Source organism: Stegodyphus dumicola, chromosome 3 (genome assembly GCF_044657685.1).
Source record: "Stegodyphus dumicola isolate Sdum_Otavi_A_Nest chromosome 3, ASM4465768v1".
NCBI lineage: Eukaryota > Metazoa > Arthropoda > Arachnida > Araneae > Eresidae > Stegodyphus > Stegodyphus dumicola.
In genome coordinates, this window is record NC_140770.1 from 173,623,417 (window position 1) to 173,767,595 (window position 144,179).

Below are 144,179 nucleotides of genomic sequence, written 5' to 3' on the forward strand. Positions count from 1 at the left end.
GGTGGAAGACTATATGAGTCCAAAATCTGGCGTCAAAATTTCGTTCTAACTACCGTCGTTCTTCCACAATGCAAGGAACATACAAACAGATTCTTCATTGTTCAATAATAGAGATTAAGATAAAAAAAAAAGTTCTTTTTTCATCTAAAATATACTTTCCCTTACCCTTTACTATTTTCTCAAGAATTTGATGGGATTTTTTTCACCCCATCTCTCCTTTCTCACTTCCATTTAGCTTTGAAAAAATATTTGTCAAATCGAACTAGACTCTTCAAAATTTGCACTAAGAATAGAAAAAAGGTTGTAGAGACATTATGATCTTTTTGAAAGCAAGAGAAATTGAAAAATTAACGCCTTCGTCGGGAATCGAACCACGGACCTCTGGAATACCGGCCCAGCGTGCAGAAGCACTACACCACGAAGGCACGCTAGGAAGGCGGGAGAAATACCTTATATACTCCCCCTTTTAAAGGGCGACTGGGGTTTTAGGGGACCCAATCGTCAAATCTTGTGTGGGGGGAGAATCATCATCCATCACTTTTTAGTTCGGGCGCCATTGTAGAGACATTAGGCATTTTTTTTTTTTTTTTTGAAGCAGGTAAGATAATTGAAAAATTAGCAACGCCTTCGCCGGGAATCGAACCACTGACTTCTGGAATACCAACCCAGCGTGCAGAACCACTACACCACGAAGGCACGCTAGGAGGGCGGAAGAAATACCTTATAAGGTAAAATTACTATCTGCTTTTATGTCAAGTTGAACGTAGATAGTTTATCCCGGCTTTCTCCAACTTTTATTTATATTACAAAAAGCTTCATATTTTATCAGGTGACGCACTATTTCTTATACCGGCCTTCTCCAAGTTTTATTTATATTATAAAAAGCTTCATCTTCGCGTAGTAGTTCGATGATATACATGGAACAGAAGATTGGAAGAATGTACAGCTAACCGGAAAAGAGAAAAACTTTTGATGGCAAAAAGTGCACAAAATTTAAAGCGCCCGACGTAAAGTTTGGCGATCGTGGAAACAGTCGAGTTCGCGTGCAAAACATTATCCCGTGACGTAACTATCACAGCGCCAATAACCTTGCAGTAGCCTTTTGGGCTGGCCCGTTTTGCTTAACCGCGATTTTCCCCAACAGCCTCGGATGTCACTCGTGAACAGCGCTTGTCCTACTCTTCATCCGAGCGGTGTTTTTTTGCACTTCGGCAAAGCAACGCTGACTTAGCGAGTGGGTCCGACGATGGCTGCCCTAATGGCAAGGGAGAGATTATTTAAAATATTCGTATCGTTTTATGTCCTCCTGTGCCTCTCAATTAGATTTACAGCATCTAAAGATGAACGTAAGTTTCTTTTTTAAGTATTCATTTATTTTATGTTAGAAAGTTACTTTTCCACCCACACATTTAATTAAGTTGTAAATCTTTTTGAAATGTTTAAATGAATGTAAGTTTTTCGATGCAGTACGAATTCAAACACTTTGTATTTGGATGTATTTAATGTCTGAATTTACCCTCAAAACTTTTCTGATTATAAGTTTCTTCCTATCTATATTAGTGTTGATTGTTCGCAGTTCATAAACATCGCTCTTCGTAAAGCCATTTATTGGATTGACATGCTTTAATGTCTGTCTCTGTGAATTAATGAAAGGTTGAAATAATAAAAAATCTACTTTACTGTACATAAACTGTTGATGAAAAATATATCCATGTTTGTAATACTTTTGGCTTTCAGCCGGTTCTGTCAGTGTTTTAGTAAATTACTACTTTGATGTCTGCTATTGAAAATTGTGCTTTGTTTACAAAATTTTTAGTGTACTGTGTTCTTTTTTTAGCAAAACTTTTAGTTTTGACAGTTGCAACAGAAGAAACTGACGGTTTCAAGCGATTTTTAAGGTCTGCCAAAGTGTATGGAATAAACGTAGAAGTAAGTGTATTTTAATAGTAAACGTATCATGTCACCTGTCATTTATTTTTTAAAAAAATGTCTCTTCGTCACCAAATAGAATATCACATTTCATAATAGAATATTTTATATTTATATTATTTTTGTGTCTGAGTGTATATATATATAGTATAACATCAAACATTTTCATTAAAAAAAATTAAACCCTTCCGGTTTCGAATTTTAATAAGTTGCAGAATTATTTTTTTCGGCGGAAATCTTTTGGCTATTGCTTTTAGCACTGATTGAAAACCGTATTCACCATAACCATATACACGTCGACTTATTTTTACTTAAAAAAACATCCCAGAATTGCACAAAAACGGCATTGCGCACACTCTTGACTTTATCCATGTACACTGCTATTTTCTCATAAATTACAAAAATTTGCACGAAAATGCAGGAAAATTTTGTGAATCTCCACATGCTCTTTTTACAAAACTACGTATAACACGTAGGGTTACCGTAAGTAGGGTTCAACTTATTCAAATTCGAAACCGGAAGGGTTTAATTGCTATTTTATATTTTAAAACAAAATAATATAAAAAACTATTAAAAATTATCTGTAATTAATAAATGTACATTTTCTTTCTATTCATACTTTTTTACTCAAAGTTACAAATAGCGCCAATCTGGTTGCGATAATACGTAAGTGCCATACTTTCTGTTTGCAAGTATTCTGACACCGTATGCTCGATGAGGTGGAGCATTTTCATCCATTAGTAAAACCTCTAGGCCCAAGTATAACTTGGGATTCCAGTACCTCATCCATATATCTCAAAGCAGTTACAATACCTCCTTGAAGGATATATAGCTCGATGAGGTCATTTGTCATGATTCTTCCCCAAACCATTAAACCGCAGTTGCAGAAACCGGATATTTCACAGACAATGGAAGGCAGGCTGTGTATTCCTTCTTCTCTCCAGATCGAAATACGTCTAGAATAACTAATAATGTATCTCAGTAAACAATAAACTGCCAGTAAATAATCCACTGAACTTAGTCATTTTGGCTCCATTGAATTTGAAGACGACACCAGTTTAAATGGTCCCTTCTGGAAGCTGGAGTGGACAAAAACCATTGGATTTTTGCACAAAGTCCAACCTTGTTAAGCATTCATGCAGCAGAGGAATGGGGGTACAACTCTAATATACGCCCTAATTTCACCAAATGTGGCAATATGTGTTCTGCGCTGGTTTTTGGCACGATTGCGTGTTCCATGGCAACCCCAACCCTGTTGACGTTGAAAAACTTTCGCTGGAGCTTGTTGATTCGCCTCTGTGTCTGAGAAGATGGGAGGGAAAGATAAAATGGTAGTTGTTGAATTGAAGTTCGGCAAAAGGAAATATCATTGTGGCTATTCTGTTGAGGGGTAGTGGGTATTTGGAAGTGTGAAAAGAGGGTCTGGGAGATTATTTTTAATGGCAGTGCATGATAGAAGTAGGGATTTGTGATTTTATTTATTTGTGAACCATAGTATAAATTTTCTGGATAGTGTGTCTGGCTGTCATGTAAATACGATAGTGAAGACGTGACGGCATGTTAAAGGTGGTATGAAATTGATATTTCTGCTATTCGAAAACGCGTTAATTCATGGTAAGTGCATTTTATTTTATCCTTGTTCTTATTTTGTAGAATGTTATGTTCATTGGTTCTTTAGTATGAATTTCTGTCGTTATTGTTGTTTTTTAAATTGTTTGAAATTTATTTTAGCTTATTTTGTTGCTTAGTGTCTAGACAGTGCAATTCGTAGATGTTTTTCAAAGTTGAAATAGAACGCTGTGTACATGGTATTATTTGAAATTTATTGTTGTTATGTTATTTTATTAAAGCGAGGAGTGCGTAGATCGTAGATTCCTTCCTTGCCTAAATTGTGCAATTCGTAGATTTTTTTTAAAGTTTAAACAGGATGCTGTGTACATGGTCTTCTTTGAAATTTATTGTTGTTACGTTAATTTATTAAAGCGAGGTGTGCATAGTTTGTAGATTCGTTCATTGCCTATATGTGCCATTCGTAGATGTTTTTTTAAGTTAAAACATGTCGCTGTGTACATGGATTCTTGTCAAATATTTTTGGTGAGAAACTTTACGTTTTTGCTATCTAAATTTTTGGTTTTTGTTTTGGATTTTTAGCTAAATTGTGTGTTCAAAACGTAGTTTTTGCATGTGCGAAAACCGCATTTTTGGAGACATTTTAGGCTAAAAGTTCGAAATGTAAACAAAACATTTAGATAGTAATATGGCAGTGTGAAGTTTCTCACCAAATATATTTGGCGAGAAATTTGGCGTCTTGAGGGCGCATATCAGAGTAGTTCCGGAATGGCTAATATGAGTTCCTGTGGTAGCCTGAAAGTCTGAAACCAAATCTGTAGTAGTCATTTCGCAGTTTCTTCAAACCAACAGTGACAGAAAATGATCTTCTGATGCAGTTATGGCCCTTGATCAGGCTGTATGTGAACTGATCCAGTGCTTAAAGAAGCAGTTTTAAACTATTGATATGATACTTTGAGGTATATTTAAATCATGGGCGACCTCCATTTGTGTTTGACCTCTCTCGATTTTACAAAATATTGGCCACTTATGACCTTCACTCAAATGATGACTTATATCCATAACTGTTGATTACTGATCACTTTCAAAAATCATATTTACTTTAAACAAGACTAGAGGCTGGAATTGAAACATGGGTCAATTGCACAGTACATTGTCAATCATCAAATTTTCATATTTATAGCACTAACGTATATGAAGTTCAATTTTATGTTCAGTTGTATTTATTGAATATAAATAATTACAGCATTGGGCATTGGTTGCAACATTAACTTAATTTTTCTAATTATCCTTATCAGTGTATATACATACTCTTAATGAAAACATAAAAGCATTGGCAAGAAAACTTAGAATGCAAAGTATGTTCAAATCCTATCAGGATTAGAGTCAGATTTAGACTTTATAAGTCCCTAAACTATTTGAGATAAGTCTGTTATACTATGTTTTAATACTATATTTATACAATATTTTAATTTTGGGGGAAAGGTGGGGCCCTAAGCTATAGATCGCGTAGCTTATACGTAAATTCTGCACTGATCAGGATATTGATCTTAAACGCACAGCCCTAAATGCTTTGGATTATTTTACATTTGTTCTAAAGTTATCAAAAATTCTTCATAATCTTGGACTTAAATGCTATTGATCATGTATGGAGTGGTTGGAGAAAAGAATAATGAAACATATTTCTTTGGAAGTTTAAATGAAAGCCATACTTAAAAAGGAATGGAACATACTTATACAGAAAAATTAGTTGAATCTGTGCTGAAGTGAATCAAAAATGTAATTTTAGCCGAAGGCTATCCTTCAAAATATTGAATTTTAAGTTTTTTTATGTTTTTCTTAGTATAAACTGTTTTTTAAAATGTCCGAATTCATATGAAAGTTCATTTTTTAGAGCTTTCAAGTTTTTTTTTTTTTTTAAATGTTTTCAATAACTTTTCTCTAAGCAAGCAGGTTTTTTGAAAAGATGAGCATTAGTATGTGTGAAAGAAAAATACAGTCATTTTACTGTATTTAGTACTGATATTTTCAAATGAAATTGAAAAAGAATTATCTGTGAATTGAAGTGAATATCATTTACTGTGTTTACTCATGTAATAGTCGCACTTTTTTTGCCAGTTTTTCATTGTGAAAGGCTAGGTGCGACTATTATGCGGGAGAAATCTGCTACACCATATTGTACATTTTTGATTTTTTCCACTTCAAAATGAGTGTGCAACTATTGCACTAGTAAACACAGTATAAATGAATTGCCTTGTTCTGTATTTTAATCGGAAAATTAATTTTAAAACTGTTAAAGTGATGTTATAGCAGTATAATTGCATAAATTTTATAACGGATGGCGAAATTTGGAAATTGTATAGTGCTGGCTGCAGAAATCTTGTAGTTCAGGAAGAGGTGAAGTGGTGAGCCTTTTTAGCTATTAATTTTTAGTAATTAGCAATTTTAGTTTATGAATATGAAAAACTGCTTTTATTAATTTTTTTTATTAATTAACATTTTCTGTATTTGGTGTTGTTTAATTTATAAAACACATAAAAAATTTAAATCTAAGTAAATGTATACATGTATTTTTTGAGTTTTGGAAAAGAGGGGGTCAAGAATGATCCTAGATATGGTGAAAGGTGTGCATGGGGCAAAATAGGTTGAAAACAACTAGTATAGTAATTATGTGGATGTGAAATATTGTAATGTAAAAAGGTACATTTTGCTTTGCTGTAAGAAACAAATTTTACCATTAAATAATTATAAGAAATTATTCATAATTTTACTACTCTATTATTTAATGTTTAATTATAATTTGAATTGATGTATAAGTAGGCATCAGATTTGTTTTCAAGTAAGCTAATGTGATAAAACAGATGAATTAAATATAGGAATGTTCAAATGCATTTTCGTTATCAGTATAATTTTGTATAGGAATTGCAAGTGTGTCTTATTTTTAGCTTTTATGTATAGTTATTGTTAATAGTTATATATATTTATTGTTAATAGTTATGTATAGTTATAGTTATAATTAATTTTCTGCTGATATATGTGTAATGAAGAATATTGTTCTAAAATTGATTCCATTTTTATGGTAGATTATTTGAGTAAATTTAATTAATGTGTTGAATGTATAGGTATCTGAGTGTCCTAGATATTTATTTTTTGTAAAAATATGAATAGTTTTGATCAAATAAACCAAAAAATAGTCAACTACATTTTTATAATAATTTCACTTGAAACTGATTAATTTGTAAAGCAGAGGAGCTGTTTGAATTTATGAAATTACATATATCTGTTCCTTATTAAATGTTTTGATTCATGTCTCAAAATTTTAAAACTCAAGAGTTAGATAAATGAAATCATATATATTTCAAGCCATTAAATAATATGTAAAAATACACAATACCTTGCATTCATTTAAGTAAATGTACGTTATATTATGACATGAATATTCATATTAAAAATTTTGAGTATTCTAAATTTTAAATGATGTACGGTTTCTGTCAACAGGTTTTAGGGATGAATGAAGAATGGAAAGGAGGAGATGTTCGTTTATATTCAGGTGGTGGTCACAAAGTTAACTTTTTAAAGCAGGCCATGGAAAAGTATTATGAGCAGAAAGATCTTGTCGTAATGTTTGTTGACAGGTAAGTGATATCTTCTAGTCCTAAGATATGGATTATTATGAATTACCTTTAGCGGCTGGGATAACCAGTAATCGAACAGTAAAGTTGCAAAACACTGATAATCAGAACCGGATTTAGATTTGATGAGATGCTAAGCTATTTGAGATATGGGACTCTTTATGAGGGATATGTCTATTTTTTTTTTATATGGGATATGATACTATTTTTGGGGGTGGCTTTAAGTTATAGCTTGTGCAGTTCATACGTAAATCCGGCACTGTTAGTAATCCAACCTGAGTTTGAATCACGGTGAATGGGCGAGCTGCATGGGATTTTTTTGGTTTTTCCCATGTGTAATGTGGAGTTCAGTTTCCCTTAAAAAGTCTTCCATGAAGGCATCCCTTCCCTTAAGCAGATAGCCCTTTGCTTTTAACCAGTTAGCCAAACCTACTTTACCATTAACAGTTAGAATGAAAATAAAATATGCTTAAGATCAAGAATGGTAAAATGGCAACTTAGGGGCAATGTTTGGTCCATCAGTTTGTTTATAATAGCTTGAAAACTATTCTTAATTTATAATTGATTAATTAATAATTTATTTGATTAATGATTTTAATTTATCAAATTATTAATTTAATTAATTTTTGTAATTTATTTAATGATTTTAATCAATTTATTTAATCATTATTATTTATTTTAAATTTATTTGTTAGCATTAATTAATAATTCGATTAATTTTATTATTCAAATTGGAAAGATAGTAATTTTTTTTGTATGTGCTTGAACATTTTTAGAACATGCTTGCTACATTTGGTCAGACTTAAATTATCTTGAATTTAACACTGAGTTCCAAGAAAATATTATTAAAAAATATCTACGATTGCCTCTCTGATGATAGTTTGTGATTTTCATGCCCTCAGTTGCTTTTAATGGCAGTCATTGCTTTAGATTTTTAATACATTCTACATAGCTTTATCAGTCTTCTATGAATACAAAGCAAAATGTTTTAAGTTAATTTAATTTTACTTTCTTGTACAGTTCAGTGTGCATAATACGTATCTTTCCTGTTTCTGCAATAATTTATGTGTCAAAAAAGCAACTTTCCAGCAAACTTAAATAAAAGAATTTTAACCATGTGGAAGATATTTATACATGTTCATATTGCTCATTTTCGTAGGTGGCACTTTCTTACAAGCACTTTTTACATATCCTTTAGTTATTCAATCTTGATGAAATTATCCGTTCAAGGCTTAATAATATGAATGTAGTTATATTTTTTCATCTTAATAATTTATTGTAATTATTTTTCTAAGAATTTTTTAAATTTCAGTATATAGTACAAAGTCTGTAATCCGGACCTCCAAGCTGCAAACTTTATGCACATGCATATGCGTTTACACACGCGCATAATGCATTTACACATGCGCCTTTAATGTATAACGAACGGTATAAGCTTGGCTAAAATGCTAAAATTATCTAAGGCATTTCAGTTAATGTTGCAGATTGTGCTGTTCCTTAATCTTCTAATTGGATTCGGCTTATTATTTTTTGCAGACTGTTAGAACAATTTTATAAAAATTAAGCTTGAACTTTCGATTATGTCAAAAAGAGTTTCCAATTCTGGAGCTTTCCAATTCTGCATCTACAAAGCGAAACCATGTTTCAATGTCCATTAAACAAAAAGTGGATTTGCTGCAAGGATAAAGGCCTATCCATCTCAAAATTATGCGAGAAGTATGGCATTGGAAAGTTCACTATATATGACACAAGAAAAAGGAACTTTCTGAATTTTTTGTGGAAGCATCTTAAACAACTTACATTGAAAGAAATGTTTAATAAAGTAAACAAATAAATATTAAGCTTTTTTTTTTTTTTTTTTTTTTGTAAATTTTGATACCCTTTAGATCATAATTGTTCTTTATTTCATAAATTACGATTTCATATTTTTAATTGTATAATTTCTGCATGCCATTTTACCAGATTTAAATTGATGATCTATAATCGGGGAAAACCGCTAATCCGGAATCGCCAAAGTCCTGACGAGTCCGGATTAAGGACTGTATTATTGATGGAAATTGCTGTATCTGCACTGATGAAAAGTAAATTTCTCTCTGGTGTTAGTTAGACAAAAATTTTATTCAATCTTATTTGAAAGTAGATGTTTCGATGCTATATTCAATGACTTTTTAAGCCTTACCAGTGGCTGAGTGGTTAAAACACTAAATGCTGGTAGTTCAACCCAGGTGAATGGGCTGGCTGAATTGTCGATTTTCATGATTTTATCGTACATAACATGAATATGAGCTACTTTCTCTTAAAACATCCTTAATGAAGGCATTGTTTCTCATAGACAGGTAGCTCTTGTGTACTTTGCCATGCTCCTAACCTAATCAATGGTTATCAATTGAAAGAAAATAGATCTGTGGGGGTATTTGATATGATTTTGTAAACCCTTTTAAAAAAATCTTGAATAGTGCTCAGAAATGGAAATTGCCAAATTTATTTCAATAAAGTAAATGCATTATTTAATTTTGTATGTAACTAAAATTTGACAGTTGTAACTAATTTTATATGGAATGTAGAGTTGTGTAAAAATATAAAATATGTTGGATTCTATGATAAAAATTTACCTAATTCTCATAAATTTGAGATGAGAAATTTAAAATTCTTACTTAGCCTTTTCCGGCACGATCCCTTTTAAAGTCGGAGTTTTGATTTAAAAAAAAAAAAAAAGTATGCAGTCTAATTAGGCCTAGAGGAGTACACAAGTAAAATTTTGTGAAGATAGCAGTTATCTTTTAATTCTGTAGGTGTGCCCAAAGTGGCACACTGATTGAATAGAGCTCCGAAAAGAGTGCTGAAACGAGCATTGTTGTCAATGAACTGACCGATGAGATGCGGAGAAACAAGGAGATTGGAGATGCGGAGAAACAAGGAATACAGACTTTCAGTTGTCCTAGATTATTGGTGAGCCTGGTCTGGGCACATCTAGGGTTCGCCGTTTGGTTTTAGGCAAGATTTCAAGGTAAAAATTTAAAACTAATATAGATTAAGGAAATTAGCATACAGCCAAAAAAATAACATAGAAATTTATTTTCAAACAATTCCTTTTATACCCTAAAAAAAATCTGGAAGATTTCTTTGAAAAATAAGGGTCTTAAAAAACTAAACATGTCTAAAATATATGGACTGGTTTGTGTTGAGCTGCCATTTACTATAAATAAAGAAGGTTCAGAGTAACCTATAAATCCTATTTCATTCAATTTTTCTGTGCATACAAAAGGAAATTTTTAGGTGTGTCCAGGCCGGTCACACCGTGCCGCAAAGGTTTAAAGAAATCTATCTTGTTTGAACTGTTTAAGTATGTGTTAACTTGTTACATTTAAGTGAAAAATGAGTGATTTACAATTATGATATAATATGTTTAGTTTAATCATATACCATGTTTACTCACGAATAGTCACACTTTTTTGCCAATTTTTCATTGTGAAAGGTCTAAGTGCGACTAATATGTGGGGAAATCTGCTATTCAATATAGTGTACTCTAACGCTAAAACATTACTGGTATAGAAAATATATATTATAATAAAATTAGTAACTTACCAAATGTTTCTAGATTATGTGTTGCTTTTTAAATTGTCTTTTCATCAGTTTCACACAAAAAGAGGCATTTTTCTTTTTATGGTAATATTTTTATAACGATAAAATTCACAAATAATCTTTGTGAAAATTTTTACCAAAAACTTCTAATAACATAATATATAATTCATAATAAATCACTTTCACTGAAGGTATTAAGTGTCACTACTGCAATGTGAATTGGCGTCTGAAGAATCTTCGTCATTTCATTAAATGTCATCATCACTTCCAAAGCATTGGAGATACCGCGCATCCATAATTTTGTAATGCACAGACATAAGAAAGAATTTTCTATTCATTTTTATTTTTTTTTCTATCATTTTCTATCGTAAAAATTCCACGCTTCAAACCTGTGACTGCCTGCCTATTTGCACTTCTTTCTTATAGCGATTGTTTGGATTTTCACCAGTCCCTTAATTAATTTGTCACTTGCATTCCATTCTCTTTCAGCAGTTTGCTTTCCATTCTCTTCAGCACATTCAATAATCTTCAGTTTAAATCCCACTGTATAACTACTGTTCTTTTTTAACTTTCTCATATTCAAACAACAACAACAAAAAAAAAAAAAAAAAAAGAAAGAAAGAAAGAAAGAATAGACATCCAAAACACAGCACCATGAAATTCACCACAAAACAGAATATCAGCAAAGCTTCTTATTCTATAACTTTAGATATGTGCAGCCCAGTAAATTTAGAGATCATGCATATTTTCTTTAATGAAGAACAAGTGGAAAGCTTTAACATGAGGAGGAGGAGAATAAGAAATCCTGCTCCAGAAAAGCTCTCCATCCTCTTAGGGGAAGAAGGCAGTTCTTTATCTCGCTATGGAATGACCATTGAGAATGTCAATGGGAGTGACAGAACAGATGAATCCATAATGAGTTCTAGTTCTGGAAAGAGTAAAGCTGATAATTTTCTGTTTTCTAGATGAAGATCAAATATGCAATGCGAATTTATGTGAGGAAAATATTTTGATTGATTTTTTCTGCATCAAAATGTTAGTGTGACTATTACGCGAGTAAACACGGTATACTAAAACAATAATATTGCATGAAATAAATAAAATTTAAAGTCTCAGGATGGGTGCATCAGTTTTCATAACATTTAAAATTTCCTTCCTGTGGCATCTATTATAAAATTATACCCCGTCTGAATATTTACAAGGTCCACCAGTAGTAAGCAAGACTGGGAATACCAATAGCTTTTATTTTAGGCTTAATTCAGCAAACAGGCTGCTACCATTAGATTTTTAATTTCCTTCATGTTTAATGTGAATACCAGCCAGTCTCACACAAAGTTGAGAATTTATGTCTTTTATTTATAGTTTTTAAAATTATTCAATTTCAAATAAGTTAGACTGTTAGTTGATTTGATTTAAATTTGCTGTAATTATTTTAACTTTGTGTTAATGTCCTACATAAAAGATATCAGTTTGAACACTCTTCCCCCCCTTTTTTTCCGATTATATGAAGAGAATGATAATTCTACTAACTTGTTACTGATACTATAAATAAGGATAATTATTATCACACTAATATATAAACATTCTTTCATGGCCTGGCCTATTTTGTTCAAAATATTGTTAGGTAAATAAAGTTTATATGTCAGTACAATGCTTTAGAATATACATAGAGGGAATTCACTGAAAAAAATTAATGAAAATAATTTCCATTATTTTTTGTTCTTGAAATGACAAAAGCTCAACTAAAATTTAGAATGGTATTTCTTTTTAATGACATTTTAATAAGTGTATTATATTATTCCTGTTTTCATTCAGTTTTTATTTTCTTGTTGTGATGTTTATATATTAGTAAATTCCTGCATTTTTTATTTTATTTTTGTTGATGAATGAAGAATTTTTTATATTTCTGTTAAAGTAAGTTTATAAGTTAAACTTTTTTATGGGAAAGATATTAAATGGATTGCATTTGCTTAATAAAATCTAAATTTTGATGTGCTTTGGTTTTTGCAGCTATGATGTTATTTTTATGGCAAGTCCTGATGAAATCCTGAAAAGATTCCATAAGACTAAGGCTAAGGTTCTTTTCTCTGCTGAGGGTTTCTGCTGGCCTGATCCTACTCTAGCTGTAAGATTAAAAAATATATTACTTGATTGCAGTAGTTAAGTAATTTTATGACTGTATGAAATATAACGTTCCGGGCATTTAAAAAAGTTTTAAAATTAAATATTTTGCAACCGTGATCTCAAATTGGCGGCCCCGAAGCAGTTTTACGTAGCCCGCCAAGATATTTAGTTAGGAATTTGTTGCAAATTTGTTATGGTAGAAAGATCTCTATGTAAAAAGATTTCGACGTATTAATTCGTGACCTCAAATTGGTGGCCCCGGAAGCAATTTTACGTAGCCCGCCAAGATATTTAGTTAGTGATTTGTTGCAAATTTGTTATGGTAAAAAGATTTCAACATGTTAATTATTTAAGGTCCAAGGTTACATTATTTGTCATTGTCATTAAAAGCTAATGTGAATAACACATCAGTAAATCTGTAAATGGAACCAACTAATTTACAGTGTAACTAATATTCAGAGATCTTTAGATACAGATTTTATTAACTTATGTTTCTACTTGTCAAAATTAAATAAGTTACAAATTTTTTACACTAAGAATCGGAACACATTAGCATGCGAATAGCTTTTTTCACAATTTAAATTAATAAGTAAAAAAAAAAAAAGATTTACTGATAAAATATTTACAATTTGTGATAAAGATAATTTTTTTAGTAATTTTTCTCCGAGGCTACAAACTTTATCAGTCAAAATGCCAGCCAGTGCCAAACTGTGGAAAGAAATTTTTTAAAAAAGGCTTATAGTTATTTATATACAAACTTATGTGTTTTTATTTATGAATCAAAGAAAAAATTAATAAATAAGAGAAAGAGATTAGCGCATCTCGTTATTTTTCTGTGTAATTATTGACATATTTATTACAGTTTAAAATAATTAAAAAGTATAATTGGACAAAAATAAGTCAAATTTGTGAAAAAAATGTAAAAAAATATTTTTAATTGGCTGTATTAGCTGGTTTTCAGTTGGCTGTGTTAGCAGGACTCAGTTTTTGTAAATGTATGACTTATCATGCAACTTGAATCCAATTTTCAGTCAACAAGAGTGTTCTTTCTGATTGCTGGAAATTGTTAAGTTGCATCTTCTGTGTCAGAATCCGACATTTCTATGGTGTTCCCTGCAACATCACTATCTCCTTCCGATTCACTTGTAGAATCCCAACCGTAATCTTCATCATCTGTGCTGTCGTAATCAGAAGGATCACACTTTTCTAGTAATTCTAATATTTCAGCATCAGTCAATTTTTTATTTACTTTTTTTTGTATTGGACTGTGAAGGCCCTGCAATACTTGTACTGTTTGCCATTTTTAAAAATGGCCATAAAAACATTGAAACACAATATTTTAAAGCCACACACTTAAAATATAAAAATAATGCTTTACTAATATGTCTCAAAAACCTCTTTGTTCAACCTCCAAAGCCGCACTAAAAATAAAGCATATAACTTATCATATTCGATCGGTGTCCCACAGCGTCACCGACATACGATTTAGCTTCATGCTGACATGACAGCACATCAGTGGCAGCGAACATGTTAATAAATGACTTCATAAGGATAATGTAATTTATTTTAAAGGGAATTTGTTACAAAAGTAATCTAGAAGTTATTAAATAAAAAAATAAAACATTATATTTTAATGAGTTGAAAAAATTAGCAAAGTATTTAATACAAATGATAAGTACAATATTGCAGAGTGACCAAATCTCATATTTTTCATTATGGTAAACCTCCATATCACCAGTTTCAAATGTGGTTCTGAAAGAGTTGTTGATTTTAAAGTGTCAAAAATATAATACTATAAGAAAATTAATGGCGAATTGGGGAGAGGAACTTGTTATATTTTAGTGAAATGTAAATTGTTCAAACTCCATTTTTTCCTTGTGATTTTTCAGTGTAATTTTTTTAATGAATTTGTGCCTACCATATGTAAAGTTGCTAACACTTGTAGTTTCATGTGTGATTGAATCTCCATGAACAGGCTGGCTGCATCTTGGTTTTCATTGTTTTCCCTACGTGTAACATGGTTATGAGCCAGTTTCCCTTAGAAAAGTCCACAGAAGCATCTCTCTGCATAGGCAGACAGTCCTTAAGTTGCTTTGCCTTAATCAAATAATCTTAATTAATTTTTATTCCTTCTAGAACATTTTAATCTGTTACAGAGATTTATAGAGAATTTGCTTATATACTCATGTTGATATTTTGCTTGCTCATGTTGATTGATATAAAATTTTGAGAGGTAACAAAAATTGAACAAAATTAGCTGAAAAGTGTAACTTAATATTTAATTTCATTATTCTGGATTAAAATTTAATATGTATTGCATCAAATTCCTGTTATGATTAGTTTAGTAATTTGAATGATGCATTGAAAAATGAATAGAGAAAAATTATATTGGTATATCAATAAACATCACAAAAAATGTAAAATCATTTTCACTTCAGTATCAGTATGTAATCCTTGCATTGCTGCATAATACAAAGTCTTTTTGGTTTTTCATATTTCGGTCTTGGCAAGTTATGGTATTGCACTTGGCACAGAAAGTCATAAAATCACCTGATTTTTTTTTTTTTTTTTTTTTTTTTCTGTGCAAATTTTTAATTGTCTTTAGGGGCACAGATGGAACTTCAGTCATAAAAAACACAAAAGTACCATAGTGATAAAAGGGGAATATGGCAGCTATCAATACCAATTATTGTATATCAAATCTAAAGTTTCTGTAAGATAAATTCATTCTGTGACATCTATTGATATTGTGTAATATTTTTGCTTGTGAAAGTGGATGATCTCTGTGTATTTGAAACAGCCATTAAAAAAAAAAAAAAAAAAAAAACCTGGTCCGTAGAATTTTGTAAGAGACTGCTTATTTTATTTTTGCAAAAAAATTATTATCCCAGCAACCAGAAATCTGTCATGGCATTTAAATAGTACCAAAACCATCATTTACTTTGCAATCTTGGTGCCACATAAATTCACCTAAATTGAATCTAACTTGTATCATGTAGATCCATTTTTTAGTGCACCATTTTGTTTAATAGTGTTTCAATGTTTTGGGTTTGTGCACCAGTATTAGGAGCTCCAAAATTATATTGGAGATTATCTGTAAAACACTTAAACAACAATCAAAATTGCAATAACAACCTTGTATTTAGCGTACATATATACTCAATCGATTTCGGCTCTCAATCCGTACATACACTCAATCGATTTCGAGAGCAGCAAAGGAGTCTCAGAAACACCCTTTTGCTGATGCTTTATTTTTCTTCTTTTTTCCCTTTTCTAGTAATTCCGTTCTCCTGATGAGGAGGGACCTTTAGCTGCCCTCGAAATCGATTGTTTTAATATATGTACACTAAATACAAGGTTGTTATTGCAATTTTGATTGTCACATTGGCGTGTTTTTTTCTATTCTACTTAAACAGTAGTTCAATAGTTTTTAGGGCCTTCCAAAAATCCAAAGCAACTGTAGCATGAATAAAGCAGGTTGAATACTTCCATGATATAATAACTTACAGCCTTATTTACAAAATAATATAATTTCTTTATGACTGAAATTTGTTAACTAGGTATAAGGACTTAAATACTTCTTCGCAAAAAATAACTTGGCTTATCGAGGATCAGGTTACATAAAACAAACATGAGTGAAGATATTGATGCCATACTTAACCATTGCGGGCACTAAAATGAACTGTTTGGAAACAGCTTTTGTTTGTTGAAATGGTGAATGGCAATTGAAATGGTGAATGGCAATAATTGGACAAAAATAAGTCAACATAAAGTCATACATAAAGGCCATTTTGTACTGCAGTATTCACTTTATGCTAGAAAATATTATTTTATGTTAGTCTCATTTATCATGATTTAGATTTTATAAGCATGTAGAAAGAGTGAATTTCCTATTAAAATGCTGTGTCACTTTTTTTTTTTTTTTTTTTTTGCAGGATAGCTATCCAAAAGGTGAAAAAGGAAAAAGATTTTTAAATTCTGGAGGTAAGCTCTTTATTACAATTTTTTGTTGTTGTTTTGAGTTACCTTTTGTATCAACAGTGAAATTGATAAATGCATTTATATTCACATATGAAGCTCCATATTGTATAGCTATGAATTATAATTGATTTTGTACTTTTATCCTCTCTTTTTTAATTTGGAATCAAATTTAAAAACCTTTTCTCTCCCAAATGTTTTCATTAGAAGCTAAATATAATGATATAATTTTCTTCTTATATTTGGAAGGAAACCTTTTCACATTTCTCATGAATTATATAATTAGTAATATATGGTTGTTAGAAAGCTGAAATTGCAAGGCATTATATATTTCTAATAATTTTATTTTATAAACTTGATAATGTTTTACTCTGAACTTCTAAAAGTATTATTTAAAGATGATTTTACATACAGCCTTATCAGTGTCATAGATTTCATTTACAGAACTACAGGTTTAATCCGTACTACAATTTTTATAAGAGGCTATAAGTGTACTAATTTCTCTGCTTGCCAGAACATGATTACTGTCATCTTTAAATACTCACGTATGCATTCTAATTATTAATTTAAAACCAAATAAAATTAAATGTGATTTTTTATAAGAGGCCTGTTTGTTTTATGGAAAATGCATGCTTATTATGACTTAAATCATTTTTTCTCTTTTTAATAAGCATATTTTCTAAAATATTATGGGAAATATAAAAAAGAAAAAATACCCTACTTGCAATAAATATTTTTAGACCTAATTCATTATACAGTTTTGGATAACAATCCAGATCAATTCAGGATTTTTTATTTGCTAATTTTACTGCCAGTGTGGCCTGTTTGAAATATTTTTCACTCTTTTAAAAATCATTATGAAAATACTGTTTAGATGCATTTTACTTATGGGAAAGATAGTAATTGTATTTTTTATTTTATTTTTGCAGTATTAATTTGTGTGATGCCTTGATTTATGTTATAGAGCATGACGTTCAAATTTGCATTTAACATTTCTTTTCAATTAACATCATATTTTAATATAGTAAAGCATATAGAGTAATAATTCATTCTTAACTATGGTATTTTGTGCTTTCCTTTTTTTTCCTCCTTGTACCTCTACTTTGTGCTTTGTTTGGTGACTTGCAGGCTGTCCTGACTTCTCTTATACAGGTAAGGGTGAATTGTAGTATATTTTACCTCCTCTTCCTGCATGATTTTCCTTCAGCTATTCGTTTATTGTATTTGAACTTATCAGATAAGTTTATTAAGCAGATATCAGATAAGTTTATTAAGCTTCTAAAATGAATTTAAATCTGATAATCATGCATTTTCTGTAATTTAAGGAAATAAAATTTATTTTAGGGATGTAAGCACTAATGATCATATAGATTGAAATTTAATGAAGAGTTTAGGGATGTAAGCACTAATGATCATATAGATTGAAATTTAGTGAAGAGTGAAACTTTACTAAGATGACTGTCCATAGTTTTAAATGTTTTTTTTTTTTTTTTTTCTTTATGGAAGTGGTTGTCTTAGAGAATTTAAGGTACTTTTTGGTTATCAGATACCCACTGGTACATTGCCAGAAATACAGCTCATGACTTTTTTTCATATTTTGCATGCATTTGGCAACACTAGAAGCTGTTCTGGGTTCTTTCAGAAAGATGAGTTTTTATTTTTTATTAATGTTTTCTCTTTTTTGGAAATGGTGGTGGAAGTTGGGTGGGCAGCTTCTTTTCTATTTTTTTGTTTTAGCCCAAAAATGCTATTTTTCTCAAAACAGCATTTTCTGTCGGTTTACTATAAATGACGATTTCACTTTTCAAATTGTTGCCACCAAGTATTATCACCCTGTATTATACTTAAAAAAATAAGTAGTGAAGAATCTGCATGAATGTATATATGTTTCTCATGTTGCGAAAAACGATGGTACCTAGTGCCATCAAATTTTGAATAATGTAGTCCTCCACCTCAATATGGGCACTTAGAAGCCACAATTTGGAACTTGTTTTATTGCCTACATTTTGCAAAACTTTAAAGAGTTTTTGATTAACAAAATCAACAATTTCAAAGTGGGCAATGGCAACACTATACAGAAAAAAAACTCCAACACCTGAGACTGTCTATCAGAAATTCTAAGATATGCTGTTTTTAAATCATTTTAGCCCAAATGCTGTTGAAACATGCATGTGTGTGCCAGTGAGAAAAACACACCTTTTTTGGGGGTAACATAAAATCTGAAAGGCGTTGAGTTTTTTTTTTTTTTTTTTTCTAATTTGAGTATCAGCAGCAATCTAAAGACTGATGTTTATACACAAGCAGTAATGTAATTTGCAGATAAACAAAATGTTGGAATAAGCAGCAGTGTTATACATAGCATTATTTATTGTCTTCTTATTTACGTATCTCGTATTTTGTTAGATTATGTTAGGTAATTTGCATATGGTATTGCACACGAGTGCTATTTTTCTAAAGCATGGGATGCCATTAGTGGAAGACTTTCTAAGGGAATAGCTCATATTCATGCTAAACATGGGGAAAACCAACCTTTTGGCTCATTCTCCTGTGTTGAAACCAGGCCAGACTGCCAGTATTTAGTGGTCTGGTGAATACGTGGCCACTGGTGGGGGTTCTTACTTATCATAGCTCATATGGAGATAGAGAGAAGCTGCAAAGAACAACAATGTATTTGATGCCATTTTAAATGTAATTCGAAGCAATACCTGCTGGAAATAAAATTAGATTTAATCACCACAATCTACCAATAGATTGTTTATGATATAATGATGGGTACCACTTAAGCAGTAAGCTCTGATTTTAATATTAGTGATATTCAATACTGTTATTTAATTATGATCTCAGAATTGGCAAATACAAAAAAGCACTCAAAAGCTCTCCAAATATGGCAGAGTGATCATTAATATAATATATGATCCAAATATGATCATTTTCTAGAGATAGTCATCTTAGGAAAGTGATCACTGTGAAAGGTTTAACTATATATATACAGTCAAAAGTCTTTAATTCAGACACCCATAATCCGGACCTCAAAGCTACAAACTTTCTGCGCATGCGTCGCATTCACGCATGCGCACAGGCGTTTACGAGAGCGCATAACACCTTTACGGCTGCTAATATGTTTGTGCGCATGTGCGTTTAATGTGTAATGGAGGTATAAGCTGAGCTAAAATTATCTAATTCAGTTAATGTTGCAGACTGCATTGTTCCTTAATCTTCGAATTGGATCCGGCTTATTATTTTTTGCAGACTGTTAGAGCAATTTCATAAAAGTAAGCTTGAACTTTCGATTATGTCAAATAGAATTTCCGATATATATTTACTAATGTGTAATTTGTACCTACAAAGCGAAAGTATGTTTTGAAATCCGAAATGTGTTTATCAATTTCACCCCGAGGATTGGAAGTTGATCTGTCAGCACTATCCTTATCTTCAGGGCAGATGTTTTTATTTTATTTGGCTTATAATTCCTTACTAAGTGTAGTAATTTATCTCGATGTACTCCGTCTTTGATATGATTTAAATCAAGTTCCTCGTGATTATAATTTGCTTCCGATAGTGAAGAAAGTGACCCAAAGGTTATTGAAAACGAAAACATTTCGATTGACAAGTTAGTCGGTATTCTCGGCACAGCAATTACGGGACTTAGTAACTGAACAGCGGAACTTTGTAACTGAACAAGAAATTATGTCTGTTTATAGAATTAAAGAGAAAGTATTATCACATAAAACGAAGCCACTTAACAACTTACATTGAAAGAAATGTTTAATAAAGTAAACAAATAAATATTAAGCTTTTTTTTTTTTGTAAATTTTGATACCCTTTAGGTTCTTTATTTCATAAATTATGGTTTCATATTTTTAATTTTAGAATTTCTGCATGCCATCTTACCAGATTTAAACTGATGATCTATAATCCGGAAAAATCGATAATCCGGAATCGCCGAAGTCCTGACAAGTCCGGATTAACGACTTTTGACTGTATATAGAGTAGTAAATTTAAAAGTAGTCCTTACATTTACATAAATTCCATATTGTTTTCAGTGTATGTGTTAAAATAGATCCTCTTTTGAATTGAGCACCTTATATTATAAACAACTTTTTTTGTCTGCATAAAAACACATTTAAAATATATGCTATTACATTAATAGTTTACATACGATCAACTGTGGGAATGTAAATTTTATGTGGTCTATTTTAAAAGATATTTGCTAGTTTTGCTTTGAGCATTTTGTCTGTTGAAATAAATATCATTAGACATATAACTAGTTAAAGATATAAACTAAATAAATAAATAATTATTGGAAGATAGATGATTGAAATGTGGGTAATGTTCATGTGACTGTTTAATGTTAATAAAATCTAATATTCCATAGTTTTTATCCGCTAATAAATTCGTCATTTTTTGAAGATTGGAGTTTGTTTCAAGTATTAGTGACATGTTATCAACATTTCATTTAATATAATCAATGTTATAGTATAAATATTTTAAATTGAAGTAAAGTCACCAGATAAGTTCAAAATTGATAAAATTGCCAAATGACAGAAATGTGTCATAAAAGTTAAATCAACATATTTTAAACTAAATTATTGTAGTAAATAATCAGCTTAGCGGAGTTAAACTGTTATTTTATGTATATGCAATTATATTTGTTTTATTAGGTATTTTGCATCATCAATTATTCAAAGAAGTTTTTCGATAACTTCCAATAATTTTTGGAGTTCCATTCATTAATTAATACATCTGTGTTATTAGTATCAAACCGTAATGCATAATGTAATATTTTTTATAGTTAAGCAATAAAAAAGAAATGAATGGTCATAAATTAATTTTTATTTATTTATACTTATAAAGTGAACATCTGACTATTGTTTCATCTGACTGATTCATAATTTGTGTCACTTTTGGATTTGAAACACAGTTAAATGCTGCTGCATTGATAATACTCTCCTTGATTCAGGATTCATGGGTCATGCCCCATACATATATGAAATTGTAACAAGCTCTTCGCTGAAAGATGAAGATGATGATCAGTTGTTTTATACTAAAGTTTATCTTGATGAAGATCTTAGGGTAAATATAATTTCATATAAGTTATTTGATCTTTCAAAAATTCAGGAACCAGGGATAAAGAGAATAAATATTGAATGTGTATGATGGTCAATTAATAATTAGTATGTTTTAGTATACAGTGAATTCTTGCAAAATGTGGGAGCTACGTCATAAACACATTGCATCTACTTCAGAATCACATTCTATAAAGTAAATTTTCTATTGGAAAAATGTGTTTGGTTAAATTCAGAATTAGGAAGTATGTGCAATTTAAACAAATGTAAATATTTTTGCAATTAAAAGAAAAAAAAATGAAACAAATGTTAATTGAAAAGATTTTTATTATTGCTTTATAAGTATGTGATAAAATTACTTTTTCTTTAAAGCTGCTAATTTTTGCTTCGATTAACGACTAATGCAACTCATAAAAAGTTTTGTGGTAAGAAGCTTAGAATTTTTCAATGCCTTTCATAAAGAGTTTTATGTATTCTTTATTTATTATATTTATTATTGTTATTCTTTATCTCCACTGTAAAATCAGATAGTTTTTGTGTCTTTCTTTTAACACTTAGTTTAACTTAATTAATAGTTAGTAAATTAAAGGCACTTTATCTTCTTGCTTCTCACTGCTTTCAGTTTTTGCTGATGTAATGTAATTTTTACTATTTCTTTAGTTTTGTAAACAGTCAATGTAAATCCATTATAAATGCTAATAACTTCTAGTTAGAGCTGATGCCAGGGAGTATTCAGTGTCGATGAATGAATTTTGAACCACATATAAATGAAATTCTAGCATTGGGCAAAATTAAATAGAAGCAACATAACCCATATATGCAAATCACATTCTGAAAATTTGCCTTTGGCAAGGGTTTACTGTAATTTATTTCAGAAGGATTTTGTTAATCTTTTCTGAAAAATGCCAGTTTTATGCATATGCATTGTAAATTAATAAAGCAAAAATTCCCATTTTGAGCTTGGTTTCTGCTTGGTTCATGCAGCTCAAATATTAAATTCAGTATTGTAGATTAAATTTACTGACTTAAAATTGCATTATCATATATATTTCCTTCAAATTGTTTTCACGCACAGCTTTGAAATTGAAGTAAATTTATCATCAGTTTAAGCAAATCCATCTTAAAGATTTAAAGTTTCAGGTGATGAAGCACTAGTTGAGTTATCTTCAGAATCTTTAGTATGCTACATAGTTTAAAGTGTGTGAATGAAACTTCATTGTTTGGTAATTAATATATTATCTTGTTGACTGTGAAACTGTGTCATTTTTTCTTGCATTTTAGAAAAGTAAGTTTGTGGGTTGTAGAATCGCATTTGTGACTGCTTTGCAGTTTATTTACATCTGACCAAGATAATTAACATTCGTTGAATGGAAGATAGAGCAGCTGCATGTGCCTGTCGAAACAGTAATACAGTAGACTCCCGATTATCCGCGGAGCGAATTATCTGCGCCTTCCGCACAAAGTTTTTTTTTTTTTTTTTTTGTGTGTAAAGCAAAGAAAATAAGTGTTCACAAAGCTGAGTGAAACGTTCAATTTGCTAACATCGTGCTTATTTATGGCCAAAATATCCCAGGCCTTCTCGGAACCTTCCCCTCTGATGAGTAAGTGATTTTTTACTCACCCTTGCAGTGCCTGCTCCACAGCCCTCTCTCGTCTTATTGACACGTCCACGTCCTCCCACTCGCCATTGTTAGTTTAAGCCTGATAGTGTATGCGAACCAGTCGGAGTTAATTTCTTATCTTTTATTGTGTTCAGTGCTTGTGCTTTTTGGTTGTTTTTTTTCATTACTGATGTAAAATGTCAGGAAAATGAAAGAAGGTTGTGTTGATGATTGCGCAAAAACTAGAATTAATTTCCAAAGTAGCAAACGGCGCTACAAGGCAGCAGATGGAATTGGATTATGGAATATCGGAAACAACAGTGCGTGACATTCTAAAGCAAAAAGACAAACTGGTGAACTTTGCATCTATGTCAGACAGTGCTTCCGCACTGAAAGTGTGAAAAACTATGAAGGGTTCTACCTTTGATGAGCTAGACACGGCATTGACAGAGTGGTTAGCTCAAGTTCGAAAAGAGGGTACTCCTGTAAATAGTCCTATCATTGTGGCGAAAGCAAAAACCTTTTCTGAGTTGTTAGGCCTGAAAGAAAATTTTGTTGCGTCTTCTGGCTGGCTGACTCGTTTTAAGCAGCGACATGGAATTCGAGAAATTGGACTTCATGGGGAGAAACTTAGTGGTGACCACCAACAAGCAACCTATGATTTTCACCATGAATTTGAAGAATTTGTTTTAAAAGAAGAGCTATCTTTTGAACAAATTTACAATACCGACGAATTGGGACTTTTGTGGAAATGTCTTTCCACTTACACTTTAGCAAAGTGAAAGTAAAGCGGCGGGTCATAAAAGCAGCAAGGAAAGAATCACTATCATGTCTTGCAGTAACGCTACCAGTGGACATAAACTTAGACTTCTTGTCACTAGAAAGTTTAAAAAAATTAAAAATTAAAAAAAAAAAAAAAAAAAAAAAAAACGAGATCTTTCAAAGGCCCATTAGAAAATTTGCCCATTGATTACTTTAACCAAAAAAAAAAAAAAAAAAAAAAAAAAAAAAAAAAGGGATGGATAAACCGAAACATTTTTCAAAAATGGTTCGAAAACATTTTTGTTCTTCAAGTGCATAAACATCTTAAATCGAAAAACCTGCTTGAAAAAGCTGTGTTATTGATCGAAAACGCATCTTCTCACCCAGCAATATGCATGCTAAAGTTTTCTGATGGACAAATTTTTGCAGTTTCTCCCTCCAATTGTTACTGCACTAATCCAACCCATGGACCAAGGAGTCATTGCAACAATGAAGAGAACGTACCGAACCAAGCTGCTAATGACCAAAATTGAAGAAGGTTATGATCTGAAAGAGTTTTGGAAACACTACACAAACTTGGCAGCATCTACGATATTGCATCTGCATGGGACTCAGTGAAACTGTCAACCCTCATAAAGTCATGGAGAAAACTCATGCCTAATGTTGAAGCCAACAACAACCTAACCCTTTTGAGTTGTGAAGAAGAGAATGAAGATGTAGACACACCCACAGCAACTCTTGCCGATATGGTAAAAACAGTTCCGGGTGGTGAGAACGTTGATGCTGAAAACATTAACGAGTTGTTGGAGTGTGACGTCAGCGAACCTGGCTTCGAGTGCTTGACAGATGATGAAATTGTGAAGAAAGCAAGAGGAGAGACCGAGAATGAAGGACAGCGAAGTGAAGGCGAAGAAGAGCCCACTGTGCAGATGCGGAAGACTCACAAAGGGGCTTTGTAATAAGTCGACGGACTGCTTAGCTATTTGGAAGAACAAGATGACTTGGAGTTGGCTGAGAAACTTATGCTACGAAAAATGCAATCTCGGATCAAGAGAAAATGCTTCCAAAGCAAAAAGCATTCACAAATGACTGATTTCTTCAAAAATGTGTAGTTTTACAGTTATGCTTTTGTAATTACATAATACATTACAGTATTAAAACAGTACATACGTATTAATTTTTCTGTGTATCCTTGATGCCTCTTGTAAGTATGCAAAGCACTTTTCTGTTCTATAAACATTTCCTGCTGTTTATTTTACGTTTTATTGTATATAAGACGATTTTTCAAAGTTGGAATGACTGTTTTCTCTTTTGCTATACCCGTTTTTAGCTTTTTTTTTTTTGGATTATCCATGATTTTTGTTGTCCGCGGCGGCCGTGCCACCCAATTCCGCGGATAATCGGGACATGTACTGTACATTGGAACAATCATCTGTGGGAGGTTTGTACTCATAGTGTTCTAATCAGATCTTCTAGTAAAATAGGAGGGCCAAACAAAATCGTGGAAACTGTCGAAATCCTTTATATGAAGTGCAAACACTAATCGGTTCATATACTTCTGCAGCTGTGGCTGTTTGGTGAATTATGCAGAGAGACTCATGAATATTTTATTGCAAAAGTTGCAGGTAAAATTGAATTTTAATGTAATATTTGCATGTTTAGAATTTTGCAGGAACCATTGGTGGAATTTTGAGCGGGATCTGTGCCAACATTCATAGATCGGCGGTAACCAACTTTCACTGTCACTGGGATAATATGTAACACATTAACTTTCAACATTTGTCAAAGAATAGATTAACCCATTAACCGCCAAAACTAAAAGGAATATTTCTTTTCTCATGAAAATAATAACAAATATTAAATTAAGCATTTATAACATAAATTTACATTGAAAATAAAAAAATGCTCTTACCTGTGGAAAAAGTGAGTGTTGCGTTCGCGCAACGTCAGCGGAATAAGACTACAGATGTTTAGTGAGTAGGATTGTAGTCGTGTGATGTTTCTTTTGAGTGGAGCACAGGATTACTTTTTAGCTTATGTATATTATAAATCTACAAATCACTTTACTTGTAATTAATTTAATATTAAAATATACATTGTATTTCTTTTACAAATACAGATTATTTCATTTGAAAGATTCAAGCATGAAAAGCTTGATTACAATTATGATGTAAAGCTACATTACATACTTTGCATCTATAAACAGTCTGGCTATGGTACTCTTTACAACAAAGTCTTTTGTAATCAACGAACTTTACGATAAAATGTCTACCATCTCCATGCAATAGTTTTTGAATGCTGAATTTACTAGGTCTTTCTGTTGCTGATCTATTTCTGCATCTGAAATCTAAAAAAGACTTTATATTTCTAGTAGTAAGTAAAAAGTGGTGATATTTAGTAAGTTTAGATACGGTCTCACCTCATATAATTTATCAGTATTGTCAATTTGACGACTTCAAATGCAAATTCTGCTTCATATTCGTGTACTGCAAACATGATATCAATTCTTGTACAACAGGAACAGAAATGTCCTTATCAAAAAATACATTTTTCTTGAGGTAAATAATGATATCCTGTAAGCAATAATATTCCAGTAAATCTTTTTATATAGGCTTTGCAATAAATTCTGGGCTTTATTTATTTATTTATTTATTTTTGAGCCTTTATATTTGTCTCTTCAACGAGAAGAGAGTAAATATCTAAACAAAAAAAAAAAAAAAAATCGAAAATCTGTGCACTAGTTTTACCTTGTGTTTTGTCTTTTATAATTTCTCTTCTATCTCTTTCTTCATGTTCTTCCTGAGACATAACTAACAGTTCCTTTTTTATCCACTTCAGGATTTCAGTCTTCTGCTTTTTAAACCTTTTAGTATGACTTTAACGGCTTTTAGAAGGCTGAAACTTACTTCTTACGTGAATTTCAACTTCCCCAGCAGTATCATTTGGTAAAATATCATTATTATTATTTAAAATATTGCTATTCCTTTCTTCTTCATCACTAGCCTCTGCAATTTCTGGGGGAACAACAACAATATCAGTTTCATTCTGGTCATTATTAACATTATCATCATCTGTTTCTTCATCAAAAAATCTTTGAAGGGCTTCTTGTAATGTAAGATACCTCGTTCTAGACATTTTTAAACAACCAGAACATGAATCAGAACATCCAAAGGAATGAGTGAAAAAGAAGATTGACTACTTGTTTCCTGCTGATGTTGCCTCAACGCAACACCTGTTTTCTCTCCCTTCCCAACACAAATATAAACATCTGACTGATGTAATGTTCTGATAAATGGTGACCTTGACTAAAAATAGATCACTCATTAAGACTGTGATTCTTTAAATATTTTCAGCAAAAATACCCAGTCAAAAATTTTGCTTAAATTTTGCTGAAAGTATGAGGTTAATTATTATAAACAAAATGATTGTTGAAGGCAAATATTTTTTTACAGAAATAATCTTCATAATATTCCCTACACAAAATCATCTGCTGGTATAAAATATCTTAGGTAGTTATATTTATATACGCATTTATGACCGTTGCATCAACACAACACCAGCGCTAATGGGTTAAGCTTGTAAATATGAGATACCTGGTATTTATTGCTAATATTTTAAGTGAATGTTTCAGTAATAACAAATAATTCAGTTAAAAACATTAACAAATAAAAATTCATTTTCTGTCATAGTTTGTGTTAGGTATTTGAATGATAATTTTGAACTTTGCAGAAAAAGTGGGGTATGAAGTTAGATCATAAAGCTGAAATCTTCCAAAACTTAAATGGTGCTGTTGGTAAGACTTTTTTCAATGCTTTTTAAACACTGTGTGTGTGTGTGTGTTTGTTTTTTTTTTTTTTAAAACTTCCCAGTTCTCTAATAAAATTTTATTTTACAGGTGCTTGATTATTAATTAACTTTTCTGTATCTTTTTTAACAGGAGATGTTGAACTGCGATTCTCAGATACTGATAGTTATTTACACAATACTGCCTATGGTACAAATCCTCTTGTAGTTCATGGCAATGGAGCTAGCAAAGTATGTATACTTCAGTACTCTTTAGACCATTGTTACTACATTGAACATTACTGGATGATCAGTTATCACAGTTTTTATAAATTAATTTTATATCAACAGGTTGCATTAAATTCCTTAGGAAACTATTTGGCAAAATCGTGGACACCAAAGCAAGGCTGTTTTAGTTGTTATGAAGATACCATTTCACTAGAAAAGTTTAAGGTTTGTGTATTTGAGAAGATATCTTTCTTTTAACTCGGCACTCATTGCATTTTAGTAATTTTGCTTATTCTCGTTAATATTATATTTTTTACTGGACTACTTTAAATGCTCTTATAATGTAGGATTTCAAATACAGCAATGATTTAAATACTTTAATATTTATTTTCCTTGATTTAAAATTTATTTTGTTTTAAATATCTGTAAATAACATGCTAGAGGTAACCAATTAAATACAAGTTTATTTTAATTGTTTTTCATTTCTTTTTATTTCAGTTGTTGATTAATATTCTATTTTTGTTTCAGTTTATTCTACATGTTGCATAATATTTTCATATTCCTTCTGTGAAATTAACTGTGTATTAAAAGTCTATACAGTCAAAAGTCGTTAATTCGGACACCAATAATCCGGAATGATCTATAATCCGGACCTCAAAGCTACAAACTTTCTGCGCATGCGTCGCGTTAACGCATGCGCGTAAGACCTTTACCGCTGCCAATTTGAGTGTGTGCGTGCGCAAAATACGTTTACAAATGCGCATTTAATGTATAACGGACGGGATAAGCTAAGCTAAAATTATCTAATTATCTATTTCAGTTAATGTTGCAGATTGTGTTGTTCCTTAATCTTCGAATTGGATCCGGATTATTATTTTTTGCAGACCGTTAGAGCAATTTTATAAAAGTAAGCTTGAACTTTCGATTATGTCAAATAGAATTCCCGATATATATTTACTAATATGTAAAGAATATACAAAGCGAAAGTATCTTTCGGAGTCCATTAAACAAAAAGTGGAATTGCTGCAAAAAATGGATAAAGGCATATTTTTTGTTTATCTAAACTTTGTTTATCTTTAACGCGGGGGCGGCATGCAATGAATTGGAAGTTGATTTGTCAGCACTATCCTTATCTTAAGGGCAGATGTTTTTATTTTATTTGGCTTATAATTGCTTACTCAATGTAGTATTTCATCTCGATGTACTCCGTCTTTGATATGATTTAAATCAAATGCCTCGTCATTATAATTCGCTTCCGATAGCGAAGAAAGTGACATATAGGTTATTGAAAACGAAAAAATTTTGATTGACAAATTAGTCGGTATTCTCGACACAGCAATTATAGAACTTGAACAGCAGAACTTTGTAACTGAACAAGAAATTATGTCTGTTTATAGAATTAAAGAGAATGTATTATCACATAAAAAATGAAGCAACTGAAACAACTTACATTGAAAGAAATGTTTAATAAAGTAAACAAATAAATATTAAGCTTTTTTTTTTGTAAAATTTGATACCCTTTAGATCATAATTGTTCTTTATTTCGTAAATTACGGTTTCATATTTTTAATTTTATAATTTCTGCATGCCATTTTACAAGATTTAAACTGATGATGTATAATCCGGAAAAATCGATAATCCGGAATCGCCAAAGTCGAGTCCGGATTAGCGACTTTTGACTGTACTTAAAGAAGTGGTTGCAGTACTAGTCAATTTCAATATTTTATTCTCACTGACAAATTTTTTACGCCAACATACATAAAGTAGTGCAATAGTTCACTTGTTTTTGAAGAATATTTACATTTTTAAGATGTTGTGGAATGAAAGCAGCAACAACCATCTAGTTAGGGAGAGAAGCTGATAACTAGTGCAGTGTATCTAAGATCAGATTCCAGTTCAGAATGATTTGGTTTTGGTTTAATCCCTCTTGGTGTTGTTACAAATTCTGTTTTTCCAAATTAGAAATTACTAATTGGCTGAAGTGTCATGTTAAGTCTGCTCTATTACCTGTATGTAAGACTCATTTGACAGCAATTGGTTTTAAAATGAGACAGTTTAGAGAAGTTTATTATCAGCAATAACTATTATTAAGACAGAAAGGGAAATTACTGAAATTAAAGTGGGGAGTTAAGGGATTATTACAAATTAAAGTTATAATTGTGATTTATATATTTTTACCCTGCATTTATGTATGTATATTAAAAAAGAAATTGTTTTCCTTATGTTTGCTTGTTATACTAGAAATCTTAGGTGTTTTAAGTGAAGTAGTGCATATTTTAAAGGTAAAAGGATTAATTGTTTGGTTGAATTCTGTAGTGACATATTTTAAATGATAATTTTTGATGACCTATATTGAAAGTAAGCTTTTTTGTATGTACGTGATTCAATTTATATTAAACATATGTATATCCATGCAAAGAGCCTCATTTGTGTAAATAATTTCTGAGATTAATGTGATTAAAAAAGAAAAAAAGTTTGATTAAAATTTCAGTCTCTGTATTTAAAATTTTTAAAACTATAAATTCCTAAATACATTGTTTGAATAATTCAGGTATAAAATACTAATGAGATGAAATATGAAACTCATTCCTTTCATCTGGCAAAATTTTGCTAAATTTGCCAGATGAAATGTAGTGAATTAATCAGTGTAGTGAATGTAGAAGTGAATATTTTTATATCAAATACTACAGCTGATTTTAAGCAGTTTAAATTATTTATTTATTGGCTTGGGTAATTATTCAAAAAATTGTACTAGGGATCATAAATTTTGCCTTTTCAGTTTAGATTCTTAAAAATGAACTTGCTAAATTTTTTACTTTTATTTTGTTAAAAAATATTTTGTCTTTTAGCATTTGCTCTAGAGTAATTTTTGAAAAAAAAAAAAAAAAAAAATCCTAATCTGTGTAATGAATTTATAAGAAAATGACATGATTATTTTTCTGTTATATTAGCTGAGAAAGTGTTTTACTCACGCTGACACACACATCGTATCTCCCCAGGTGATGAGAGTGTTTCTAAAGGAATATCTTATTATTCTATTTTTTTATCTTTTTCCTTTTTACTTCCTTGTACGAAGTAAAAAGGGAGTATTGTAATCGCGAAAAGTTTCAAGCAGCATGTTTCAATGAAAAGATCTATTGACTGCTTTCGAATGCAATTTAACGATGTATTTGCGTGATATCTGTACGTAAGGACAGAATAAAAGACTCTTTTCCTCCAAAAAAATTATAAAACAGCTTTAAAATGAATTCTGAAGAGAATTTTTCATGGCGTCTGTACAAACGTACGTATCTGGCATAACTCAAAAACGAGTAGCCTCAGAATGTTGAAATTTTGTATATAGGACTACTATAACATGTAGATGTGCACCTCGTATTTTGGTTGCAATCGACCGCACCAAACGTATATAAATATATTTATATATGTATCCACTCTGTTACCCGGCTCAGTGATCTCAGTTTCTTTACTCTTATATGTTTGTAAATTGTACATTTATTGCTTTAAAAATGATTGAATTATGTTGTTTTTATCTTCCGGTTAAGGTTTTTATGCCTTTAGTAAATCTGTATGCAATATTTTTAGGATTATCAACAATTTTAAAGTTGTTTAAGTGCCCCTAAGCCTTTTTTTTATGGTGGCCATTGAATGTTTATATTTGAAACAGCAGACTAGTGGATTTGTTGCCAATCTAGAGAAAGTTAGCTTCACAACAATAAAGATAATGCCTTCATTTATTATTGCCAATTGAATCATGCTTAATCCTTTCTGGAATTTTTTCGAGGAAATAAGCGTTTAAGATTTACTTCGTAATTTTTAATATAAATATTTTGAGTTTTTATGTATTTTTGCCTTCTCACGAAGTGAGAACTGAATTAATTGAATAAGAAATACTCAATTGCCTGTGAAAAACTGTTTCTTTTTTGTTTTATTTGCTTAATTTCTTTTATACATCATTCTAGCTTTATTATTTATTATAGTATTTGAATAGAACATGTAGCAACGATTAGATAATTCTATTCTTTAAATGATATAAATTTTGTGCATTATGAATTATAATATGAATGAAATATAATACTGTTAAGTGAATCTAGCGCCAGAATGTCGCTATGGTAAACAAATAGAGTGAATTTTAAAGAATGCATTTATTCTGTTGTGGTTTATGCGCTGTCAGCTAAGTAGATTTAATTCAATCCAATAAGTTTAAATGAAATGCAAGCAAAAATGCGTATAATTTAATATTCGGTACAAGGAAGTCATGTGGTGTACTCATCAGGTTTTTTATTTTTAAAATTTATTATTTGCATAAGTTTTCATGTTCATAAAAATTAACAGACTGACCATTTACACATTTTGTCCCTCAAAATTTTATTTATAATTTTTGTTTTTTGAGAAGGTTTAAAATTTAAAAAACTTTTTCATTGATAAGCATATATATTTGTAAATAACAGACTCCATTAAAATTAATTGTTATAATATACTCTTTTGTTTAAAACTCGTTAAAATAGGCAATATTTTCCTTTTCTTACAATATTTTTTTTATTTGGTTTTATTAGTTATCAGTTTATTTGTGCAGATGATTGCTAAACAAAATGAAGAAATATTTAAAAATTCTCATTTTTTAAGTAAAGAAATATTTAGTTTCATTTAGTTTTCAGCAGAAAGTATTCATATTACCTAATATTGTGCTAGTAATTATATTATTTAGAATGCCAGCAATTCTGAAACAGAGTTAAACTTAATTCATTCTTATTTTTAATTATATGTATTAGGAAAATAATTTTCACTTTCTGTTAACTTTAGGTGAAACAGAAGCCTCATGTCATTCTTGCAATTTTCATAGAACATCCAACTCCATTTATTACAGAGTTTTTTGAACGAATTTTATTACTTGATTATCCAAAGGAAAGGATGGATCTTTTTGTGCATTGTGGAGTAAGTTGATTTTCCAGATTTTTGTGTTTTGCTCTTTTTATTTTATGTTTGATCTTATCGTAAATACTTCATAGCAGATTTTTCATAAATGTCATAATTGATTTATACTTTATAAATTTTAGAAAACCTCATGTTTTGAATGAAAATATTGAAAAATGATGTTTTTATAAAGAAATGAAAGAAATCTTTAGAATTTTGGAGAGCTTTTGGGTGCTTTGCTACATAAACATACTTTAAAACCATGTTGTTTTGTGCTGATAGAAATCTGGGCCAATTAACTAAGGTTTCAGAAACATCTTAAACTATTGTTTTAACTGTATTTGGAGTTTTATGTTTTTCTGTATCTTTCAATTTTTACTTCCTTGTACAAAGTAAAAAGGAAGTGTTGTAATCGCGAAAAGTTTCAGGCATCATATTTCAAATGAAAATATTGAAAAATGATGTTTTTATAAAGAAATGAAAGAAATCTTTAGAATTTTGGAGAGCTTTTGTGTGCTTTGTTACATAAACATACTTTAAAACCATGTTGTTTTGTGCTGATAGTAATCTGGGCCAAATAACTAAGATTTCAGAAACATCTTAAACTATTGTTTTAACTGTATTTGGAGTTTTATGTTTTTCTGTATCTTTCAATTTTTACTTCCTTGTACAAAGTAAAAAGGAAGTGTTGCAATCGCGAAAAGTTTCAGGCATGATATTTCAACGAAAATATCCATTTTCATCACTATCGAATGCAATTTAACGATGTTTTTTGTGTGACATCTGTACATAAGGACAGAATAAAGGACTTTCGCCCCTTCCCCCCAAAAAAATTATAAAACTGATGTAAAATGAATTTTGAAGAGAATTTTTTGTGGCATCTGTGCATATGTACCCTGCTCAAAAAAAAAAAAAAAATGGGACAGTCCTATATCTCCCGATCTACTGGGCCGATTGACAAAATTCAAACTGCGTTCTTCATGTCTCGAAAGCGCGACTTAGGATTTATATTAGATTTATATATAGCACTATTCTAACATAGGTATTTTGACATAAAATCGGACTTTTTCTGAAATAACATACCAATTTTTTTACATATTTCGATTCTACGACTCAAATTACGCCTAAATATGAAATTTTGTAAATTTTGGAGCAAACTTTAAGGAGAAATTCACAAATTTATGTTCGCACTATTTTGTCAGTTTGCGCCAAGAATAGTTCACTTGGCGAACTTCTTAATATATGGCAACCTAGTTTCCTTTCCAGTGAGAGGAAAAAAAGTCACCATCGTTCCTTTTTTCCAAATAATATTCTTTATATTGTATTTTAATTATAACTTATTATTTTAAGTAATTTTTTCTTTTTCGAATTTCATTTTAATTGTTTAAGATGCATGGTTTTTTCCGAATAACTGTTTTAAAAATTTCTATTTACTATTCCAACTGCGTAAGTAAAGGTGCAGCGTTTATTTTTTTTTCAAATAGTTTTCTTTATATATATTTTTGTCATAGTTATTATTTTAGGTAATTTTTAAATTCTTATACTTTTATTTTAATTGTTTGTGTTGCATTGTCTCTTCAGATAATTGTTTTAAAATTTTCTATTTATTCCTTCGAACTGAGCATTTTAAATAAATTTTCCAGAATTTGATTTTATTTATTTGAATTGCGTTTCTTTCGGAGGAATACTTTGTAACCCAGATTACGATGCGTTTGAAAACTGCATATATTAAAAGAGAAAATACAGTAAAGTATAGTTAACATGCCTTTCAATGTTCCGTTCAGAAAATATATATATAAATAAGAGAGATGTATAACCGACATTTTAACTTAGGAGGACTTGCATACACTGCTTTAAACAGTTTTATCATTGTGCCCATTGTTTTACACAATTTTATCCTACATTTGGTTTCTTAACTGTTATTCATATTTTAGTCAAATATTTTATTTTTGAAATCGTAAGAATCAAATATCATAAGATTAAAAAGTTTTAAATTAAAAAAAAATACAAATACTGAATTTTACCCCAAAATTTATTTTTTCTTCTCTTTTTCTTCAGGCATTCTACTTTATTCTTGCTGTTTTTCTTTAGGCATTTCGCAAGTATATTAAAAAGCATCCAACTTTTCGAAATATCTTGATATTTCTGACAATCATGTTAAATAAAGTTATCGCCTTCCATTTCATAAAGGCCCACAAACGGCCGAGTGGTAAAGTCGCTGAACACTGGTAGTTGACTCCGGGGTTCAAATCCCAGTGAACAGGCTGGTTGCATGGGTGTTTTCGTGGATTTTCTCATGTGTACCGTGTATGCCAGCTGGGTTTCCTTTGAAAGTTCTTCACAAAGGCATCCTTCCTTTTAGGCAAATAACCCTGCTTTGACGTAACTTAATAATCCAATTCAATCCATTTCATCAATATTTGGTCAGAGCCTTTATCAGTCTTTAGAGGCTAAACATTTTGAAGGTATGAGATGAAAGAGGTTTCATCAAGAGATTTTGGTTTATTTAATTACGACAAAGCACACTAGGGCTATCTGCCTAAGGGGAGGGATGCCTTCGTGGAGGACTTTCTAAGGAAAACTGGCTCGCATACACGTTACATATGGGGAAAAGCACGAAAATGCCTATGCAGCCAGCCCGTTCGCGGAATTTGAACCTCGAACCGAACTACCAGAGTTCAGCAACTTTACCGCTCGGCCGCTGATTCATCAAGAGGGGAAAAAAACGCCTTTAGGTGACATTCACATACAATACTGGATAAACTCCTGAATCTTCAAATAATTGGACTGAGAAAATCATGGGATTCTTCATTTATGGTATGATATGATGTTCTATAACGTAATTTAAATTTATACAACCATATAGTCTAAAACCAGTCGCTCTTCACTTTAATCTGCAATGATATCGTTTTTGTCTTTTCTGATAACACAAGCTCAATTGATGGTATTTGCTGGTGTATACGCTTAAGTGTTTTCTCTTTGAACTCCTAAATTCTTTGAAGTAACCTGAAAGTATATTCAAAAGTGTCCAACTTTTTGAAACATCTTGGTATGTCTAAGAGCCAAATTTTCCCTGCAAATTTTTGCTTGCTTTTCTCCCTAATTTTCTTCTTTCCTTCTACAGTTATTCTAAGTGCTCACACAAGAAAATTAAGATTTTTCGATTGCTAGATTTTCATAAATTTTGCATTCTTGTCAATTTTTTAAAATATCAATTGCATCAACTGTGTTTCGGCTGAAGACAGCTTTTCATTTTCTAGACATTTTAACTATAAACAAAGTATAGAGCAAAGTCCAAAGGATAAATATTTTAATTAAAAGATTTTTTGCTAAATGACAAAGAAATAAAACAGTCCAGCAGTGTTTATTCTTCACCACCGAGTGACCCGATTCTTATATCGACTGAAACAATCTAAATCATATTAAAGATCATGTTTTTTTATACAATCTATAACGTGAGGGAAAAATTAGCTTCTTAAAACATTTTTTATAAGAAGATTAATATAAAAGATTATATTTATATATATATTTTTAAAGCTGGGACTTGAACCAAACGGTCAAACTTTTAAAATTTAATTTACATGGTGGTTATAATTAAAGTTCCGATTTGAAATGGTCATAAAAGGAAAACTACCGGACCAAATGTTATCAAACTTGGGAATCGTGTAAAGGAGGTTATGGAAATTTATTTTCCGCGGAAAAAAAAAAAAAAAGTTCAAAAACTCACCACCAGGGGGAAAATGGTGCTATATACAATATTGTTAAATGAAATAAGACATGAAAACATCTGTTTAAAATGCGCTTAATATTTTCCGAAACGGGTTACAAAGCAGGTTCAATGTAGCGTTTAGCATTTTCCGAAAGTAAGTTAAATCCTGTTACTGCATTCTCGACAGCAGCTCTTAGCATATCAGGAGGAATGTTACGGACATGTCAGTGTATCACATTTTTCATTTCTGCCAAATTGTTTAGATTATCACCATAAACAGTGCTTTTGAGATAACCCCATAGCCAAGAGTCACAGAGGTTGAGGTCTGGTGGGAAGAGGGGAAGTGTTGGCCTATAAGACTTTCATTCGTGAAATGTTGCCTAAGTAACTGTGCGACACACGTGAGGTGGGGCCCAGCCCTGCATAAAAATCGTAAAATCTAAAATGCCACGTTACTGCAGTTCATGTATCACGAAACATTTTAACATTGACTCTAAGTGAGCTGCAATCACAGTGGTCCAGCTGTTGACTGCTCTTCAGAGAAAAATGGTACAGTTATAATACTAGCTGTCATTCAATACTAAACGGTGTGGAGTGACTGCTATGCAATCAAATGCAGTAGGAGAATGCAATGGAACTAGATAGATAACATGAGAGATTTCTTTGGCCCAAATCGATTAAAAGCGTTTTGAATCAGTATCTTCATGTTTTAGTGCCGAATTCAGACTTCAAAAATTACTAATTAGCGATCTGTAAGAAAACGATTTCCGGATTGTACGCACTTGTGCGAGTGATTTGCGATCTCACACTTTCTAATCGCTAAGTCGTGCTTTTCACGGACGAATTTCTCACTTACACGGATGGCGCACTCGACTTTTATCGAATTTAACGCCTTTAAATGGTAATTTGCCTACTTCAAAGTTTCTTAAGGGTATACAACATATTAAACCCGTGTAACAAAAGGCTAAGTTAGATTCCGACCCATATTTCGTATAACAATATTGCATACAGCGCCATTTTCCCCTGGTGGTGAGGTTTCCAACTTTCTTTTTTTCGCGGAAAATAAATTCCCATGACATCCTTTACACGGTTACAAAGTTTGATAACATTTGATCCAGTAGTTTTCCTTTTATGACCGTTTCAAAGTGAAATTTTAATTATAACCACCCTGTATATTATTAAATTTTAATTTGAAGCTATGCGTTATATGTATACCATACGTAAGATTTTCGCTTTTATGGAAAAAATAAAGAATCGAAGTAAATATACTTAGGATATTAGACCAAAACTGAAAAATTTCCCCTCTCTCCGAAAATAAAGTATTGAAACTTCGACCATGAATTTATTGAATTTGACATATCTTCTAAGTCCTAGTTCTGACAACAATTTCGTCAATAATTCCGAATTACTGAAGCTGAAGTAAAAGGTTTAGTATATATTCACTGTATGTTAATAAAGTAATAAGAGTGTAACAAAAAATAGATTATAGAATTTACGCTGATGCAACTATTTGTCTGAATGCACAACATGTAATGGAAGAGAAGGCTTGTAGAGATCTGTTTTTGACATGCCTCTAAAAGTAGATGTCATACTCCTTTTGTCTCTTCAATGTCAAAAAACTTTCCTTTGAGAGGCCTTTAGTTTTGGGGAGGAAAAAATCATAAGAAGACAAATTTGAAGAACATGCAGGACAATTGAGTACACATACTTATTTTCGGAGCACAAGCAGTTCTCCGATTGGTTATTGAATAATGAAAAGATGCATTGTTCATGCAATACAAAACATTTGGAATACGTTTTCTGACTGAAAACGTAAGATTAAAAGTCATCTGCTTAATTCACAGCCATTTACAAGTCAACTACTCGGGCAATTGCAGAATCGTTTTGATCCTAAGCTTGTAAGAAAAACCTAATATCACTGGATTTAAACACTTCTTTAATCTTCCGAGAACGTTTCTTCTTTAGCTCATGTTCCAAGAATATTAAGTTAATACAATTATTGCAAAAGAAATTGAATATTCATTTGCACTATCGCTTGGTAGTTTACTAACAAGTTAACAAAACTTAAATTCTGCTTTTTGTGTCTAAGAGTACAACAATATTTTAAATATTTACAAATAAAATATTAAATTGGAGATTTAATTGGAGCCTCACCAGTTGCCTAGCATTTGAAGATTGTTAAATACTAATTGTTTGTTGCGAAGTCTAACCCAGGCTTGCATGGTTGGTTTTCGTAGTTTTCTAGGTTCTCTTTACAAAGGTTCTCTATGAAAGCATCTTAATCAAATAGCTCCCATGTTCTTTCTATGTTCAAATAACCAACTAACCTAGTTTAAGCGCGATTTCCAAGTGAAGTTACTAGCAAAACCCGAATACTCATTAAAAATCATGTAACTTGCCAATCGGGAGTAACATGAAAGATACGGCGCCAATAATTGAATTGCTGTTACGGTACGCTGTTTCTAAACTTAGATGGTCATTCCTTAATTAAATAGCCCGCCAACGGCCGAGCGGTAAAGACGCTGATCATTGGTAGTTCGGCCCGAGGTTCGAATCTCGCGAACGGACTGGCCGCATCGGCGTTTTCGTGGTTTTTCTCATGTATAATGTGTATACGAGCCAGTTTACCTTAGAAAGTCCTCCACGAAGGCATCCCTCCCTTTAGGCAGATAGCCCTCGTGTGCTTTGCCATAATTAAATAATCCAATCCAATCCTTAATTAAATATAATTGATTTGTAACTTCTACTGGTACTGACGGTAAGAATTGAAGTGCAAATAAATAATATCGTGTGCAATCTTGATTAATATAAAATTTTAAATATTTGCATTCAGACAGAAAGTTTTTTGAAATATTTGCAATTACTTTATAAGAAGGATTTATTAATAACCGTAATAATTACTTATTATATTACTGATGATTAGGATTCAGTTCTTGAGAATTACATTCTAAATTAGAATTTTAAGGATATAATGAAAATACGCTACGCACAAAAATACATTTTAGGATAAAAATTAGTTGGTTTTTTATGTTTTAAAATTTCTTAAATTCATTTAATAAACATTGTATCCTCGTTGTTAATTGAATCCTGAATGTTGGGTGGAGTTTATAGAATTATTCTTACTTGTCCACAGAATCCGCTGACTTATCCAGCCATTAAGTAGCTGCAGATCATTTCTACATAACCGTTGAACTTCCATTAATTCAGTCTCTAGAGGGCTGTATGTTTATATCATAATTTGACTTTTATAAAAATGATTATTCTAAATATTATGTTTCTATAAAAATATACTGTGCTTTAAAAATGTGGATGATAGTATCAGCCGCTCTTTCAGCCACTTCAAAAGCAACAGTTTGTTTAGAAATAAATTATGCAGTTAATGTCATAAAATTCAAATAAATATCAAACGAAAATTCTCAGTTTTAGACAATTCGATTTAAACAAAGTAAAGTAGCAGACGATAAAATGCCAAAGGTAAAAATTTACTCTTATTTTTTTTAAAAAAGGAAGATAGAGAGAAATTTTAAAAAAATAGTTAAAAATTTGAATAATATCATCTATAATTTAAAAAAAATAGCTTTTCATATAGTATTAATAAATATTTATTATGCATCAGTGAGGAAAAAAATGTCATATAATTAATTCTCCTTAAAATTTTACTTGAAATTTAAGGTTAAAATAGCTGTGACAATTCACTGTAACAAAAATCCATAGACCACATTTGGTGTTATTATCGCTCAAAAAAAAAGATGCCAAATTTCAAAACTCGAAAATATGTAAATTCGTGTATATCTTAGAAAATTTTGAATAAAAAAGTCTTAATTTTTTGCAGATATGCTTAAAAATACACCTACTTTAAGATGATGGTAAAAATTTTATAGGTTATAATACAAAATTTTTTTCGAAAAATTTATAAAAATTATTTAAAAATAGAAATTTAAAAAATGAAACACAAAAAATGGATAAATTTTATTTGGAATGAACCTAAATTTCGAAATGTGAGAGAAAAAATCAAAAAAGTTTAGTAAAAAAAGAGATATTAATAAATATTTGCCTAATTCAATTAACATTGAGGAGCTAAAATTTTGAGAGCTAATATTTTAAAAACTACTCGTACGATTTTTACAAAACTTGGTATTCTGGCATAATTTCAGACGTAGAATCGAAATATGGAAAAAAATTGGTATGTTATTTCAGAAAAAGTCTGATTTTGTGTCAAAATACCTATGTTAGAATAGTGCTATATATAAATCTAATATATATCCTAAGTCGCGCTTTCGAGACATGAAAAACGCAATTTGAATTTTGTCAATCGGCCCAGTAGAACGGGAGATATAGCACTGTCCCCCCCCCCTTTTTTTTTTTTTTTGGAGCAGTGTACATATGTATCTTGCATAACTCGAAAACGAGTTGCATCAGAACATTGAAATTTTGTATATAGGACTGCTATAACATGTAGATATACACCTGATATTTTGGTTGCAGTCGGCCACACCAAAAAGTATATATATATATATATATATATATATATATATATATATCCACTCTGTTACTCAGCTCGGTGATCTCAGTTTCTTTATTCTTATATATTTGTAAATTGTGCATTTTTTGCTTTAAAATGATTGAATTATGTTGTTCTTATCTTCTGGTTAAGGTTTTTATGACTTTAGTAAATCTGCATGCAATATTTGTTGAATTATCAACAATTTGAAAGTTGTTTAAGTGCAGCTAAGCCTAATTATTTTTGCCATAGCAGCCATGTTTGTTTACATTTGAAACTGACAGAATAGTGGATTTGTTGCCAATCTAGAGAAATTAAGCTTTGCAGCAACGAAGATAACACCTTCCTTTATTATTGTAAATTAAATCATGCTTAATCCATTCTGGAGTTTATTCAAATAAATAAGTGTTTAAGATTTACTTCGTAATTTTTAATATAGATATTTTAAGTTTTTATGTATTTTAGCCTTATAGCGAAGTGAGGACTGAATTACTTGAATGAGAAATACTGAATCATCTGTGAAAAACTTTTTTTTGTTTAATTCTTTTATACATCGTTTTAGATTTATTATAATATTTGAATAGAACATGTAGCAACGATTAGATAATTCTTCAGTTAATATAAATTTTGTGCATTTTGAGTTATAAAATGAATGAAATGTAATGCTGTTGAGGGAACTTAGCGCCAGAGGGTCACTATGGTAAACAAAAATATAGTGAATTTTAAAGAGTGCATTTATTCTGATGTGGTTTATGTGCTATCGACAAAGAAGATTTAATTCAATCCAATAAGTTTAAATGAAATTCAAGAAAAAATGTGTATAATTTAATATTCCGTACGAGGATGTATAATTTAATATTCCGTACAAGGAAGCTCTGTGTACACATTAGATTTTTAATATAGATATTTTATGCATTTTTGCCTTGTTGCAAAGTGAGAACTGAATTAATTGAATGAGAAATATATATCTAATGAAATTCAAGGAAATAAATTTAAATGAAAGGCAGGGAAAAGTGCATATGATTTAATATTCTATACAAGGAAAGTCATGTGGTGTACAAATCAGATGGTTTTAATAAGTATCTGGATAAAACCGTTTTTATTATAGGCTGAATATCACAAAGATGAAACTGATGAATTTCTGTCTTTACACAAACATAAGTATAACAGTGTGACTTATCTGAAATTTGAAAGTGGATACAAAGAATGGCATGCACGGAATCTTGGCCTGTAAGTATAGTTTTTAGTAATTTATGATTATTGCTAATTTAGTCAAACAGTAAATGTTGCATAAATAATGTGCAAATAATAAGCATACATTTTTGGCTCTAGATATATTAATCATATTCTTCAGGAAACCAGTTTCTTAAAAAAATTTTGTTTCAAAAACTAAAACCACTAGATTCTAGCAATTGTTTCTGGATGAAGTAGATTAGTTATATAAGATATTTGAGAGATATAATCTGTGGGATGGGAGGAAGAATTATGTTACATATTTATCCAGCAGTCTTTGCATCATTTTTGTATTCTAGAAGGATAATGCAATCATTTCACTATGTTTGTATCATCCCACTAGTAGTATATCATGATTAGACTTAATAAATGCTCCATGTAAAGTAATATGAGATTATCATGTTGTATGGACATTTTAAAGTATTGAGTAATCCTGAAAGTTCTGGAATTTTTCAAATTGAAATAAATTTTTTATAATTTTGTTACTGCTGATAATGAGTGACTTGAGGCTGATGTTTAGATATGGTTTCTTTTGCTTACAGTGCATAATTCTAGCATGTGTTTTAGCATAATTTTTGTTTCAGTCTAGGACTAAGAATGAAAAACACAAAAATTCATTTTTGTCATATTATTCTATTCAGATTCTTAGATTATATAAGGACAAAGTATTTTTCCTGGTAACATAACTTGAAGGTACTTTGAGAATTTAATTGTGGAAATTTCAGTCCTGAAAATGATGCCTGCTGTGGATGATTATCCTTTGTAAACAAAGACCTATTAAATAACGCTATAACTGAAGATCCATGTTATATAATTCAGTTAAGTACAGCGAATGATTATTTGAAGAAAGCATGCAGCTACTAGAATGTGTAGGTGTCTCCTACTTTAACAGAAAATAATATCCTTGCATGAGTTTTTGTCATGGGATTGATTCTTTCCTAAATAGAAAGAAATGAAGTCCCTTTTTTGAAATGGCTCATTACTGAGATAAGGAATGGATGCTATACAATAATATTGCAAGATCATGGAGTACTCTAAAAGAACTTTCTCTAGTAACATCAAGAGGTGGACTGCATCCCCAAAAGATAATCCTTTCTATATGGTGGGACTCTGAAGGAATTGTATTCTACGAGGTGTTTGCAACTAAATTAGAAAATAAATTAGAAAAAATACTTTTCTCAGATGGTACTTTTTAAAGCAAAAATTGAAATAAAGTGCCTAGAACTGATGAATTGTCAAGGCATTGCCTTCCATCATGAAAATACGTGGCACTGCATTTTAATGAGTGTCAGACAGAGACTTGTTGAGTATGGCTGTTTTATGTTGCCTCTCATGTTTATTAGACCTTGCTACTTTGGATTTTTATGTCTTCAGGCCACTTCAAAGTTGTCTTCAGTACTTGGAGTTTTGATAACTTCTATAAAAATAAGCCTAATGACTTTTTAAGAAAGGAATTTTCCAGCTGTCAAAGAGAGATTAAAAAGTAATGGAACAAAATGGTTTTTATAATATTCAATGAAATTTAAACTGTTTCATTTGCATTTATTAAAAAAAAAAAAAAAAAAAAAAAAGGCCACAGAACTTTCCAGCTGATCTAATAATTCAGCTAGCATAAAGCAAGATGATTTTTAAATATCAGATGAGTATTTTAACTCTTTTCATTTTTTGCTTGTAATCTGGATGCATGATAATCAATGATATAGATAAGTTTTTATGTTTTGCACTCTTTATTGTATTATGTAGATTATGATAAGTTTTTCAAGAAATTTTACTTCTTTTGTTCCATTTATTAATTAACAGTAATTAATAGTTGCTTTGTTAAACAGGGAAGAATGTACCAAAGTGGACTGTGATTATTATTTCTCTGTTGACACAAATGCACAACTGACAAATCCTGATACTTTACGTCTTTTAATAGAACAAAATAGGTGAGCAAGAGTTTTATTTTATTCCATTTTATGTTTTATGAGACTGATTAAAAATCAATCAATAGCAACTTTATCACTTCATGAAAACTGTATACAAGTATTACATGGTAAGTAAATTACAGGAATCCTGCACCGTCTCAAGTCTGTATAATTGTCTGCATTATCCGCACTTCAAAGTCACAGAACCTGCTGTTATATTGTTAAGTAGTTTAATCTAATTAATAATCTATATGTTAGATTTATGGGTGCTCGTGCATTTTTGCCGATTATTCGTTATACATAGATATTTATGTATATTGACTGTGAAATTTGGAAAGATACTGCCAATACTGTATCAGAAGTTTGATAGATTTTGTAGAAGTGTGAAGGAATGGATTTTTTTAAATTTTTATTTAGTGTGGGAATAACAGATTGTTCTTTATTTAATTAGTTAATTAACAGTTACAAGTTACGAATATGACAGATAAAATTTAAATGAATATGAACTCTGAAATTAAAAGAAGAAATTCATAAAAACTGTCACCAATTATTCTTGCAGTCAAAAATCGGTAGTGGAATATAAAATAACAACAAAACTGTCACCTTCTTTATGAAGTTAATGCCACATGAATTCATTTGAATGCAAATCTAGGTGATGTGCAGCTCCACTGTGTCTTGTATTGTACCATTTTGATAGACTTTGCAGTCTTTTAATGTTTTGAGTATTCACATCAGTATAACCCATTCCATAATTTTGAAAATAATTCACTGCTTGTTGTTTTGAAAAGAAGATATTGAATTTTAATTCTTTTTTGAAAATCCAAGACAAAAACAGAAAAATAACAGTTAGCTACAACTTCCTTACAAAACCTAAATTGGCTTACTAAAAATCAGGGTTAGATAAAAGCCAAGGAAGCTGTTATGAGTGTGCTGCAATGTTATATTTATCCTTTATTGACAAAAAATTATGCTTTGTGGTGACATTACGAAAACTGTTGATGAATAAAAATATTAATTTGGATTATATGTTATTGTAATCCACCGAATTACTAACACAGTATATATATTTCATAACAGTGTTACATTTTTTATTAAATAACATATTTAAAAATTGCTCTTCCTTTTTCAGATCTGTAATTGCACCAATGTTAGTAAGGCCGAATCGTTTATGGTCCAATTTCTGGGGATCTCTTTCTTCAGATGGATTTTATGCTCGATCTGTTGATTATGTGGATATTGTTAAGAAAAAAAGAAAGTAAGTAAGGTGCATTTTAAGCATAGCATTAAAAACTATCCATTTTAATTTAAATGTTGTAGTACTTATTCTTGATGTAGCTTTAGTTATGTAAGCAAAATGTAATTTGTTTTGTTGTAATATTTTTCAGTAAGTGTGAATGACTAACATACTTGTTTATAAACATCAGAAACTTCTGTTCTACTTGATTGGAAAACTTTAGGCAAAGGGGCTAAAATTGCAAAATGATTATAACTCATCCTAGGTTCTGTTCCCAGTGTTTGGATATATACCTTTGTTTCTAGTTTGATAAAAGCATCTCTTTAGTGAGGGTTTCATTTTTCATGGCCATAATCAGTTTAATTTTTCATATGAGCATAAATGGCAACTCTTCCAACTGAAGTGAGAGACTCCCATTTTTTAACTGTATTGCTGCTGTTAGAATTAACTACATATTTCTGATGATTTTATACAATTTGGCTTAACCCATTGATCATGGATACAAACACAAGTTCATACAAATGGAGAATTCAATTCAAATTAAATCATAAATTATAAATGGAATCATGAATTGATGGAGAAATAATCATCGGGACTTTGGCGATTCTGGATTATAGATCATCAATTTAAATCGGTGACCAGACAAAAGCCCACCGGACGAAAGCGCATGCGACAAAAGCCCACAAAAAAGACCCCACTGGGATAATTGCCCACACGACTAATACCCACACCGATGAAAGCGCACATTGAAAAAGCCCACATTGATAAAAGCCCACATAGATATAAGCGCACGCTGATAAAAGCCCACACTGATCTATATGCTGCATTAAAATTAATATTTTTCCCTTTTTTTCTTGAGCTTCACAAAGCAGATTCATGAATAAAGATAAAATAAAAATAATAACAAATAATTGAGCAATAAATTTAAGTAGCGGAACACACTTCATTTTGGACTCCGGCTGAATTAAAATCCTATATGTATATAGAACAGAGAGTCAATCTAAATAATATACGAGGGCTATCCAGAAAGTAGATTACGTTTTGGAATAAAAAAATAAACAAAGTATAGGAAACAAATTTTATTATATACAGATGAAAGCCACACTCAAATACTACTTTTCTACATAGTCACCATACAAATTAAGGCATTTATCGTAGCGATGTACGAGCTTGGAAATTCCTTCGTCGAAAAATTCGGCCGCCTGCGCCTTCAACCACTTCGTTACCTCTTCTTGCCTTCCATCTTGCACAAAACTTGTGGTAACCAAGCTTTTCGCTGATGATTTCGTGCAACAAACTTCGCGAAATTTGTGGAAAACTCAAAGAAAGTTCCGTTATTGTGAAATTTCGATTTTCACGGACTTTAGCATCGACTTTTTCGAGAAGTTCGGCGGTCACTATGCTGGGTCTCCCACTTCGATCTTCGTCGTGAACATTGGTTCGGCCATTTTGAAATCTTATGACCCACTGACGCACTCCACCTTCAGTGATAATGTTGTCCCCATACACTTCACGAAGCTGCCGATAGATTTCTATCGGTTTACAGTTTTTTGCAGTCAGAAACCTTATTACTGAGCGCACCTCGCAGCTCGCGGGATTTTCAATTAACGCAGACATTTCAAACCGTCACAGTATCTGAACGGAGCACAGCACGAACCTCTCACTAGCACGGCTAGATGCAGACTGAGCTGCGCAACGCTCTGACCCCAAGATGGCCGCGCTAGCCCCGCCCCTAGCGGACACAGACGGAAACGTAATCTACTTCCTGGATGGCCCTCGTAATTAAAAACTAATACATGTATGTGTAACTTTGTTTTTATATTTACTTGTTAAATGGAAGTGCCCTCGTATAAGTCCGACAAAGGGAGGTGAAAAGGAATACTGGCCACACTGCTTCTTTTAATTCTACAAAATTATAAGGAGTATAAAATGTATGTAAATTTTCATCATATAATGAAAATAATTTATGAATAATTTAACATTGCGAAAAATTTTGCATATAATGAATTTTAATATGGAGAATTAAAGCCGAACTTTCATTTCAATGAAAAAATAAACGTACCGTATTCTATTATGATTAAGAAAACATTTGTGTGCACTATCACAAACACTGTTTAAATGTGAATTAAAAAAATGGTTTAAATAATCTAGTTAAATTTTGACAACTTAGATTTTACATAAATTAATTTTATTCCCATTCCCACTTGAAATTTCATTTTTAATCATAATAATTATTACTCATAAAATTTTTCAGGAAATCATAGCTATTTTGGATTTCCTGAAAATGTGTGCTGTTTTTAAGTGGGCAGTCGTCTTGTGGGCTTTTGTCTTGCAGTTTTCTAACAGGCCGCTGGCTATTCAGGCAGAAAACCATTGTGTTCCTTTTCCCCCAGCTGTGTGAAAAAGCAGTTAAAGAGAGAAGAGCCTTGATTAGTTGCTTTAATCCTATCGAACCTGGGGTGCCAAAGAACCGCCTCAGAAGGGACAGGGTGGCAGGAGAGCAATTAAAGGGTGGTTAGGAATGAATAAAAGAGGATTTTAAATGGGTTTTTTTGTCAGTTACTAGAAAATAACAATATCTGAAATTCCGCTTGTAACTGAAGTTAACCCCTTTCCTTGCATTTCTTTAGTCTAGTTCTTGAATAACTTTTTATCTAAGGATTTAGTTAGAATTTAAATTATTTTAAAAATTTCAATAACTGGGAAACAAAAGGAATTAAATATTTCTTAACCATTTTTAAAGGGATAATTCACTGTTTTTTCAGTAAAACTGCAGAGTGGGAAAATATGCTAGTTCCTGATTCGATAGTGTCTCGTTTAAAAGTAAAACTACTGAACTATTTCTAAAAAAATTAAATTATTATGTATATTAAAATTTATGTAAAAGTAATACAGTCAAAAGTCGTTAATCTGGACACGTCGGGACTTCTTCGATTCCGGATTATCGATATTTCCGGATTTTATAGATCATTAGTTTAAATCTGATAAGATGGCATGCAGAAATTATAAAATTAAAAATATGAAACCGTAATTTATGAAATAAAGAACAATTATGATCTAAAGGGTATCAAAATTTACGAAAAAAAAAGCTTAATATTTATTAGTTTACTTTATTAAACATTTCTTTCAATGTAAGTTGTTTAAGTTGCTTCATTTTTTATGTGATAATACATTCTCTTTAATTCTATAAACAGACATAATTTCTTGTTCAGCTGCAAAGTTCCTATAATTGTTCAAGTCCTATAATTGCTGTGTCGAAAATACGGACTAATTTGTCAATCGAAATTTTTTTGTTTTCAATAACCTCTGTCACTTTCTTCGCTATCGGAAGCAAATTATAATGACGAGGAATTTGATTGAAATCATATCAAAGACGGAGTACATCGAGATGAAATACTACATTTAGTAAGGAATTATAAGCCAAATAAAATAAAGACATCTGCCCTGAAGATAAGGGTAGTGCTGACAGATCAACTTCCAATTCATTGCGCGGCGCCACGGCGTTAAAGATAAACAAAGATTAAAGTTTAGATAAACAAAGATATGCCTTTATCCATTTTTTTGCAGCAATTCCACTTTTTGTTTAATGGACTTCGAAACATACTTTTGCTTTGTATATCCTGTAAATATATATCAGAAATTCTATTTGACATAATCGAAAGTTCAAGCTTACTTTTATAAAATTGCTCTAACAGTCTGCAAAAAATAATAAGCCGAATCCAATTCAAAGATTAAGGAACAACGCAATCTGCAACATTAACTGAAATAGATAATTAGATAATTTTAGCTTAGCATATACCGTCCGTTATGTATTAAACGCGCATGCGTAAACATATTATGCGCATACGCGTGCGCAGAAAGTTTGTAGCTTTGAGGTCCGGATTATGGACTGAATTAGATAATTCTAACTGAATTAGATAATTTTAGCTTAGCTTATACCATCCGTTATACATTAAATGCGCATTTGTAAACGTATTTTGTGCATGCGCACACGCATATTCGCAGCCGTAAAGGTCTTACGCGCATGAGTCATAAGACGCATGCGCAGAAAGTATGTAGCTTCGAGGTCCGGATTATGGGTGTCCGAATTAACGACTTAATTTTTCTTTTTAACTTACATATGGTTGAAAATGCAACCATATGAAAGTTAAAATGAGAAATATGAAACCACATAAAAGTTAAACTATTTGAATAATTTTAATAACGAAGGTTTCTGAACTCAAGAACAAGAGGATTTAAGAACCATGAACCATTGTAAGAAAAATAATCTTGCACATTAAAAATAATTTTTATTTCAATAAAAAATATTATGTTACTTGATTAACTGTAAATGCTTAAAAAAAAATTCATTTTAATTTACCGTAATTATTTATATACAAAAACTTTCAATGAAGCATATTTAAACAGCATTTAGAAACTGAATTTCACTGGGACATTTCTTTTGTGGTTTTTATGCTGTTATTACATGTTAAATATCATTTCGCCTAGATTAAGAAAACGAAACGCATAACATGTAAAAATTTATTATTTAAAAAAAACTACAAAATTAAGGTCATTTTCTTCACCTCGAAATGCATTGTTTTCCCTATACGAATTTCATATTCTGACATCACAGAAATAGTGGCCACATAACTTGTAGGAGATATTTCTTATAACCTCATGTGTTGTCGATTCAGTAGAAAAAATGCTTAATTATGGAGCTACATTTTGAATAATTTTTCATTTATTGAATGAGTTCAAAAGTTTCTAATACCTTGTTTTCTGGCATGAAATATTTCACCTGTTTTTAAGGTTCTTTCCTAAGAATAATTCATTAAGCAGAAGTTAGTTAGAACAAGTAAGGTATACTTCATATTAACAAGTTTATTAGGTCTGGTTACCAAATAAACGTTTTTGAATTCAACATCAAATTTTAAGCATAATATTTTTTTAATTTGTGTCTTAACTTTTATTTTCAAAAAACATGCACGTAATCCGAAGTTTTATATGACAAAAGTTAGTTTAAGAGAAGTGAGACAAATTAACTTATCTGTACATTCAGTCACTATTAAAAACTAATTCTGTCTAGACTATGGGTTCTCAATCAGGAGGAATAGCCCTATGGGAAATTTCACAGTTTCAGAGAGTAATTTAGTCAACATTTTCTTTACGCATTAAGTATTTAGAATTCGAGATTTGGCTATGTCAACTTCTGCTGTCAGGGTTTAGCCATTTGCGGCCATTGCATTAAGTGTGCCAGTAAGTTAATTGTCTGAGAAATCCTGTTAGGCTAATCTTCAATTCCTCTATTTAATTTATTACCTTCAAATGTTAAGTTTATTAGTTGTGCTGTTACTAACTCATTCGTCAATACTGAATAGCTAAAGTATCAGCACATCTATACGACAATATTTAAATGTAAGCAGTAAGCATAAATATGCAGAATGAAGTAAGCTTTGTAAACAATTTTATAGTGCTAACTTAATTTTGATAGTAAACACTGATGTAAACAGATCATATTTGCAAACACGTCGTAAAAGAACATCATTTACATCACGCCTTTATCTACTGCAATAAGTAATGTCCTGAAACATGATGCTGTAGCCATTACAATAAATAACACCATAAAACATGCACCTGTATAACTATGTATTGCTATATACAGTTAAAAGTCTTTAATCCGGACTCGTCGGGACTTCGGCAATTCCGGATTATCAATTTTTCCGAATTATAGATCATCAGTTTAAATCTGGTAAGATGGCATGCAGAAATTATAAAATTAAAAATATGAAACCGTAATTTATAAAATAATGAGCAATTATGATCTAAAGGGTATCAAAATTTACAAAAAAAGAAGCTTAATATTTATTTGTTTACTTTATTAAACTTTTCTTTCAACGTGCGCATGCATAAAGCATACCTTACGCATAGCCGAAATTAGAAAATTGCAACCAGAAAACTATTTGATTTGTATTCATGATATTTATAATGACGAGGAATTTGATTTAAATCATATCAAAGACGGAGTACATCGAGATTAAATACTACATTTAGTAAGGAATTATAAGCCGAATAAAATAAAAGCATTTGCCCTGAAGATAACGATAGTGCTGACAGATCAACTTCCAGTTCATTGCACCCCGCGCGCAGAGCAGCGTGAAATTGATAAACAGATTTCGGAACGGTTAGATAAACAAAGGATATGCCTTTATCCATTTTTTGTAGCAATTCATTTTTTGTTTGATGGACATCGAAACATACTTTCGTTTTCTAGATCCTTTGGGAGCTCCAGCATTGGAAATTCTGTTTGACATAATCAAAAGTTCAAGCTTACTTTTATTAAATTGCTCTTACAGTCTGCAAAAAATAATAAGCCGGATCCAATTCGAAGATTAAGGAACAACGCAATCATCTACATTAACTGAAATAGATAATTAGATAATTTTAGCTTATACCGTTCGTTATACATTAAATGCGCACTCGAAAATATATTCTGCGCTTGCGCAGACGCATATGCACAGTCGTAAATGTCTTGCGCGCACGCGTAAAATGCCTATGCTCATGCATCAACGCGGCGCATGCGCAGAAAGATTTTAGCTTTAAGGTCCGGATTATGGGTGTCCAAATTAACGACTTTTGACTGTATATCATGTAATGTAATGCATTTTACTTGATCTAATTTAACACCCGGCAGAGGCAAAACTTCCAATGTTGGCTGGAGTCACAATTTCATCATGACTCGAAGATGCCAGAAGGTTGTTATTTTTCTAGTCAATGTGTAGAGCTAATGTCTACTTACTTCAGGTAAATGTTAGGTTGCCCCTTCACTTCTACGTAACATAACATCACAAGCAATGGTCTATATGTTAAGCACAAGGTGTACTCTTGTAAACAGTTCTCTTGAATAAAAGGTTTCAACCTTTATCCTTATTCTTTTGTTATTGAACATCAAATTGATTAGTGGGTTTGGTTTGGGGTATATGAGCGCGGCAAAGCCTCGATGGCTATCTGCCTGAAGAGAGGGATGCCTTTGTGAAAGACTTTTTAAGAGAAACTGGCTTGTATACAAATTACATATGAGGAAAACTACGAAAACGCCCATGCAGCCAGCCCATCCGCGGGATTCGAAACTCGGACTGAACTACCAGTGTTCCGTGACTTTATCGCTCGGCGGACTCTGTTGACTAGTGAGAAGTCACCAGCAATCTTACAGAACGTCATTGACAATTTGCATGCTCCAGTGAACGATTAGACCTTATGATATGTTTGTTAGCTGCATTCTTGAAACTAACATTCAAACATAAGATTAAATAAAATTCTATGTCTTACTGGGGTTAATTTCATAATAAAATTTCTATTGATTTCAAAAGAGAAAAAAATTTTGAGCAATTGTTGAGATAAGCAGTAATGCATAACAACTTACATATATTACATTCTAAACAGGAAAAAACATTTTTTTGTTTGGTAGAACGTATCTCATCTAAGACGTAATCATTTTTTTCGATTCCCAAAACTTTCTAGACATTGTTCCTTTGAAAACAAATCTGAGAAAAAGTTCAAATATCGGAAAAAATAAATAATTAGTTCAATGAATAAAAATTAATAAAAAATGGAATAAAAGCTGTACATTAAAAAAAATGGAATAAAAGCTGTACATTAAGAAAGCGTCAGTCATCCAATTCTTGAGCTTTTCATGTAAAGGCTCACAAGCGGCCAAGCGGTAAAAACACTGGTAGCTCGGTCCGGGGTTCAAATCCCGATGGAGGGGCTGACTGCAATGGCACTTTCGTGATTTTCCCCTTGCGTAATATGTATACAAGCGAGTTTTCTTTAAAACGTCTTCCACGAAGGCATGCCTTCCCTTGGCTTAGTGTCATCCCGTCCGTTCTCTTTTCATGCCGAGTTCGAAATAGTGTCGTTTGTCCGCTGCCGTTCGCACTTATTCTCTCTTTCCCATTTCATTCGCTGTTCGAAAAGTCACTTTATGATTAAGAAAAGTTATATTTAGACGAAATGACCCTTACTACTTTGACCTGACTTAGCCTTTGAGTTCTAATATTTTTTAAACATTTCTTTAGATAAATTTATTCCGCAGAATAATGAATTTCAGACATGTTCAAGAGGTGTGTTTTTTAATCTAATTTAATTTTTGTCATATAGTGTCATTTTTGTAATTTCACATACTTCTAAAGAAATAAAACCAGTATTCCTCTGCTTTGACAGAAAATCAAAATGTAGCAAGTGTATAACAAATATGTACATGTTTTATTAAAAATATAGTGAGACTTTTATAAACTCAACTGTTCATGGTTTTAAAGGAGTTTGGTTGTAGATATGATGGTCTTAGAAATGTGATATTCACTGGCAATGTTTGTTTATGTTCACAAAAAATACAGTTCTCTTTCATAAGGCGACCTCTTAGAAATGTCGTCAATAGATTTAATTCACTATAATTATTTTCTAATGGATAATGGAATTAATTTAATCTAATGTCAACTAGAAAACAGCTATTTACAATAGGGAGATTTAAAAGCACTATAACTGTAATTAAGAGCACTGCAATTTTTCTTTCACAATCCGCTGTTATATAAGATTAGCTGCTTTCCTGTGTATTTTTCATCCATACGTCTTGAACAAATATACAGCAAATGCAAGACAAATTATTCAAATATTACAATTTGAAACATTAATACTAATTTTCTATTACTATACATTATACTATTAATGAATGATGAATTTATATAATATGTATACTTAAAATCTAAAAACGATGAACTTTGAATCTGATGACTCTCTCTATATATATTTATGTAGTTACAAAATTTTATTAGATGTTATTATATGCATAATCTTTGTAATCTTCACTAATTACAAATTAGTTCTTTGTAATTAATTTCTAATAAAATGCTTCATGTTTATTACTATATTTTGAGGTGATTGTACTGAAATTTGCAGATATGTTGACTTCTAAGAGTTGTTCCATCCCCCCCCAAAACAATTAAAATTAAAAACTCTATTCCTAATTGCTGTAATTGAAAAATTAAGAGGTTACATTTGGAATTCATTTTCTGACAGGGTGTCAGCTGACAGTTTTAATTTATTCAGAAATCTAGAAGAAAATATCTCTAGAAAATCGCCAAATTATAATTGTTACATTCAAAAAAGCTTTCAATGAGAAATATATTTAAACTTTGATAATAAGCTCAGTCTAAAGTAAAGAATAAAATATCTCTTTGCCAAATTTTCATTGTGCTTAACTGTTTTAATATTCCTAAACTAAAAAGGAACTAAAGGAAAAATTAAAAATAAATAAAGTAAAATTCAAGTGTTTTTAATTAAAAAGTTAATAGTTTTAATAATGAAACATAATTATATTTAATCTCAGCCATATTACCTTAAAAATAGCATGTGAAAAACACAATGATATTTTTCATATTTACATACACATACCAAAGTTAAATAAGTAAATAAATAATAAAATGCAATTTCAGATTTATCATCGAAACATTATAGCTAATCACTTAATCAGAGAGTAGAAAGTTTGCTTTCAACCTAATAAATTAAATAAATAAAGTAGTGATAAAATATGCAAACAGACATATATTTGAGACATTAAAATTCAGATCTGAATACTCCATTTATTATAATTAAAATTATAAATACATGGTATAGTAATAAGAAACCACAAGTCCCTTTTGATTATGTGCCCTTTAATCAGTATGGGCTTTTATCAATGTGCGCTTTAATTGCTGAGGGTGTTTGTCGTGTGTGCTTTCGTCAAGTGGGCTTTTGTCTGGGAACCATTTAAATCTAGTAAGATGGCATGCAGAAATTATACAATTAAAAATATGAAATTGTAATTTATGAAATAAAGAACAATAATAATCTAAAGGGTATCAAAATTTACAAAAAAAAAAAAGCTTAATATTTATTTGTTTACTTTATTGAACATTTCTTTCAATGTAAGTTGTTTAAGATGCTTCCACAAAAAATTCAAAAAGTTCCTTTTTCTTGTGTTATATATGGTGGACTTTCCAATGCCATACTTCTTGCATAATTTTAAGACAGATAGGCCTTTATCCATTTTTTGCAGCAATTCCACTTTTTGTTTAAAGGACATTGAAACATGCTTTCGCTTTGTAGATCCTTTGGCAGCTCCAGAATCAGAAACTCTTTTTGACATAATCGAAAGTTCAAGTTTAATTTTTATAAAATTGTTCCAAATGTCTGCAAAAAATAATAAGCCGAATCCAATTAGAAGATTAAGGAACAATGCAATCTGCAACATTAATTGAAATGCCTTAGATAATTTTAGCCTAGCTTATACCATCCGTTATACATTAAATCCGCATGCGTAAATGCATTATGGGCATGCGTAAATGCATAATGTGTTTACGCAAGTTTTTAGCTTTGAGGTCCGGATTATCGACGTCCGGATTACAGACTTTGAACTGCATTTATTCTAGAAATGCAATTTGCCACATTTAAAATTGTTAGTTTTTTCTCTGATTACCTACTTTTAAACAAAAAAAAACAAAAAAAAAAAAAAAATTGTTTCATCAGTTATGGTCTGTTTTTTTCTGCAAAGTAAATGTCTAAAAATTGCGATGCTTCATTTCTGTAAGGGGGCATTTACGCTGTGGTTTAAATACCACAATTTGTTGAAAGCGATAATCATTCACTCTTCTCATACAGGGAAAGTAAACTTGCACAAGTATGAATGTGTGTGCAGGTCTTCAGCTAATTTTCTTCACTGAGATTTGTTAGCTGTTATATAATTTTGAACATTTAGATGAAATATTCATAATATAACCTAGTAACATACTTGCATAGTAACATAGTGTTGGCTTTAAACTTTTTCTCACATGTATCCACTGTGTCTATTGTTTTAGTTATTCATCATGATAAAATTCAATGAACAAACAACAGATACTTTATTATTTTGGAATTGTGCATAAATCGCTAGCATTGCTTTCATTTATTGATACATTTCATCTCATTGCTTTCATTATTGCCACTACTTTTTTAATGATTATGACAGCATCTGGGGGTGAACTGTGGAAATTACTAACATTAGGGCATCCTAATTAAACAACTGCCCTCAATTTTTTTTTTACACATATCATTAACATTGCTGTAAAAATGTATATTTTTTTGTAAATTATGATCAAAATTTTGAAGTTCTGTATAGTGAAAGTTAAAATTTATTACGATTAATTAATATATTTACTTCAATCTTTGATATATATATAAAACTTGTGTTAAAATTATTCATCGGATCACAGTATCACAATGACTTTTAAGCAAAAGCGTGAAGAATATTCTTTTTACCTTGTTTTCTAATTTTTGCAGCTCAATGCACAAAATTCTTGACCACAAAGGTCTTTTTTAGTTTATATATATATATATATATATATACCAGGTGGCCATAATTAAACTGACAGTGCTCACAGTGTTCTGTAGCGCGATCTATTTGTGAAAATGACGCCACATTTTGTAGGAAGATTAAACAAGACGGGGGACGAAGGATTCCACGAAAAACAAATTAGTTCCAAAAGTCACCGCTAGGGGAATATTTGGCACTGTGTAATAGAAAATAGAGTGTTAACAAATGCAAATCAATACAGAAATTACCTTTTATTTTGCATTCAAATGAGGTTCAATGTGGCTGCCGTTGTTGTGGACCACATATTGCATTTTGTGCACAGTATGCACAACAGCAGAAAGTAACATGTCTGCAGGAATCTCCCGTACAGTCCGTGATATGTTATCCTTCAACGTAGCCAGGTCCTGGACCACTCCTTGATAGACCTTGGACTTAAGGTAACCCCATAGCCAGAAGTCGCATGGGGTAAGATCAGACGACCGAGGTGGCCATGCAGTTGGAAAGTAGCGGCTAATGACTCTTTCTGTTGTGGCATCTGTTGCACCCGTACAGCAACGTGTGGAGGGGCTCCATCTTGCATGAAAAGGATTTCCCCCAGGCATTAGCTTTGCTGAAGTGCCGGAATGACAAAGCTGTTCATGTGGCAATATTTCTCTCTGGTAACAGAACAGATTTCCGGTCCTGTCGGGGTAATGTTCTCATAGAAGAATGGACCTACGATAAATTCCGCTGTCAACCCACACCAAACAGTTACCTTTTGTGAATGTAAGTGAATTGCTGTGACTGCATGTGGTGGTTTGTCATCCCAAATTCGGCAGTTCTGGGTATTTACAGTTCCATTCAGTTAAAAGTGGGCCTTGTCTTCCCATAAGATTTTTCACGGCCAAGCATCATCCACCTCCATTCTGGCAAGAAAGGTGAGAGCAAAAGTCAATTGCTTATCATGGTCGGGGTACAGTAACTCCTGTACACAGCTGATCTTGTACGGATAGAAGTTGATAATCTTTCGTAAGATTTTCCATACCGTACTGTAAGGCATGTTCATATTCCGAGCTACTTCACGAGCGCTAGAGGTGGCAGCAATATTGTCTGGTCCTCTGTCGACAATCGCCGTGGCAACTGCTTCGATTGTATCCTGTGGTACAGGTTTTCGTCCTCTGCCTGACTGAGCCTTCAGAGAACCTTTTTTTCTCAAACGTCGCAACCATTGCTTTTTAGCCCATTAACTAACACAGGACCATTACCTTTACACTTTTTTTTTTTTTTTTTTTTCGTTCTAAAAGCACGAAGAGTGGCTGATGCGTTGCACTGGTTGAGGGAAAAGAATTTGACCAGTAATGCATGCTCGACTAAAGAAGGAGACATTGCACATAAACTTTCAATCCGATTGATTCAAAACGTAAGACATTGCCTTTTAAAACCCAAGCAGCTGGCACTGTGCAAATGGATGTAGCGTGAAATTTGAATAAAGAACTTCTTCTGCTCAGCGTACGTGATTTTGCAGATCACGAGACTCATCGGTGTTTATGTAGATTTTATGCTTTTTCAAAAGTGTTGCCATATTGCACTTGAACTAAATCAGAAAATGTGCATGATAAAAGGTAATTTTATTCTGTATTAATTTGCATTTGTTAACACTCTATTTTCTATTACACAGCACCAAATATTCCCGTAGCGGTGACTTTTGGAACTAATTTGTTTTTTCGCGGAATCCTTCGTCCCCTGTCTTGTTTAATCTTCCTACAAAATGTGGCATCATTCTCGCAAATAGATTGCGCTACAGAACACCGTGAGCACTGTCAGTTTAATTATGGCCACATGGTATATTAGGTTCAGAAAAATAAATAAATAAATAAAAGTCCACATTATCTGTTGCTTCATGAATTAAATTTGAGTTACCTGATCTGATTCATCTGATTCATCTAGGTTATTAGCATGCCAAAGTTTCAGCTGACTTACATGGGCTATTGTATATAACCTGCCATATTCTTTTTCCTTCAGTTGGGTCACTCTGTGCATATCATTGGGGAGGATTTTTGTCACAATTAATGGTCTGTATTTGGCTGGTTTTGATGGTTCTCCTGCTAGTTTCAGTAATCATGGAACAACCACTATTACATCTGGTTCAAAAGTCATAGTTCAGTATTTTGTTTTGTTATAGTACTCCTTCATCTTGAGTTATTTCCTTTAGATGACATTGTGAATTTCTTCTTTTGGATTAATCCATACATCTGCACTTTCTTCAGCAACCTTTCATAGAATTCCATCATTAAATTTTGGAGAATAGCCATGTAGAATTTCTAAAGTTGTTGTATCCATAGTTTTTGTTGACAGTGTTATTCGAATTTCTCTTAGTTCATTTTATTTGTAAATCGTGATCTTTATGAGTTGAATCACTCATGCATGTTGTAATTATGGATCTGATTGTTCTGTTAGCCCTTTCTATCTTCATGTTAGCCATGGAATATTGGCTAGAGTTTAACGTGTGGTTTATTCCATTTTCAAGGCAGTACTGTGTGAATAGATGCATCTAAATTCATCAACATAACCTTTGAGAGCTTATAAAACCTGACCATTATCAATAAATCTTAATTTCTTGGTCTAATTAGATATAACAACAACAAACTCTTATAACCGCTCCTGCTACTGAAAGCAACTGCGGTGTTTTATAACGATTGCTGCCAGTAAGTGGGTTTGAATCCACGATTCTAGACACTCCGTTATCTCACTCCGGATTAGGCAGGACAAGACAGGTGCTAACTATCAAAGTGGGCAAAAGCCAATAGCCTAAAAAAGGCAGATCGTGTCAGCTGAGCAAAAGGGCCTAAAAAAAAGCCAAACGGCTAAAAGAGGAGGGGGTGCCTTTCAGCTGAAAAGGGAAGAAGCAAAAGCTGAAAACCGGTCTAAGAAGAGGAGAGTCATCATGGCTAAAAAAGAAGGGGAACAGGCGAAATGAAGCAAAGCCTATCGACTAAAAAGGGCTGAGAGCGAAGGCGAAAGGGAAAGAGAAAGCTTTGTAAACTTAAAACCAAAAAGGGGGAGAGTCATGACAGCTAAAACAGAAAGTGAAGGGATGGTCAGTGAGGTTACAAAGCTAGTGTAATTTAGAGGAGAAAAAAAATCTTTTCACGTAAATGAACAATTAATTAAAACAGAGTAAAATTTAAAAAAACATATAAATATATATTCAAACTAAATAATAATCATAACAAATAAATAATAACAAAATAAATAATAATATTAATAAATGTGGAGTTCTCTTTTAAATCAGAGTAGGAGAGCAGCATTGTGGCATTGTACATATGCTTTTATGTAACAATAAGAAATAATAATAAAGATAAATTAAGTAAAGATTAAAGGTTGAATTATTCATGTAATGATGCGGAATCACAGACAGTCCTTTTACACAAACATTCGTGCGTAGCTTTAAATAATATAATCAGCTAAAGGTGAAAATTAAAAGAAGACCGTCTGTCTTCTTCAACTCTTGAAGGCATACGAGCCGTCTGCTCGCATCTACCCTCCGCTCTTGACCACGTCTGGAGGCTATCTGACTCTGTCTGGAGTGATTCACACTGAGCTATACTGATGATGTCAGCTGGTATTCTAATTCAGCATTGGGCGTTGATGATTCCCACATAAATAATAACAAAATAATAGAAAAATTCAAATAAACATATAAACAGATATACAATTTGCTACAGGTGTAAGTGTTGTAAATATACAATTTGCTACATCTGTTGCACCCGTACAGCAACGTGTGGAGGGGCTCCATCTTGCATGAAAAGGATTTCCCCCAGGCATTAGCTTTGCTGAAGTGCCGGAATGACAAAGCTGTTCATGTGGCAATATTTCTCTCTGGTAACAGAACAGATTTCCGGTCCTGTCGGGGTAATGTTCTCATAGAAGAATGGACCTACGATAAATTCCGCTGTCAACCCACACCAAACAGTTACCTTTTGTGAATGTAAGTGAATTGCTGTGACTGCATGTGGTGGTTTGTCATCCCAAATTCGGCAGTTCTGGGTATTTACAGTTCCATTCAGGTAAAAGTGGGCCTTGTCTTCCCATAAGATTTTTCACGGCCAAGCATCATCCACCTCCATTCTGGCAAGAAAGGTGAGAGCAAAAGTCAATTGCTTATCATGGTCGGGGTACAGTAACTCCTGTACACAGCTGATCTTGTACGGATAGAAGTAGATAATCTTTCGTAAGATTTTCCATACCGTACTGTAAGGCATGTTCATATTCCGAGCTACTTCACGAGCGCTAGAGGTGGCAGCAATATTGTCTGGTCCTCTGTCGACAATCGCCGTGGCAACTGCTTCGATTGTATCCTGTGGTACAGGTTTTCGTCCTCTGCCTGACTGAGCCTTCAGAGAACCTTTTTTTCTCAAACGTCGCAACCATTGCTTTTTAGCCCATTAACTAACACAGGACCATTACCTTTACACTTTTTTTTTTTTTTTTTTTCGTTCTAAAAGCACGAAGAGTGGCTGATGCGTTGCACTGGTTGAGGTAAAAGAATTTGACCAGTAATGCATGCTCGACTAAAGAAGGAGACATTGCACATAAACTTTCAATCCGATTGATTCAAAACGTAAGACATTGCCTTTTAAAACCCAAGCAGCTGGCACTGTGCAAATGGATGTAGCGTGAAATTTGAATAAAGAACTTCTTCTGCTCAGCGTACGTGATTTTGCAGATCACGAGACTCATCGGTGTTTATGTAGATTTTATGCTTTTTTAAAAGTGTTGCCATATTGCACTTGAACTAAATCAGAAAATGTGCATGATAAAAGGTAATTTTATTCTGTATTAATTTGCATTTGTTAACACTCTATTTTCTATTACACAGCACCAAATATTCCCGTAGCGGTGACTTTTGGAACTAATTTGTTTTTTCGCGGAATCCTTCGTCCCCTGTCTTGTTTAATCTTCCTACAAAATGTGGCATCATTCTCGCAAATAGATTGCGCTACAGAACACCGTGAGCACTGTCAGTTTAATTATGGCCACATGGTATATTAGGTTCAGAAAAATAAATAAATAAATAAAAGTCCACATTATCTGTTGCTTCATGAATTAAATTTGAGTTACCTGATCTGATTCATCTGATTCATCTAGGTTATTAGCATGCCAAGGTTTCAGCTGACTTACATGGGCTATTGTATATAACCTGCCATATTTTTCCTTCAGTTGGGTCACTCTGTGCATATCATTGGGGAGGATTTTTGTCACAATTAATGGTCTGTATTTGGCTGGTTTTGATGGTTCTCCTGCTAGTTTCAGTAATCATGGAACAACCACTATTACATCTGGTTCAAAAGTCATAGTTCAGTATTTTGTTTTGTTATAGTACTCCTTCATCTTGAGTTATTTCCTTTAGATGACATTGCGAATTTCTTCTTTTGGATTAATCCATACATCTGCACTTTCTTCAGCAACCTTTCATAGAATTCCATCATTAAATTTTGGAGAATAGCCATGTAGAATTTCTAAAGTTGTTGTATCCATAGTTTTTGTTGACAGTGTTATTCGAATTTCTCTTAGTTCATTTTATTTGTAAATCGTGATCTTTATGAGTTGAATCACTCATGCATGTTGTAATTATGGATCTGATTGTTCTGTTAGCCCTTTCTATCTTCATGTTAGCCATGGAATATTGGCTAGAGTTTAACGTGTGGTTTATTCCATTTTCAAGGCAGTACTGTGTGAATAGATGCATCTAAATTCATCAACATAACCTTTGAGAGCTTATAAAACCTGACCATTATCAATAAATCTTAATTTCTTGGTCTAATTAGATATAACAACAACAAACTCTTATAACCGCTCCTGCTACTGAAAGCAACTGCGGTGTTTTATAACGATTGCTGCCAGTAAGTGGGTTTGAATCCACGATTCTAGACACTCCGTTATCTCACTCCGGATTAGGCAGGACAAGACAGGTGCTAACTATCAAAGTGGGCAAAAGCCAATAGCCTAAAAAAGGCAGATCGTGTCAGCTGAGCAAAAGGGCCTAAAAAAAAGCCAAACGGCTAAAAGAGGAGGGGGTGCCTTTCAGCTAAAAAGGGAAGAAGCAAAAGCTGAAAACCGGTCTAAGAAGAGGAGAGTCATCATGGCTAAAAAAGAAGGGGAACAGGCGAAATGAAGCAAAGCCTATCGACTAAAAAGGGCTGAGAGCGAAGGCGAAAGGGAAAGAGAAAGCTTTGTAAACTTAAAACCAAAAAGGGGGAGAGTCATGACAGCTAAAACAGAAAGTGAAGGGATGGTCAGTGAGGTTACAAAGCTAGTGTAATTTAGAGGAGAAAAAAAATCTTTTCACGTAAATGAACAATTAATTAAAACAGAGTAAAATTTAAAAAAACATATAAATATATATTCAAACTAAATAATAATCATAACAAATAAATAATAACAAAATAAATAATAATATTAATAAATGTGGAGTTCTCTTTTAAATCAGAGTAGGAGAGCAGCATTGTGGCATTGTACATATGCTTTTATGTAACAATAAGAAATAATAATAAAGATAAATTAAGTAAAGATTAAAGGTTGAATTATTCATGTAATGATGCGGAATCACAGACAGTCCTTTTACACAAACATTCGTGCGTAGCTTTAAATAATATAATCAGCTAAAGGTGAAAATTAAAAGAAGACCGTCTGTCTTCTTCAACTCTTGAAGGCATACGAGCCGTCTGCTCGCATCTACCCTCCGCTCTTGACCACGTCTGGAGGCTATCTGACTCTGTCTGGAGTGATTCACACTGAGCTATACTGATGATGTCAGCTGGTATTCTAATTCAGCATTGGGCGTTGATGATTCCCACATAAATAATAACAAAATAATAGAAAAATTCAAATAAACATATAAACAGATATACAATTTGCTACAGGTGTAAGTGTTGTAAATATACAATTTGCTACATCTGTTGCACCCGTACAGCAACGTGTGGAGGGGCTCCATCTTGCATGAAAAGGATTTCCCCCAGGCATTAGCTTTGCTGAAGTGCCGGAATGACAAAGCTGTTCATGTGGCAATATTTCTCTCTGGTAACAGAACAGATTTCCGGTCCTGTCGGGGTAATGTTCTCATAGAAGAATGGACCTACGATAAATTCCGCTGTCAACCCACACCAAACAGTTACCTTTTGTGAATGTAAGTGAATTGCTGTGACTGCATGTGGTGGTTTGTCATCCCAAATTCGGCAGTTCTGGGTATTTACAGTTCCATTCAGGTAAAAGTGGGCCTTGTCTTCCCATAAGATTTTTCACGGCCAAGCATCATCCACCTCCATTCTGGCAAGAAAGGTGAGAGCAAAAGTCAATTGCTTATCATGGTCGGGGTACAGTAACTCCTGTACACAGCTGATCTTGTACGGATAGAAGTAGATAATCTTTCGTAAGATTTTCCATACCGTACTGTAAGGCATGTTCATATTCCGAGCTACTTCACGAGCGCTAGAGGTGGCAGCAATATTGTCTGGTCCTCTGTCGACAATCGCCGTGGCAACTGCTTCGATTGTATCCTGTGGTACAGGTTTTCGTCCTCTGCCTGACTGAGCCTTCAGAGAACCTTTTTTTCTCAAACGTCGCAACCATTGCTTTTTAGCCCATTAACTAACACAGGACCATTACCTTTACACTTTTTTTTTTTTTTTTTTCGTTCTAAAAGCACGAAGAGTGGCTGATGCGTTGCACTGGTTGAGGTAAAAGAATTTGACCAGTAATGCATGCTCGACTAAAGAAGGAGACATTGCACATAAACTTTCAATCCGATTGATTCAAAACGTAAGACATTGCCTTTTAAAACCCAAGCAGCTGGCACTGTGCAAATGGATGTAGCGTGAAATTTGAATAAAGAACTTCTTCTGCTCAGCGTACGTGATTTTGCAGATCACGAGACTCATCGGTGTTTATGTAGATTTTATGCTTTTTTAAAAGTGTTGCCATATTGCACTTGAACTAAATCAGAAAATGTGCATGATAAAAGGTAATTTTATTCTGTATTAATTTGCATTTGTTAACACTCTATTTTCTATTACACAGCACCAAATATTCCCGTAGCGGTGACTTTTGGAACTAATTTGTTTTTTCGCGGAATCCTTCGTCCCCTGTCTTGTTTAATCTTCCTACAAAATGTGGCATCATTCTCGCAAATAGATTGCGCTACAGAACACCGTGAGCACTGTCAGTTTAATTATGGCCACATGGTATATTAGGTTCAGAAAAATAAATAAATAAATAAAAGTCCACATTATCTGTTGCTTCATGAATTAAATTTGAGTTACCTGATCTGATTCATCTAGGTTATTAGCATGCCAAGGTTTCAGCTGACTTACATGGGCTATTGTATATAACCTGCCATATTTTTCCTTCAGTTGGGTCACTCTGTGCATATCATTGGGGAGGATTTTTGTCACAATTAATGGTCTGTATTTGGCTGGTTTTGATGGTTCTCCTGCTAGTTTCAGTAATCATGGAACAACCACTATTACATCTGGTTCAAAAGTCATAGTTCAGTATTTTGTTTTGTTATAGTACTCCTTCATCTTGAGTTATTTCCTTTAGATGACATTGCGAATTTCTTCTTTTGGATTAATCCATACATCTGCACTTTCTTCAGCAACCTTTCATAGAATTCCATCATTAAATTTTGGAGAATAGCCATGTAGAATTTCTAAAGTTGTTGTATCCATAGTTTTTGTTGACAGTGTTATTCGAATTTCTCTTAGTTCATTTTATTTGTAAATCGTGATCTTTATGAGTTGAATCACTCATGCATGTTGTAATTATGGATCTGATTGTTCTGTTAGCCCTTTCTATCTTCATGTTAGCCATGGAATATTGGCTAGAGTTTAACGTGTGGTTTATTCCATTTTCAAGGCAGTACTGTGTGAATAGATGCATCTAAATTCATCAACATAACCTTTGAGAGCTTATAAAACCTGACCATTATCAATAAATCTTAATTTCTTGGTCTAATTAGATATAACAACAACAAACTCTTATAACCGCTCCTGCTACTGAAAGCAACTGCGGTGTTTTATAACGATTGCTGCCAGTAAGTGGGTTTGAATCCACGATTCTAGACACTCCGTTATCTCACTCCGGATTAGGCAGGACAAGACAGGTGCTAACTATCAAAGTGGGCAAAAGCCAATAGCCTAAAAAAGGCAGATCGTGTCAGCTGAGCAAAAGGGCCTAAAAAAAAGCCAAACGGCTAAAAGAGGAGGGGGTGCCTTTCAGCTAAAAAGGGAAGAAGCAAAAGCTGAAAACCGGTCTAAGAAGAGGAGAGTCATCATGGCTAAAAAAGAAGGGGAACAGGCGAAATGAAGCAAAGCCTATCGACTAAAAAGGGCTGAGAGCGAAGGCGAAAGGGAAAGAGAAAGCTTTGTAAACTTAAAACCAAAAAGGGGGAGAGTCATGACAGCTAAAACAGAAAGTGAAGGGATGGTCAGTGAGGTTACAAAGCTAGTGTAATTTAGAGGAGAAAAAAAATCTTTTCACGTAAATGAACAATTAATTAAAACAGAGTAAAATTTAAAAAAACATATAAATATATATTCAAACTAAATAATAATCATAACAAATAAATAATAACAAAATAAATAATAATATTAATAAATGTGGAGTTCTCTTTTAAATCAGAGTAGGAGAGCAGCATTGTGGCATTGTACATATGCTTTTATGTAACAATAAGAAATAATAATAAAGATAAATTAAGTAAAGATTAAAGGTTGAATTATTCATGTAATGATGCGGAATCACAGACAGTCCTTTTACACAAACATTCGTGCGTAGCTTTAAATAATATAATCAGCTAAAGGTGAAAATTAAAAGAAGACCGTCTGTCTTCTTCAACTCTTGAAGGCATACGAGCCGTCTGCTCGCATCTACCCTCCGCTCTTGACCACGTCTGGAGGCTATCTGACTCTGTCTGGAGTGATTCACACTGAGCTATACTGATGATGTCAGCTGGTATTCTAATTCAGCATTGGGCGTTGATGATTCCCACATAAATAATAACAAAATAATAGAAAAATTCAAATAAACATATAAACAGATATACAATTTGCTACAGGTGTAAGTGTTGTAAATATACAATTTGCTACATCTGTTGCACCCGTACAGCAACGTGTGGAGGGGCTCCATCTTGCATGAAAAGGATTTCCCCCAGGCATTAGCTTTGCTGAAGTGCCGGAATGACAAAGCTGTTCATGTGGCAATATTTCTCTCTGGTAACAGAACAGATTTCCGGTCCTGTCGGGGTAATGTTCTCATAGAAGAATGGACCTACGATAAATTCCGCTGTCAACCCACACCAAACAGTTACCTTTTGTGAATGTAAGTGAATTGCTGTGACTGCATGTGGTGGTTTGTCATCCCAAATTCGGCAGTTCTGGGTATTTACAGTTCCATTCAGGTAAAAGTGGGCCTTGTCTTCCCATAAGATTTTTCACGGCCAAGCATCATCCACCTCCATTCTGGCAAGAAAGGTGAGAGCAAAAGTCAATTGCTTATCATGGTCGGGGTACAGTAACTCCTGTACACAGCTGATCTTGTACGGATAGAAGTAGATAATCTTTCGTAAGATTTTCCATACCGTACTGTAAGGCATGTTCATATTCCGAGCTACTTCACGAGCGCTAGAGGTGGCAGCAATATTGTCTGGTCCTCTGTCGACAATCGCCGTGGCAACTGCTTCGATTGTATCCTGTGGTACAGGTTTTCGTCCTCTGCCTGACTGAGCCTTCAGAGAACCTTTTTTTCTCAAACGTCGCAACCATTGCTTTTTAGCCCATTAACTAACACAGGACCATTACCTTTACACTTTTTTTTTTTTTTTTTTCGTTCTAAAAGCACGAAGAGTGGCTGATGCGTTGCACTGGTTGAGGTAAAAGAATTTGACCAGTAATGCATGCTCGACTAAAGAAGGAGACATTGCACATAAACTTTCAATCCGATTGATTCAAAACGTAAGACATTGCCTTTTAAAACCCAAGCAGCTGGCACTGTGCAAATGGATGTAGCGTGAAATTTGAATAAAGAACTTCTTCTGCTCAGCGTACGTGATTTTGCAGATCACGAGACTCATCGGTGTTTATGTAGATTTTATGCTTTTTTAAAAGTGTTGCCATATTGCACTTGAACTAAATCAGAAAATGTGCATGATAAAAGGTAATTTTATTCTGTATTAATTTGCATTTGTTAACACTCTATTTTCTATTACACAGCACCAAATATTCCCGTAGCGGTGACTTTTGGAACTAATTTGTTTTTTCGCGGAATCCTTCGTCCCCTGTCTTGTTTAATCTTCCTACAAAATGTGGCATCATTCTCGCAAATAGATTGCGCTACAGAACACCGTGAGCACTGTCAGTTTAATTATGGCCACATGGTATATTAGGTTCAGAAAAATAAATAAATAAATAAAAGTCCACATTATCTGTTGCTTCATGAATTAAATTTGAGTTACCTGATCTGATTCATCTGATTCATCTAGGTTATTAGCATGCCAAGGTTTCAGCTGACTTACATGGGCTATTGTATATAACCTGCCATATTTTTCCTTCAGTTGGGTCACTCTGTGCATATCATTGGGGAGGATTTTTGTCACAATTAATGGTCTGTATTTGGCTGGTTTTGATGGTTCTCCTGCTAGTTTCAGTAATCATGGAACAACCACTATTACATCTGGTTCAAAAGTCATAGTTCAGTATTTTGTTTTGTTATAGTACTCCTTCATCTTGAGTTATTTCCTTTAGATGACATTGCGAATTTCTTCTTTTGGATTAATCCATACATCTGCACTTTCTTCAGCAACCTTTCATAGAATTCCATCATTAAATTTTGGAGAATAGCCATGTAGAATTTCTAAAGTTGTTGTATCCATAGTTTTTGTTGACAGTGTTATTCGAATTTCTCTTAGTTCATTTTATTTGTAAATCGTGATCTTTATGAGTTGAATCACTCATGCATGTTGTAATTATGGATCTGATTGTTCTGTTAGCCCTTTCTATCTTCATGTTAGCCATGGAATATTGGCTAGAGTTTAACGTGTGGTTTATTCCATTTTCAAGGCAGTACTGTGTGAATAGATGCATCTAAATTCATCAACATAACCTTTGAGAGCTTATAAAACCTGACCATTATCAATAAATCTTAATTTCTTGGTCTAATTAGATATAACAACAACAAACTCTTATAACCGCTCCTGCTACTGAAAGCAACTGCGGTGTTTTATAACGATTGCTGCCAGTAAGTGGGTTTGAATCCACGATTCTAGACACTCCGTTATCTCACTCCGGATTAGGCAGGACAAGACAGGTGCTAACTATCAAAGTGGGCAAAAGCCAATAGCCTAAAAAAGGCAGATCGTGTCAGCTGAGCAAAAGGGCCTAAAAAAAAGCCAAACGGCTAAAAGAGGAGGGGGTGCCTTTCAGCTAAAAAGGGAAGAAGCAAAAGCTGAAAACCGGTCTAAGAAGAGGAGAGTCATCATGGCTAAAAAAGAAGGGGAACAGGCGAAATGAAGCAAAGCCTATCGACTAAAAAGGGCTGAGAGCGAAGGCGAAAGGGAAAGAGAAAGCTTTGTAAACTTAAAACCAAAAAGGGGGAGAGTCATGACAGCTAAAACAGAAAGTGAAGGGATGGTCAGTGAGGTTACAAAGCTAGTGTAATTTAGAGGAGAAAAAAAATCTTTTCACGTAAATGAACAATTAATTAAAACAGAGTAAAATTTAAAAAAACATATAAATATATATTCAAACTAAATAATAATCATAACAAATAAATAATAACAAAATAAATAATAATATTAATAAATGTGGAGTTCTCTTTTAAATCAGAGTAGGAGAGCAGCATTGTGGCATTGTACATATGCTTTTATGTAACAATAAGAAATAATAATAAAGATAAATTAAGTAAAGATTAAAGGTTGAATTATTCATGTAATGATGCGGAATCACAGACAGTCCTTTTACACAAACATTCGTGCGTAGCTTTAAATAATATAATCAGCTAAAGGTGAAAATTAAAAGAAGACCGTCTGTCTTCTTCAACTCTTGAAGGCATACGAGCCGTCTGCTCGCATCTACCCTCCGCTCTTGACCACGTCTGGAGGCTATCTGACTCTGTCTGGAGTGATTCACACTGAGCTATACTGATGATGTCAGCTGGTATTCTAATTCAGCATTGGGCGTTGATGATTCCCACATAAATAATAACAAAATAATAGAAAAATTCAAATAAACATATAAACAGATATACAATTTGCTACAGGTGTAAGTGTTGTAAATATACAATTTGCTACATCTGTTGCACCCGTACAGCAACGTGTGGAGGGGCTCCATCTTGCATGAAAAGGATTTCCCCCAGGCATTAGCTTTGCTGAAGTGCCGGAATGACAAAGCTGTTCATGTGGCAATATTTCTCTCTGGTAACAGAACAGATTTCCGGTCCTGTTGGGGTAATGTTCTCATAGAAGAATGGACCTACGATAAATTCCGCTGTCAACCCACACCAAACAGTTACCTTTTGTGAATGTAAGTGAATTGCTGTGACTGCATGTGGTGGTTTGTCATCCCAAATTCGGCAGTTCTGGGTATTTACAGTTCCATTCAGGTAAAAGTGGGCCTTGTCTTCCCATAAGATTTTTCACGGCCAAGCATCATCCACCTCCATTCTGGCAAGAAAGGTGAGAGCAAAAGTCAATTGCTTATCATGGTCGGGGTACAGTAACTCCTGTACACAGCTGATCTTGTACGGATAGAAGTTGATAATCTTTCGTAAGATTTTCCATACCGTACTGTAAGGCATGTTCATATTCCGAGCTACTTCACGAGCGCTAGAGGTGGCAGCAATATTGTCTGGTCCTCTGTCGACAATCGCCGTGGCAACTGCTTCGATTGTATCCTGTGGTACAGGTTTTCGTCCTCTGCCTGACTGAGCCTTCAGAGAACCTTTTTTTCTCAAACGTCGCAACCATTGCTTTTTAGCCCATTAACTAACACAGGACCATTACCTTTACACTTTTTTTTTTTTTTTTTTCGTTCTAAAAGCACGAAGAGTGGCTGATGCGTTGCACTGGTTGAGGTAAAAGAATTTGACCAGTAATGCATGCTCGACTAAAGAAGGAGACATTGCACATAAACTTTCAATCCGATTGATTCAAAACGTAAGACATTGCCTTTTAAAACCCAAGCAGCTGGCACTGTGCAAATGGATGTAGCGTGAAATTTGAATAAAGAACTTCTTCTGCTCAGCGTACGTGATTTTGCAGATCACGAGACTCATCGGTGTTTATGTAGATTTTATGCTTTTTTAAAAGTGTTGCCATATTGCACTTGAACTAAATCAGAAAATGTGCATGATAAAAGGTAATTTTATTCTGTATTAATTTGCATTTGTTAACACTCTATTTTCTATTACACAGCACCAAATATTCCCGTAGCGGTGACTTTTGGAACTAATTTGTTTTTTCGCGGAATCCTTCGTCCCCTGTCTTGTTTAATCTTCCTACAAAATGTGGCATCATTCTCGCAAATAGATTGCGCTACAGAACACCGTGAGCACTGTCAGTTTAATTATGGCCACATGGTATATTAGGTTCAGAAAAATAAATAAATAAATAAAAGTCCACATTATCTGTTGCTTCATGAATTAAATTTGAGTTACCTGATCTGATTCATCTGATTCATCTAGGTTATTAGCATGCCAAGGTTTCAGCTGACTTACATGGGCTATTGTATATAACCTGCCATATTCTTTTTCCTTCAGTTGGGTCACTCTGTGCATATCATTGGGGAGGATTTTTGTCACAATTAATGGTCTGTATTTGGCTGGTTTTGATGGTTCTCCTGCTAGTTTCAGTAATCATGGAACAACCACTATTACATCTGGTTCAAAAGTCATAGTTCAGTATTTTGTTTTGTTATAGTACTCCTTCATCTTGAGTTATTTCCTTTAGATGACATTGCGAATTTCTTCTTTTGGATTAATCCATACATCTGCACTTTCTTCAGCAACCTTTCATAGAATTCCATCATTAAATTTTGGAGAATAGCCATGTAGAATTTCTAAAGTTGTTGTATCCATAGTTTTTGTTGACAGTGTTATTCGAATTTCTCTTAGTTCATTTTATTTGTAAATCGTGATCTTTATGAGTTGAATCACTCATGCATGTTGTAATTATGGATCTGATTGTTCTGTTAGCCCTTTCTATCTTCATGTTAGCCATGGAATATTGGCTAGAGTTTAACGTGTGGTTTATTCCATTTTCAAGGCAGTACTGTGTGAATAGATGCATCTAAATTCATCAACATAACCTTTGAGAGCTTATAAAACCTGACCATTATCAATAAATCTTAATTTCTTGGTCTAATTAGATATAACAACAACAAACTCTTATAACCGCTCCTGCTACTGAAAGCAACTGCGGTGTTTTATAACGATTGCTGCCAGTAAGTGGGTTTGAATCCACGATTCTAGACACTCCGTTATCTCACTCCGGATTAGGCAGGACAAGACAGGTGCTAACTATCAAAGTGGGCAAAAGCCAATAGCCTAAAAAAGGCAGATCGTGTCAGCTGAGCAAAAGGGCCTAAAAAAAAGCCAAACGGCTAAAAGAGGAGGGGGTGCCTTTCAGCTAAAAAGGGAAGAAGCAAAAGCTGAAAACCGGTCTAAGAAGAGGAGAGTCATCATGGCTAAAAAAGAAGGGGAACAGGCGAAATGAAGCAAAGCCTATCGACTAAAAAGGGCTGAGAGCGAAGGCGAAAGGGAAAGAGAAAGCTTTGTAAACTTAAAACCAAAAAGGGGGAGAGTCATGACAGCTAAAACAGAAAGTGAAGGGATGGTCAGTGAGGTTACAAAGCTAGTGTAATTTAGAGGAGAAAAAAAATCTTTTCACGTAAATGAACAATTAATTAAAACAGAGTAAAATTTAAAAAAACATATAAATATATATTCAAACTAAATAATAATCATAACAAATAAATAATAACAAAATAAATAATAATATTAATAAATGTGGAGTTCTCTTTTAAATCAGAGTAGGAGAGCAGCATTGTGGCATTGTACATATGCTTTTATGTAACAATAAGAAATAATAATAAAGATAAATTAAGTAAAGATTAAAGGTTGAATTATTCATGTAATGATGCGGAATCACAGACAGTCCTTTTACACAAACATTCGTGCGTAGCTTTAAATAATATAATCAGCTAAAGGTGAAAATTAAAAGAAGACCGTCTGTCTTCTTCAACTCTTGAAGGCATACGAGCCGTCTGCTCGCATCTACCCTCCGCTCTTGACCACGTCTGGAGGCTATCTGACTCTGTCTGGAGTGATTCACACTGAGCTATACTGATGATGTCAGCTGGTATTCTAATTCAGCATTGGGCGTTGATGATTCCCACATAAATAATAACAAAATAATAGAAAAATTCAAATAAACATATAAACAGATATACAATTTGCTACAGGTGTAAGTGTTGTAAATATACAATTTGCTACATCTGTTGCACCCGTACAGCAACGTGTGGAGGGGCTCCATCTTGCATGAAAAGGATTTCCCCCAGGCATTAGCTTTGCTGAAGTGCCGGAATGACAAAGCTGTTCATGTGGCAATATTTCTCTCTGGTAACAGAACAGATTTCCGGTCCTGTCGGGGTAATGTTCTCATAGAAGAATGGACCTACGATAAATTCCGCTGTCAACCCACACCAAACAGTTACCTTTTGTGAATGTAAGTGAATTGCTGTGACTGCATGTGGTGGTTTGTCATCCCAAATTCGGCAGTTCTGGGTATTTACAGTTCCATTCAGGTAAAAGTGGGCCTTGTCTTCCCATAAGATTTTTCACGGCCAAGCATCATCCACCTCCATTCTGGCAAGAAAGGTGAGAGCAAAAGTCAATTGCTTATCATGGTCGGGGTACAGTAACTCCTGTACACAGCTGATCTTGTACGGATAGAAGTTGATAATCTTTCGTAAGATTTTCCATACCGTACTGTAAGGCATGTTCATATTCCGAGCTACTTCACGAGCGCTAGAGGTGGCAGCAATATTGTCTGGTCCTCTGTCGACAATCGCCGTGGCAACTGCTTCGATTGTATCCTGTGGTACAGGTTTTCGTCCTCTGCCTGACTGAGCCTTCAGAGAACCTTTTTTTCTCAAACGTCGCAACCATTGCTTTTTAGCCCATTAACTAACACAGGACCATTACCTTTACACTTTTTTTTTTTTTTTTTCGTTCTAAAAGCACGAAGAGTGGCTGATGCGTTGCACTGGTTGAGGTAAAAGAATTTGACCAGTAATGCATGCTCGACTAAAGAAGGAGACATTGCACATAAACTTTCAATCCGATTGATTCAAAACGTAAGACATTGCCTTTTAAAACCCAAGCAGCTGGCACTGTGCAAATGGATGTAGCGTGAAATTTGAATAAAGAACTTCTTCTGCTCAGCGTACGTGATTTTGCAGATCACGAGACTCATCGGTGTTTATGTAGATTTTATGCTTTTTTAAAAGTGTTGCCATATTGCACTTGAACTAAATCAGAAAATGTGCATGATAAAAGGTAATTTTATTCTGTATTAATTTGCATTTGTTAACACTCTATTTTCTATTACACAGCACCAAATATTCCCGTAGCGGTGACTTTTGGAACTAATTTGTTTTTTCGCGGAATCCTTCGTCCCCTGTCTTGTTTAATCTTCCTACAAAATGTGGCATCATTCTCGCAAATAGATTGCGCTACAGAACACCGTGAGCACTGTCAGTTTAATTATGGCCACATGGTATATTAGGTTCAGAAAAATAAATAAATAAATAAAAGTCCACATTATCTGTTGCTTCATGAATTAAATTTGAGTTACCTGATCTGATTCATCTGATTCATCTAGGTTATTAGCATGCCAAGGTTTCAGCTGACTTACATGGGCTATTGTATATAACCTGCCATATTCTTTTTCCTTCAGTTGGGTCACTCTGTGCATATCATTGGGGAGGATTTTTGTCACAATTAATGGTCTGTATTTGGCTGGTTTTGATGGTTCTCCTGCTAGTTTCAGTAATCATGGAACAACCACTATTACATCTGGTTCAAAAGTCATAGTTCAGTATTTTGTTTTGTTATAGTACTCCTTCATCTTGAGTTATTTCCTTTAGATGACATTGCGAATTTCTTCTTTTGGATTAATCCATACATCTGCACTTTCTTCAGCAACCTTTCATAGAATTCCATCATTAAATTTTGGAGAATAGCCATGTAGAATTTCTAAAGTTGTTGTATCCATAGTTTTTGTTGACAGTGTTATTCGAATTTCTCTTAGTTCATTTTATTTGTAAATCGTGATCTTTATGAGTTGAATCACTCATGCATGTTGTAATTATGGATCTGATTGTTCTGTTAGCCCTTTCTATCTTCATGTTAGCCATGGAATATTGGCTAGAGTTTAACGTGTGGTTTATTCCATTTTCAAGGCAGTACTGTGTGAATAGATGCATCTAAATTCATCAACATAACCTTTGAGAGCTTATAAAACCTGACCATTATCAATAAATCTTAATTTCTTGGTCTAATTAGATATAACAACAACAAACTCTTATAACCGCTCCTGCTACTGAAAGCAACTGCGGTGTTTTATAACGATTGCTGCCAGTAAGTGGGTTTGAATCCACGATTCTAGACACTCCGTTATCTCACTCCGGATTAGGCAGGACAAGACAGGTGCTAACTATCAAAGTGGGCAAAAGCCAATAGCCTAAAAAAGGCAGATCGTGTCAGCTGAGCAAAAGGGCCTAAAAAAAAGCCAAACGGCTAAAAGAGGAGGGGGGTGCCTTTCAGCTAAAAAGGGAAGAAGCAAAAGCTGAAAACCGGTCTAAGAAGAGGAGAGTCATCATGGCTAAAAAAGAAGGGGAACAGGCGAAATGAAGCAAAGCCTATCGACTAAAAAGGGCTGAGAGCGAAGGCGAAAGGGAAAGAGAAAGCTTTGTAAACTTAAAACCAAAAAGGGGGAGAGTCATGACAGCTAAAACAGAAAGTGAAGGGATGGTCAGTGAGGTTACAAAGCTAGTGTAATTTAGAGGAGAAAAAAAATCTTTTCACGTAAATGAACAATTAATTAAAACAGAGTAAAATTTAAAAAAACATATAAATATATATTCAAACTAAATAATAATCATAACAAATAAATAATAACAAAATAAATAATAATATTAATAAATGTGGAGTTCTCTTTTAAATCAGAGTAGGAGAGCAGCATTGTGGCATTGTACATATGCTTTTATGTAACAATAAGAAATAATAATAAAGATAAATTAAGTAAAGATTAAAGGTTGAATTATTCATGTAATGATGCGGAATCACAGACAGTCCTTTTACACAAACATTCGTGCATAGCTTTAAATAATATAATCAGCTAAAGGTGAAAATTAAAAGAAGACCGTCTGTCTTCTTCAACTCTTGAAGGCATACGAGCCGTCTGCTCGCATCTACCCTCCGCTCTTGACCACGTCTGGAGGCTATCTGACTCTGTCTGGAGTGATTCACACTGAGCTATACTGATGATGTCAGCTGGTATTCTAATTCAGCATTGGGCGTTGATGATTCCCACATAAATAATAACAAAATAATAGAAAAATTCAAATAAACATATAAACAGATATACAATTTGCTACAGGTGTAAGTGTTGTAAATATACAATTTGCTACATCTGTTGCACCCGTACAGCAACGTGTGGAGGGGCTCCATCTTGCATGAAAAGGATTTCCCCCAGGCATTAGCTTTGCTGAAGTGCCGGAATGACAAAGCTGTTCATGTGGCAATATTTCTCTCTGGTAACAGAACAGATTTCCGGTCCTGTCGGGGTAATGTTCTCATAGAAGAATGGACCTACGATAAATTCCGCTGTCAACCCACACCAAACAGTTACCTTTTGTGAATGTAAGTGAATTGCTGTGACTGCATGTGGTGGTTTGTCATCCCAAATTCGGCAGTTCTGGGTATTTACAGTTCCATTCAGGTAAAAGTGGGCCTTGTCTTCCCATAAGATTTTTCACGGCCAAGCATCATCCACCTCCATTCTGGCAAGAAAGGTGAGAGCAAAAGTCAATTGCTTATCATGGTCGGGGTACAGTAACTCCTGTACACAGCTGATCTTGTACGGATAGAAGTTGATAATCTTTCGTAAGATTTTCCATACCGTACTGTAAGGCATGTTCATATTCCGAGCTACTTCACGAGCGCTAGAGGTGGCAGCAATATTGTCTGGTCCTCTGTCGACAATCGCCGTGGCAACTGCTTCGATTGTATCCTGTGGTACAGGTTTTCGTCCTCTGCCTGACTGAGCCTTCAGAGAACCTTTTTTTCTCAAACGTCGCAACCATTGCTTTTTAGCCCATTAACTAACACAGGACCATTACCTTTACACTTTTTTTTTTTTTTTTTTTTTCGTTCTAAAAGCACGAAGAGTGGCTGATGCGTTGCACTGGTTGAGGTAAAAGAATTTGACCAGTAATGCATGCTCGACTAAAGAAGGAGACATTGCACATAAACTTTCAATCCGATTGATTCAAAACGTAAGACATTGCCTTTTAAAACCCAAGCAGCTGGCACTGTGCAAATGGATGTAGCGTGAAATTTGAATAAAGAACTTCTTCTGCTCAGCGTACGTGATTTTGCAGATCACGAGACTCATCGGTGTTTATGTAGATTTTATGCTTTTTTAAAAGTGTTGCCATATTGCACTTGAACTAAATCAGAAAATGTGCATGATAAAAGGTAATTTTATTCTGTATTAATTTGCATTTGTTAACACTCTATTTTCTATTACACAGCACCAAATATTCCCGTAGCGGTGACTTTTGGAACTAATTTGTTTTTTCGCGGAATCCTTCGTCCCCTGTCTTGTTTAATCTTCCTACAAAATGTGGCATCATTCTCGCAAATAGATTGCGCTACAGAACACCGTGAGCACTGTCAGTTTAATTATGGCCACATGGTATATTAGGTTCAGAAAAATAAATAAATAAATAAAAGTCCACATTATCTGTTGCTTCATGAATTAAATTTGAGTTACCTGATCTGATTCATCTGATTCATCTAGGTTATTAGCATGCCAAGGTTTCAGCTGACTTACATGGGCTATTGTATATAACCTGCCATATTCTTTTTCCTTCAGTTGGGTCACTCTGTGCATATCATTGGGGAGGATTTTTGTCACAATTAATGGTCTGTATTTGGCTGGTTTTGATGGTTCTCCTGCTAGTTTCAGTAATCATGGAACAACCACTATTACATCTGGTTCAAAAGTCATAGTTCAGTATTTTGTTTTGTTATAGTACTCCTTCATCTTGAGTTATTTCCTTTAGATGACATTGCGAATTTCTTCTTTTGGATTAATCCATACATCTGCACTTTCTTCAGCAACCTTTCATAGAATTCCATCATTAAATTTTGGAGAATAGCCATGTAGAATTTCTAAAGTTGTTGTATCCATAGTTTTTGTTGACAGTGTTATTCGAATTTCTCTTAGTTCATTTTATTTGTAAATCGTGATCTTTATGAGTTGAATCACTCATGCATGTTGTAATTATGGATCTGATTGTTCTGTTAGCCCTTTCTATCTTCATGTTAGCCATGGAATATTGGCTAGAGTTTAACGTGTGGTTTATTCCATTTTCAAGGCAGTACTGTGTGAATAGATGCATCTAAATTCATCAACATAACCTTTGAGAGCTTATAAAACCTGACCATTATCAATAAATCTTAATTTCTTGGTCTAATTAGATATAACAACAACAAACTCTTATAACCGCTCCTGCTACTGAAAGCAACTGCGGTGTTTTATAACGATTGCTGCCAGTAAGTGGGTTTGAATCCACGATTCTAGACACTCCGTTATCTCACTCCGGATTAGGCAGGACAAGACAGGTGCTAACTATCAAAGTGGGCAAAAGCCAATAGCCTAAAAAAGGCAGATCGTGTCAGCTGAGCAAAAGGGCCTAAAAAAAAGCCAAACGGCTAAAAGAGGAGGGGGGTGCCTTTCAGCTAAAAAGGGAAGAAGCAAAAGCTGAAAACCGGTCTAAGAAGAGGAGAGTCATCATGGCTAAAAAAGAAGGGGAACAGGCGAAATGAAGCAAAGCCTATCGACTAAAAAGGGCTGAGAGCGAAGGCGAAAGGGAAAGAGAAAGCTTTGTAAACTTAAAACCAAAAAGGGGGAGAGTCATGACAGCTAAAACAGAAAGTGAAGGGATGGTCAGTGAGGTTACAAAGCTAGTGTAATTTAGAGGAGAAAAAAAATCTTTTCACGTAAATGAACAATTAATTAAAACAGAGTAAAATTTAAAAAAACATATAAATATATATTCAAACTAAATAATAATCATAACAAATAAATAATAACAAAATAAATAATAATATTAATAAATGTGGAGTTCTCTTTTAAATCAGAGTAGGAGAGCAGCATTGTGGCATTGTACATATGCTTTTATGTAACAATAAGAAATAATAATAAAGATAAATTAAGTAAAGATTAAAGGTTGAATTATTCATGTAATGATGCGGAATCACAGACAGTCCTTTTACACAAACATTCGTGCATAGCTTTAAATAATATAATCAGCTAAAGGTGAAAATTAAAAGAAGACCGTCTGTCTTCTTCAACTCTTGAAGGCATACGAGCCGTCTGCTCGCATCTACCCTCCGCTCTTGACCACGTCTGGAGGCTATCTGACTCTGTCTGGAGTGATTCACACTGAGCTATACTGATGATGTCAGCTGGTATTCTAATTCAGCATTGGGCGTTGATGATTCCCACATAAATAATAACAAAATAATAGAAAAATTCAAATAAACATATAAACAGATATACAATTTGCTACAGGTGTAAGTGTTGTAAATATACAATTTGCTACATCTGTTGCACCCGTACAGCAACGTGTGGAGGGGCTCCATCTTGCATGAAAAGGATTTCCCCCAGGCATTAGCTTTGCTGAAGTGCCGGAATGACAAAGCTGTTCATGTGGCAATATTTCTCTCTGGTAACAGAACAGATTTCCGGTCCTGTCGGGGTAATGTTCTCATAGAAGAATGGACCTACGATAAATTCCGCTGTCAACCCACACCAAACAGTTACCTTTTGTGAATGTAAGTGAATTGCTGTGACTGCATGTGGTGGTTTGTCATCCCAAATTCGGCAGTTCTGGGTATTTACAGTTCCATTCAGGTAAAAGTGGGCCTTGTCTTCCCATAAGATTTTTCACGGCCAAGCATCATCCACCTCCATTCTGGCAAGAAAGGTGAGAGCAAAAGTCAATTGCTTATCATGGTCGGGGTACAGTAACTCCTGTACACAGCTGATCTTGTACGGATAGAAGTTGATAATCTTTCGTAAGATTTTCCATACCGTACTGTAAGGCATGTTCATATTCCGAGCTACTTCACGAGCGCTAGAGGTGGCAGCAATATTGTCTGGTCCTCTGTCGACAATCGCCGTGGCAACTGCTTCGATTGTATCCTGTGGTACAGGTTTTCGTCCTCTGCCTGACTGAGCCTTCAGAGAACCTTTTTTTCTCAAACGTCGCAACCATTGCTTTTTAGCCCATTAACTAACACAGGACCATTACCTTTACACTTTTTTTTTTTTTTTTTTTTCGTTCTAAAAGCACGAAGAGTGGCTGATGCGTTGCACTGGTTGAGGTAAAAGAATTTGACCAGTAATGCATGCTCGACTAAAGAAGGAGACATTGCACATAAACTTTCAATCCGATTGATTCAAAACGTAAGACATTGCCTTTTAAAACCCAAGCAGCTGGCACTGTGCAAATGGATGTAGCGTGAAATTTGAATAAAGAACTTCTTCTGCTCAGCGTACGTGATTTTGCAGATCACGAGACTCATCGGTGTTTATGTAGATTTTATGCTTTTTTAAAAGTGTTGCCATATTGCACTTGAACTAAATCAGAAAATGTGCATGATAAAAGGTAATTTTATTCTGTATTAATTTGCATTTGTTAACACTCTATTTTCTATTACACAGCACCAAATATTCCCGTAGCGGTGACTTTTGGAACTAATTTGTTTTTTCGCGGAATCCTTCGTCCCCTGTCTTGTTTAATCTTCCTACAAAATGTGGCATCATTCTCGCAAATAGATTGCGCTACAGAACACCGTGAGCACTGTCAGTTTAATTATGGCCACATGGTATATTAGGTTCAGAAAAATAAATAAATAAATAAAAGTCCACATTATCTGTTGCTTCATGAATTAAATTTGAGTTACCTGATCTGATTCATCTGATTCATCTAGGTTATTAGCATGCCAAGGTTTCAGCTGACTTACATGGGCTATTGTATATAACCTGCCATATTCTTTTTCCTTCAGTTGGGTCACTCTGTGCATATCATTGGGGAGGATTTTTGTCACAATTAATGGTCTGTATTTGGCTGGTTTTGATGGTTCTCCTGCTAGTTTCAGTAATCATGGAACAACCACTATTACATCTGGTTCAAAAGTCATAGTTCAGTATTTTGTTTTGTTATAGTACTCCTTCATCTTGAGTTATTTCCTTTAGATGACATTGCGAATTTCTTCTTTTGGATTAATCCATAAATCTGCACTTTCTTCAGCAACCTTTCATAGAATTCCATCATTAAATTTTGGAGAATAGCCATGTAGAATTTCTAAAGTTGTTGTATCCATAGTTTTTGTTGACAGTGTTATTCGAATTTCTCTTAGTTCATTTTATTTGTAAATCGTGATCTTTATGAGTTGAATCACTCATGCATGTTGTAATTATGGATCTGATTGTTCTGTTAGCCCTTTCTATCTTCATGTTAGCCATGGAATATTGGCTAGAGTTTAACGTGTGGTTTATTCCATTTTCAAGGCAGTACTGTGTGAATAGATGCATCTAAATTCATCAACATAACCTTTGAGAGCTTATAAAACCTGACCATTATCAATAAATCTTAATTTCTTGGTCTAATTAGATATAACAACAACAAACTCTTATAACCGCTCCTGCTACTGAAAGCAACTGCGGTGTTTTATAACGATTGCTGCCAGTAAGTGGGTTTGAATCCACGATTCTAGACACTCCGTTATCTCACTCCGGATTAGGCAGGACAAGACAGGTGCTAACTATCAAAGTGGGCAAAAGCCAATAGCCTAAAAAAGGCAGATCGTGTCAGCTGAGCAAAAGGGCCTAAAAAAAAGCCAAACGGCTAAAAGAGGAGGGGGTGCCTTTCAGCTAAAAAGGGAAGAAGCAAAAGCTGAAAACCGGTCTAAGAAGAGGAGAGTCATCATGGCTAAAAAAGAAGGGGAACAGGCGAAATGAAGCAAAGCCTATCGACTAAAAAGGGCTGAGAGCGAAGGCGAAAGGGAAAGAGAAAGCTTTGTAAACTTAAAACCAAAAAGGGGGAGAGTCATGACAGCTAAAACAGAAAGTGAAGGGATGGTCAGTGAGGTTACAAAGCTAGTGTAATTTAGAGGAGAAAAAAAATCTTTTCACGTAAATGAACAATTAATTAAAACAGAGTAAAATTTAAAAAAACATATAAATATATATTCAAACTAAATAATAATCATAACAAATAAATAATAACAAAATAAATAATAATATTAATAAATGTGGAGTTCTCTTTTAAATCAGAGTAGGAGAGCAGCATTGTGGCATTGTACATATGCTTTTATGTAACAATAAGAAATAATAATAAAGATAAATTAAGTAAAGATTAAAGGTTGAATTATTCATGTAATGATGCGGAATCACAGACAGTCCTTTTACACAAACATTCGTGCGTAGCTTTAAATAATATAATCAGCTAAAGGTGAAAATTAAAAGAAGACCGTCTGTCTTCTTCAACTCTTGAAGGCATACGAGCCGTCTGCTCGCATCTACCCTCCGCTCTTGACCACGTCTGGAGGCTATCTGACTCTGTCTGGAGTGATTCACACTGAGCTATACTGATGATGTCAGCTGGTATTCTAATTCAGCATTGGGCGTTGATGATTCCCACATAAATAATAACAAAATAATAGAAAAATTCAAATAAACATATAAACAGATATACAATTTGCTACAGGTGTAAGTGTTGTAAATATACAATTTGCTACATCTGTTGCACCCGTACAGCAACGTGTGGAGGGGCTCCATCTTGCATGAAAAGGATTTCCCCCAGGCATTAGCTTTGCTGAAGTGCCGGAATGACAAAGCTGTTCATGTGGCAATATTTCTCTCTGGTAACAGAACAGATTTCCGGTCCTGTCGGGGTAATGTTCTCATAGAAGAATGGACCTACGATAAATTCCGCTGTCAACCCACACCAAACAGTTACCTTTTGTGAATGTAAGTGAATTGCTGTGACTGCATGTGGTGGTTTGTCATCCCAAATTCGGCAGTTCTGGGTATTTACAGTTCCATTCAGGTAAAAGTGGGCCTTGTCTTCCCATAAGATTTTTCACGGCCAAGCATCATCCACCTCCATTCTGGCAAGAAAGGTGAGAGCAAAAGTCAATTGCTTATCATGGTCGGGGTACAGTAACTCCTGTACACAGCTGATCTTGTACGGATAGAAGTTGATAATCTTTCGTAAGATTTTCCATACCGTACTGTAAGGCATGTTCATATTCCGAGCTACTTCACGAGCGCTAGAGGTGGCAGCAATATTGTCTGGTCCTCTGTCGACAATCGCCGTGGCAACTGCTTCGATTGTATCCTGTGGTACAGGTTTTCGTCCTCTGCCTGACTGAGCCTTCAGAGAACCTTTTTTTCTCAAACGTCGCAACCATTGCTTTTTAGCCCATTAACTAACACAGGACCATTACCTTTACACTTTTTTTTTTTTTTTTTTCGTTCTAAAAGCACGAAGAGTGGCTGATGCGTTGCACTGGTTGAGGTAAAAGAATTTGACCAGTAATGCATGCTCGACTAAAGAAGGAGACATTGCACATAAACTTTCAATCCGATTGATTCAAAACGTAAGACATTGCCTTTTAAAACCCAAGCAGCTGGCACTGTGCAAATGGATGTAGCGTGAAATTTGAATAAAGAACTTCTTCTGCTCAGCGTACGTGATTTTGCAGATCACGAGACTCATCGGTGTTTATGTAGATTTTATGCTTTTTTAAAAGTGTTGCCATATTGCACTTGAACTAAATCAGAAAATGTGCATGATAAAAGGTAATTTTATTCTGTATTAATTTGCATTTGTTAACACTCTATTTTCTATTACACAGCACCAAATATTCCCGTAGCGGTGACTTTTGGAACTAATTTGTTTTTTCGCGGAATCCTTCGTCCCCTGTCTTGTTTAATCTTCCTACAAAATGTGGCATCATTCTCGCAAATAGATTGCGCTACAGAACACCGTGAGCACTGTCAGTTTAATTATGGCCACATGGTATATTAGGTTCAGAAAAATAAATAAATAAATAAAAGTCCACATTATCTGTTGCTTCATGAATTAAATTTGAGTTACCTGATCTGATTCATCTGATTCATCTAGGTTATTAGCATGCCAAGGTTTCAGCTGACTTACATGGGCTATTGTATATAACCTGCCATATTTTTCCTTCAGTTGGGTCACTCTGTGCATATCATTGGGGAGGATTTTTGTCACAATTAATGGTCTGTATTTGGCTGGTTTTGATGGTTCTCCTGCTAGTTTCAGTAATCATGGAACAACCACTATTACATCTGGTTCAAAAGTCATAGTTCAGTATTTTGTTTTGTTATAGTACTCCTTCATCTTGAGTTATTTCCTTTAGATGACATTGCGAATTTCTTCTTTTGGATTAATCCATACATCTGCACTTTCTTCAGCAACCTTTCATAGAATTCCATCATTAAATTTTGGAGAATAGCCATGTAGAATTTCTAAAGTTGTTGTATCCATAGTTTTTGTTGACAGTGTTATTCGAATTTCTCTTAGTTCATTTTATTTGTAAATCGTGATCTTTATGAGTTGAATCACTCATGCATGTTGTAATTATGGATCTGATTGTTCTGTTAGCCCTTTCTATCTTCATGTTAGCCATGGAATATTGGCTAGAGTTTAACGTGTGGTTTATTCCATTTTCAAGGCAGTACTGTGTGAATAGATGCATCTAAATTCATCAACATAACCTTTGAGAGCTTATAAAACCTGACCATTATCAATAAATCTTAATTTCTTGGTCTAATTAGATATAACAACAACAAACTCTTATAACCGCTCCTGCTACTGAAAGCAACTGCGGTGTTTTATAACGATTGCTGCCAGTAAGTGGGTTTGAATCCACGATTCTAGACACTCCGTTATCTCACTCCGGATTAGGCAGGACAAGACAGGTGCTAACTATCAAAGTGGGCAAAAGCCAATAGCCTAAAAAAGGCAGATCGTGTCAGCTGAGCAAAAGGGCCTAAAAAAAAGCCAAACGGCTAAAAGAGGAGGGGGGTGCCTTTCAGCTAAAAAGGGAAGAAGCAAAAGCTGAAAACCGGTCTAAGAAGAGGAGAGTCATCATGGCTAAAAAAGAAGGGGAACAGGCGAAATGAAGCAAAGCCTATCGACTAAAAAGGGCTGAGAGCGAAGGCGAAAGGGAAAGAGAAAGCTTTGTAAACTTAAAACCAAAAAGGGGGAGAGTCATGACAGCTAAAACAGAAAGTGAAGGGATGGTCAGTGAGGTTACAAAGCTAGTGTAATTTAGAGGAGAAAAAAAATCTTTTCACGTAAATGAACAATTAATTAAAACAGAGTAAAATTTAAAAAAACATATAAATATATATTCAAACTAAATAATAATCATAACAAATAAATAATAACAAAATAAATAATAATATTAATAAATGTGGAGTTCTCTTTTAAATCAGAGTAGGAGAGCAGCATTGTGGCATTGTACATATGCTTTTATGTAACAATAAGAAATAATAATAAAGATAAATTAAGTAAAGATTAAAGGTTGAATTATTCATGTAATGATGCGGAATCACAGACAGTCCTTTTACACAAACATTCGTGCATAGCTTTAAATAATATAATCAGCTAAAGGTGAAAATTAAAAGAAGACCGTCTGTCTTCTTCAACTCTTGAAGGCATACGAGCCGTCTGCTCGCATCTACCCTCCGCTCTTGACCACGTCTGGAGGCTATCTGACTCTGTCTGGAGTGATTCACACTGAGCTATACTGATGATGTCAGCTGGTATTCTAATTCAGCATTGGGCGTTGATGATTCCCACATAAATAATAACAAAATAATAGAAAAATTCAAATAAACATATAAACAGATATACAATTTGCTACAGGTGTAAGTGTTGTAAATATACAATTTGCTACATCTGTTGCACCCGTACAGCAACGTGTGGAGGGGCTCCATCTTGCATGAAAAGGATTTCCCCCAGGCATTAGCTTTGCTGAAGTGCCGGAATGACAAAGCTGTTCATGTGGCAATATTTCTCTCTGGTAACAGAACAGATTTCCGGTCCTGTCGGGGTAATGTTCTCATAGAAGAATGGACCTACGATAAATTCCGCTGTCAACCCACACCAAACAGTTACCTTTTGTGAATGTAAGTGAATTGCTGTGACTGCATGTGGTGGTTTGTCATCCCAAATTCGGCAGTTCTGGGTATTTACAGTTCCATTCAGGTAAAAGTGGGCCTTGTCTTCCCATAAGATTTTTCACGGCCAAGCATCATCCACCTCCATTCTGGCAAGAAAGGTGAGAGCAAAAGTCAATTGCTTATCATGGTCGGGGTACAGTAACTCCTGTACACAGCTGATCTTGTACGGATAGAAGTTGATAATCTTTCGTAAGATTTTCCATACCGTACTGTAAGGCATGTTCATATTCCGAGCTACTTCACGAGCGCTAGAGGTGGCAGCAATATTGTCTGGTCCTCTGTCGACAATCGCCGTGGCAACTGCTTCGATTGTATCCTGTGGTACAGGTTTTCGTCCTCTGCCTGACTGAGCCTTCAGAGAACCTTTTTTTCTCAAACGTCGCAACCATTGCTTTTTAGCCCATTAACTAACACAGGACCATTACCTTTACACTTTTTTTTTTTTTTTTTTTTTCGTTCTAAAAGCACGAAGAGTGGCTGATGCGTTGCACTGGTTGAGGTAAAAGAATTTGACCAGTAATGCATGCTCGACTAAAGAAGGAGACATTGCACATAAACTTTCAATCCGATTGATTCAAAACGTAAGACATTGCCTTTTAAAACCCAAGCAGCTGGCACTGTGCAAATGGATGTAGCGTGAAATTTGAATAAAGAACTTCTTCTGCTCAGCGTACGTGATTTTGCAGATCACGAGACTCATCGGTGTTTATGTAGATTTTATGCTTTTTTAAAAGTGTTGCCATATTGCACTTGAACTAAATCAGAAAATGTGCATGATAAAAGGTAATTTTATTCTGTATTAATTTGCATTTGTTAACACTCTATTTTCTATTACACAGCACCAAATATTCCCGTAGCGGTGACTTTTGGAACTAATTTGTTTTTTCGCGGAATCCTTCGTCCCCTGTCTTGTTTAATCTTCCTACAAAATGTGGCATCATTCTCGCAAATAGATTGCGCTACAGAACACCGTGAGCACTGTCAGTTTAATTATGGCCACATGGTATATTAGGTTCAGAAAAATAAATAAATAAATAAAAGTCCACATTATCTGTTGCTTCATGAATTAAATTTGAGTTACCTGATCTGATTCATCTGATTCATCTAGGTTATTAGCATGCCAAGGTTTCAGCTGACTTACATGGGCTATTGTATATAACCTGCCATATTCTTTTTCCTTCAGTTGGGTCACTCTGTGCATATCATTGGGGAGGATTTTTGTCACAATTAATGGTCTGTATTTGGCTGGTTTTGATGGTTCTCCTGCTAGTTTCAGTAATCATGGAACAACCACTATTACATCTGGTTCAAAAGTCATAGTTCAGTATTTTGTTTTGTTATAGTACTCCTTCATCTTGAGTTATTTCCTTTAGATGACATTGCGAATTTCTTCTTTTGGATTAATCCATAAATCTGCACTTTCTTCAGCAACCTTTCATAGAATTCCATCATTAAATTTTGGAGAATAGCCATGTAGAATTTCTAAAGTTGTTGTATCCATAGTTTTTGTTGACAGTGTTATTCGAATTTCTCTTAGTTCATTTTATTTGTAAATCGTGATCTTTATGAGTTGAATCACTCATGCATGTTGTAATTATGGATCTGATTGTTCTGTTAGCCCTTTCTATCTTCATGTTAGCCATGGAATATTGGCTAGAGTTTAACGTGTGGTTTATTCCATTTTCAAGGCAGTACTGTGTGAATAGATGCATCTAAATTCATCAACATAACCTTTGAGAGCTTATAAAACCTGACCATTATGAATAAATCTTAATTTCTTGGTCTAATTAGATATAACAACAACAAACTCTTATAACCGCTCCTGCTACTGAAAGCAACTGCGGTGTTTTATAACGATTGCTGCCAGTAAGTGGGTTTGAATCCACGATTCTAGACACTCCGTTATCTCACTCCGGATTAGGCAGGACAAGACAGGTGCTAACTATCAAAGTGGGCAAAAGCCAATAGCCTAAAAAAGGCAGATCGTGTCAGCTGAGCAAAAGGGCCTAAAAAAAAGCCAAACGGCTAAAAGAGGAGGGGGTGCCTTTCAGCTAAAAAGGGAAGAAGCAAAAGCTGAAAACCGGTCTAAGAAGAGGAGAGTCATCATGGCTAAAAAAGAAGGGGAACAGGCGAAATGAAGCAAAGCCTATCGACTAAAAAGGGCTGAGAGCGAAGGCGAAAGGGAAAGAGAAAGCTTTGTAAACTTAAAACCAAAAAGGGGGAGAGTCATGACAGCTAAAATAGAAAGTGAAGGGATGGTCAGTGAGGTTACAAAGCTAGTGTAATTTAGAGGAGAAAAAAAATCTTTTCACGTAAATGAACAATTAATTAAAACAGAGTAAAATTTAAAAAAACATATAAATATATATTCAAACTAAATAATAATCATAACAAATAAATAATAACAAAATAAATAATAATATTAATAAATGTGGAGTTCTCTTTTAAATCAGAGTAGGAGAGCAGCATTGTGGCATTGTACATATGCTTTTATGTAACAATAAGAAATAATAATAAAGATAAATTAAGTAAAGATTAAAGGTTGAATTATTCATGTAATGATGCGGAATCACAGACAGTCCTTTTACACAAACATTCGTGCGTAGCTTTAAATAATATAATCAGCTAAAGGTGAAAATTAAAAGAAGACCGTCTGTCTTCTTCAACTCTTGAAGGCATACGAGCCGTCTGCTCGCATCTACCCTCCGCTCTTGACCACGTCTGGAGGCTATCTGACTCTGTCTGGAGTGATTCACACTGAGCTATACTGATGATGTCAGCTGGTATTCTAATTCAGCATTGGGCGTTGATGATTCCCACATAAATAATAACAAAATAATAGAAAAATTCAAATAAACATATAAACAGATATACAATTTGCTACAGGTGTAAGTGTTGTAAATATACAATTTGCTACATCTGTTGCACCCGTACAGCAACGTGTGGAGGGGCTCCATCTTGCATGAAAAGGATTTCCCCCAGGCATTAGCTTTGCTGAAGTGCCGGAATGACAAAGCTGTTCATGTGGCAATATTTCTCTCTGGTAACAGAACAGATTTCCGGTCCTGTCGGGGTAATGTTCTCATAGAAGAATGGACCTACGATAAATTCCGCTGTCAACCCACACCAAACAGTTACCTTTTGTGAATGTAAGTGAATTGCTGTGACTGCATGTGGTGGTTTGTCATCCCAAATTCGGCAGTTCTGGGTATTTACAGTTCCATTCAGGTAAAAGTGGGCCTTGTCTTCCCATAAGATTTTTCACGGCCAAGCATCATCCACCTCCATTCTGGCAAGAAAGGTGAGAGCAAAAGTCAATTGCTTATCACAGCAATTCACTTACATTCACAAAAGGTAACTGTTTGGTGTGGGTTGACAGCGGAATTTATCGTAGGTCCATTCTTCTATGAGAACATTACCCCGACAGGACCGGAAATCTGTTCTGTTACCAGAGAGAAATATTGCCACATGAACAGCTTTGTCATTCCGGCACTTCAGCAAAGCTAATGCCTGGGGGAAATCCTTTTCATGCAAGATGGAGCCCCTCCACACGTTGCTGTACGGGTGCAACAGATGTAGCAAATTGTATATTTACAACACTATAGTGACTAAATAATTGAACATTACATTGAAGTGAATGGAAGGAAAAATAACAATCAGAATAACATAAACATTGTAGGATTAACAATAAAAGTCTGAGTTGTTTACATGTATAATTGACTTCATGGCATTAAGAGTAAAATTACATTTCGCCAATGTTCCCAGTGAAGGCAATGGTGATAGAAAAACAGATGTTCTTTCTTTCAAGACGTGATGTAATGGAGAGCTCCTGCAAACTCTCCACTTGTTCCACAGCCACATCTTGTGTTCTTTTTATGAAATCTTTGAATATATTGTGGAAATTTACCATGATTTGTCAAGACTTGATTTAAAATGTGATCTGTTTGTATACGAGAGAGAGAAACTTGTAGGAAAAAGACATAAGTGGAACGTTGTGTAGAGTCCTCATCCCATCTTGCTGCCATGTTCTAAGTGATTCTTGCAGAATTTGACGTTTGGCCGAAATCTCTGAAAGTGGCACTTCAACATCTGTCTGATCTTGTTGTGTTGCTCCTTTTGCTTCGGAATCTGCTTTTTCGTTCCCTGCAATTCCAATGTGAGCTTTAATCCAATTAAGCTCTAGAGAATGGGAATCTAAAAGTGTTTTTATGATTTCTTTTAGGCTCAGAATGTTTCTTTTCATAATTTTATCACTATTTAAATTTTAAAGGGAACTATGGCTATCTGTAAAAATACGAATAGGAATGTTGTCAGTTATTGTGGAACTTATCCAGATGAGTGCTTTTTTTTAAAGCAAGAATCTCTGCTTGGAACACATAAGCCATATCATTTAATGTATAAATTTCTGAATGAACTTCTTGCCCATTGTTGCATATAACGAAAGCCGCACCTACATTTTTACCAATCTTAGATCCATCTGTAAAGATTTCGATATTTTCCTGTGTTGGAGTATTTTTATGCGAGGAAAATATGTCTTGATGAGCAGGGTGTGTGTGGAAGTGCGGCAGTTTTTGTTCTAAGGTATTGTGCCATATAACAAGATTGCTTATTTCCAAGTTTTCCTTATAATGAGTTAGTCTAAAGAATTTTTTCTCCATCTCAGCTGTCTAATTAGATATAGGTAGTCCAGCGTTTTAGAGCTCATATGATTTTTTTTATAGGTGTATTACTTACAGGTTTCTCTCTCTTGCAAATAATTAATTGCTACTTTATTTTGCTTCAATTTTTGAATTTTAACAGTTAAAGAGGCATTTTCGTTCTGAAGTACTTCTGTTCTGAGTTTTTTTTTTTTCCCCAGATTTATTGAGATCTTCATTTAAAAGTTTCCGTTTCATGCCTTTGCTTTGAGAGTTAATAGAGTTAATAGCTTCAGTTAAAATATTTTCTCCAACATCAGTACATAAAATGGATGGAGAAAAAATATTATATATTATTTTCACTATTTCATAGGCTTCTAATTTAATACATGGATTTTCGTTATTGCAATCTAACCTCATAAATGGATAAACATTTGCTTAGCTGATAGACAAAGTATGGTGGCCTCTAATATAGGCAATATAGGGTAAATTTAAGAACATTTATCCAACCAATAAATAACTCATTGAGCTGAATCTGGAAGAGTTAACATTGGAATAGCTTTTCCCATTCTATCATCATTTTTTATGTGTGTAACTGTTGCTCCAAGATTTTCTGTCACAGTTTTGATTTCCAAAACTAAATAAAGAACTCCTTTCTGCAAGACCAAGTATTTATTCCCAGACTTTTCCCTATCGATTCTTAAGAACACATGCCACTGGTGTCATGTCAGTCAGTGAAGACATAATACGAGAATGTTAATTGAAGCATATGTTAAGTGCCAATCAATGAAGGCATAATACGAGAATGTTAATTGAAGCATTTGTCAAGTGCATATCATTTGCTACTGAAGAATCATCAAGGTCACAGACGTTTAATGTAGGTTCTTTTTTATTCTCAGTGCAGTATTTCTTTGTATGGCCCTTCATTTCACATTTACAGGAATATGGACAATCTTTTAAAATATGACCAAAAAGATTACATAAAAGAACATCTGGGTGCATCCTAATCATTATGAATGTAAGAATTAGATAGTTTTTGATATTATCATTATACTTATGTGTAAGCTAACCCTCTCTTTTGTAATATTTATGATTTCTCATCATGTCTCTACTTTTGAATTTATTAGAATCAAATCTACTCAAATTGCGAGAATTCATTACTTGTGGAACATTTTTAAAATCTATCCAAGGTCATAACTTAGAACTGCTTTTAATTTCGTGCTTGTTTTTATTCCTGACCGAAAATTTTTGCATTAATTTAACTTTCCAACTAAGTCATTTGCGTTTACATATTTAGGCCATGAATCCATAACATATTTCCACATAGAATTCAGGATCAGTGTTTTTCAACTGAGCTGCAGTAAGAAATTATTTTTAAAGAATTGAAATAATTTATTTTTAACACTGCTAACCATTTGTTAAAATACAGTGCATAGTCTTTAATCCGGGCGTCTATAATCCTGAACTCAAAGCTACAAACTTTCTGTGCATGCGTAAATGCTCTCTTGATGATGCACTAACTGTGATACACTAAGAAACTCCTTAGGTGCACTCGACGACACACTCGGCATTTGTTGCCTGGCTGTCAACTCGATCGACTCCGCACGGCTCGCTAGACGAGGCAGACTCTCTGACACACTAACTGACTGCGGAATAGCAGGGTTTATATAGCTTTCGGCTTGTGTTCAAGAATGTTCTGGGCTAAACCGGTAAGAATTCGTTCCAGAAGGTTCTCCATCTCTCCAGGGCATATTGCCAATTTTGTAACCAAATGGGCAATTTCTTGCCAAATGTGGCAACCCTGTTTTCCTTGCCCTTTTATGGCAACCCTAAAAACTGCTTTGCGGGGAAGCTATCTTACCACGTCTTTACATTTCGTAACAGTATAAACTACTGTTTTTTCATATAACATTTTTGCGGTCACCATTGCAGTGATTTTTTTTTTCCCAAACTAAGATTTTTTAATTGTTCAGTTTCTTTAATGCTTATGTTTTCTTAGTAATTTAATGATTAATCCTCATGGAATTTTGATATTTACACTGTTGGATAGATGAGAAAATCATTTTCTAAATGAAACGCTTTCATAATACGAGGGTAAGTTGAAAAATAAGTTTCCCTGTCGACTGTGGTCAGAGTTGTGTATGAAAGTCAAAAAATAGAATGAGACATTAAAGATATGACATACCTTTATTTTTTTACATAGGTACCAAGTACATTGAGACATTTGTCATATCGCTTGATAAGCTTCAAAAAGCCCTCCAGGAAAAAATCAGGGCTTTGCATATGGAAGAAGCGTTGAACGGCTTGTTTCTGGCGTGAAATGGTGGACCCACGTTTCATCCCCCGTCACAATCCGAAACAGAAAGTCATTGCCATCTTCATGGTAACGCACGAGATGTTCCAGGCTGACCCCCACGCGTTGTTTCTTGTGCGTTGAGGTCAATTGTCGGGGCACCCATCGTGCTAACACTTTTCTGTATCGAAGAATGTCGTGGATAATGTTTTGAGCTCGCTCATGTGAGATTCCAAGTTCTTCCGCTACTTCATTGATGGTGATACGCTGGTTCGCTCTAATCACGTCATCCACATTCCTGACATTTGCATCTGTAGTGGCCATGCGCGTCCGTCCAGCTCTCGGTATGTCCTCCACTTGCTGACGTCCATCACTGAATGTGCGACACCATCTCCGCACTATTTGCTTCGACATCACACCTGGCCCATAGATTTCCACGAGGCGGTTATGAATTTCTGTTCCTGATACTCCACGTGCCCATTCATAGCGGATAACCGCTCTCACTTCCTCCTTTGACCACCTCCTTCGACACACAAGGAACAACGCATGGAGGTCAGCCTGGAACATCTCGTGCATTACCATGAAGATGGCAATGACTTTCTGTTTCGGATTGTGACGGGGGATGAAACGTGGGTCCACCATTTCACGCCAGAAACAAGCCGTTCAACGCTTCTTCCATATGCAAAGCCCTGATTTTTTCCTGGAGGGCTTTTTGAAGCTTATATAGTGATATGACAAATGTCTCAATGTACTTGGTACCTATGTGGAAAAATAAAGTTATGTCATATCTTTAATGTCTCATTCTATTTTTTGACTTTCATACACAACTCTGACCACAGTCGACAAGGGAAACTTATTTTTCAACTTACCTACGTACCTTAATGTAGTTGATGGAATTTTGGTGTGCTTAGTTGATTATGTTAAGAGATTAATTAGAAATCCATTTGTGTGTGTGTGTGCTTGCACTATTGGAAAGATTCATTTTAAACAGAAATTTGTATTGAATCTTGCAAGACTGAAGAGATCTGACTTTGAAAGAAAGATACAGCATTGCTATGCTAATTAGAAGGAATAATTTTATTGTATTCAGAGGCAAGGATTTTTGTTCTTTATTATTCCTCTTCTGTTTCATTGATCAAAAATTATAAAAGAACTATTTAGGGTTAATACAGTTTCAATGAAATATACTAAAAAGTTTTTAAAAATATTTTTAAATTAATTTTTTAAAGCTATCATGAGTTTAATAAGCAAAATGTAACTAAAATAAATTTGTACCTTTGCTAACAATGATGGATTTTAAATAACAAATATCAAAGAAAACTAGAGTGATCTGAGTTTGAAATGTCTTTTTTTTTTTTTTTTTTCCTTCTGTGTCTTTCTGTTGTTCTTTAAAATCCTGATAATGTCACAGTACAGTTCTTTCTTGTATGGACACATATCCTTACAAAAATTGTATTGGGATGTCATGATTGTTGAGTTCTGTGATAGTGAGGCAATATTCCAATAAGTGGCAACAACATGCCAGCAGCCTTTCATTACAAGAAAGATGGATAAAGATTTATGCCACTGATTTTACCACCAATATTTAATCCCTTCAGCTCTGTGAGTATCCGAGAGTCCCAATGAAACACATCCATGGATCATGCATGATTCATCTGTTGTATAATGCAGAATTTAGAAGCAGGTCAACACAGCAACTTACTTACTATGTTGTTTTATTGGAGTATTTCATGCTTCAATAAATATTTGTAGAGGGTTATTATTGTTTATTAAGTTTTTTTTAAATACTTGGAGATTTGGCCAAGCATAAAATTTTAGTACATTCAGTCTTTAATCCGAATTTCATGCCTACTGGTTCATATTTGATAACTCCAAAACAGCAATCTTGGAACTCTCATGATCTGCTAAGTTTTTTCTTCCCTAAGGGAGGATGTATTTAAGGAAACTTATATCCTTGTTGCCCTATGTTTGTAAATGTTTAACTACTAATTATTATATGATTATATGTATTGTCAGATCTGCTGTGTGTAACAGTCACTTTTTATTTTATCAGGGGTGTGTGGAATGTTCCATATATCAATCATGCATATTTGGTTCGTGGATCTCTTCTGAAAGATATTGAAAATTATCCTTCATTTATTCATGGACTGCTTGATCCTGATATGGCTTTCTGCAAAAATTTGCGAGATAAGGTAATTTTATCTTGCAATAAATTTTTTCTATCTTTCTTTTTTTTTTTTTTTTTTTTTTCTAATTTATAAATTAATTTATTTATAAAAAAGAATCATTAATTTCGAGATAGTCATTTATACTTCATATATCAGAATAAATAAATAATTAAACTGTTTCATATGCTTTAAGTAAGTTAAGAGTTCTGTAAAACTGGAAACTCCTACAGATTACTTATCCATTTTATGATCTAAAATCTGAATAATGTGTCATCTTTACTTGTTCTCTTTCCTTCACTGTTAGTTAAACTACCTTGGAGTTTAGTTTATCTACTTTCAAAAATAGCCATTAAGATGTAATAAGAAACTGAAAATTCTGTAATGCAACATAGTTTAGTGATAATTTTAATCGCTTTTCTGATTTTAAAGATATTGTTAAGCATGGACTTGTTGATAGTTCTAGTTTTGCTCCAGTTTGATGGAAGATCTTTAATAGATTTAAATAGTGCTTACTTCCTAAAATAAATAGAACCCTAAGGAAGGCCCTTAGAAAAGAGAAGCAAAAATACATAAAATAATTAACAATTAGATTAATTAAATAGTAAAAATTAAAATTTGTTAAAATGCAAAGAGATGAATAAAAATTTAATAAATTATTAAATCAATGATAAATAGTTAAGTGATGAAATAAAATACATATCCTTGTCAGAATTACAGTTTGTCTCAAAACCTAAGAAAAAAACTCAACTAGGCTTTGGCTAAATTTTATGCAGTATAATGTACCATTTCAAAGGAAAATCATAGGAATAAAGACTATTATTTTTCGAGCAGACCTGTGCAAAGAGATTTAATAGTTAAAGCATCACTAATGAGAATAAAGAAAATACTGGAAAGAGTGTGATAGTCTAGAAGGTAATTTTAATTGAGATATATAGGTATGAAAACAGAAGCAGAAGAGTTGAACATTTTCTAACATTGATCCCCTGCAGATGCAATTCAGACTGTCAGGTGGAATGAATGGGTCAGGGAAAATTTCCTCCAAATCTGAAGATTGATTTATAAGCTGAGAACAAATGCAAAATTTGGTTTAAGTGATTATTTTCATTCTCTGTATTTGGTTACATTGTTCCAAAAAGTATGAGAGTTTTGTTTTCTGTGGAAAGTCACTAGCATTATGCACGGCATAAAAGTCGCTAGCATTAGATATGTACTTTCAAAAAAAGGAAAAATTTACCCACTACCATAAATTCATTGCACTTGCTGGAGAATAAAGTTTGACATGTGGATGGTAGTTTTTCTTTTAACCCCTTGGCCAACACGATATCTGCCAAATGTGTGAGCTATAGTAAACAAGAAAGTCGATCACGTGCCATGTCAGTCAGCCGTGTACCCGAAGTGACGCAAAATATATACTTTTCATGACATATATATTTCAGTGTAACAAAAGGAATTGCAAAATAATAAACAATATTTAGGTACAAATAGTAATTTTAAGACGTCTAGGTTGTAATCATAACCAAATTGATCAGTTGACAAAAATAATTACATGATGAGGTTGGCATGATGGGTATAAGAGTTTTTTAATTCTTTATACGAAATTATATTTGAAATGTGTGAACATAACAAAGCTTTACGGGGAACTAAAATAACAGATCATCCAGTTTCATCAGAAACAACTGAAAAAAAAAAACAAAATACTGACGTTACAATCAAAGGAAAAATATTCGATGTAGAATAACTCCAATCACTTGTTCTAATAATAATATGCGGCATTTTATGCACAAATTCCTCACCACAAGCCAGACTCATGGCTTTTGTTTATGACACAAATTCTTTACCACGAGTCACTCGTAGTTATAGGTCAAAGGGTTAAAAGTCTCAGCCTCTGTTAAAGTATTTCATTCAGAAGTTAAAATAAATTTTTAAGGCTTGTTCATTATTAAAATAAGAGTTTTGAGAACAAAAGAATTTTCACCTGAAATTATGGTTCAGTTACTTAAAAGAAGTAAAGAAGTCTCAGAACCTTCGTATTCAGGGCTCTGGTATGCTTCAGTGCAGCATGACTCTATACAGTCAAAAGTCGTCAATCCGGACTCGTCGGGACTTCGGCGATTCCGAATTATCGATTTTTCCAGATTATAGATCATCAGTTTAAATCTTGTAAGATGGCATGCAGAAATTCTAAAATTAAAAATATGAAACCGTAATTTATGAAATAAAGAACAATTATGATCTAAAAGGTATCAAAATTTACAAAAAAAAAAAAAAGCTTAATATTTATTTGTTTACTTTATTAAACATTTCTTTCAATGTAAGTTGTTTAAGTTGCTTCATTTTATGTGATAATACTTTCTCTTTAATTCTATAAACAGACATAATTTCTTGTTCAGTTACAAAGTTCCACTGTTCAAGTCCCGTTAATTGCTGTGCCGAGAATACCGACTAACTTGTCAATCGAAATTTTTTCGTTTTCACTAACCTCTCTGTCATATTCTTCATGTCTTTATCCATTTTTTGCAGCAATTCCACTTTTTGTTTGTTGGACATCGAAATATACTTTCGTTTTGTAGATCCTTTGGAAGTTCCAGCATCGGAAATTCTATTTGACATAATCGAAAGTTCAAGTTTACTTTTATAAAATTGCTCTTACAGTCTGCAAAAAATAATAAGCAGGATCCAATTCGAAGATTAAGGAACAACGCAATCATTAACATTAACTGAAATAGATAATTAGATAATTTTAGCTTACACCGTCCGTTATACATTAAACGCGCAAGCGAAAATGTATTCGGCACTTGCGCACACGCATATGCGCAGTAGTCAAGGTCTTACGCGCACGCGTAAAACGCCTGTGCGCATGTGCCAATGCGGCGCATGCGCAGAAAGTTTTTAGCTTTGAGATCTGGATTATGGGTGTCCGAATTAACGACTTTTTACTGTATTTCATAAAATGATATTTGTTGAAGCATTTTAAGTTGAGAGTCTCTGTACAACTTTTTGTGCTCTATATTTCTCTGTATACTTTTGAGAAATTGTATCAGTATGTTGCACATTATTTTTTGTTTGGTGCAATGAGTTATAAAACAAATAATTTAATTTATTAGAAAGAGAATGAACTTTGATATCTTTTCAGATATACTTTGTAAACTTGTAAAACCTAATTGGACAGTTTTTAGAAATAATGGTTTGTAAAAGCATTAGAATATTGCATTTAATTCTTGTAGTCACTGAATGGTCAGGTATAGGGACAGATCTAAAAGGAGTATCAGAGCTTATTTTACAATGAAAATATTTTTATAAAATATGAATAGCATCTATTAATCCAATTCATTAATTTTAATTTGTATCATGTTAACAGTTATTCTGTTTGCTTTTGATGCACTTGAATTTTAAAATATAGGTACATCATTTTTAGAGTAGTTAAATTTTCTTTCTGCTTCTCTCACTTTTATTAAAGCGACGATGCAATATTTTTGTACAATATTTTCTACAATATTCTTTTCATATATCAGAAATTGTTTAGAAATGTGTCTATTTTTTTGCTGGTATTTGAAAGGTTAATTTTACACTGTTGCTATTATGAATTTTTAAAAATTGTTCTTGAAATGAAAGTAAATGTTTTTTTTTTAATTTATTTAATTTTCAGGGTACTTTCATGTATGTTTCTAACCTTCATGATTTTGGGCATCTTATTAATAGTGAATCGTTTGATACTAGCCATGTCCACAATGAACTCTATGAAATATACACCAATCAAGTGGTAAGTGTAGCATGTTGAAAGTAAGGTAATTTTTCTCACTTCATAGATATTTTAATATTTATTCAGATTATTTATTTATTCACTTATTTTATTATATATTTTTTTAAAAATTAGGATTGGGAACATCGATATATCCACGAAAACTATTCAAAAGTACTGGATCCCAGTTATGAAATAGATATGGTATGCAGATATATGCCATGTTATTTATTATAGATTGTTATTTCTTTCTCTGTATATTTTCATATTTAAGTAAATATTTATGATATTAATAATTTGCTATCTTTTGTTTTGGTTGATCTAATATTCAATCTTCTTCAGGCATACATATCTTATGATTTTTCTTGACAGTCCTTGAGAGTATAAATTTAAGAATTATGAGAGGAAATTTTTTCTTAATTTTACTTATTTATATAGCTACCACTGAAATAGCATACACATTATACATTCCATATGAAAAATTAATATTTATATTTAGTGTTTGAGGTATCGTTATTAGTTATGTTTGTAGCATGCCGTAAATAAAATCTATAATGGTTTGCAGTCATGATCTTAACTGAAGATTTTATTGTTCTTGTAGATAATAAATTTCTGCTAAGAACTTTATTAATTGTCCATTTAGGTATCACAGATAAAACATACTTTGAAGAGTAAGTTTGACTTCAAAAAACCTTGCTAAAACAATAGTTATTTTTAACCAGGTAATAATTATAACATTGTAATCATTATAGAACATTCTAAGAAGCTTTTATTGTTCTAGTCAATGAGACAAAATTTTACTGAGAAATTTATCATTTGATTATTATGCATTGCAGCTAAAACTTACCTCGAAGAATGACTCTGGAAAACCTTACTAAAACAGAAATTATTTTTAACCAGGCGATGATCATAATATTATAAGTATCATAGAACACTGCTTGATTATGAGTTGACCATGGTGTATAGTTGTTTTTGGCTTAACATATTTTATTCTGCATATATTAATTTGCATGGTAAATAAATGGTCAACATGTTTGAAAATCTTCACATAGTATTTTTTTTTTTTTTTTTTAAATAGAACATAGGATTTATGGGAATAGTCTCTGTGCTTGTAGTAGGAGAATTTATTTAATAAGTGTAAAATCAGATTTTTATATGATTCTTGTTTTTTTAGTTTAATCCCTTTCGCAAAAAGAAAGCAGACAGATAAGGTTCTGGAAAGTGATTAAAGTTGGCAGATTTGAGTATCTATGCAAATTTTGCATGTAATGATGGAACTTCATGAATTTCTTTCAATAAAGCTTAATGAATATCCCCACCCAATGGTAAATATTGCTTTATAGGAACTGTAAAAGTTATCAAAATTCATTCCTGTTTTAAATAATATTTTTTTAAACTTATTCTAATTTCATTGCTTTACTGTGAGTTTATGGAAGTAGTGTGGGTGTATCTGATTGTACCTAAGAAATTACGCTAGTGACCGTTTTTATTAAAACACCATTAAGAAAAGATTTGTCAGAACTGAAATTACATATATAGAATGGTAAGAGATATAAGTAATTAGCAATACATATCATGAGCATCAATTACATCACATGTGAGCAGCATAAAAGGAACAAGTTTTTCCATACAGGACTCAAATTTACTCATTTTCCTGTCTTAAAAGTCTAAGCATACTTCATTAAGATGATGAAACTCAAGCCAATTCATGTCCAAATTTTCTTCTTATTCACAGTCGTAGTTCATTGTAAGAATCTTTCTTTACTTTTTAAAAGAGAAGAGCATAATTTAAAACATCTTCCTTTTTTTTTTTTTTTTTTTTTTTTTTATATATATATATATATATATTCTGTGTGTGTGTGTGTGTTTGTGAAATAACTAATTGTTTAGTTTCCTTACATTTCCAGTTATTGCCAAGTGCCATTAAACAGTATAACAGTTGAAAATTGTACATTTAGTGTCTGAGGGATCTCTTATGCAGTTTATCATGCTAGTTTGATTAAATCCTGTAATTTATTTAAATAAATGGAAGAAGGATGATGGCCACATGTTCATTGTTGTATTCTTAGATCTCCTGAGTGAAATTTTGTAAACCAGTGGCATGGGGAACTGCCAGTAGTTGTTCCTTCACCGAATGTTTTATTGATGTTTTTTACTGCAGTTACTGCAGGATTTCCCAAGTTTGAATGAATAAAGTATGACAACGGTAACTGGATGGTTTCTATGATTTGATTTGATATTGGTAATATAGAAATAAATACTTCTTTTGCATCAACTATGAGAGAACTTTTCGTAAAACTTTTTCTGCAACCAGAGAAACGTGACATCATCAAGAATTCTGTGGGATTTTTTTCAGCAATTTCTTCATTACAGAACATATTGAAAAGTAATTTAAGCAATTACATGCAAACGTTATCAGGCTGCTTACTAAACACGCAGCGAATTATCCCAGAAATTTACATTTTTATTTTTATCAGAGCTAATACAGATAAGATGCTGCATATGAAACCTTTTCATATGGCCTTTGTGAAAAGGTAAGTATTTTTTTAAATTGTATTTCGGACTTTCAGTTGTATACTTTTATTTCAGACCCTCCCCCCACCAAAAAAAAGAAGAAAAAAAGAAAAAAAAAGAAAGAAAGAAAAAAAAAAAAAAGAAGCGTGATCACTTAGAAATGAATAGTTTGATGTATTTCTAATTCATTTAAATATGCATGAAATATAATAGTTTGAAAAACATTTATATTATTTAACATTACTACTTAATAATGTTACTGTACCTGGTACAGCACTGGAAAATGTGGAAACAGATTTATATTTTGAATTTTAGATGACTGTAATGAAACCTTAAGATGGTTATCTATACTTTCAGAAGGTTTTGGTTTTCTGTTAAATTGATCTCTTAAGAGGGTGATATTCAGTTAACAGTGTTTATGTTTTAAGAAAAACTGGTCAGAGGTGATTATTTATTAACAGTAATCACATGAACGGTTTCTATGTAATTACTTTGCTATGAAATATTGCATTATTTATTATTTTTTCTTGTATTTGGTAGCCTTGCCCTGATGTTTATTGGTTCCCAGTCGTTACTCCAATATTCTGCAAGCATTTAATAGAAGAAATGGAAAATTTTGGTCAGTGGTCTGATGGATCAAACAATGTAAAGACTTTTTTTGTTTCGTTTTTGTTCAACCTTTTTAATTTTACTCCGAATTTATATCATTTAAAAAATGTATATTTAATTATTTCTTTATAGGATCCTCGTCTAGCTGGAGGTTATGAAAATGTACCAACAAGAGATATTCACATGAATCAAGTTGGCCTTGAACAGCAGTGGCTTTATTTTCTTCGAGAATATATAAGACCTGTCCAAGAGAAAGTTTTCTTAGGGTATACTCATGATGTAAGTTCATTATATCTATTTTATTTAGCTCAATGTTTTCCAAGCAAAGCTGCATAATTTACATTTTAAAATTACATAGCTTTGTGAAAGTTTGTTTCATTTCTTTAGTGGAATTTTAATTTACATAGTTAATGTTATCTTTTGACACTTTCACATTATTGTAAGTGGTATTTTAAAGAGCTAAATAAACGTACCAGTTGAAGAGAAAACTTGAAATTTTTATTGCAGTTTCAATTAATAAAAGTATTTTTCTGTTTTTACAGATAAAGCAAAATAACTCCTAAAAAAATTAAAAACAATGCTGTAATTCTTTTTAATGCAAGAATGAATTTTGCAATTTTTGTTTTAAAAGTGTAGTCTAAAATTTATAACTTCAGAACATAAAGGTTGTAAGCATGCAATATGATTGCTAAATTGCTGATGGAGTAAAAGTTAATATCATTGTGTGCACCATGCTCGAAGCACGTTGTTGTAATTCTCAACCATTTCTTGGCCTCTTATAGTGACAGTATTAACCCTTCAAGGGTTATGGATGTAAAATTCTGTATAGTATAGTGGCTTTCAATTTGTTACACCCAGAAATTTCTGTCAGCTTCTGAGAATCCCGTTTTGGTTTGAATGTGTATTGGAAGCAAAGGAATCAAGATATAATGTGAGAGTATCATTTTGAAGTTATAAAAAATATCACTTATTGATAGTATTATGGCAAACTTCAGGATCTAAAGGCCAAACTCTTAACACTCAAAAGGTTAAAGAAGAACACATTACTGAATATTCTAGAAAAATCAGTCATGTAATTGTAAAAGTACAGTACCTCACAATAAAGGACACTCAGCAGACATTTTATCCCTTTGTCTCGTATCGAGAGGGTACATACTAAAAATTGTAGTTTCATCAGAAATTCAAGTTGTATCAAGCTTTAAATAAATGATGTTTAATAGGTAACATAGTCGCAAGAGTTTATTTGAAGTTAATGAAAACTATTTATTAAAAAAGTTTAATTATTGCAAAAATGTGTGAAATAAACAACAGAGTTGTAATTACAGAAATTTAGTGAAAATAATCCATTACACCGGTTTTCTTGAAAATCTGTGCATTGCAAACATATTTTTCCATGTGGATTTTAAAGTCACTGATAATATTTAAGTGCTTCATGTCACTTACAGTTATGATTTTTTTTTTTTTTTTTTTCTAATTAGGAGGTGTACTTTAGAGCATTTGTATAGTTTTTTGTGCCACATTTTATATCTGGCTCTTTCTCTGTGAATTAGAAAAGTATTGCAGATCATCTTAGTTTGAGTGTATAAAAGTACGAAAGTCTCATAACTGTAATTTTTACATTTTAATCTGAAATAATTACTAATTACTTTTTCAAAACTGAAAATTATCTGCTTTCTTATGTGCAAATCTATGTTTGCTAAGTTTGATGGTTTATCTGAAGTTTTTAGTGATAGTGAAATAGTGAATACGGTTTTACATGAGTATAATCTTGTAGTAATTTATCAAATTCAGACTGTATTAACGTATTTTGTGTTTCAACTTAAGAAATTTTTAGGATTGTTTTATTTTATATGGGTGTATTAAATCTAAGACTTTTTAGTGGTTTGATAAGTATTCTGGCTTTTCTTTTAACATTCTTTTCCTTTATATTAATAATGCATGTCTACATATCTATCCTCTTCCTACTATTTGAAGCATTATTTATCTTTACCTATGTAATAATCTATCGTAATCTAATATCTGTAGAAAGAATACATACAATGAGAAACATTTTTCATTCTAAACTTATGCAACAAATAGTTACAAAAGTTTACTATTTTCTAGAATTTATGAATTTTATAAGATTCTGTGAATAAGATCTCATTTTTCAAAAATATATATTGATCAATACTTTTCACAACAATCTGCATTGCACTGCACTTAATATATTAACATCAGAAACTTTTTCTGAATGGATATTTCTGTTTTAGTTATGTACAATTGCAAAAATTTTGCTCTTCAATTTGTGTATGGCCCCTGAATGTGATATGAAACATTAAATATATCTATCAATTTTTGTCATATGGGAATCAAACTTTTTGTGTTTTATTTTTTGTAATGAATATATAGTTTTCCTAAACGTTATATATGAATATAAAGTTTTCCTAAACCTAATTATAGACATCACTAGACCATATAAAACAGTTAATTTCATAATTTTTACGAAGTTGATTTTTTAAATACAGTCAAAAGTCATTAATCCGGACTCGTCGGGACTTCGGCGATTCCGGATTATCGATTTTTCCGGATTATAGATCATCAGTTTAAATCTGGTAAAATGGCATGCAGAAATTATAAAATAAAAAATATGAAACCATAATTTACGAAATAAAGAACAATTATGATCTAAAGTGTATCAAAATTTAAAAAAAAAAGCTTATTATTTATTTGTTTACTTTATTAAACATTTCTTTCAATGTAAGTTGTTTAAGTTGCTTCGTTTTTTATGTGATAATACATTCTCTTTAATTCTATAAACAGACATAATTTCTTGTTCAGTTACAAAGTTCCGCTGTTTAAGTCCTATAATTGCTGTGTCAAGAATACCGACTAATTTGTTAATCGAAATTTTTTCGTTTTCAATAACCTCTGTCACTTTCTTTGCTATCGGAAGAGAATTATAATGACGAGGCATTTGATTTAAATCATATCAAAGACGGAGTACGTCGAAATGAAATACTACATTTAGTAGCAATTATAAGCCAAATAAAATAAAAACATCTGGCCTGAAGATAAAGGTAGTGCAGACAGATCAACTTCCAATTCATTGCGCACCCCGCCACAGCGTTAAAGATAAACAAAGTTTAGATAAACAAATGTTAAAGTTTAGATAAGCAAACGTTAAAGTTTAGATAAACAAAGGATATGCCTTTATCCATTTTTTGCAGCAATTCCACTTTTTGTTTAATGGACTCCGAAACATTCTTTCGCTTTGTAGATCCATTACATATTAGTAAATATAAATCGGAAATTCTATTTGACAATCAAAAGTTCAAGCTTACTTTTATAAAATTGCTCTAACAATCTGCAAAAAATAATAACCCAGATCTCATTCGAAGATTAAGGAACAACGCAATCTGCAACATTAACCGAAATAGATAATTAGATAATTTTTGCTTAGCTTATACCATCCGTTATACATTAAACGCGCATTTGTAAACGTATTTTGCGCACACGCACACGCAAATTCGCAGCCGTAAAGGTCGCATTGACGCATGCGCAGAAAGTTTGTAGCTTTGAGGTCCGGATTATGGGTGTCCGAATTAATGACTTTTGACTGTATAATAATATTTACACCATTTAAAATATTTTTGCGATTGGAAGTATATGTCTAGAATCTGTGGTTACAAAAATAAAAGCAGTATAAAGGATTTGTAAAGAGTGTAATAATATTTTTGGTCTGAATTTAATTCAGTAACTACACTGGTGTGCAAAAATTAAGGACGAGACGGTTTTTTCAATATTTTGTACAAAAGCTTTCCAAATCAACATATTTAATACCGTAAGATCCCCAATACGTAAGGACATGAGTAATGTAAGCAACACTTACTAAAAGAGAAATTAGAGGGATAAAAAGAAGCTTTATTGAAAAAGTAGCATGGAGCGCAATGCGACTGAAGGCCGAAACATCCCTCTGATGGGTGTCCAGCAAGAAACATCCGGTCTTTAGTAGGGGATATGATCTCTCCTGACTGCTAGGCAGGTTTCACAGCGTCTGCCCATGCTGAGAATGAGGGTGTCAATGAGTTGTTGAGGCATTGCTGCCCATTCGTCTTGCAGCGCCAATCGAAGCTCTGGAATCGTTACTGGTGGTAAGGTACGAGCTGCTGCCTAGAAAATCCCATACATGCTCGATGGGATTGAGATCCGGAGATCGTGCCGGCCAATCCATACGTTCAATATCCTCACTCTCTAAGAGCTGTACGGAAGCTACTGTGCGATGACATGGTGCATTGTCGTCCATGAAAAGGAACTGCGGCCCCATAGCGCCTCTAAAAAGACGCACATATGGAAGAAGAATCTCGTTACAATAACGGGTCCCATTGTCTGAACCTGCGTCGAAGATGTGAAGGTCTGTACGACTACCAAGCATGATGCCTCCCCAAACGAGAACACCACCACCTCCATACCTGTCCCTTTCAATGATGTTCGAGGGATGATTGCGGCTTCCCCGCTCTCTCCAGATGAGTATGCGATAAGAATTGCTACTCAGACTGAATCTGCTCTCATCTGTAAAGAGTACTCGTCCCCATTCATTGTCTCTCCAATTCTGGTGTTCCCGGCACCACAGAGAACGCCTTCTCCGATGGGCAGGCGTTAGAGGCACACACCGTACAGGGCATCCTGCAAACAGACCACCACCGTGCAGTCTTCTGGCCACGGTAAAACGCGATATCTGTCGTCCAGTCGCCGGTGTCGTGTGTCTAGCGATTTCTCCCGCTGTCTGCCGCCTGTTTCTTCTGGCCTGTAAGGCAATACACCGGTCATCTGCGGGTGTGGTTCCTCGTGGACGACCACTACTAAACCCCCGGATAGATGTTCCTGTAGTTTGAAATTGTCCCCAAAGTCGTGAAACGATGCTGTGAGCAATTCCGAACTCTGCAGCCACACTTGTCACACTGCTCCCTTCCTCCAACTTCCCAATAATTTGACTTCGGGTAAAAGCATCCAGATGTCGTCTAACAGATTGATTATTCGCCATTTCTCGCTGAGGCAGCAACTCGGTGTGAATTTAACTGCTATACGGCGTGCAATCTCTTTGCCAGAAATACTGATCTTACACCGACAACATGCTTTATACTACTCAGACACTATCCCCATTACGTCTACCTGCATATCTGCGCATGTGCTACCGTACATCACCTTACTTAATCTCCTGATTGGTCTTTCTGTCCACTCTGCCTCTTTGTTCAGCTGATATGCTAATTTTTCGACTTCGTCCTTAATTTTTGCACACCAGTGTATAAAGGCAGACACATTAGTGACATGAATATGTAAATATTATTTAAGCAGATCTTAACTGGAGGGTGGGGTCATACTACAATTATTTCTTCAGTATTTTATTGTTTTTTGTCCTCTGAGACGCGTGCTTAAGGCACATGGTCTAGCATCATAGTCATACATAATTTTTAAAATGTTAGATTTCTGCTATTTGGATAAATATCGACAGAGTTTTAAAAGAGTGATATTATTGTCTGACATTAAAAATCTCTTATAAAAATTATTATTTATCAAACTTTTATAACAAGAATGCTGCTATCATCCATTTTTTATGCAAAGGTACAAAGAAGAACTGTCTCTAATCCTTATGGTTTAGTCTAATCTTTTGGTTACCTCATTTTTCTAAATTTATATCTTCTTTTTATGTTCTTTTGGTATGGTCTTCATACATTTCATGCTTTAAGGAATTTGATCTGGTATTAAAGTTTTTTGGAGGGGAAAGTATGCATTTTAAAAATAATTTACAAACTGATTTTTCTTCGCTTGCAAAATTCTGGTCGTTATCATATATTTGTAGTATAATACTGCTATGTAGGAACATCATGATCAAGTGGAACTTGGCTCAAAATGGATTGACTTTCTGAGAGAATATAATAAGCACTATGCACAAACTGTTTTTAGTGTCAACTATGAAGATGTAAGTAAATTAATTAAAAATTTAGGACTGGGGTAATCAGTGAATTGGAGTGGTGATGGTTGACTTCTCTACTGGCTGTGGTATCTTATGAGCTCTTTTGGTATTGGACTTCCCCTTTTTTTTTAATTACTGGGAATTGTGTTGTAAAATTTTCTATCTTGACATACATATGCATCTTTTTTTTAATTTTGTGATATGTATAATTGATTATTCATCTTTTCGTGGTGCATTTTAACTATGACGTATGACCACAGAGTTTAAGCTTTTTTGGAATTAATGAATGGAAATAAATGCTAATTATAAAAATTTTTAAATAAATCAAATAAGGATTTTATTTCGTTTTTGAATATCCTTAAAACCTATTAGACTTTTGTACAATTTTCTCCCATCTGGAAAAAAAAGTGTTAAAGAAAGAGAGAAAGAAAAATTGTTGAAATTTTAATTTTGTTTCTTTTCAGGAAGCATTATGGAAAGCAAATAAAGTTATGTGCATTTTGTATATGAATAACATTTTAAGATATTATAAAAGTTGGAAATCAGGGTTGGGGAAGTTTTCTTATTTATAATTAAATTTTTACATTGGTTTTACTCCTTTATGCAATTTTTTTTTATTTTACAACCATATTTTGAATATAGATTAATTTCTTGAAAATTTCAATCTCCAAGTTTATATTTTATCTCAAAATATATCACTTTAGGAAAGAAATAATTCATGTATGTTTAATATGTAATCAATATGTACAAAGATTGGAACTTTAATAGTGGCAACTATTTATGTGCAACAGAACTACATATCCTCTGTGAAATTTTTACTGCATATTTTGTAATAATAAATATTGTGTATGATTCGAGGTCAGTAATACAAGAGTTAGTGGTTAACTGTAGTATACTTGTAGCAATATTTCTTCTGCTGATGATTTGAATAGAAAAATCTGCTGCCTGAAGGATCTCTGGAGCAGTTCAAAAGTCAGTGACATGTAGACGAAGTAATTCATCATAGAAGTCAAATCATTCATTCACTGGATTATGTCAGGAAAGTATGGTGAAGGGTAGAGCATTTCTTATCCAAGAATTGTGCTATGTGCACCTTGTGTATTGTCTTGAAAAATGGTGGAAGGATTCTACAGTGTCAAACTTCATTTACAGTGCTGTCACTGGTTAAATTCTAAAAATGAACTGTAATATTTTCACATTGACAATCTGTCTTTGATGTATATGTATTGGTATAACATCATCACAATTATGCAAGAGAGTTGTCATGATGTTTCCACTGCCAAGGTTCTGATGAATTTCTAATTTTTGTGGCTACCTGTAACAATGCCACTTGCTCAAATGATAGATTTGATTTTGGCTTTTACAATCTGGCCTGTGTCTTATCCAGCCTTGTGATATAATCTAAGAAAGCTTCTTCGTCATGCTGGTAGTTCTATCAGTGGTTTGAGCAACAACATATTAAAAAGAACTCTGTTCTTGTCCTAACACATATGTATAGTATTGAGAAAGAAAACTCATTTGTTGGGAGGTAGGTTAGATATTGGAGTAATTTATGATATTAATGCGAAACTCTTGTTTCATTCACTGTATATATACCTGTTACCACTTTTAAAGCTCCAAGCCATGTATGTAACTATTATCAAATAGTTTTTCGTTTTACATCAATTAAATGTACACTGCTCGACATTGAAAATGCAACACCAAGAAGGAGTGGTCAGAAAGCAATGAAATTTGGAAAAAAAGACAGAGACAGCAAGCAGCAATAAGTGATCTTTATTTCAAAATGATAATCAGAATACAGAGCGAGAATGGCGTCGACTCAGTAGGATGTAGGACCACCGCGGACAGCAATGCACGAAGAAACACGTCTAGGCATAGAGTCAGTAAGAGTGCAGATGGTGCCCTGAGGGATGACTCTCCATTCCCTTTCAACCATTTGCCACAGTTTGTCTTCTGAACGAGGCAGGGGCAGAGTCTGCAAACGACATCCAATCACATCTCACACATGTTCGATTGGTGACAGGTCAGAAGAGTATGATGGCCAGGGAAGCACCTGTATACCTTGCAGAGCATGTTGACAGATGCGAGCACTGTGTGTTCGGGTGTTATCCTGCTGACAAATTGCATTAGGCAGCCCCTGAAGGTAGGGGATTGCCACCAGTACATTATCAAGTATTGTTGGGCCATCATAGTGCTCTGAATACAAACTAGAGGTGACCTGGAATCGTAGGCAATAGTGCCCCAAATCATTATGCCACGTTGTCGCGTGGTGGAGCGTTCCACAGTTACTGCCGGATTAGATCTGTCTCCACGTCGACGCCACACACGTATGCGGCGACTGTCACTGGATAAACAGAAGTGTAACTCGTCTCAGACACAAAGTTTCACCATTCTGTCATCCACCTCGCTCCAGTCTGGCACCATTCTAAACGTTGGCGTCTATGCTGTGGGGTCAATGGCAGTCTTCCTTAACAGATGCCGTCAGTGCAGGACACGTTCAACTAATCCACGGGAAATGGTTCTGGTCAACACGGGTACATCCAGAGTATCTTGCACATGTTGCAGAATCGCGGTACAAGTCACTTGTGGAACCACCACAGCTTATTGGCGGATGCGTCGATCCATGCGGGCTGATGTCACTTTGGCTGCACCTGCACCCCTCCTTCTTCCCAAATTTCCTTGTACCAACCATGTTCGCCATAGCTGATGCACCATGCTCGCATCCATGTGGGTATCAGCTGCGATTTGATGTAAGGACCAACTCGCCCTTCTCAGTCCGATCACCATACCCCTCGGAAAACCGTCTATATGCTGGAAGTGCCTTCGTTGATGGCGGCCTGGAATTCTCTCCCATTACACCTTTCTTCCAGGACAAAAACCAACTTTTTTCTGGCAGAAATAACGCCACGAATATTGCCCCTTCTTCACGTTCCTTCCTTTATATCTTACTTCACATGCGTCGGAGAGCTGTGCATTTCACACCATTTACATAACTCGGTGACATGTGTATACTCTAAAATTTGCATAAATTTCTGACCACTCCTTCTCGGTGTTGCATTTTCAATGTCGAGCATGTGCATGTGAATATTGGTGCAGGCAATTTTTTTTCATTATGGTCATATGTACTTGTTATTTTGAATTGTGATTTTCCTTTGAATGAGGCAGTTTTAATTGGCCTCATTATTTAGAGAAAATTATGCAGAAAGGCTGAGAGTAATTCCCCTGCCAATGTGTGTAAGTAATGTAACGTAAGAATAAAAAATAAGAATGTCATGAGCGTAAGCCAAGGGATGCAAGGAGGTGCATTTGCACTCTAAACTAATACAGTTTTTTTCCTGCTCAGATATTAACTAGCAAAAGCTTTTGACCAAAAAAAAATTGTTCTCTTTCCATTCTATTCAAATTTTTCATTGTTCATTGCTTTTAATCTGTGCTCATGTTAAAATATACAAATGAATAGTGGGTAATTGGTTGTTATTTCAGGAGTTTTCTGTTAACCGTATTGGCTTTTTGTCCTACTAATAGACAAATGAATATCATTTTCTCAATACTCTGAAAAAGGGAGAGGGGAAGGATCAAGGGAAGATTGCACTGGGTGGTAAAATGCCTAGCATTGGTCCTGTATTTAACACATGCTTATACCACTTTTTGAAGTGAAAAGTAAGTAAGAATTGAAACTAAATGTAACCAAATTATTCCTCCATTCCCCCCTTGTGACCTCGCATCTGTTAGCATAATTCACAGCCACTTTAAATGCCTGCTGAAGTTTAATGTTTCCTTTGCAATTTATATGTCCATAACTTAAACTTATATCTGCTAAAAAAGAAGGATCAAATCAAATCTTTTGATCTTGAAATCCCTCACTATTACAAACAACATGATAATAAAAAACTAAATAATTTTTAAAATGCTGCCAAAATCTGATAAAGCTGCTTATTTTTACTAAATACCTACATAGCTGCTTTTTTGTACTAAATAGTAAAAAAAACTTGCTTTGAATTTTGAAACATTTCTTTAGAATAGCGTAAAGTCATAGCAGATACATGAAAATTTTCAAGAAAGTCTAGTTGGCAGAAGAATGAAAAACTGGTGTCAAGATTTGATCCAAATAAACAGAGGAACCAAGCAAAATATAACATTTAAAAAAATAATAATTCATAAAAAATTAAATTTATCATTTTGATATGATTTGCTAGCTATTTGCATGGAATTTTCTCCCACCTGCATCAAGTCTTCAATTTCTTTATATGTCTGGATCCTCCTGTGATTGATTAGATAAGACTAAATTTTAGGTAATTCAACTCATTTGGAACCCCAAAGGCATGCAAGCTTCCGATGTGTAACATGAATATGAGCTGGCTTCCTTTAAAAATACATCCACAAATGCATCCCTTCCCATAGGCAGATACATGCTTTTATGTCATGAAATAAATAGAAAAATTCGGTTCCTTACATGCTTCATTACTTTTTTATGGCAATAAATTTTGAATGATTTTTTCAGGAATCTCTCTATCATGTAAAAATAAAATTTGGTGTGCTTATATTTTTGTTTTCAGAGTATCAATATTTTGCAGCGATCCACCTGTTCCTTTGCATTTTTATAACCATTTAATCAGCAGCCTGCATGAGATGGAATACTGGTTTCACATAATAATGGCTAATAATAATAGCGGACATAGCAACATTATTCTTTTGCTAACCTTAATAACATTAGTTCTTTCTTTTATGTCAGAGTACTAATTGTTGATTTGAATCTACCATTACTTTTCTGTTATGAAAAATTATTTTACCATATCGTATTAACCCTGGAGTAATACAGTAGTTGCTGAGAACACTAATACTACACTGGGGAACTGTATACCTCCATAGAGTAAAAAAACATTTTAATTAGGTTTGTATTATATATACTCACTCTTTCATTAATAGTGACACTTAAATACAATATTGACTATTACATTGATAGGATTTTTCTGAACAACTATGAGTTTCATTTGCATTTTGGACATAAACTAATTTTATGTGTGTTGCAAACAAATTCTTTATATCTCTCACACTTTACTGTAGTTTTTCTGTCATTTTTTCTAGGACAAACACTGCAACGTACCCCAGTATAGTATTCCAGGGTTAATTTCCACTTCTCATTCAATATTAATTTAAGCTCTCCTAAAATGGAAAATGTCATGTTGAATGATATGTTAAATTAAGATACAGTAACATGCCGAACAAATATTAATCCAGAAGTCAAACAACAAAAATTAGCATTATATTTTTAAATTTTCACAGGAGTAGTTTCGATGGTTTTACCGAACCATATCCTCAGCTGCAAAAGTGCAATTGAACGAGATAAGATATAATGATTAGATAAGATAAGATAAGAAATTTAACCCATACAGGAAATAAGCCATTGGTGCCATCTGTTATCTCAAGAGTGACTGATGGTTGTTTGGATAACTGTAGATATGTTGAGTGTGTATTGAAACTTAGTTCAAGAATGGAAAATGGAAATAGGTAGGATGTTCTGGAGAGATTTAGCTCAGACATGATTAAAATTATTGTAGTATAAGTTAAAAGACAGAAAAAAAAGTTTCAAGAATCTTACTGTTCTCATTTCCAGTTTAAAAAATCTGCTTACTTGTTCATTTGATTACAGCAAAACATGCGAATTTGATTACAGGGAAAGGGATGTCTTCGTAGAAGGTTTTCTAACAGAAACTGTTCCCATAGTCATTTTACATGGATGTTTGTGAAAAATTGCAATAATGCTCATGCAACTAGCTGGTTTGCAATGATTTGAATTCTTGGGCCAGATTACTCATGATCACTGGTCTTTCCAATTCAACACTGGTAGGTATATATTCCAGTACAATTTGATTTCTGAATTCCAGGTCATTTGCATCCCCCTGGTCTAGCTTAGTTTTCCCCTCCTTCTTCTCATTTTTTTTTTTTTTTTTAGTCCAAAGGGGCTTTGTCCCTGAAGGACTATTGTTTTCGTTTTGCGATTTTGCGTCGGACTCATAAACGTTGGTTCACTTTTCAAACTGTTGCCACAAAATGTTAGTCCTGCATTATATTTGAAGAAATTAAATAATGAAAAATCTGCATAAATGATTGTCTATTTCTCGCATTGTGATAAAACAATGGTACATAGAGCCATCGAATTTTGAATGACGAAATCCTACTGCGAATTTGGGCATCTGAAATCCCAAATTTGGAATTTGTTTTATTATAGATTTTATATTTTGTAAAACTTTAACGAATTTTTGATTTACAAACTCAATGCTTTAAAAGCGAGAAATGGCAACGTTATATAGAAAAAAAATACTTTTATCTCCAGCTCGTGAGACTGTGTATATCGGAAATTCTAAAGATATGCTTAATTTAACATTATTTTGCAATATTGCTCTTGAACTGAATTTTATGGTTTAGGTGCAAAGAACATGATATTTAATAAATAAAGGTAACACTCAAAACATTAAAAAAACGCCCCTTTGGACGTAATTTAAAATCTGATTTTTTTTTTTTTTTTTTTTTTTTTTACATCTGAGTTTTTCCTTTCATTTTGGTGTGATCCTTACTTAGTCTCTTAATAGCTTTTGTATTTTTATTTTATTCCTTCTCCTTGTTTTGTTTTCTCTTTCGCCATACTATCTGTTATGTTTTATGAAAATTAGGTCTTAAGCAATAAAAGTTGTTGAATTATAAATTTTCCCTTGCTGAATTTCAAATGTAAAATTAAGAAATAGGAAAACTTGGTAGAAATTATCCCACATCAAATTTGAATTGTTTAATTTTTATTCAGACTTTACAAATTTACTAGAACAGATTTCTTGATCTAATATTTAGTTTAATTAAAAGTATCATTAAAAGATTATTTTATATTTTAAAATCTCCTTGCCCAGTTTTCTGGTTTCAAAACTATTACATAAATAATCATCTTATTTAAAAAATTTCTGATGGTAATTTATCTGAGGATAAAAAGAAAAAGTATTTACATCTAACTTTAATTTTTCTAAGACTTCAAACCATCTGTCTACTCCTAAAATTATTGCAGTTGTCAAGGGAGTGTTTAGATTCAACAGTATATGGGTAAAAAGCAAAGAAATTATTTATCAGTGCTTAGATTCAGCAGTGTATCAGTAAAGGCAAAAAAAATTATTTATCATCCCATTGGTGACATATTGCATTGCCTTATGAATACATTTTCATAAATTTTCATTGTGGATATAGAAGGTATATATTTATTCGTATAAATTTTAAAACAAAATGAGGAATATTCAATTTAGTATTTTGTCGTCTACATTAATTACATATTTTATTTTAGCCACCTAAAGCCATGATGAATTTTGTAGTGAGGTATCGCCCAGATGAGCAACCTTCCTTGAGACCACATCATGATTCATCCACGTATACTATTAATATTGCCTTAAACCGCCCCAAAATTGATTATGAGGTAAATTACAGTTTTCTTTCTTTTAAAAAATGAAATTTTGAGCATCCATTAATTCATTAACATATATCTCACATGACATTATCTTCAGTGCAGATTATAATTTGATTTAATAGGTCTTTTATTGATTATCTTACTTTTCAGAATCAATCTTTGTTAGCAAAATAATTTTCTTATTAAATTTTATTTGATCTGAATTGTCTTAATCCTATGTGGGCATTTGTTGAAATTTTCATGAACATTCAACCAGCGCTTATTCAGTTAATAACCTATATTTAATTTTGTCATACATTATTATTTTTATCATATTTAAAAGTACTTTGATAAATAAAAGCTTTCCATCCCCACACAAGATTTTCTCAGTGAGATAATTTAAAAACTTAGCCAAAGAACATAAAATTTAGTGTAACTAATGAAATATTAGGCATAATAATAGTTCTTTAATACGAATCGTGCATTAAAAATAAATTGATTTAGAGCTTCTCTAAAATGGTTTTGCCAAGCTGACAAAAACCTCCTGGAAGCTCTTGCTTTTTCACATTTCAGAGTTGGCATTTATTGAAGACAATTTTTATAGAACATGCTTTTATATGGATTTTCAGAATGAAATGTGCTAAAGTTTTTTATTTGAAGTTTCATTATTCAGTTCTGCTTTTAGTATGTGTTTAAAGTTGGAATTTCATGAGTAATTGTTGTGTTTTATTTAAGAGTAAAGCATAAAACGTTAGAGCTAGTTGAAGAACTTTTCATTAAGTCAGATGTTTTTAGCATTAGATCACATCATTATTGTTGGTCTGTTTCTTAAAAGTGAGCCCCAAACCAGGAGATGTAAATAAAAAGCATAAATTATTTTTAATACATTTCTAAAAAGGATTGTACTGTGAAGAGGGGTTAAATTTTAATTATGAGAGTGAATATGAATGAATTAATATCTTTAGATGGCATAAATCGATCTTCTTGTGATGGAGCAATTAACTATTTGACATAAACATATGAAATAACAAATTTAATGCTTCTATGTAAGATTAACTACTTTTAAAGAATTTTTTCATTAAAAATGTGTCATTTCTTTACTTCTAAATATTTAATTTAGTTCTATATGTGTATGCAGGAACTAAGCAAAAATAAGTTTAAATTATTTTCATTTACATCATGTTTGTATGTACTATTCCTAAAAGCGTGTCTTTAAGTAATTCATAATTGAGTGTTTTTATTTTATTTTATTTGAAAGAATTTCCTGTTAAATTGCAATATGAATAATTCTTGAGTAAATTTATAAATGAAGGGGAGGAAGATTCCAAAACAAGGTTGAAAATTATTTGTTTTGTATGCGATTCTTTTGCTTTTTAGATTTATCTAAATTTTTGCTTATATTTTAGGGAGGTGGTTGCCGTTTCATTCGCTACAACTGCAGTGCGACAGATTTAAGATTAGGGTGGTCTCTCATGCATCCTGGACGCCTTACTCACTACCATGAAGGTCTTCCTGTTACAAATGGAACTCGCTATATCATGATATCATTTGTTGATCCATAATGTGCCAAATTTCCCAAAAAAATAATAATAATGGTAGCTTATAGACTTTTGTGAGAATGGCAAAAGCTGCCAATCTTCATTTGGTCACAAGGCAATTAATTTTCTACAGTTGATGAAAATTATAAAACTACAATGACTTGGACAAATTAGCTGGTACTAGCTTAATGCTTTATTTTATGCTTCAACTTTTAAATGAGTAACTCACAAAAAAATGTAATTTTTTGTGGAATATTTAGTTGGGCCGATATGTTTGTTCCTAAAATTAATTGTTAAGTAAATGTGTCATGTGACTTTTTAAACTGAATATAACAATTGTGCCTTGGCAATAGCTGCCAGATGCCTCTCTTTATACTTTTTTATCTGTGTTATTTTTCTTCTCCTCAGAGTTAAATGTTTTATTAACTCATATTAATTTATACCTTAAACTCACTACAATATGTTGGAATTTACTATAATGTAAGCCATATAAGGTTTAAAAATGTGATTTAAACACATTTATCTAGTACTTAAATATGTTGTAGATGTACCAAAAGGAATACCATGGATTCCTTTGAATAGTGTAAAGCTATATTTTCTTTCACATTATTATTTGTTATTCGAAGAATTCTATAAAAATATACCGTTAGAAGATAATGGCTGAATATTTGCTTTACTACCATATGCATAAAAAAGCATTTTCTTTGGTTATGTTATTGTGAAATGGATGAATTAATTGGTTGAATTCATTGAGTGCAGACTTTACATTTGCTGTTCATTCTTCACAAATTTATACACAAATAAATATATGTGTGCTCTTCATTTTTCCTTGGCAACTAGCATTTTACGTTTTATTGATGTTGCTATTTATATATTTCAGTCCTATCTACTTACTTTTGTTTAATTTTTGTTACCAAATTATACTTATATCATTTGTATAGTAAATACTTTTATATTTGGTTGAGAAAAAATCAGTGATTGTATAAATTTTTATTCATTGATTGTCTTCTGTTGGTTATCTTCCTTATACTAGAATTAAGGTTGGTTAAATTTTGCATAAAAACAAAACTGAGATTTGAGAAAGTAGCAATAAATAAAGCTTCAACAGAAGAATATATTCATGTTATCAGTTACAGAAATTTTATCATTTAGCTTAAAAATGTAACATTATTCAAAAAAATTTAACACTTGACTTGTTTTTCTTTTAAATGTTGGAAAATTTAAAAAGACAGGTTGCTTAAAATTATGATGGTTGTATATATTTAAAAAATTGTGTTTTTGTGTGTTTGTTGCTGTTTTATTAAATTTTAGTAAAAATATACTTTACTAGCAAAATTTTACATATTAATTTGAGATTCCTATTTAATTTATATATTTGTTATCCAAAGGAAAATAATTAAAAATTCTGAAAAGAATTTTTCTTTTGTATTTTGTTAGAAGTGAATTCTGCAACTGGATTGTACTTTTCACTTGCATTTTTGTTTTAGTGATTTTATTTAATAAATTATTTTGCTTTATTATTTTAAATTCTTCTTATGTTTTTTAAGCAACATTATGTGTAAAAGAATGATATGCACAGATATCATTGTTTACCTTCTTCTTTGTGAAACTTTTCTACTGTAAATTTCCAGTTTTATAAAGAAAATGAATGTTTGATATATCTAAGAATGCTGCAATAAAAATGACTATCTCTTTTTCTTCCTGATTTATTTTATTTTATTATATTATATTTGTTAATTCTGGGAATTAAAAGGAAAAATTTGGTTTCGAAAGAATTTTAATGTAACTTAACGTAATTTTTACTGAACACATTGAAGATATTTGTGTTTGTTGTTTTGAATAAGCATATTTCATTTGTTGAGCAAAAAAAGTTGTAAAAAAAAATACTACCTCTTGACTAAAATATTTACCTCAAGCTGCAAGCCTCATGTACAAATGATTTAGTGAAATAATTGCTCAGTTGCTTCTTGAATAATTGAGCATTCTCCTTCACAGATCTTCACATGGCATTGCTATTTTGAAATGGCACCGAATGCTCATAGTTTGGCGTGTATCCTAGTAAATAAGTGTACTTTCTGGGAGTTATTGTGGTTTTTCTCACAGGTAATGATGATACAAATCAGTGTAACTTAGACATTCCTCCACTAAATCAATCCCTTCTCTTAAGCAGATAATCTTCACATAATGTGCCATAATCAAAATAAATCAGACTAAATCAACTAATCCAGCTATGACTGATGAGTAAAGGTGCTGAAACCTTCTTGACAGGGCATGATCATGAAATGCTTCCCTTTATTCAGGGGCAGTTAGTTATTGGTCCAGATATAGCTGGAATTTCAAATTTTTTACTTTCTTAAATCGAAATTTTCCACTGAGAAACTATACATACACATAATCATTATTCATTATATATGGTGTTAAAATTGTGTGGGCATCATACAAACAGGTAATATTCATGGATAGTCATCCTACAGTCAGGTAATATTTGTAAATAGTCATCCTACAATCAGGTAATATTCATGGATAGTCATCATACAAACAGGTAATATTCATGGATAGTAAGACTGCAAAAATTATTAGAAATTCTACAAAGGCTAATCTATTAAGAAAGGAGTATAAATATATTTTGAAAGAGGCTTATAAAGAATAAGTATGAGAAAAATAGGTATGAGATTTTTGGGTTAAAAAATACCTATTGGTAAACATTTTGGGGATAATTATTGAATATCTGGACAGCTTGCCAAAATGCTTTACATTTCATGAACTGTGCCACTATGTTCAAATGCTTTTAGAATTCCGTGGTGTCTAAATTCTGGAAACGCAAGAAGACCTCTCTGTCAGCTCTTGTCCCAGAAAATGTATTGGCCATACAAAAAATTTTGATCAGTGTTAATCACTGTATGTACCATATGATACAGGTACAGGTAGAAGTACGTGTGACAAAAAGAATATTACCTTGGTCGCACAGGTTTAGTCCCACTGCATTAAATGTGCGGCCGCACCAAATTTTGATAGAGGATCACCCCTCTTCCTCTACCATTAAACCACTTGTGAAAACTTTCTTTTCCACAGTATTTTAAGTGCTCCCATACTGCATAGACACAATATGCTCACACATATCCGTGCTTTAGCCAGTATTCGAACCTTTCCTCATCAGCACAACAACCACTATATTGGCGACCAAATGATACAGACAGAAGTTACAATTGGGTTCACAGCTATGCATAACAGTACTCACGAAGACCTGCATATGAAAAAATCTGATGTGGTCACCAGTTGACTTCTTTGTATTCCTAATTAAATTATACGCATTTTTGTTGCACTTGCATCCGTATTTCTTCGAATTATTCTTAGCCACTAGGGTCTTCTCAGCCACGTATGCAGTATCATAAGCTGTTCAAGTTCCAATGCCTTCATCCACACATTTGGAATCATTATATATATACAGTCAAAAGTCGTTAATCCGGACTCGTCGGGACTTCGGCGATTCCGGATTATAGATCATCATTTTAAATCTTGTAAGATGGCATGCAGAAATTCTAAAATTAAAAATATGAAACCATAATTTATGAAATAAAGAACCTAAAGGGTATCAAAATTTACAAAAAAAAAAAAAAGCTTAATATTTATTTGTTTACTTTATTAAACATTTCTTTCAATGTAAGTTGTTAAGTGGCTTCGTTTTATGTGATAATACTTTCTCTTTAATTCTATAAACAGACATAATTTCTTGTTCAGTTACAAAGTTCCGCTGTTCAGTTACTAAGTCCCGTAATTGCTGTGCCGAGAATACCGACTAACTTGTCAATCGAAATTTTTTCGTTTTCACTAACCTCTCTGTCACATTCTTCGTGTCTTTATCCATTTTTTGCAGCAATTCCACTTTTTGTTTGATGGACATCGAAACATACTTTCGTTTTGTAGATCCTCTGGTAGCTCCAGCATCGGAAATTCTATTTGACATAATCGCAAGTTCAAGTTTACTTTTATAAAATTGCTCTTACAGTCTGCAAAAAATAATAAGCCGGATCCAATTCGAAGATTAAGGAACAACGCAATCATCAACATTAACTGAAATAGATAGCTTATACCGTCCGTTATACATAAAACGTGCACGCGAAAACGTATTCTGCGCTTGCGCAGACGCAAATGCGCAGTCGTAAAGGTCTTACGCGCACGCGTAAACGTCTATGCGCATGTGTCAACGCAGTGCATGCGCAGAAAGTTTTTAGTTTTTTAGAGGTCCGGATTATAGATTATTCCACATTATGGGTGTCCGAATTAACGACTTTTGACTGTATATGTTTGGTACTGCCGATTGCAATGAAAAAGGGAGTTGTGCATTCCCATATACGAAATTTTAGAGTTCTATGGGTAGTCATTTTTGAGATCTTATGCGAGATATGTACATATGCACAGGCGTCACCAAAAGACCTACATTCAATTTATTTCAAAATCCGTTTTGGAATAAAGAGTGCTCTATTCTGTCCAAACGAACAGACATCACGCAAAAAATAGTCAAAGTGGTTTCTGGAACGGTCAAAATGTACATTTCCATCGAAATCTGATAACTTCGCGATTACAATACTTGTTTACTTCGTAAAAGGAAGTAAAAATTAGTATATTGTTAGGTCTGATACCTTGACAGAACACCAAAAAACGTTGCGTGTCAGAATCAGTAAAGAAATCCTAAAATTACTTAATGATGATGGACACGGACATATCTAAAATCATAACTGGTGAGGAAACTTGCTGTTTTTTTAAGTTCTAGTACATCAGGAAATTGAAGTTTAAGTCCTTAAAGATGACTCCAAATCATTAATGGTGAAAGACAATGAGGAGTAAAAAACTTTAATGTATGCCGTGTTCTTCAGATGTGAAAGGACTCATCAAAGTTATGAAGTTTGAGGAATAGAAGACAGTTACATCATTACTAAGTGTATTAAAGAAATTCTTCAAGAAACGAATATTAGGAGACTCATGTTTCCTCAAATAATGCATTAATTTCTTCAGCAAGAATAGTAGTCAAATTTCTGAAACAAATACACATTTAAATGGTAGAACATCCATGCCCCATTTGCTATGTCCGACGTTTGGTTAGCTTTTATTCTAAAACGAAATGATCGTTGCAGATGTTTTCATTCCGAGGACGAGATTGACGAAGCTGTAAAAGCATATTTTGTATCGATTCCAGGAAATGGATGGCTTGAAGAATTTCATCTTTGAAAAATTCGCTCGCAAAAGTGCTTTGATGTTGGAGGGAACTACTTTGAACATGCCTAAAATTTGGCAAGTTTAACTTGTAATATTTAGCTTTGCATAAAATCATTCCGTATAACGCTCGTATTTTCCTCTCTTCTCTTTAAAGCGATAACATGGTGGAAATCTCCTGCTGTTGTGCTCATTTCTCTACTACAAGAATGCACAGATGAGTTCTTCTGAGTTGAGTGACTTCTTTCAGTCGCAAGATGACGTTTTTTAAGGTTCCCACAGCATTCAATAATACTTTTGCCTGTTACTAATAACTTCAGTAATACTTTTTCTCTGTTACGAGTAACTTCAGCAATACTTTTGCCCTGCTACGAGGCCTCGTCCCATTATTCGTCTACGATCATAATCACTCAAACTGTTGTTGCCGAGGTATTTAATATTTGGCTTGGCTTCGTTTATTTGATAATGACTTAGTACGCGAGGGCTATGTTTGATATAAAATGCGATGAGTTACGAGATATAATGGCGCTGGTTCCAAAATAAAACTAACTAAATTAGGCCACACAAATATTTAATTATTTACATAATGTACAAGGTTACAAGTTAAGTCTCCATTAGCACAGACAAAGTGGAACGAACGAACGCACCATAGGTCCGCTGCGTACCTTCTTCAACCAACTCAACTAAATTTGGCTCCTCTCACAAGAGGGCGCTGATCCTAGAGGGCGCTATATTAAACCGAACATTCCGGCCCCCATTGAAACAAGTTTCAATAATGCCATAAAAGTTTTACAATCAGATTCAAATTTAGACATACATATGAAATACAATGAAATGCAATTTAACACTAATTATTTCAATTACAATTAATTTCAGTAGCATATAATTAGAAAATAAAAATATTATACTTGCAATACAAATACATACAAATTATACACATACAAATATTATACTTGCACTAAATGAATAATGTAATAATGTCCATTCATAATATAAAAATTTTATATCTGATAGTTGTCTGGTATGGGCAAAATACTTAATTTTGTGACAGGCCTTTTAAAGAGACCCTTTGCCGTGCGTAGACTAACTACTCTAACTCTTTTATCCAATCCGGGTATAACTTCTTCAACTCGGCCGAAAATCCAGTGACAAATAGGCAAATTGTCTTCCTTCACGAGCACCATACTTCCTGATTTAACGTTATCTTTTTAAACTGCCATTTTGTTCGCTCATGAAGTTGCGATAAATAATCCCATTGCCACCTTTTCCAAATATTTTGAGTCATTTTGGTGACTGTTTCCCATCTAGACAATCTGTTGTCAGACTTATTTATAATTTCTGGTTCTACAGGGGCTGTTATAGAACGGCCAATTAAAACGTGTCCAGACGTTAACGCATTAAAATCCCTTGCATCTGAAGAGAGAGGAGAAATTGGTCTGGAGTTTAATATTCCCTCTATTTGTGTTACTAAAGTTAAAAATTCTTCCATAGTTAATTTTGAATTCCCAACCGTTTTTTTAAAATGCGTTTTGAACGATTTAACGCCTGCCTCCCAAAGCCCACCAAAATGCGGTGCTCTAGGAGGTATAAATTTCCACTCAATTTCCTCTGACAACAAATAATCGGATAATCCTTGTTCTGGTACTTTGGCTAAATTTAAACAGCTTGCTTAATTCATTTCGAGCTCCACGAAAGTTTGTAGCGTTATCGCTAAATATGGTCGAGCTTTTCCCTCTCCTAGCGACAAATCTCTTTAGGGTAGCAATTAATGCTTCCGAAGATAAGTCTGAGACAATTTCTAAGTTAATTGCTTTTGTAGCAAGGCCCACAAATACTGCAACATACATTTTTTGAAAAACTCCTTTTCTTTGATTTTTTGCCTTTATAAGAAACGGACCACAAAAATCGAGTCCACATTTGTTAAAGGTTGATTCAACTGACACTCGTTCAGCAGGCAGATCACCCATTATCTGATTTACTGGTACAGGTCTGTGTTTGAAACACTGTACGCATTCATGTACTATTTTTCTAGCAAGATTCCTGCCGCTGATGGGCCAAAACATTTGTCTAACAGTACTCAATAGAGCTTCTGGTCCAAGATGCAAATGTTTCAGATGATAATAGTACATGATCAAATAAGTGAACCTATGTCTAGCTGGCAAAATGATTGGATATTTACAATCATAACTTAGCTGAGATTGCGCAAGTCTGCTACCGACGAGTAAGATTCCATCATTATCGATGAATGGATTTAACGACTTAAGCTTGCTCCTACGAGGTACTTGGCTATCCCTCTTAAGTGACTCAATATCAGAATAAAACTCACCTTTCTGCACTTCCCGAATCAATGTTAACTCGGCACCTTTCCGTTCCTCTAAGGATATAGGCCCTGAAAACTTTTCCTTATTCTTAATGATTCTGAAGAACCTAAAAATAAAACTACAAATTTTGATTAATATCATATAATTATTTGTTCGATTTAAGAGAGAGATTAAACTAAAATTATGTTCTAATATTGCAAAATTAGAGTCTGATAAACATTTCAGTTCCTTGACATAGTCATTATCAGTGGTAGGTTCAATAGGTTGTTCTGGATAATGCATGTCCTCACGGAGAAGATCTGGTCCATTCCACCAGATATCACACGTAAGAATGTCACTGTCATACAGTCCACGCGATATAACATCAGCTGGGTTACAATCAGATGGCACATATTTCCATTGGTATGACTCCGTAAGCTCTTGTATTAAAGCGACTCTGTTACTCACGAAAGTTTTTAGTAAGTGTGGTGATTTTCTAATCCAAGCAAGAGAAATCGTAGAATCAGACCAAAGAATTACTTTTTCTACTTTCACATTCAACGAAGATATCACTTTATCCATCAAACTGGATAATAGAAGGCAACCTGACAGTTTCAATCTAGGAGTTGATAAGGTTTTTATAGGTGCAACTCGTGACTTGCTACACAAAAGTCGAACGGTTGGCAATCCCGAAACTGACAAAGCTTGAACATAGATTGCAGCTCCGTATGCTGAAGATGACGCATCTGCAAATCCATGGAGCACTATGTGATTTTCCTGGAATACAAATCTAGGAATCTTAAGATTACTTAGAGAGCGTGGATACGAAATTAATCCACTCCTTGGCATTAGAATCTGGCAATGTGTCATTCCAATCGAGTTTAGCAAGCCAGAGCCTTTGCATGAATATTTTGGCCTTTGTGATCACTGGCCCAATTAAACCAAGTGGATCGAACATTTTCGAAATTAGTGACAGAACATCTCGTGTATTATAACTGTTAGAGTGAGGAATGGTCATTGTAAACAAAAAACAGTCAGTCTGAGGATTCCATAGTACACCAAGAGTTTTAACGGACGAAGATCTTCAAAAGTGTAATCTGAATGAGTGGTAACCTTATTTTCAGATACAAGCAGATCTGGATGATTTGCACGCCATTTATGCCATTCCATTTTTCCTAATTTTAACAAATCTATTAATTGGGATTGTAGAATTCTAGCCTTTTCGAATGATGATTCTCCGGAAAGTATGTCGTCGACATAGAAGTCAGTAAGAGCGATGGACGATGCTAGAGGTAAGTTTTGGCTTTCATCTATAGCTCGAGTTGCTAGATAGGGAGCGTTTGACGTCCCATACGTTACTGTGTTGAGCTTATAAGTTTGCACTGGTGCATCAACACTGTCTTTCCATAGAATTCTGAGCAAGTCTCTTTGTGGAGGATGTACTAGAATCTGTCGATACATTTTTTGTACATCTGCTGTGAAGGCGTAGAGATGTTTTCTAAATCTAACCATTATAGAAATAATTTGTGCTGTGGAATTCTTCCCTTGAACAAAATATCGTTTAATGACAATCCCGATGTCGTGGCAGTTGAAGCGTTAAAAACCACTCTTAAACGTGTACTACTTTTGTCTGCTCTGTAAACCCCATGGTGAGGCAGGTAGTACGAATCAGTTATGGATTCAGAGCCCTAAGCTAGTTCCATATGCTTTAAATCTTTGTATTCTTCCATGAATTCAGAATATAATGGTTGTAAATTTGAGTCCCGACCCAATCGTTCCCAAACCTGATTAATTTTCTCTGCTAAATATCTAGACCCGCTCAACAATTCAGCGTCCTTCATGGGCATGCATACGACGTACTGACCTTCCGAGGTTCGACATCGAGTTTCATTAAAATGTTCTTCGCAATATTTTTCTTCAGGACTAAGTGCTGAATCCGGAAAATTAATATTTTCTACCTCCCAAAATTTTTGCAATGTTTCTTCAATTTTTTCATTTTGCGTAAGAAGACCACAGTATTGTGATTCAAGTGGTGAATTATGCACAATACCACTAACTACGAATCCAAAAACCGTTTCCTGGAACAATTGCGAACTTGACCCGATTTTAATAAGTCAAAGAAACATTCTGCACCCAGTAATAAATCAATTTCCTCAGGTGTGTTAAATCTGTAATCAGCTAAGGAAATATCCCTGGGGATGTCAATATTTTCAATAGGTATGGGAGTAAGGGGAGTCCTTTCTGTTATTTTGGGAACAATAAAAAAATCAAGTTCTTTAGAGAATGTTTTTTTCCTTATTGGCAATTGAAGTCCTCAATTTATAATTTAAAGTGATATCAGTTCCATTTAATCCTGAAATCGGAGCAAAAACCCTTGTTTTTTTAATCGCTAATTGTTTTGCAAAATGATCAGACACGCAGTTAATCTGTGAGTAGCTGTCAAGAAGAACCTTTCCTTTGATGAATGTCCCCTTCGAAGTTTTCATCATAACAAGCGCAGATGGCAAGATAACACTTTTATTCGTAGCTAATAAACAATTTGAAAGACTCGTCGCCTTCTCATTAGGCGCCGGAGAAATATCCTTCCCCCCAGCTGTCTTCTGCTCTATCGTCTGCGGATGTTTATTTGAAACAGAATCCGAATTCGATGACTCATCCTTATGAAGCAATGTATGATGTTTTGAATGGCAAATATTGCAAAAATGATTCGATCGACATTGCGACGCAACGTGCTTTTTCCCCAAACAGTTCAGACAAAAGTTATTTCGTTTTACTAGCGTAAATCTTTCACCAAAATTCATATCAAGAAATTTACTACATTTAAAAAGGGAATGTGGCGAATTACATATAGCGCAGTTTCTTTTCGAATTATTTGAATGAACAAGAAGGTTTTTTGGTTTTATTTCATTCGTTTGTTTTGGTTTTATAGTGTTTATATATATATATATATATATATTTTTTTTTTCCAAAGTTTGACTTCTTTATCTAAGAATGTCATTAAGTTATCGAAATTAGGAACATCTGAAGCGTTTACCGATAATTCGAATTGTTTTCGAGTTTCCTTGTCTATTTTGTCTAAAATGACAGTAGTAATTAAAATATCAGAGAATTTGTTTCGTTCGAAACCCAAATTGTTTAAAGCTCTAATGTTTTTTTTCACAGCATCTACTAGACGCCTTAATTCTTTCGATGATTCATGAATAATTTTTTCGAATTCTAAAGTAGCTTTAATGTGAATGTTAAATTCTCTTGAATTCTCTTGAATGTTAAATTCTCTTGAATTCGAAAACAAGAATTCTCTTGTTTTCGAAGCGATTTTCTAAAGCCCTAAATAATGATTCAAAAGTATCTTCCCGAGTTTGCAACAATTTTGCTTCTCCCTTAAGAGCGGCATGCCGATAATGTAGTAGCTTTTGTGCATCTGTTAATTGAGTATTCGAGGTAACAATATTATTAAATTCAATTTTAAACATGCTCCATTCTTCATACTTTCCGCTAAATTGCGGAAGTGGAATTTCTGGTAACTTTATTTTACAACTACTCTTTGCGATATCAACCTTATTAATATTAGCAACATTATCAATTAATATTTGATTGAAACTTACCTCCAGATCGTCGATTCTTGCTTCTAGATCTAATAATTCCTCTTCTAATTCAGAAATATCATCCTTTTCAGGCACAGCAATATAATATTGCGATCGAAGTGCATCCAAAGCAACAGACATCTTTTCCAAGGCCTTGAGCTTGGCATCTATTTTGATTTTTGTCCATGCGTTGGTACTATCCGCTATGACAGTCTCTATTCTAGTTAGCTGGGCTTTCAGTGAGCCCTTCTTTCTTTTATTTATAGTGGCCATTCTATTCTAATACGAACTTAGTTAACAAAAACAAAACAACTCCGCGAGCGGACCATCAAATTTGTTTGATATAAAATGCGATGAGTTACGATGTAAGGATCTTAAGTTTTACTAACGTTTATTTTATTTTAAATCTTTACTATCACTTCTTATTTTCTACTTCCGGCCAGAATTAAAAGCTTTAACTTATTTATGCAAATTTGTCTTGCGAACGCCAAGTACTTAAGTTGTGGCTTTTTGCCAAGCAAGAGAGAGAAAGGAGCTATCCCCCATAGCACAAAACATCCTCAGGATGTCCTATTTAAGTCGCAATATCCCGGGATATACGTAAGATGTCCTAAGGATGTTGATTCTCAGATGTCCTGAGGAGATCGTAATTTAACATCCTAAGGATGTCTTATTTAAGTCGCTATGTCCCGGGATATGACAGGATGTCCTGAAGATGTTGATTCTCAGATGTCCTGAGGAGTTCACCAATTTCACATCCTGAGGACATTCATTCTGCATTGTCCGGAGGACTTTCGTTGTCAAACATTTTGAGGATATTTGTTCTCAAATTTACCAGTTTTAATTTTTTGACATTGCACATCTGAAACTTGTACATTATTTTATTTTTCATATGTATTTTACTAAGTTGTTTCTAAATGCTGTACATTAAAAATATTGATATGATTGATGATTTATTCTTGTTATTTTGTTATTAATTTTAACTGTTATTTTTTCTGACGTTTTTAAAAATTTATTTAGTCATAGAAAAGATTTTTTTCAATGGATTAGCATTTTCTAGAATATTTGCAAAATTTTAAATAACATATATTTTTTTTTATAAAAAATGTATAAATTACATGTATAATTACTTACAGATTACAAACCCTACTACAAATATAGGTAAAATTAGATATAGATATATTTAATTACGGAAACGAATTTTTTTTTTTAAATTTGGGTATAGAGACATTAGGTATTTTTTTGGAAGCAGGAAACATGAAAAATTAGTAACTGCCTTCGCCGGGAATCGAAGGACGGACCTCTGGAATACCGGCTCAGTGTGCAGAACCACTACTAAGGGGAGAGATGTCTTCGTGGAGGACCTTTCTAAGGGAAACTGGCTCGTATACACGTTACACGTGGGGAAAACCACGAAAACACCCATGCAGCCAGCCCGTTCGCGGGATTCGAACCTCGGATCGCACTACCAGGGTTCAGCGACTTTACCGCTCGGCCGCTGGTGGGCCGAAGACACGCTAGGAAAGCGAGAGAAATACCTCATATTACTTCTCGTTTTAAAGGCCGACTTTTTTTTAAGGGGATCCAATCACTAAATCCTGGGTGTGGTTATACCTCATCCAACACCTTTTTAGTTCGAGCGCCACTGTAGAGACATTAGGATTTTTTTGGGAAGCCGTAGAGATGAAAAATTAGCAACCGCCTTCGCCGTGAATCGAACGACGGACCTCTGAAATACCGGCCCAGCGTGCAGAACTATTACACCACGAAGGCACGCTAGGCAAGCGGGAGAAATACCTCATAAGGAAAATATTTTTCCTCTAATTACAGGACAGAAAAATGTTTTTCAATCGCGCGATCTGTTATTGATATTGAATTACAGTCGTGCGATAATTTCGCAGTAAAGATACATCTCTGATGACTATCCAAGATTCTAGAAACTTTGGTCTTATATAGAGATGATCGTCTTATAGAAATAATGCTTAATATCAATATTTATTTATAATCTCAGAACTATTGGTCACTTTCAGAAGTGGTCGTTTGAGAGGCGATATTCTATATATTTATTTACTGATACTCTCAGATTCCAAAATTTGTTTATATTCTCAGAAATATTGGACGGAAGGTGGTCGTCCCATACATACAAAATTTTACATTTCATTAAAAATGAATTCGGCATTACTTAACTATTTCCCTATTAATTAATTAATTAGATAAAGAAAAAATTAGGAAATAGTACTGTTTATTACGGAATAATGTAGGAAGTTCTACAGAACTATATTCTTTCGCGTCATTGCACATTGTATCCGGCAAACTACTAGTTCCTCGTATTCTTCCGCAAATCCGTAAACATCTGTCTGATTTGAAACGAAATCCAAAATGGCTGCGCCATGAGGTTAACTTGTATGGATATTTTTTGTTGCATGAAAGGTAAGTTCAATCGCAATACTTGTATGTTTTATTTATGTCATTTTGACAGTTAAATGTTTCACAGCTTTATGAATTGTTACCATTCTGTCGTGAATTACGTGTATCTCAATGGCTGGCCAGAGTCGTAGCTAGGGTTTTCAGCGCCCAGGGACAACTGAAGATTTCGCGCCCCCTGCTGCTTGCCAAGGATGGAAAACATTTAATTCTAAAATGTTGTAACATCAGTTTGGCGCCCCTTGGATTCCGCGCCCGGGGACAGATGCCCCCCTTGCCCCTCTCTAGCTACGCCCCTGTGGCTGGCTGCCTTTTCAAATATCTAATTTGCCCTGCTATCCAAATGTTTATGACTGAATTTTTTTTTATCTAGTTTATGCATTCAGTTTCAAAATAATATGTGTGATCAGATTGCTTATTATTTTATTGCAGCAATACGTTTATGTTAAATACTTTGAACAATTGTATAAAAATAAGAGTTTGCATTGTTTTGTCCAAAATATGTATGGTTGAAACATTATCTTAATCTAGTTTGTAATTCAAGTTTTTTTTGGGGTACTGTTCTGTTATTGGGACCAGAATCGGAAATGTATGAACCTGTGTTCGTAAGTATGTGCATAGATGTGTATATGTAGACACACAAACATACAAATAGACAAGCATACATAAATACAATTCTGAACCCGGTCCTGATAACAGAACAGTACCTTTTTTTAATCTTTTTTGAATATTTTATAAAAGGATTGAGCATTTTTCAAACTGCATATCATTTTAAGATTCGACTTGCAGGAAGACAAAATATGGTCATTCAATCAAATGCTTATGATTGCTTTTAACATTTTCTCATAAATATTGTTTGCATTTTTATTGTATTGTAGATACTTTAGTTATGTAAAGTGAACATGAGAATATTAGTAAAGCTGAAGAATATGAATAGCTACCATAATACATGTATTTTTTCATCGAGCCCATTGTTTTAGAAACCAATGCACCATTATTATATGCTGGCTTATTTTATAGTTATATGCAGTTTAATTTTATGTTCATGTTACTGTAGTATTGTCATTATAATAAAAGTATTGATAATTTTTGTTGAATCTTGCAAGTTGCCTAACATTCAGAATTATTACTACCGAATTTTACCGATAGGTTTTTTTGAGTTGACATAATCTGTCTGATAAATAAAATAAACTGGTGTTTAAATTATATGCATTTCTCTTAATGTTTCATTGAAAGTGAGATGGAAATATAAATGCTATCCAGAAAGGTGAATTCTTTTTGCCTGAAATAACAAACTGTACTAAATGATTAATGTTTATATCATTTTAGAAATGTCAATATTAAAGTTTCTCCTCCTTCTCTTCTTTGATTTTAAAATAATTTATAATAAAATAATATATGCATAAGTGTAATTAATGTAAAGTGTCATTCAATAATATAATTTATTTTTACTGATATTTTTTATTTCTTATCTGGGTTTTCTTTTGGTGTTAGAAGGAGGAAGAGACTGTAATGTTTTAATTAAGGAAATAATTAAAACATTACAGTCTTCGAAATAACACAGTTACAGTAATGTTTATTGAAGCAATCAGTACTGTGTGATTGCCAGTGATTGAATAATGTTAAAATGCATTGTTCATAAGAAAATTTGCTTATCTTTGTGTTATAGATTTTATTTTGACACAAGCTGAAATTTGAATTATTGGAAGCACTTTGAAAACCCGAATTATTTCCTGAATCATTAATCAAGCCAATATATAACATACAAATTTTCATACAAAATTATATCTTTGAGCATATTATAAAGAGCTCATTTAATTTTATTATTTGTACAAATTTTAGACAAAAGTAGCATGTAACAGTTAAAGATTTATTGAAGCCTACTTGTTACTTGTGGTAACAAAGAAGTGTAAAAGATATTGCCACATTAGCGAACATGACGATCATTGATGCTTAGTTTAGTAATTTAATAATACATTGAGAAATGCTGGGAACTTTCAGAAGTAGACATTTCGGAAATGATGGGCTTGATAAGAAATTTACATGATTTTATTATTTATTCTTTAGTTAAGAATGAATTTTAGATGTTCATGTGAAAGAATTCTGTTTAAGTATATGTGAAAGAATTGTTAAAGTTTGGCATTTAAAAAAATGAATTAATAATATGCAATTATCTTTTTATTATACATATGTTACTATATATTTCTAATGCGCTATGTAAATGTCAGTGCTAAACAATTGAGATACTATTGTCAGGGCAATCTTTTCTTATACATGAAAAATTCTGATACTTTCTTATCATCTGCCCTCACAGCTTCAACTTATGCTAAAACAGCAAGAGTATGCACACGATAATAGCAAACTATGAATATGCATACCACACACATGTATTTACATGCTTTATATTTAATCTTTATTTCTGAATAGTATTCCAATGGATGAAAAATATGTGAATATTGACCCAATGTATATATTTTTGTGTGTGTGCATCCTAAAATTTCTTGTTTCTTATAAAGTGCTTATTTGAATTACTACTTGTGAACAGAGCAGTAGATATGAACCATAAACTAACCATTTTGCCAATTTTCACAGCTTTGCAGATAGTCAGAAAGCACCAAAATTTGTAATAATGTTAAGTTTAAATGATGTTCTATACTTTTGTGTTAATTTTTCTATTCTATTAATTCTATTACTGTGTTATCAAACCTTCTGCAGGAATTTCAACTGGTTAAGATGTTATTACCATGTGGAGAAGAATTTGGTTTTCAAGCTAGAAAAAATTGCAGCTGAAGGATTTTGTAGAAGGTCAGTCAAACTGGTTTTAGTTAATTATAATTTAATTTTGGGTGAAGAATTCTCAAATTTATTTATCAAAGGTGTCTAAAGGTCTTCTAAATTAAATTCTGCTTGTTTTTGAAATTTTTCATGACATTCATTCTTTGATTATTATTATTATTATTTTTTAATTTACTAACTTACATCCAGGCACATAATTGCATTTAATGCCATACCTTAAATATTGTAAAATGTTAAAATAATACATTTCACTTAAAAATGTGGTTGTGACAGTAAATTTTCTGTTACATTTAATCATATCTATAAACATTGGTATACATCATTTTTCAATAATCTGTATATTATTTTGTGCATTTCTTTTACATCCAAGATCTGGCATATGACTTGCTTTTCAAACTGATAACATGGTGTAATAATGTAATCTAATGGTTAAAGTTTACTATGGAACGGGCCAAATTTAATAAATTATTCTTTGATAGAAATTTATTCATTTGTTCAGTGTGTCTCATCTCTTTAAATTGCTAAAGTAAATTTTATGTACTTGCATTTAGGAATTTTGACTGTATCAGAGTAATTTTGTTTCAGTTATTATACGAGCAACATGCAAGGGAAAAAATTCATTCATAGCTCTGTATTTAAAATTAGTTAATTAAAGTCCTTAATAAAGAGGGACGTTTTGTTGTTTTTAATGTCGATAGAGTTTAATTCAAAAGTATGCCACATTAAGGGTTACTTTTTAACCTAATTTAAAATTTTCATTACTTTAACATGTCCAATAATTGTTATTTTAACTCCGATATTGTAATAATATCAGAATTCCTTACTTTTTGATAGGTAATCCAAATGTAAAACAAGAAAAGAAAAAATTAAAATCTAGAAGTATATTTATTTCATACCTCTAACAAATAAAAACAACACAAGCACGTTTTACTGTCTATCTGCATAGTGTGGCATGTCCCGTAAGACTGAGATTTGTATGGTCAAATCCATGTTTCAGTTAAAGGAAAATGCATGCACAGTCTTCTGATTTTCCCTTCGATTAAGGATTCTGTATATACTAGCATAAGAAATATATTAGTTAATGCAGTGTTATACATCAATATTTATAGACAATTATTGTGGCTATGTTTATTATAATTTTGTTCACTGTAATGGCTGGAGTGCCTAAACCATCATGCTGTGTAAACAAAACTCAAATCTTCGTCTCTGCATACTGCTCCACTAGTGTTTAAACCACTGAAATGGTGATTATGGTAAAACATCTTTGGTAAAAATTTACTCTACTGTAACCCTTGGTGAATCGTTTCTTTTTTTTTATATCAAGATCGTCACCTGAGAGGATCGGCACCAATTTCAAGGTGGCCGCTACACAAAACCAAAATAAGAAGTCAAAGACATACACAAACTCTGTGTCCATGTACACATCAACCTATTAAAACAGAGAACTGCACAAACTGGGCATTGTGCACTGCCTTAACTTTGTCCATGTACACATTGATCTATTTTCACTTTAAGAAAATCAGAAAGTTAAAAATATCATAGTTACCAGAAAAAATTCGCCACTGTCTTAACACACAGACAACCAAAAATACACAAACAGAGAGGAATAAATTACCAAAAATACATATTTCCTAACATAAAAACATTAAACAACAAATCTTCTAACAAAAATTAACACACAGAGACAAAAAAATAAATGAAACGTCATTTTTTTTAACATACCTTTTTTTTCACATGCATATGTTTAGGCTTCCCACCACCATCTTCCAGGTAAGCTATTCAATTAAATTTTTCGTCTCTTAGTCACTTCAGACATACTCAAATGATGGTACCCACACCAAAATAATAAATAGTATGTTCAAAATACAAGACCATACCACTTCCGTGCAACCAAACACAGCAATTGAAAAGAATGGTAAGAACCAAAAACCTGGGACCGTACAAAAGGTTTACTATTAAAAAAAGTAGCCCAAAACTAAATTTATCACAGCACGTTGGCAATATTTGCAGAAATAACTCCTTTTTATTGACAAAAAAAAAAGGTTTTTTTTTTCCCAAAGGCTACTTTTGCCAACATTATCAACATTAGGGTTACCGAAAAACTTATTTGACGCAATGGGCTTCCACATTTCACAAACAACCAATACCACTTTGCGATTTTTTTTCAGACAGAAACCAAGGTGTACCATACAATAAAGATTAGCCACATCTTCATTTACTACTGTTACAAGTACTTCTTTGGTAAATTTTTGCTGTTAAATTCAAAAGTTTAAAATTGCATTAACATGATCAGATTCAGAGTCATAGCTAGGGTTTTCAGCGCTCAGGGACAACTGAAGATTTCGCACCCCCTACTGCTAGCCAAGGATGGAAAACATTTAATTCTAAAATGTTCTAACATCAGTTTGGCGCCCCTTGGATTCTGCACCCGGGGACAGATGCCCCCTTCCCCCCCTCTAGCTACACCCCTGATCAGATTTTATTTTCTGCACATAGCTAACAATTACTTATGTGTTGTCAGATAAATGTTACCAGATGCAGTTAATTATTTTTTACTTGCCAATCTCATGAGACAAGTTTTTTTTGCTCCTGCAAGACTTTACTTTGTGTTGCAAAATAAATTCATTCTCACTCTTTTTGGACTTGCCTACACATTGAATTTAAAATAATTTTATGAATAGGTAAGATGTGATTATCATAATTTTGTTTCTCTCTTTATCTTGGCAACTTTATATGTTGATTCAGTATCCAGGTTACCTACCAGTGGCTGATTGATAAAACTGCTCATATGTTCAGCTGGTGGTTTGAGTTTATTTTCTGACATAAAAAATTTTAAAAGGCATCCCCCATGTTTATTTTGCTATAATCGAAAAATCAAATAATTGCTACTCTGTTTATAGGTACTAAATGTTAAAATATTTTAAATGCTTCCTTTAATTTGCATTCTAATAGTCATTTGTTTAAATTTAATTATGAATTATATTCACATATAGTAATTGTGAGTGTTTTCTTATTTTAGGTGCTGTAAAAGGCAATGACAGAGATCCAATTTATCAAGAGTTCTTATATACATAAGAATACATGGATATAAGATTGTTTTTCATGAATTCAAATAAAATGTGATAAATTGGATTAATAAAAACTATTTTGAATTTTGAAAAGTGTTTTTCCTTTGTTAATCATAATATAGTGCCATAAATTTCTGAATGTGTTTATTTTTCATCCAAATAAATAGCTTTACAAAAATTTGTCATATTAATAGATATTGCATAATTTAGCATTATTATAAATATTTATTATAGCAGATTTAGCTGAACTACTTTTTTAGTCTCTTTGCAGATGAAGTCACAAAGGTAAGTGGTTAGATATTTTTCTGTATTCCCCATTAAGTAATTTTATCTGGTAAATTACCATTACTTATATACTAAAGGTGAAAGAATAAGCTTTCCTTGAAGATACAAAAATTTGCAGATATTTCAAAAAATTGGTATACGTAAAAAAGTTCTTAAATTGCCACATATGCGAAACTGAAAATGTTATATATGAAATAGTTCAGAAATATAAATATTTTCACTATTTTTTTAACTATAATTCACTGCATTTGTTATATATAATCACAGTTTAAGGTAGCAGTGCTTTTCTCACTGTGATTTCTCATGTATTTTGATTCATAAATCCACGTATTTTGATTTCTCTTTTGAGACCGAATAAAAAATGAATTAAACATTCTCGTTGACATTGAGAGTTGAATAAAAGCTCACCTCAAAATAAAAATGAATTAATAAATTTATGGAAAATTTTACATTGCATATATTGAGCAGAAAGAGTAAACAGAATATACTTAATGGAATTAATAAGTGGTAAAGTTGATAGCAGAATAAAATGCCTTAATTGCATGGTAAACAGTAGATCTTTTGAAGTTTTTCTATGTTGCGTAAAATGCAGATTTAAATTTTTGATATTGATTGTCATATAAATGGCAATTACTGTTTTATTTTGCTCTGAAATGAATGTAATAAAATTCTGGATGAGACAACCTTTAACATGCGCTAGAATTTACAAAGTTTAATTTGGTGCTGATTTCAACGGGTAAATTTCATTTTACTGAATTTTGCGTAAAATAATACTAATGAACCATTGCAAATTATTATTTTTTTTTTTAATCTAAAAGGGCTATTAGTTTTGAAATGTGACTTCATATCGTCAGTCGTAAACTTGTTTTGCTTTTCATTCAAGTCTTGCCATTTGGCAAAATTTAACATATTTACCTTTAAAATCTAATATATTATTGACTAACAAGCCAAGCTAATTAAAAGCATTACACACAGTTCTTAACAATGCTTTTTTTTAATTTTTAATCTGATTGATTTAAAATGCATTTAATTCATGATATATCTAATTGAAAACATTTTAATATTTCTACATAATTACATGATATATTTCTTCACTTTTCAAATATATAGAAGATATATAACTTTCTGGTGTCAGTATCTTATAAAATGTTTTGCTATTTCCACTGCCCCATCTGTATTGATAATCTATGCATTCATAAACTTTTAGCCTCTTTGAGTGACTGCTAAAATCTGAGGCCTTTCAGATTTTTTTTTTAATTGTGTGAGCAGAAAGATAGAATTTTAGAAGAGCTTCTTGAGTTACCTTTTGAATGATATAAAGAATTGTTAACATAATGTCAAATTTTTACAACTAAATATTAAATATATAAAAAAGCCTGCAGCATTCTCATGTTATGAAAACATATTTATTTATTCTGAGGCTAGGAATTGATTTAGTTTTAAAAATACAATTTTTTCCTTTTAACAATTTCCCAACAGTGTCATCAAAACACTATAAATTCCTTACATGTTTTAAAGAAAGATGATTCATTTATGTAAAGATTATTAAATGGGTAATTTTATTATTCAATTTTTAATACAAATTAACTGAAATTAGAAACTGATTTTGTAAAATAATTTAATTATGAATAATTCAATTTGGGGGCTATTGGATGTTTAAAAATGATCAAAAGATTTTTAATATCTTAAAAATAAAAGCAAAATTTTCAGTTTTAATATTTTGTATTAATAATTCATTTTAATTTCCTTGCTCAGTTTTAATATATTCACAAATTCAGATTTAAAAACAAAATAAGTTGTATAAATATTTTCAACATTTCTGATTTTTCCATAGTAACCATAGGAGAACGATTTGAGACTATCTGTGTAAAAAAAAGTAGGTTTTAGATCATCACACCTTCACATACTACTTTCACTGGAATTTTTTTCTGTATATATACTGGGATGTGACACTAAGCAGTTGAGAATATGTATTTAAGAGGTTAAAGGGATATTGTAACTAGTGTTTCAAATCCTGATAACATCCCATACGCTGTCGGTGGGACGTAGATAGGATGTCCTAAGGATATACTGGGATGTGACATTAAGCGCTCAGGAGGATGAGTTTAGGAGGAAATTGGGATATTACGGGATGTCCTGAGGATGTAGTAAGTAGGACTTTAAATCCTAATAACATCCCATATGCTGTCGATGGGACATAGATAGGATGTTTTTAGGATATAATGGGATGTGCTTAGGAGGTTTGTGGGATATCCCGGGATGTCCTGAGGATGTAGTAAGTAGGAGTTCATATCCTAATAACATCCCGCACGCTGTCGATGGGACTTGGTTAGGATGTCCTGAGGATATCCCGGGATGTGACATTAAGCACTCGGGAGGAGGTGTTTAGGAGGTTCGCGGGATATTCCGGGATGTCCTGAGGATGTGCGCATATCCCGCGAGCAACATCCTTGGGATATCCCAAGGATGTTTTTGTGCTATGTGGGTATTAGAAGCCGGCCGCTTGCCATAGTAGTTTTACTCGGTTGCTGGTTGCCTTCAAGGCCAGAGGTTTAGTCCTCTTGATAATTTTAAACGTATCGTAGTTTTAGCAGTTCTCTGTACTACATACGGCTTTTTGCTAATATACGGCCAATCTTGGAGTAGGCACTTGTTTGATTAATCCAAAGTTAAGTTTAGTTAGAGTTTAGTTAATATTTTTATATTCTTACGTTCAGACCACAAGTGGTTGGTCTCTGTATTCCGAAGTCCGGAAATCATTGTAAAGAGAGAAAAATAAAGGGTTTCGTATACCCTTCCTGTGTGTATTGTCTACTTCCCAAAGTTATTGAACATAGCTTACTGTTCCAAGTCAGGACATTTAATGTTCCCAAAGCAAGTAAGGAGGAACATAGAACCTGATAACGAGAGATAATGGCGCTGGTTCCAAAATAAAGCTAACTAAGTTAGGCCACACAAATATTTAATTATTTACATAATGTACAAGGCTACAAGTTAAGTGCTCCATTAGCACAGACAAAGTGGAACGAACGAACACACCATAGGTCCGCTGCGTACCTTCTTCAACCAACTCAACTAAATTTCGCTCCTCTCACAAGAGGGCGCTGATCCTATAAGGGCGCTATATTAAACCGAACAGGCTATCTCCTAACAAGAGGGATGTCTTCGTAGAGAACTTTCTAAGGGAAATTGGGTCTATGCACGTTACACATGGGAAAAACCATGAAAACGCCCGTGCGCCGGGATTCGAATCCTAGACGGAACTACTAGTGTTCAGCAACTTTACCACTCGCCCGCTAGTTTGGCTGTTTTAATTTTCGATAGTTTTTGTAAAGAACATTTTTCCTGAGGAAAATGTATGGTATAATATTCAAAAACATAAACGAGATTTTCATTGCATTGCACTTTGTTTTGAAGAGCAACTCATTTCCTTTTGTACAAAAATGGAATTTGCGTCAAAAATCTTATTATTATTATTATTTACGTGTTCCGTTCTAAGGCACTACACGGAAGAGAGGGATGCCTTCGTGGAGAACTTTCTAAAGGAAACTGACTCGTATTAACACGTTATACGAAGAAAAAACCACGAAAACGTCCATGCAGCTAGCCTGTTTGCGGGCTTTGATTCTCCGACCGAACTGCCAGTGTTCAGAGACTTTACTGTTGGGGAGACTGGATCATCAGAGGGCTTGATCACTGTTTTTAATGTGCCTGAGCACTTCGGCAGCAGGGAAAAGTCCATTCGTTCTTTAGCAGTTATCTAATATTGCTTTTCCTCGGCATTTCTTAAATTGTAAGTTTCGAATAAATTCTAGAAATTTTATTCAGCTTACCGGTAATCCTTGCATAAAAATATCTTGCAGTTAAGACATACTAAGTAAACTGTAAATGCAACAATAATACAATAATCACTGGCTACAAGATCAGCTAATCTAATCTAGATTTCAGTTATTTTGTCCCATACTGAATTAATATTTGAGACATTTATAATACATTTTTTCTTTACCACACTTGTCATCTGAATCAAAAACCTTGGATAACTTTATAAAACAGCCACACCTAAAAATAATACTGTATATTTTTTTAAGAATCTAATACCCTTCCTATCTTTTATATATCATTAAAAAAATTAATGTGATTTTAATTAGTATAATGCGCTACTTAAATTTAAAGACTTTTATATAAACCGTTCAATTTCTTTCCGGCCGAATTTGTATAGAAATATACTGAAAACGGGCGTGAATGTTAGTTTCTAGTATATCTTTATACAAATTACACCGCATTGAAAAAAATGACGTCATTTTTTGGTCGTAGTCAACCCCGACAGTCTTTACAGCCAAATTTGTATAGAAATATACTGAAAACGGGCGTGAATGTTTGTTTCTCGTATATTCCTATACAAAATCGGCTGCATCCAAAAATGATGACGTCATTTTTGTGGACGACCGAATTTGTATAGAAATATATTGAAAACGGGCGTGAGTGTCGGTTTCTAGTATATTCCTATACAAATTCGGTCGCATCCAGAAAACAAATAATGTCTTTTTTTGTTGACATGATATAGAAAGAGCATAAAGTTCTTTTCTCCAAGACTGGAGAAGAGAGTGGCCCAAAAAAATGGGTCTCGGAAGGAATCGAATGCATCTTGAAATGCACTCATTCCTTCCAAGACCCACTTTTTTTGGTCTCCCGATAGTAGATAGAAAATGGGGGTTCACCTGCACGCGGTGTGCGATGTGGGCGTGGCCAATGACGTCACACAGAGGGCGGGGCCAAAGGCAACGTCATCACACTAGGAGGCGTGGTTTCGAGTGGAGTTGAGTTGTTTTTAGATTGCTGATTGAGTTGTAGACCCCCTGCTTTTCATTTAAAGTCAGTTTTTTTTTAAATTGGCAACAGGAAATATTTTCTGCATCTTAATTTTGATGATATAGCAATGCTGCCCTCTATTAATGGAAAAGTGAATTATATGTTTTAGAAATATATTTTTTAAGTTTGGTGTTAAAATGATTCAATGCGCGACTCTGAAAACAATGTAAAAGAAACAAATATAAAAAAAAGACTTTCCTTTAATGATAGTTCATCATGTTATGAAAATGTAACTACAAGATAATTTTTTTTTTTATTACTCAATTTTATTCTGATACTTTTATCCTTTCTAGTTTTTCATGAAACTTTAACTTATTTCTCAGGTTTTCTCTTTCATAATAACATATTCATTTACTGTCATATTTTTTTAATACTTAACGTTTCTAATTTATTTGTAATATTTTATTTAATTTCCACATACTATTTTTTTTTCATACCTTTCATAAATTTCAGAATACCCTGATTTTTAACTTATACGTTATATTTCACAAACGTTCCCGCACGTGCTGTTTATTTGTTACATTACTTAATTTTAGGTGCAATTTCACACTTTTTTTAACGTTATAATGTTCAACATATTCTGAATTTTAACTTCATTTACTTTTTTTAAACCATTCTAGTATTCTATACACACTTTAACTTAGCGATATGAAATTGTATTTAAAAAGAAACGTTTATTTTTCGTGATCTTAGTTCTTTTACTAAATTTTCTACAGAATTTCTAATTTCTTTCACGTGTTTAACAATATCTTCCTTACATTACCGAATATTTAAAAAAAAACTTAAGTCTATAACTGTTAATTGCTTTTCTTACGTTCATGATTTCCCTTCTGTGTTTATATTTCTTAATTCTAGCTTAACTTATTTATTATAATGTTTTTATTTCTATCTCATCACTCGTCATTGCAACATTTTATCCCTTTTTATTCATTTTAACGATATAGATTGTTTTCATTTACTCCATATTCAAATATTTCCTTACAATTTTTATAATACTTGTTTTATTCCTCGATCATAATAGATCATCTACAGGTTTTACTCAGAAATTTCCATTCACAACTTTACAGTTTAATACCATTTATATCTAAATGTATTTCTTTCTCATATAGTTTTATGGTCTTCAAAGTTTCTAACATCATGTTTAGTTTTAAATCCCGATTACTTTTAAGTGTGTTGATAATTTTCATTTCTAATTTTACAACCACGTTCAGTGTTTCATCCACACATACCAAAATATTTCTTACATTTTCTGATATTTAGTCTATGTCATATTTCAGTACTTAAAATGAATTTACACTGCTCACACTATTATTTTTTCATGTTTTAGAGACACTAACTATACTAATTTTACTATTTTTCCTGCACTAATTGCATCTATGTCAGCACTCATGATAAACTAGCAATTGTTTTGCATCACATGCATAAAGAAATTCTTAAAACCAACTTTTTCAATATCGTACTCAAATTACTGTTTTCCAGATGGGAATTACCAGTATTCTTTGGTTTTACTCTGTTACATCTTTTTAAATTTTAACATCTTACTTTTAATTCTAACATACATCTTTTGAACAGTTTTTTCTTTTAATGATAGCCTTACCTTATTTGTTCAAATTAATTCTTTCATTCATCTTCTTCACTACCTTTCAGTACCTTCATAATTCACTATGCAAACGCAATGTCTTTCACTGACATTCTGTTTAATAATACCACAAGTTTCCTTAATTGACAAAAAGCGAATTATTTCTCATTTCAAAATAGAACTACTATATTTTTGCACAAACATTACCTTTATCCATTCAAGCCACCCCTTAACCTGTAACTGACGTAGCGATAGGAAAGGAGATTCTTATCATATGCTCTTTCGACATTTGAGGTTTCTAGAACTTCTTTGACAAGTATATCAATACCATCAGAAAATATACTTAACACTTTTACCCAGTTTAAAGGCAACATACTGTTATAAGAATGGTTTTAGTTAAATTTATAACACAAATAAACACATTTTGTGCTAAATAGGCATAAACATTTAGATTCAGAATATTTCTTTTTAAT

At 33.1% G+C, this 144,179-nt stretch overlaps 1 protein-coding gene across 6 annotated transcripts; it reads left to right on the plus strand.

Moving 5' to 3' along the window:
- The first annotated feature begins 1,078 nt into the window (after nt 1-1,078).
- On the plus strand, nt 1,079-119,288 carry LOC118196474 (multifunctional procollagen lysine hydroxylase and glycosyltransferase LH3-like). 6 transcript variants are annotated; one of them, XM_085813631.1, is made up of 22 exons: nt 1,080-1,346; nt 1,838-1,929; nt 6,997-7,133; nt 12,723-12,837; nt 16,772-16,820; nt 17,943-17,966; nt 21,775-21,887; nt 27,973-28,036; nt 28,181-28,278; nt 28,378-28,479; nt 33,055-33,186; nt 42,484-42,605; nt 44,435-44,536; nt 45,645-45,770; nt 95,706-95,844; nt 99,467-99,580; nt 99,695-99,763; nt 102,614-102,718; nt 102,815-102,961; nt 108,537-108,638; nt 115,954-116,082; nt 117,459-119,288. In XM_085813631.1, exons 1-22 carry the CDS (start codon nt 1,247-1,249, stop codon nt 117,612-117,614), a joined length of 2,337 nt encoding a protein of 778 aa, XP_085669757.1. In that variant the 5' UTR covers nt 1,080-1,246; the 3' UTR covers nt 117,615-119,288. The 6 variants fall into 6 exon arrangements, with proteins under 6 accessions (XP_085669756.1, XP_085669757.1, XP_085669758.1 ...); XM_085813630.1 differs by lacking the exon at nt 17,943-17,966 and having other exon boundaries at nt 1,079-1,346; nt 21,736-21,887; XM_085813632.1 differs by lacking the exon at nt 17,943-17,966 and having other exon boundaries at nt 1,083-1,346.
- The last annotated feature ends 24,891 nt before the right edge of the window (nt 119,289-144,179 follow it).

Coding starts and splice junctions, on each gene's coding strand:
- LOC118196474 (XM_085813630.1), top strand. CDS start 1,247: ATGGCTGCCCTAATGGCAAGGGAGAGATTATTTAAAATATTCGTATCG. Junction 99,581..99,694: donor AAATATACACCAATCAAGTG/GTAAGTGTAGCA, acceptor TTTAAAAATTAG/GATTGGGAACATCGATATAT. Junction 108,639..115,953: donor TTAGTGTCAACTATGAAGAT/GTAAGTAAATTA, acceptor ATTTTATTTTAG/CCACCTAAAGCCATGATGAA.